This window comes from Microcaecilia unicolor, chromosome 10 (genome assembly GCF_901765095.1).
Source record: "Microcaecilia unicolor chromosome 10, aMicUni1.1, whole genome shotgun sequence".
Taxonomy (NCBI): Eukaryota; Metazoa; Chordata; class Amphibia; order Gymnophiona; family Siphonopidae; genus Microcaecilia; species Microcaecilia unicolor.
Window position 1 is genome coordinate 56,064,112 of NC_044040.1, and position 144,179 is coordinate 56,208,290.

The following is a 144,179-nucleotide window of genomic DNA, read 5'->3' on the forward strand; positions in this document are numbered from 1 at the left end:
CGGAAATGATGAGCAGTAACTTCCGGTAGCCTGTCGGTTTTAAGCGAGTAGAGGCACCATTTTATATTGACAGCTAAGAAGCCCTGTTCAGACACAATTCAGTAAGTCTGCGTTAATGAATTTGAATGTTATTAGAATACCTGCAGTCGGGTTGAAAGATATACATGACACTTTGTGATTTGTTTTATCAGGCTAAATGGTGTGAGTTCCCCCAGAAGAAGCATAGCGAAACAGGTACTGTCGGGGCTTCTACACACGCCAGTCTGAATGATGGAGTATACATGCTCCCTAAGCTAAGTGTCTTTTTGTATATTTACACACTTGCACATGATGGTGTGGGAATATAAGTCATTATTATTGCAATTACAACATTAGGGTGGAGGTGGTTTTTTAGTCAATGATTAAACCTATGCACGTTGATAGAGTCACCAGGGGAGTGATATGAATATCCGTGCCAAGTGATATGAGACTCCACCTGGCTGTTAACTGCAAGTATTCTTAGTGACTTTCTCCTCAGTATATATTTTCTAGTAGCCTATACCTATAATTGGAGGAAGTCAAGCCATACAGTTTTTTGTTTTTACATGTCTAAGTACTGGCAGTTAGAGTTGTAAATGACACCACCTTTAGAATTGCACCCTATAGAAATTAGGCATCCTTCCCACTCAGGGTGTACAAACTATTCAGCATCCAATCATCAGCAAGACAATTGTATACTGCAAGATGAGTTTGTAAAGTCCACAAGATAAGTTCCAACCCCTGGATTCCTTCTCTAGCAATTTATAATCCAGGGATTTTAACTGTCCACAAGACATATGCAAATCAGGTCTGGAAAAATCCAGTACCTTCTTTAGTCGCTTCCCTGGTTTGGGCTCTCCCATTTTTATGAGTTCTGGTGGACTCCTGACAGCTCCTTACGATGGAGTCGAACCCAATTGGCTGCATTAGAGCAGTCTATAAACTCTGCTTCTGACATTTGATCCTCCCTTTGTATTTCTGTCCCCTCCACCTCCACAGAAGTAGGTTACTCCAGCCTTTCAGGTCTCATAAGGAACTCCACCCCCTTGAACCTACTGGGAGCCATTACATGCCATTCCAGGAAGGCTCATCTTCCTCAGGGCTTCTCTCTTCACTAACAAAGTTTCCTGGCCATCTATAACCTCTCCTCCCCTCCAGTCTGGGAATTCCTTGTCTACTGATGCACTTGGTGTTTTAGGAATCCCTGCACTTCATGGGAAAGCAAACTTGGGGACAGATTGATGGGCTAGGGCATGGGCATCCTCCTGAATATGACAAGTATATTAGCTGAATATCACCACTATCTATATAGCTGGTTGAAATGTCCTCTTTCCACCTTCACTTTGACATGGCACTATATAGATAGTGGCAGAGGTATTAGAGAAAATTCATAGTTATTGCACTTACATGGATAAATGACAGCTCTATAACAGAGCACCTGGTAGAAGGCTATTCTATAAAGGGAGTGTGTCACAAACACACTTGAATTTCCAGAGATCAGAAAACATAAAGAAGAATATTTATATACAATGGTGCCGATATTCATACTGCGGGAGGCAGTCCAGATAACTCCTGCGGCCAGTGGTGAACCCGAAAATTCAATGTCGGACCATATCTGGCAACCAACATTGAATTTCCTGGGTTTTTTTGGCCACTTTGAATATAGCCAGTTAAGCCGATATTCATTGGCTAAGATATAGCAGCCAAATATAGACCTGCTATGTGGGTTTATTTGGCCAATAAACTTAGCCGGTCAGCTGATGAATATTGGTGCTAACCAGCTATGTCATGCGACATAGACGGTGACTGGGCTAGCCACTAGGCATTAATATTCAGCTGAGATAGCCAGCTATCTCGAACTGAATATTAGCACTTAGCCAGCTTAAGGCTATTTAACTGGCCAGGAACCATTTCTGTCTGGATAAATTGCATTGAATATTGAAGGGGAATGACTCTTATATATGTTTAATTCACACATGTTAGTTTTCCGGGACAGATAGCAGAACCATAGGACTAGAATTTGTTATTTTTGATTCTGTACTTTTCAACCTTCAAGTAAGATAAACATTTCTGCATTTCTCTATACTTCAGTTACAATTTTAGGCTCTTAGCATCTTTCCCCATATTCTGGCTTGCTTTTCTTAGCGTTCCTGCTATGTTGAAAGACTCTTCTCATCTTGATTAATGTATAGGGGGTATGAAATATTAATAATAAGCTAGAAATTTCAAGATAAGTTTCTATTTCTATGAGTTTTCAAATTTTAAAGCATTGCCCAAAAACCGTACTTCCAATTTATAAATATTTCTCCAAGGTAATATCTTTACTTCCCCAGCACAGCATTAACAGCTAAAATACAGAGAAGTCAACTCATTAGATTTAAGGATGAAAAGGAGGTTTAGACAAACAGCTCAAAGAATACATATAATAGCAAATCTAAGTTGGAACAATACTTGAGCTATGTAGAAGGTTGAAGAGGGGTGAATTGAACAAAAGCTGGCATTTAATGCAGTATTTTGGATTCACCCTGCTCTAACCTACTAGTATTAGCTGACTAATTTCTCTATGCATCTGCCTGATTATTCCATCTTGGATAAATAAAGTCACCTGGTAACCCTGGTCTTATATAGAAAATGTCAGGGAAACTACAATGACCATGCTCAGGCTGTGATATCACATGATTTAAGAGCAAGAAGCCAAAAACATCTATCTTACGCCTACCTCCGCACCATATAATTTGCATAATCTCCAAAACGCTTATTGGACATCTCTACAAAGTACTATCATTTTGTCCAAGATTTTATGCTAATTCCATCTCTACACAGAGACATAGAGGGGCATAATCAAACGGTGCCGGCGAAATCGATCGCCGGCGATCTATTTTGGCGGCGCCGCAACAGCTGGCCGGAACCGTATTATCGAAAAAGATGGCCGGCCAACTTTTGTTTCGATATTACGGTTGGGGCCGGCCAAATGCCACAGATCGCCGGGTTTGAGATGGCCGACTTTGTTTTTCAGCGATAATGGAAACTGGAACTGGCCATCTCAAACCCGGCCAAATCCAAGGCACTTGGCCGTGGGAGGGGCCAGCATTCGTAGTGCACTGGTACTTCTGGATGTTTAGATCTTGCTGATCAGTTATGTTATGACTTACTTGTTCAGGAGTGCTGTATTTTGTGATACTGTTTTGAGAAATGTTCAAGAAAGACTTCATACAAATGAAAAAAGTCCCTGCCGTGCATTTTCCCTTCATGGCCGTCCCTGACGTGCACTTCCCTTAATAGCCGTCTTTCTCTCCAAAAGTGCACTTCTCTTAATGGCTGTCTTTCTCCCTGAACAGTGAAATCAAAAGTTTTTGCACACTGCTTTTTTTTGTAGTAACAGTGGGATTTGAACCAGCCACCTCTGCATTACAAGACCAGTGATGTAACCACTTGGCCACAGCTCCACTTACTTGGGTGTCCCTCCCTTTTGATTATACCCCTCCAGGTCTCTCTCAGCCACTCACAGACAGCTTAACGCACTGTGATTGGCTGAGAGAGACTGGAAAGGGTATAATCAAAAGGGTGGGACAGCCAAGTAAGTGGAGCTGTAGCTAAGTTGTTACATCATGGCTCTAGTGATGCAGAGGTGGCTGGTTCAAATCCTACTGTTACTACTAAAAAAAAACTATTTTGATTTCCCTGTTTGGGGAGAAAGCCGGCCATTAAGAGAAAGGCGGCTATTAAGGGAAGTGCACGTCAGGGACTGCCATCAAGGGAAAATGAACGGCAGGGACTTTATTAATTTGTATGAAGTCTTTCTTGAACGTTTCTCAAAACAGTATCACAAAATACAGCACTCCAGAACAAGTAAGTCATAACATAACTGATCAGCAAGATCCTTTTTTTTTTTATGAGCTGGCCGACTGGCTTCCCCTCCTAGGAAGGAAATGTTTTAAAGTTTTTTTTTTGGGTGGGAGGGGGTTGGTGACCACTGGAGGAGTATGGGGAGGTCATCCCCGATTCCTTCCGGTGGTCATCTGGTCAGTTTGGGCATCTTTTTGAGACTTGGTCGTGAAAATAAATAGACCAAGTAAAACCAGCCAAATGCTCGTCATCGCCGGTTTTCTTTTTTCCATTATCAGCTGAAGCCGGCCATCTCGTAAGCACGCCCACATCCCGCCTTCACTACCCTGCCGACACGCCCCCTTGAAGTTTAGCCGCCTCCGCGACGGAATGCCGGCGAGTGTGTCCAAAAATCGGCTTTCGATTATACCGATTTGGCCGGTTTTAGGAGATGGCCGGCCATCTCCCGATTTGTGTCGGAAGATGGTCGGCTATCACTTTCGAAAATAAGCTGAATAGACTATGATAACATATAAGACATAAAGGGATAGACTGCAGAAAGAGCACCAAATTTTGGGTGCCGGGATGATGCGCGTTAAACGTGAATTCTATAATGGCAGTTCTGTAAATACTAGCGTAAGTCTGCAGTAGAGGGTCTTGGTCTTATTTTGCACAATTTTATAAAAACCTATTTTGGGCAATAAAGCACTTATTCACATGTCTAATAAGTGCATGCTCTATTTATTTATACTACAGAGCACCGGTCCCGTTTTCTACCATAATGAGCAACCATTTCAGTTAAGTACAAGCTGTAAACGCATGCTCTGCTTAGGTGCACATGTACTTGACTGGCACTCCATTTATATGGTTCATTCAACTGCTCAGCTCACCCGGTGTCCTTTCATTGATATGCTGCCACCTTTACTGTCAAATGGTGCTATGCTGGCTTTACTACATTTACATGTGATTAGTCTCATTGACATTTGTACTGTTAATAAATAAATGGCAGTATATTGGCTGTGTAAGTAGTAACATGTATGGTAACTGAAATAAAGTTCAGAAAAGGAGTGGAACGGGCAGAGGTAAATCACTTGTTTACGCTTTCCAAAAATACTAGGACTAGGAGCATACAATGAGGCTACTAAGTAGTAAATTTAAAACAAACCGGAGAAAATATTTCTTCACTCAATGTGTAATTAAACTCTGAAATTCGTTGCCAGAATGTGGTAAAAGCAGTTTGCATAGGGAAGGAGGGAAGGGAAAAAGGGAAATGGGACTTGATATACCGCCTTTCTGTGGTATTTTGCAACTACATTCAAAGCAGTTTACATATATACAGGCACTTATTTTGTACCTGGGGCAATGGAGGGTTAAGTGATTTGCCCACAGTCACAAGCAGCTGCAGTGGGAATCCAACTCAGTTTCCCAGGATCAAAGTCTGCTGCACTAACCACTAGGCAGGGTTTAAGAAAAGGGTTGGATAATTTCCTCAAAGAAAAGTTCATAAGCCATTATTAAGATGGACTTGGGAAAACCCACTGCTTATTTCTAGGATAACAACACCTCACACCAGTAGAGTGCTATGGGAGAGATATCCAGGTAGAGGTTAAAGGCAAGGTCTCATATCCAGGTCGCTGTTACTTTATATCTTATAACTGCTCACATTTTAATCATAGACACATGCCTACCATCCTACCTCGCATATCAACTAGCGGCACTCTATCTGTTATCTCATTAAATTATCTTTCTTGATTTTATAATTTGTTTGGTTTTTTTAATTTTACTGTACTAGCAAAATTGGCTTAACTGGTCAGCTAGCAGTACAGTAAAATTAAAAAACCAAACACGCAGCTTAGTAAAAGGGCCCTTTAGTGACTTGCCCAAGCCCACCAGGAGCCACCATGGGATTTGAACCTAGCTAGGCCTTTTGGTTCCCAGCTTATTGTTCTAACCATTAGCTACTCCTACCACATACATGAGCATAAATGGCTACATAATTTTATAAAAGGCCTATTCTGCATGGAAATCCTTTTCTAAAGTCACCCCTGCAAAGTTTAGGTTTTGGTTTGTTCTAAATTAAGTATATTTTTTTAAAAGGAAAACTTTTGTGAGTGCTACAGAGCAGTGCTTCTCAGCCCAGTCCTTGGGAACACTCCTAGTCAGTCAGGTTTTCAGGATATCCACAATGAATATGCATGAGATAGATTTGTATACCAATTAGACAGTGCATGCAATCTATCTCATGCATATTCATTGTGGTTATCCTGAAAACCTGACTGGCTGTGTCTGCCCTGAGGACTGGGTTGAGAAGTACAACTGTTCAGTAACACTTTTCTCATGGAGACCTTTCAGTCTCATGTGCATTGAAAGGCGGAAAGGTCTGTGAGGAATGAGAATGATCATATCAATTAAGAATTAGCAATTGGCCTACATTTTTAAATCTAACATTCAGTGGTATCCAGTGGTGTAACGAGGGCGGGGAGGTAGGGGTGGTCTGCCCTGGGTGCATGCTGCAGGAAGGAGCAGGGAACCAGCGGAGCCCACAGTTGCGCGGCTGCTCCCAGTACTCCAGCAGGTAAGAAGATTGCATCTGGTCGGGCTTTGAGGTGATGTGCTGGGGGGACGCTGCACCCGGGGAGGGGGGGGGATGCTACATCCGGAAGGGATGGATGACGCTGCACCTGGGGGAGGGGGGTGCGCAGCGGTGAACCGCCCCGGGTGGCAGCCGACCAAGGAATGCCACTGGTGGTATCAACATGTGACACTGGCATGCCATTCATAAAAGTTGGGTATTTATTCTATTGCCTTTCTAGTTCATTGTTATTTTTTGGTAACATCCTATCTCTTTTATCTAAAGGGCTTCTTGCTCTTTGGCAGCAATACCCCTCACCTCCTTAACTTTGATCCTTCAATAATTTCTGTTTTGTAACTTAAAAAAAAGGTCCAAAAATAGAACAGTGGAAAGCCTTGACCCTCATGAGGAATTACAGCTGAACTCGTCTGTCCCTGACCAGACTGCATGGCTGACCCTTGATAATTCTTATTAAGTCTACACTGTGTTTTAGTACTGGGGGCTATATTCTCTATAGGGTTTTGGTGCCCTTTCAATTATCTTGTCTGAGACTTTGAAGACAGAATAACATGCTCAGATGAAATCCTCCATTAAATGTGCATAAAGTATAGTTAATTGTACCTAAAATCATCATTTTTTAAAGAGAAAAGTGAAATAGATTTTTTAAAACTCCGCAGTTGTATTTTAAGAGTATTTTTACAAAAAAAATAAGTAGCTGAAAAACTCCTTTTTAATAGCTTTTTTACAAAGCTGCGCTACCAATTCCCGCACAGCAAATGAGAGGAAGCCCATAGGAACTGAATTGGCTTCCTCTCATTTGCCGCATCAGGAATCAGCAGCGCAGCTTTGCAAAAGAGGCCCTAAATGTTTTATACTTCTACATCTATCTGTATCTTTCTATATATGAAGAGAAAGAGATGCCAAATTTCTTCTCTCTAAGTTTAAGTGGCATGAAATTGCTTTAGTTAGGGCCAAATATTCATTCATATTAAACCAGACTTAAATAACAGAAATGCATTCACGTGGGGATAGTCCTGAAATAAGGTATTCTTATTCGATTTAGCAAAGTAACATAAATGCCTTGTCTCTCCCCCCCCCCCCCCACCTTTCGTGCACAAATATTTCAGAAGTAGGCCAAATAATATCACTCAATTAAAATATTATATCACCACCACCAACTCCAGGCTCCGCTCATTCTGCCTCGCCTCACCCTATGCTTGGAATAAACTTCCTGAGCCCTTACGCCAAGCCCCCTCCCTACCCATCTTCAAATCCTTGCTCAAAGCCCACCTCTTCAATGTTGCTTTCGGCACCTAACCTTTATACCTTTCAGGAAATCTAGACTGCCCCTATTTGACTGACTGTACATTTGTCCTTTAGATTGTAAGCTCCTTTGAGCAGGGACTGTCCTTCTATGTTAAATTGTACAGCGCTGCGTAACCCTAGTAGCGCTTTAGAAATGTCAAGTAGTACTAGTAGTAGTAGTTCAAGGGAAGAAAGTCTAAACTTGATCATGGAGCCCTTTTACTAAGCTGTATAGGTGTATATGTGCATCCTATGTGCGTCCTACCTGTGTCAATTTTGAACTACCGCCTGGCTACTGCGTGGCCTGGGCGGTAATTTCATTTCGATGCATGTCTGCTATGCGCGTCGGAAAATATATTTTATTTTCCAGCACATGGCGCTGACTGGGTGGTAATCGGCATTATATGCGCACTGACGATTACTGCCTGGTTAACACATGAGACCTTACCGCTAAGTCAATGGGTGGCAGTAAGGTCTGAGGCCCAAAATGGATGTGCACCAATTTTCATTTTGCCGCATGTCCATTTTCAGCCAAAAAGCAGGCCTTTCTTGCAGGTGCACTGAAAAATGGACCTGCGCGCGTCCAGTACATGCGTCTACACCAATGCAGGCCATTTTTTGTCGCGCCTTATTAAAAAGACCCCTATGTATTTTACTGTCCAAAGGAAAGAAAGCTTATGAGAGTGTGTGTGTGGGTGAATGGACGTGTATGTGTGTGTGTGTGTGAATGCACATGTGTGTTTCTAATAGGGATAGGCAGCAATAAAATATTAGTTTTGTGTCATTTCTGTGTTGTTTATGGGAATTTTCATTTTATTAGGGGTTTTTGTCCATTTTGTCATTACAGGAACAATGTTATAAACAGTACGCACTCTTTCAAAAGAATAAGCACACTTTGCAAAGAGTGCTCACTCTTTTCCAATAGTGCATGCATGAAGGTTTGTGCACGCACACACCATCAGAAAGGAGAGTGCTCTTTTTGAAAATAGTGTGCAAATTTTCAAAGAATGTGCACTATTATCAACAATTTTGTTTGTAATTAAATGGAATATGTTGTTGACATTTTTTCCATATTTCCAAACGACAGCCTATCCTTACTTCCTAATAGATTTAGTGTTTAGTGTCCTATCTATACCAGGATATATTACAGGACAGAGGAGAACTTTGCTAGGGTTCTTTTTTCAGATTCCCAGACATCCACAGACCTTAGCAGTGTGTAAACATAGGTTCCTGAAAGAAGACTTCTTTTAGTTCTGCAGGAACTTTTTGTTGGAATTTGAGTCTGGCGACTCAAGGCCTTCAGCGGTGTTATAAAGGCTGATGTCACAGACTGCAGAGCTGGCTTTCTTGCATTTGGAGCTACTGTTTGTGCTGATTTTAATTTTGGGTCCTTTGATGCCCCTAGCATTTTCTGTCATATAAGCAGTAAATTATCTTAGATTCTGTGTAGTTGGATTAATTTATTGCTCTTAAATTTGATTTACATTCAGCAGCTAGGATGAACCACAGTAAAATGCACTCTTCACTAAAATCCTCATTTAATTAATGCTGAGTGTGCAATTTGGAAGAAATGTCTTTGCTAACTCTTGTTAAGCGAGAGTACTTCTAAAATTCTGCTGGAGTGCTTAGCTAAGCACCCTAGCCTTTTCAGAACTTGTACTGCAGGGACTTCTCTTTCTAGCCTTGCTTCAGAAGAAAACATGACATCACCATGTTTGGGTGTGTATGTGTCCATACCAAAATCTTGTTCCTTCCTTCTACAAATTCACATTAAAGAATGGTAGCACTTACATGCTTCAGAGGTGCTAAGAATTGGCATTTAGAGACATAAGTGCAAGGAGCTATTCTATAAAGTATCCACCAAAATCACTTGGGGTGTACATTTGGGCAAAGTATGGGCAGGCCATGGGCTTATTACCAAGCTATACATACAATTTATAGAACACTATCAGTTGCACATATTACATGGTACGTCACGAAATGCCTAGCCTCCCGCCTGGGGTTACCCCATGGCCACTTAGAGGGTCTATCCCCAGCACAGCTCAGGTTCGCCTGCACCTGCTGCTTGTGCTCTACCCTAGCACCTGCCTCCCACTGACTGGGTTACAGCCACCTCTGGGCGAGTCTCCCGCTCTTCATTTATCTCCAGTAATTTCTAGGTTACTGGAGCTACACTCCTAGTGGTCCCACAGTTCCCGGAAAGCACTCACAGACCCAACACACAAACCACCAGGATTCTTTATCAGTCCAGACAAACAGGGTGAACAAACAATTATGTTTATTCTCTTTAAAAATATTGAACAGTGGAACAAAATAGTGTGATTGGCAAACAATAACAGGCAACTGAGATATGGATCAATTATAACACATATAACACTAACTAAACACTTGCAAACTTCCTAGAAAGTACCTGGGGAGACCAGGACATATATCTGTTCACAGAGCTTCAGCAAAGAAATCTCTCTCTCCTTCTCCCAGGCTGAAACTGAAGCAACAGCCAGCATCTGCTGGGTAATTTCAAAACTCCAGGCCAATCAGAACCTAGAACAGTTAAGTTTCAAATAAAAACTGATTACATCACTACAGGAACTTTGTGTGCCAACTAAAAGAATGAGACGTCAGTCCTCTGTAACTGCTTTAAGCATAAACATGCACCATCTGCTGGCCAAACAGGAGAAATACACTTCAGACATATTTAAGATAGGAAAATATCCAATACATTTGACAGGTTTAAAACACACTGTTTCTTCACAGCACACTTAAGCATGCCAACTTATACCAGCCATTGATTTGATATAACAGTAGCGTAGCCAGACCTACAATATTGGGTGGGCCCACAGTTAGGATGGGTAGACTTTCCAAAACTCCCCCTTCCTTTATTCTACATATCTCTCCCTCTCCTCTGGCCCTTGATCCAACATTAACCCCCTGCCAATAGCTTGGTAGCCCCCAGTCTACCTCAGCAACTTTGCTGATGCAGCAGCAACACATTTTTGTTGCTTGCGCCAGCCTTGCAGGCTTCCCTATGCTGTGTCCAGGAAACAGGAATTGATGTCAGTGAGGGTGGGACACAGCAGAGGGAGGCCTGTGGGGCCAATGCAAACAGCAGAGGTGCACTGCTGCTGTGCCTGTGAAGATACTGAGATACATCAGAGAGAGAGGGGACAGGGAAATGCCAGATCTGGGAGTGGGAGAGAGTAGAGCGAGGTGGCTGCCACTGAACCTTTCTGAAGGACAATTCAGAGAGGGCCTGAGCCATTTAAGTGGTGGTAAGGGCTCCTATATTAAACTGGTGGTAACCAGGCAGAGCGTGGTGCTGCCCGATTACTGCCAGAAATGGCACACCCTGGGGGTGGGAACTACTGCTGGGCTCCTGCAGTAACCTGGCAGTAGTTTCTGGATTGGCGCAAAGAAAGCCTGCTGCTACGAGCCAACCCTTTAGTAAAAGGGCCCCTAAGTGGTCCTTTTATGAAGCTGTGCTAAAACGTGTCCTGCGCTATTGTCAGCACATGGGTTTTCCATGTGCTGCGGCCACTTTTAGTGCGGCAGTAAAATGGCTGCATTTCCATGTTTCTTTGGCGTTTTTTTCACAGACGGCATTCTGCTTGATTAAACGGACAATTACAACGTAGTGGGCAATATGCCCTGATTGCTTGGTTATTTCCATGATTATACCCATAAGAGCCACTGTGACCCCTGAGGCAGGCGCCAAAACACGGCCCTTGTCGGGTCATTTTCAAATTAAAGGACGACCGTTATCTCTATCCTGAAGGCCCAGTGTTGCTGTTTCTGCTTGTATGCTGTTTTTATCCTCTCTTTTGTGATCATGGTTCTTTAATGGCCACGCAGTAATTTCACAATTAGCATGTGGCCATTACCACAAGAGCCCTTACTGACACCTATTTTGTTGGCACTAAGGGCTCTCATTTTAACCCTGTGGTAATTGGCCAGATTGTGGCAATGTACCCACACTACCCAATTAGTGCAGGGCACACCAACTCTCTGCCCATAGATATGCCTCTCATGCTGAAATTTTTTTTAAATATTTTTCTGCCACAGGACTAGCGCACGCTGATGGGCACAATACTGCAGGATGCCTCAGCTCATCCCGCAACAGTGCTTTTTGGTGCATGGTAAGCACACGCTAGTGCCTACCATGGCTTAGTAAAAGGACCCCTAACTAACTAGTGGAAATTGACAGATCCTGACCTGGATGTCTCAATTCTGATTTGTATGTTCTTTTCTAAACTCTTCCTTTTTATGTACATCACTATGGGCTTGCAGTAGTACCATGTAAGAAATTTAATAAATATGGGACTTCTCGACTGAAGAGATCATTTAGCATTTACACATATGGTACAGGGCATGCATTTGATATACTGCCTTTCTATGGCACAACCAAAGTGGTTTTACATATTACATGCAGGTAATTTGTCCCTACTAGGCTCATACTTGAAGTTTTTGTATGTGGGGCAATGGAGGGTTCAGTGATTTACCCAGGGTCACAAGGAACCACAGTGGGTTCTCTTTATAGAATAGCACTTAGCGCTAATTTTTTTCAGCGACTTAGAGCTTTGTAATGCAAGGTTCCACATTAGGAGTCACCAACTGGGAAAGGGATCTAGGTGTCATCGTTGATGATACGTAGAAACCCTCTGCTCAGTATGCGGCGGCCGCTAAGAAAGCAAATAGAATGTTAGGTATTATTAGGAAAAGAATGGAAAGCAAAAATGAGGACATTATAATGCCCTTGTATCGCTCCATGGTGCAACCGCACCTCAAATATTATGTTCAATTCTGGTCACTGCATCTCAAAAAAAGATATAGTGGAATTAGAAAAGGTACAGAGAAGGGCGACGAGAATGATAAAGGGGATGGGATGACTTCCCTATGTGGAAAGGCTAAAGCGGCTTGGGCTCTTCAGTTTGGAGAAAAGACGGCTGAGGGGAGATATGATAGAGGTCTATAAAATAATGAGTGGAGTGGAATGGGTAAATGTGAATTGCTTGTTTACTCTTTCCAAAAACACTAGGACTAGGGGGCACGCAATGAAGCTAAAAAGTAGTAAATTTAAAATGAATTGGAGAAAATATTTCTTCACTCAATGTGTAATTAAACTCTGGAATTGGTTGTCAGAGAATATAGTAAAAGTGATTAGCTTAGTGGGGTTCAATAGAGATTTGGATGGCTTCCTAAAAGTCCATAGACCATTATTAAAATGAACCTGGGGAAAATCCACTGCTTATTTCTAGAATAAGCAGCACAAAATGTATCGTACTGTTTTGGGATCTTGCCAGGTACTTGTGACCTGGACTGGCCACTGTTGGAAACAGGATGCTGGGCTTGATGGACCTTCGGTCTGTCCCAGTATGGCAATAATTATGTACATATGTACTTATGAGTGCTTTTTATAGAATCTCCCCCAACCAATTTAGGTGCATCCATTATAGTATAGTGCCTATATCACATACACATAACTGCCAATTATTGGTGCCCCCAATGCATGTAAATGCAGCATTCTATAAGCTACTCATGCATTTTTAATGGACTGAATTCTATAAATCACACCTAAAAAATCAGCACTGAAAAAATTGCTTAAGCGCTATTCTATAAACTATGCCTAAAGTTAGGTACGGTTTAGAGAATAGCACTTAAGTCCTGGGGCTTGTGCGTAAATTTTGGCATATCCATTTTCACCAACGAAAATACGGTGCAAATGCCCCCGCCCAAATTTACACGCGGAAACCCCTTATGCTATAATTGCGCACGTAACCCAAAACCATACCCACAATCTGCCCTGAACTGTCCATGACCCTCCCATTTCCACGTCCCCTTTTGCAGGACATGCGTAAAGTCTAGGTGCGGATCATGCATCTAAATTTACTTGTGTACATCTTAATTGATTTCAATTAGCACCAATAATTGCTTGTTAAAAAGCCACTTGTTGGCACTAATTGGCTCGTTATTCAATTAAATTGCGCACACAAATTGGGTGTGTGCCCAATTTTTGGCAACTTCTATAGAATTAGGAGGAATGTGTTGATATAATGTAAGAATGAAGTACCAGCCAAAGGGTTGCAAGAAACAAGTGGAAAAATTATGAAGGGAATCAGGAAAGTCTTCAGCTTTGCCATGCTGCTCCTCTGTGGGTTCATCCCAGTATTGCTTCTCTCACTTGATACTTGTTTTCAGCAAAAAGCTAGGAAGTATCTTTCCTTGAAAGTGCTGTGTCATTGCATTAACTGAAGTTCCAGCCATGCTTTAGGAAGTACCACAATGAACTACTTCTCCTTTCTCTGCCCTTCCATGGTTTCTAGTAGACTAACAAGAAACCCAGCCCATACACTATTCATGTTTTGGGTTTTTTTCCCTCCCTGTGCCTCTTCTGAGTATGCTTTCTCTCTTCTGGGCAACAGTCATTATGAGTCGATGCCGTTTGGTAAAGGTGATCACACTGCTAGATTGCCATTCAGTGCTGGTAGGTAACTGAGCTGCCAGTCAGCAGTCTATAGATTAACTGAGCTAAAAAAAAAACAACCTGCAGTTAATCAGTATCTGTTTTGTCCTGCAAGTCTGATGAAAATGCTATCAGCCAGCATTTTGACAGCAAATCAGCTGGAGAAAGACTATGTTTGGATTAGTTTCATAGTATAGTTTATTAACAATTTTATCTACAAGTTCAGTTAATGATAATCAGGGTTTCTTAGGCTTTGTTTTCCCACAAAGTCATTTTACAGCTTTATATTGACAAGCCTTTAGGGGTGAAACGGTACTGTGTATGGGCTGCTGATTTTTATAGTAAATGTTCTGTATTATACTTGAACACGTGTCCCCCCCCCCCCCCCCCCTCAAAAAAAAATATTTGCATGGTATTTTCAAACTACAATAGAATTTAGAGCAAGAACAGTAAAATGATGGATACAAATAGAAAGTACTGTATTCATTTTAAGCTGTTCTATGATAAATCATGTTATTTGATGTTCTGATGATAATGGATGCTTTATTTATGCCATTAGTGTGTGCTAAGCTGTAAAAGTCTGCATGGAAAGTGGGGTTTTGTTTGAACAGAGGTATCTTGGAGAACCGTGGCAATGATTTTTCACGTGGCTGCCTCCTTTAGCTTCATAATGGGATGCATGATACGCTGGAAAGAGAAAGCTGATCACGGTTCATTTGGAAATATATCATGGAAAGATGAAGTGTAATTTATGGTTTGACACTCTTTCTTCATCTGAATTGCTGAAATTCAGGAGGTGTAATCAGATATTTTCTGCAGTGATATTCTGTTATCTGTTGTACTAAACATCTCCTTGCAGGCATTTGAGGTGGAGGTTACTTTCTGCTTAGCATGCGCAGGATTTTATGCACTGGAACCTTCTTGAACTGGTATATTTCTTTCAAATATAGAACAAGAACTGGCTTTCTTCCATCATGCATTATGAAACAGTGAAAATATATTAACTTTGGCATGGTTTGAATAGGAAGTTGACCTCCAGAAGCAGGCCTTCTATAATAAAGGAATAATATGCAAATCTAGGAATTAAATATTCTCAGTAAATCTTTTTTTGCATATTCGCTATGTTAATGTACATGTTCTTTTGAAGATTTTTTTTTGTAGTGTTTTCCTTGTAAATCCCATTGAGAAAAAACAATTATGAGATTTGATATGCTATCCAGGAAGCATTGCTTTCATGTTCAAAAAAATGTCTCATAGAAATAAGTTTCATTTATTTATTACATTCATGTATTTTTCACCTAAATACTCATATCTAGTTTTTGACCAGTATCTAATTTCCTGCGCGCTAAGACCATTTCTTCCCACAGGCAGAAAATGGCCAATTTCCAATTTCTGGCATGAATAACTATGGGGCCCTTTTACTAAGCTGTGGTAAAAGGGAGCCTACGTTAGCATCAGCATGTGACTTTGATGCGCGCTAAGGCCATCTTTAATTGTAGCAGGTAAAAGGCTATCTTTTCTTGAGGAAAAGAAATGGCCATGTGGTAAGTGAAACACTTACCCCATGGCCATTTCTGGGAGAAGTCCTTGTCACCATCCATTGAGATGGTGGTAAGGGCTCCCATGCTAAGATGGAAGTCAGTGGCGATCCTGGCTCCCTGCTCCCTCTGCCCCAGAACAGGAAGTAACCTGTTCCGGGGCAGAGGGAGCAGGGAACTAGCGGAGCCAACAGGCACGCGGCTAGTCTCTGCACCCTCCAGCAGCGTGCACCCGGGGCGGACCGCCCCCACCGCCCCGCCCTTGCTACGCCACTGCTGGCAGTAACTGGGTAGTGCATGCCGCTGCCTGATTATCACTGGTTAATTTCCAGTGCTACAAAAATAGATCAAATATTTCTAGTGCCAAAATGGTGGTAGTTCTGGATTGGTGCACAATAAGCCCATGGTGGGCTTATCAGTGCTTAATAAAAGGGCCCCCATGTGCTAATGTTGCCATTAGTGCAAGGCCATTAAAATAAATTGGCTCATGAGCCCTTACCACCACCTATTTTGTAGATTATAAGGTCTCATGCGCTTATCACATGCTAATCAGCACATCGCCATGCTGACATGCTAATTAGCATAGAAACGCCCCTTCTCCACTTCTCAGACGTGCCCCCTCTGCAAAAACAAAACAAAACACAATTTGTTTTTAGCGCGCGGTGTGCTTGTGCAGAGTAGAAAATTACCATGGGACATCTCAGCGCATCTCACAGTAAGCCCTTTCAAGTTGCAGTAAGCGGGCGCAAGAGATCATTGCAGAATGTTAAAGGACCTCTTAATCTAATTAGGAACATCTACAACCCATTTTTCCCCGATGAGGTCCAAAGCAGTTTACATCAATAAATCCAGTACATTCATATATGTGTATGTATTATCCTGTATTCTAGCACCATCCTTGAGGAGGCACCATCTGTAGGGTTAAAACACATTATAGAGGCCGATAGGGGCAATAACACACCTGTTCCAAAATACGGTAGAGTATGGCTTGAATATATATATTAACTGCCTTTTCTTTGTTCAGAGATTAAAGAGCTCTTTTACAGAACTTGGTGCATGCTTACAGAATTAGCACGCTTCTTAGCATGTACCCTCAAATTTTATAAAAGTCACCAAAAACTGTGCTCATAAATTTGGGCACGTGCCCAATTTGCATGGATTATTTAATTGAATAATGATCTAATTAGTGCCAATAGTTGGTTTCTAATTCGCATTTACACATGTAAATGTAGGCACAGGATCTGCATCTACAATTTACCCGAAATCTGAAAAAGGAGGCACAAAAATGGGAGGGGCATGAGCAGAACAGGGGTGTTCCTAAAATCAGTGCACATTGTTATAGAATAATGGGGACACACACCAAATTTATGGGTGTACATTTGTACCACATCTCAGTTGGTGCAAATGGCCAATTCCTGGGCATAAGTGCAATTCTGTAAACCGTGCCTAACTTTAAGCGCGGCTTATTAGAATACAGCTTTTTTTGGCACCTTAAATATAATATAGCCCTTAACGCAAGCAAAACTTTAATAAAAGGTCCCTAAGGACACTCTATCAGAACACTTATCCACACTCTTATCACCTTTCATCTTGATTATTGTAACCTGCTTCTCACCGGCCTCCCTCTTAGCCATCTCTCTTCTCTTCAATCAGTCCAAAACTCTGCTGCGCGACTCATTTTCCACCAGAGTCGCTATGCTCTCATTAGCCCTCTCCTTAAGTCACTTCACTGGCTCCCTATCCGCTTCCACATTCAATTCAAACTTCTCTTATTGACCTATAAATGCATTCACTCTGCCGCTCCCCAGTACCTCTCCACTCTTGTCTCTCCTTACGCCCCCCCTTGGGTACTCCGTTCTGTTGATAAATCGCTCTTATCTGTCCCCTTCTCCTCTACTGCTAATTCCAGACTCCGTTCCTTTTATCTTGCTGCACCTCACGCCTGGAATAGACTTCCCGAGCCTGTGCGTCTAGCCCCTTCTTTGGCCGTTTTCAAGTCCAAACTAAAAGCCCACCTCTTTACCACTGCTTTTCACTCCTAAACACTGCTCACTTGCCCTGTCCTTTTATCCGCACCTCTTTATTCCCTTACCCTTAATTGTTCTGTCTGCTTATCTTAATTAGATTGTAAGCTCTTTGAGCAGGAACTGTCTTTATGTGTATGGTGTACAGCACTGCGTATGCCTTGTAGCGCTATAGAAATGATAAGTAGTAGTAGTAGTAGTAGCCCAACGCGGGTTTACCACTCGCTAAAAAGGAAGTGCCACTGGGCTACCGCAGCAGCCTGGCAGTAGTTCCCCCCCCCCCCCCCCCCCAGTGCGCATCATATCCAGTGCTACAAAAGATTTTAATTTTTGTAGTTTCAGTGTGTACCTGGCGGTAATCGGGCAGTGCTGCGTGTTGCCTGGTTACTACCAGGTTAGCGTGGGAGCCCTTACCGCCAACTCAATGGATGGCGGTAAGGGCTCCCCCTAAAATGGCCAAGTGACAAGTGCTTCACTCGCCCTATAGCCATTTCCTGAAAAAGAAAGACCTACCTTTTATCCGCTACAGTAAAAGTGGGCTTCAGCGCATGTCAAAAGCATGTGCCGACGCCAGCGCAGGCCCCTTTTTGCCACAGCTTGGTGAAATGGGCCCTAAGTGAGAGATGGGGAAGAAGGGGAGAGGGAGTTAGTGAATGTTTTTTAGTTAAGAGGGCTTTGTGGAGATTTAACACCCCTGCTGTAGAGGTTTCAATTTTGTTATTTCGTATTTTGGAACTTTAAATCAGATTATTTTTTTCAGTCTTTCTTTTCACTTCTCTTAAATTTATGCTCTTTTTCTTTGTAGAATTTTGTTATGTTCTATAATGTACAAAACACATTCTGGAAACCATAATTGTTGTAACCATACAATGTTATTATAAAACCTTATTGTAAATGTTCAGAATATGTAATAAACACTGAAAGGTCCTTTTACAGAGCAATGGTAAGCCCAATGTGGGATTACCGCTCACTCTTCTGGGACTACCGCCGACCCAATGCAGCCACCGGCAGTAGTCCCGCCCCAAGCGTGTGCCATTTCCCATGAAAAAGAAAATCTCCTGAAATGGCCTGCACGGCGATAACCTGGCAGTAATCGGGCATCGCTGCATGCTGCCCGGTTACCACTGGGTTAGCGTAGGAGCCCTTATCACTATCTCAATGGGTGGTGGTAAGGGCTCCCAGCTGCACGGCCATGCGGTAAGAGTTCTCTTACCACATGGCCATGTGTGCTAGGGGCTTTTTTACCCACTGTGGTAAGAAGGGCCCTGGCGCGTGGGAAAATCGGCCCCTGCTACTAGCGCAGGGCCCTTTTCCCCGCAACTTTGTAAAAGGACCCCTGAATAATTTAAAAAAGATAACTAATACACTCACCGGGAAGTTTCAATTTAAACTATACTATCCAAAATTATCAGTCCTTCACAGAGAAAAAAATTATAAAACAAATGTTTTTAAATGACTACGCAAAGAAAAATAAGATGACTGGTTCATTTTTCAAAGAGAAAAACATCCAAAAAGTGTCATAAAGCACCATTTGGACGCATTTCTTCTCAAAACGTCCAAATTGGCATCTTCGAAACCTGTTTTGCAGACATCTATCTATGCATTTCATCTGCAGTGTGTCCAGATTACAAGGGGGCGTGTAGGGGCCTTTTTGAAGGTGGGCTTAGGGTATGCCTAGAACGTGGATGTTTTACGTCAATGTTTTGGTCACGACCAAGGTTGCCAGATGGGAAAAAGTTTCCCCGCCCTAAACCAGCCCAAAACCAGCCCAACGTCAAACCCCGCCTCCCACGTCACCAGCCCCGCCCCCTGATGTCACCCCTGACATCGTTAACCCCGCCCCTGACGTCGACCACGCCCCTCAAAAAGCTTCTATTTGACCACATCGGACCAATAGAAGCCCCGGGAAAGCTTTTATTGGACCAAATTGGACCAATAGAAGCCCAGGAAAAAAGCACACAGCGGCCACAGGAGAAGAGCCCAAACCCGCACCCTGCAGCCACCGAAATTTGCCGCAGCTGCTCAAAGAAAACCCGCCCAGTGTTGCGGGAAGACCGCAACCCTGGCAACAATGGTCACGACCTGTTTTTCTAATGAATGATACATAAAAAGGTGACCTAAATTACCAGATGACCACTGGAGGGATTCAGTGATGACCCCCTTTGCTCTCCCAGGGGTCACTGACCCCCCCACCTCCCCCCCAAACTGTGAAGAAAAATAGTACTCACCTGCCTCTATGACAGCCTCAGATGTTATAGCCAGGTCTATTAGAGCAGGTCCCTGGAGTAGTCTAGTAGTCAGTGCAGTGCACTGTAGACAGGTGGACCCAGGCCCATATCACCTTCTACCTGTTACAGTTGTGGTTGAAACTGTGAGCCTTCCAAAACTCAGCAGAAACCCACTATACCCATATATAGGTGCCCCCTTCACCCATAAGGGCTACTGTAGTGATGTACAGTGGGGGTAGTGGGTTTTGAAGGGCTCAGCAGACAAGATAAGGGAGTAATGGTCAAATGTGTACCTGGGAGAATTTATATGAAGTTCACAGCAGTGCCTCCTAGGGTGCCCCATTGCTTTTCTGGGATGTCTGGGGGACGAGTCTGCTAAAAATGTAGGCCCCCACCTTCATCCCAATGGCTTGAGTTTGTGTGATTTTAACTTGTGCAGTTTTTTCTTTTCAAAAAAGGCCTAAAATTATAAATGCACAAAGCACAAAATCTTGTTCAAAACGGTATTTTTGGGAAAAAAAAAGCTAGACATTTTTTTTTTTAATTGGTATATTTCCTATTCAGATTTGTTATGTTTAGCACAAAAAATGTCCAAAGCCCGCCTTAGATGCAATCAAAAATGCCCGTTCTTGTCTAATAAACAAAGTTAACTGTTCCAAATGTGTGCCACTTGAAATGAAAATAAGGTCTCTAATATTCATTTATAATCCATACCTTTAATTGAGGGAAAATTTAATGAACCTTGACCTCATGAGCGAAATTTTGGCCACGTCAGCTTTGCTATCAAACTGATCGCATTCTCTGACAGCTGACCATGCTAAACCTTATAAACCAGGCATAAAACCTTAAAATTTATTTGAGCTTGGACCAGTAGCTAATGGAGTCTGTCAGCAGTAGTGAAACTCTGTCATACTTTTTAGACTTAAAAATCAACCTAGCTGCTGTGTTTTGTAACACCGTGTAAAACATTTCTCAATGTGCAGTTTTCACAACCACACTGCAAAAACTGTTGATGTTTCCTGAACTGAAACTAGCCTTTCATTAGTAACCCAGCTGCAAGAGACCATTGATAGATTTTCAAGAACTGAAACTAGGATCCAGTATGCTAAGCATCAAGCTGAAAAGTGACACTGGATAGCTAACAGAAATAATACATTATGGGGTCCTGTGGGAAAAAGGAGCCTGCTCTAGCGGCAGGGTCTATTTTATGAGAACTTTTACAGTGTGTCCATGCGACGGGGAGCCCTTACCGACACCCACTGAGGTGGTGATAAGAGCTCACGCGGCGATACCCAATTACCGCCGAGTTATTGTCAGTCAAGCCATTTCCAAGGATTTTCTTTTTCCCCTGGAAATGGCACGCGCTTGGGGCGGAACTACCGCCGGCAGCTGCGTTGGGCCGGCGGTAGTCCCGGAAGATTGAGCATTAAGCCTGCGTTGGGCTTATCGCCGCTCTGTAAATGGGCCCCTATGTAAGTCAAGATGGTTTAATGCAGTTTTTAAAGACAGGAGCATAGGCATAAAAAAAAGTGAATTTGCTATGGGGTCAGTTTACTAAAGTGTGCTAAAAAGATTGCAGGAAAACACGCACAGCAGGGGTGATGCGAAGGATGATGCAGAATAAAGATGTCCAATGGACTAAACACAGTTCAAATCAGAGACTTTATTCACAGTAAAATGGACTCGACACGAATAGTGTTTCGGCTACAGAGGCCTGCCTCAGGAGTCCCTAGACAATACAGAAAAAATATATATATATATAAAAATATTTAATAAAAATGCAAGAGCATGTACATAAAATAAAATAAAATGACAGTGAAGATAATACAAACGTGTAAAATACCCATAATGGCCCATGGTAATATGAATAAAACATATGTCTAACATAAAAAGTTCTCCAGTAAATCCAGTATCACTATTATTTTTCATAGAGGGGGTTCTCATCTTATAAACCACAATTAAATGCCCAACTCACAAATCATTTAACATTCTCTATATATCACTTAGATAGGTATCATTGTATAGGATCTATCAGATATCTCTGTCACCACCATTCAGGCTAATGTGAACCAGGCACTTTTAAGGTGGGCAGATATTCCTCATTTGTTCCAAATTTTTCCATTCTTAAACTTTAATTTAATTTAAATTCTACTTAGCTTTAAAATTTCTTCCTTCGTTTCTTTTGCTTTATTTTAAACAATCAGTCCTCCCGGAGACATTCAATCCGACATGAACTCATGTTTCACAACGAGTGCTGTATCAAGGTATGTCTCCTATGAGATGAAAAAATGGACCATTAAACATTATTACAATTCTTATATTGTCACTATCAGAGTCGATACAGTTAAATACTTTAATCAAGCTGAAAAACATCTCCATGTTTTTTCTCCGTGTATCAAAGATTGCCGCGGCGTTTTAGCTATTTATACGATGAAATATGTAACAGCTTACGTCAGTCTATTCTTTACAACAATCCCAGAGCTCACAAGTTTTAACTCCTCCCCTTTATTCAAATCACTGACATCCACTCAATCTCGCGATTTAAACCATTTGGTTGTACAGAATTTAAAGAGAAAAATCCACGATTGTTCCCTGTAATTTAAAATGGTGGTAGAGCTATCTGATAGATCCTATACAATGATACCTATCTAAGTGATATATAGAGAATGTTAAATAATTTGTGAGTTGGGTATTTAATTGTGGTTTATAACATAAAAAGTTAGCATGCAGATTAACATGCGTTGTTAGCGCATGAGCGTGATAATTGTTACTGCACAGGCAAGACACAGCACATACTAGTTCACTGCTAACTGCATGGCATGTAATGGGGCAGACTATGGGCAGATAATGCACATGGACAGCATGTTGAGGTGCCCTTTTATGAAGTGGCAGGAAGCTCAATGCGGGTTTACCACTTGCTAAAAGGGAAGTACCGCTGGGCTACCGTACCAGCCCAGTGGTAGTTACCTCCCCCAGCGCCAGTGTGCACCCTGCAGTAATCTGGCAGTGCCGCATGCTGCCTGCTTACCACTGAGTTAGAGTGGGAGCCCTTACTGCCACCTCAATGAGTGGCGGTAAGTGATCCCCCCAAAATGGCCGCGCGGTAAGTGATTCACTTGCCGCACAGCCATTTCTTTAAGAAAAGGGAAACCTGCCTTTTACCCACTGTGGTAAAAGGGGGCCTCAGTGCACGTCAAGAACACACAGGTTCCCTTTTTCTGCAGCTTTGTAAAAGGATCCCTGAGTTAGCACAACACTTTACTATGTACCACTGTAGTTATTTTAGAAGTCATAAGTACATAAGTAATGCACCACTGGGAAAAGACCAAGGGTCCATCGAGCCCAGCATCCTGTCCATGACAGCGGCCAATCCAGGCCAAGGGCACCTGGCAAGCTTCCCAAACGTACAAACATTCTATACATGTTATTCCTGGAATTGTGGATTTTTCCCAAGTCCATTTAGTAGTGATTTATGGACCTGTCCTTTAGGAAACCATCTAACCCCTTTTTAAACTCTGCCAAGCTAACCGCCTTCACCACGTTCTCTGGCAACAAATTCCAGAGTTTAATTACGCGTTGGGTGAAGAAAAATTTTCTCCGATTTGTTTTAAATTTACTACACTGTAGTTTCATCGCGTGCCCTCTAGTCCTAGTATTTTTGGAAAGAGTGAACAGATGCTTCACATCCACCTGTTCCACTCTATTCATTATTTTATATACCTCTATCATGTCTCCCCTCAGCCGTCTCTTCTCCAAGCTGAAAAGCCCTAGCCTCCTTAATCTTTCTTCATCGGGAAGTCGTCCCATCCCCGCTATCATTTTAGTCGCCCTTCGCTGCACCTTTTCCAATTCCACTATATCTTTCTTGAGATGCGGCAACCATTTACAGTATTTATACCAGGGGCATAGCCAGACTTCGGCGGGAGGGGGATCCAGAGCCCGAGGTGAGGGGCACATTTTACCCCCCCCCCCCCCGGCGCCGCTGTCCCCCCGCCGCCATTGCCAACACCCCCCCCCCGCCGCCACCACCTCTGCCGCCACCCCCTGCCGCTGGCACCACCACCAACTTTGACCCCCCCCCGCAGCTGACCCTCTCGACCCCCTCCCGCCACCAACCCTCCCCCACCGCCGCAGTCATTGTGGCGGGGGACCCCAACCCCCTCCAGCTGAGGTCCTTTGTCTTTTCCTGCATAAGGCTTCGTTCTTCTGAGTCTGATGTCCTGCACGTACAACGTGCAGGATGTCAGACTCAGAAGAACGAAGCCTTTCACAGGAAGAGGACCTCGGCTGGTGGGGGTTTGGGTCCCCTGCCAGCAAAGGTAGGCGACGACTGCGGCGGTGGGTAGGCGACGGGAGGGGGGGTCGAGAGGGTCGTCGGCAGGGGGGTCCAGGGCCAAATCTACGGGGGCCCAGGACCCCCTGGCCCCACATAGCTATGCCACTGATTTATACATGAATCTCAGATAAATGTAGAAAACTTGATTTTAGAAAGCAGGTATTTACATGTATAAATCTGCACTACATGTATACGGTAAGAGGACAGTTCTTGGGTGGAGCCAAAATCTGCACATGTATGGATGCGGATGCCTAAATATATCAATATCGGGATTTACAGCTGCTCCTTGGCATTTTGGAGAGAATTCAACAAATGACGCCGAAATTTAGGTGCCAAAACATTTCAGGGCTACAGTGGTGGAAATAAGTATTTGATCCCTTGCTGATTTTGTAAGTTTGCCCACTGACAAAGACATGAGCAGCCCATAATTGAAGGGTAGGTTATTGGTAACAGTGAGAGATAGCACATCACAAATTAAATCCGGAAAATCACATTGTGGAAAGTATATGAATTTATTTGCATTCTGCAGAGGGAAATAAGTATTTGATCCCCCACCAACCAGTAAGAGATCTGGCCCCTACAGACCAGGTAGATGCTCCAAATCAACTCGTTACCTGCATGACAGACAGCTGTCGGCAATGGTCACCTGTATGAAAGACACCTGTCCACAGACTCAGTGAATCAGTCAGACTCTAACCTCTACAAAATGGCCAAGAGCAAGGAGCTGTCTAAGGATGTCAGGGACAAGATCATACACCTGCACAAGGCTGGAATGGGCTACAAAACCATCAGTAAGACGCTGGGCGAGAAGGAGACAACTGTTGGTGCCATAGTAAGAAAATGGAAGAAGTACAAAATGACTGTCAATCGACAAAGATCTGGGGCTCCACGCAAAATCTCACCTCGTGGGGTATCCTTGATCATGAGGAAGGTTAGAAATCAGCCTACAACTACAAGGGGGGAACTTGTCAATGATCTCAAGGCAGCTGGGACCACTGTCACCACGAAAACCATTGGTAACACATTACGACATAACGGATTGCAATCCTGCAGTGCCCGCAAGGTCCCCCTGCTCCGGAAGGCACATGTGACGGCCCGTCTGAAGTTTGCCAGTGAACACCTGGATGATGCCGAGAGTGATTGGGAGAAGGTGCTGTGGTCAGATGAGACAAAAATTGAGCTCTTTGGCATGAACTCAACTCGCCGTGTTTGGAGGAAGAGAAATGCTGCCTATGACCCAAAGAACACCGTCCCCACTGTCAAGCATGGAGGTGGAAATGTTATGTTTTGGGGGTGTTTCTCTGCTAAGGGCACAGGACTACTTCACCGCATCAATGGGAGAATGGATGGGGCCATGTACCGTACAATTCTGAGTGACAACCTCCTTCCCTCCGCCAGGGCCTTAAAAATGGGTCGTGGCTGGGTCTTCCAGCACGACAATGACCCAACACATACAGCCAAGGCAACAAAGGAGTGGCTCAGGAAGAAGCACATTAGGGTCATGGAGTGGCCTAGCCAGTCACCAGACCTTAATCCCATTGAAAACTTATGGAGGGAGCTGAAGCTGCGAGTTGCCAAGCGACAGCCCAGAACTCTTAATGATTTAGAGATGATCTGCAAAGAGGAGTGGACCAAAATTCCTCCTGACATGTGTGCAAACCTCATCATCAACTACAGAAGACGTCTGACCGCTGTGCTTGCCAACAAGGGTTTTGCCACCAAGTATTAGGTCTTGTTTGCCAGAGGGATTAAATACTTATTTCCCTCTGCAGAATGCAAATAAATTCATATACTTTCCACAATGTGATTTTCCGGATTTAATTTGTGATGTGCTATCTCTCACTGTTACCAATAACCTACCCTTCAATTATGGGCTGCTCATGTCTTTGTCAGTGGGCAAACTTACAAAATCAGCAAGGGATCAAATACTTATTTCCACCACTGTAAGTGCTATTCTATAAAGGGCCCACACCTTATATAGAAAGAATAGTGTTTAGTGCAGGTCCCACGCCAGACTGAAACCTGGTGTAAATGCCAGTACCGAAGTTAGGCACAGTCAGGCAGTATTCTGCATGCAATTTTCAGAACTCCCCTGACACACCCATGGTCATGCCCCATTTTGAGATACAGGTCAAGGAAGTTAGAACAGTGCACATTCAGATGCGCATTCACATTTTAATGAATGCGTAATCGAACGGGGCGCCCAAGTTTTCCTGAGGGCGTCCTCACAGGACATCCCGGCGAAGGGGCGGGGAAACCCGTATTATAGAAACAAGATGGGCGTCCATCTTTCATTTCGATAATACGGCCGGGGATGCCCAAATCTCAACATTTAGGTCGACCAACTTTACTTATCTTAATTCAAATGATGACCTGTATTAAATCAATTTAGTGCACATTAATTTTTTCTGGTGCATTACCAAACCAAGGTGCCTTTTTTAGTAAGCCACATTACGCACACTAATTGTGCAGTATTTGTTTTGTTTCTGAAATTTTGTCAGGAGGGGACTTTTCATGGGCAGGTAATGGACTGGAAATGTTATCCAGCCAGCGTGTGCTAACTGGATAACGCAGAATTAACATGATAGCACCTACAGCTCCTAAATAGGAGTCACGTGGAGGGGCATAATCGAATGGGGACAACCATCTCTAAGGGTGTCCATCTCTAAGGACGTCCCAGCGAAGGGGCAGGGAAACCCGTATTATCGAAACAAGATGGACGTCCATCTTTCGTTTCGATAATACGGTCAGGGACGCCAAAATCTCAACATTTTGGTCGACCTTCGAGATGGTCGTCCTTAGAGATGGTCGCCCCCGGCTTTCGGCGATAATGGAAACCGAGGATGCCCATCTCAGAAACGACCAAATGCAAGCCTTTTGGTCGTGGGAGAAGCCAGCATTCGTAGTGCACTGGTCCCCCTGACATGCCAGGACACCAACCGGGCACACTAGGGGGCACTGCAGTGGACTTCAGAAATTGCTCCCAGGTGCATAGCTCCCTTACCTTGTGTGCTGAGCCCCCCCCCCCCCAAATAAAACCAAAACCCACTCCCCACAACTGTACAACACTACCATAGCCCTAAGGGGTGAGGGGGGGGGGCACCTACATGTGTGTACAGTGGGTTTTGAAGGGCTCACATTTACCACCACAAGTTTAACAGGTGGGGGGGTGGCCTGGGTCCGCCTGCCTGAAGTGCACTGCACCCACTAAAACTGCTCCAGGGACCAGCATACTGCTGTCAGGGAGCTGGGTAAGACATTTGAGGCTGGCACAGAGGCTGGCAAAAAATATTTTTTAGGGTGGGAGGGGGTTAGTGACCACTGGGGGAGTAAGGGGAGGTCATCTGGTGAGTTTTGGCACCTTTTTGAGGCTTGGTCGCAAGAAAAAATGGACCAAGTAAAGTCGGCCAAGTGCTCGTCAGGGACGGCCTTCTTTTTTCCATTATCGGCTGAGGACACCTATGTGTTAAGCATGCCCCAGTCCCACCTTCGCTATGTGTCCGACACGCCCCCGTGAACTTTGGTCGTGCCCACGATGGAAAGCAGTTGAGGACGCCCAAAATCAGCTTTTGATTATGCCGATTTGGGCAACCCTGGGAGAAGGACGCCCATCTCCTGATTTGTGTCGAAAGATGGGCTCCTTTGTCTTTCGAAAATAAGCCTATTAGGGCGTCTTTTACTAAGGTGTGCTCATGTTTTTAGCGCGCTCTAAAATTGTGGGTGCGCTAAATGTTAGAGACGTCCATAGGAATGTATTGGCATCTCTAATGTTTAGCGCACCCACAATTTTAGTGTGCGCCACAAACGTGAGCGCGTTTTAGTAAAAGACCCTCTTAGTTACTGTCTCCTGATTGGCCCAACAGAAACCAGCTCATGGCAGGCTTAAATATTTCTGCCCCATATTTGGGCTTGTTTCCTATTGCTTCAGTACTGTTCACTGAACAAAACAAAACAATAAAGCCTGCAAATCAAACAGGAAACTAAACTATAACATGCTTTGTTTGTTTTAGCATTTGCATCCTTATTGATATATGCTATATGTCATGGTAGAGTTCTACCATTTGCTGATAAGGGATGCAATTTTTCTCTTTTCTTCTTCCTCTTATTTTAATTCTTTCTCATTTTATCTCACTCTGTCTCTCACCTTGAACTCAATGAGGCTCAGGAAGATTTGCAAAAATTCCTCTACCTTCTCAGCACATTTCTTGGGGAGAATGAAAGTGTTCCAGTATTGCTTTTCTTATAATAGTTATAAAATGAAAGGGAATCTTGTTTCCATCTGTTCCTTTCTGCTCAATAATAAATATGTTCCAAGCTCTCCACTTCCTGTGGCACCCCATCTGAATTTTGCCTTCTTTTTCCTTTAATATAATATTCTTTCCTGTATGTCTGTCTACAAGGTCTGTTCTTTTGTACTTCTGCACTAGAGGTTTATGCTAAGAAAATATCAGAAAATTATTTTCATTAAGCTTTTCAAACAATAATTTGTACTTAGATGAAACATAATTTCTAAAGTATTTGAAAAATCTGTCCTCATTCTTGAACATAATAATAAAAAATATTGTAAAAATAGAAGCAGAGGTACAGTTTATAAAAAGTGAAAAAAAATACTATAGTCTATGTCTAATAGACAAGATCTTGTGTCCCATGGTTGAACTGCCCTCTTGCATTTAGAAATAACAACTGACTTGGGAATATCATTTCATTAAAACCAGCAATAAATTAATAAATACAGAATTAAATAAAAAAAAAATAGACATGGGACTTAAAGCTAGACAGTTTTGTTGATCAATGTGAAAATCTTTCCAATAATTTATGCAAATATACTCTTCATTTTAATCATTTAATAAAGCGACAATTAGATGTTTAACTCAATCTAATTAAACCTTTGATCTAACAGCATCAGATCTTGTAAGTAAATATGCATGAAGGGTGATTACAAAGTAGAAGCTGTCTCGTCTGCCATCCAGCAGTGCGGCTTCACCGTCTCTCAGGAGCAGTTTCCAATTGAAAGCAAAATTTCATGTGACTCATAAATGCACAGTTTTTCACTGAGTATAACCTTTGACTTCATACGCATTAAAAGTTAGCAATGTTCTTTCAAGGGTAAAGAGACTAAAGAGGCCGCATTTTTTAAACCACCGGCAAAGGTCATGTTTTAAATATCTTGGAAAATCATCACTGCCTTCTCTATTTTGGTATATTGCTACCCTAAAAATAGCTTTGACAGCTATAAATGATCAACTCTGGCATAAAAAAAAATCTTAAATTACTACTCAAGCCTGCCACCTATTAAAATTAGGACATAGATATAGTTATAGATTAAAACATATTGATTGAATAGGGCCTATAGTTAGCACTGCATCTATTTTTTAATGCCAATAATTTATATTCACGTAGGAGGCTGTGTACCATTTTAGTTAGATGAATCCGGCACAGAAGTATAATAGTCAAATATGATTATTTAAAAGAATCTCTACTTTAAGGGTTAGAAGAAATTCAGAGTTTTGGCATAACTGATTTTTGCATTCTTTTTCTGCTCTTGAATTTCCTTATAGGATGGGAGAGTCATCTTAGAGCTGCTTCAAAGTGAAAATAGGTGAACTTTTACAAATGCGGTTTTGAATCCAAGATTAAGAACTATAAAAATAACCTTGATTTAGGTGGAAAAATAGGTCAAGTTTCCACTCTGATCCTTTTACTAAGCTGCAGTAGGAATGGCTTAAGAAAACCCTTACTCAGGGGTCCTTTTACTAAGGTGCGCTGAAAAATGGCCTGTGCTGGTGTAGATAAGTATATTGGACATGCGTAGGTCCATTTTTCAGCGCACCTGCAAAAAGGCCCTTTTTTGGGGGCTGAAAATGGATGTATGACAAAATAAAAACTGGCGCTTGTCCATTTTGGGCCTGAGACCTTACCACCACCCATTGACTCAGCGGTACGTTCTCACATATTAACCGGGCCATAATCGCCAGTGCGCATACACTGCCGATTACCGCCCGGTTAGCACCACGCGGTAGAAATAAAACATATTTTTTGCTGTGCGTATTGGACACACGTAAAAAAAGGAGTTACCACCAGGGGCTCTTGGTAGCCAGATGGTAGTTCTAAACTGACGCATGTTGGACGTGCGTAGTTGCCTACGTGCCCCTCAGATCTTTTCTGTACGCTAAATCTATTTTTACCGTTGACATAAAAACCTTAAGAGGCCCTTTTACTACACGGTGGTAGGGTTACCGCCGGGTTTGCGCATGGGAAATTGGCCCTACTGCCGGGCTTGCTTAGGAGCCCGGCAGTAGTTCTGGTTTCGAGCGCGCTGTTTCTGGTGTTTGCTGTTTTCTAGCTCTAGGTTGGTGCCGGAGCCCTCACTGCCTCCTAAATGGGAGACGGTAAGGGCTCCCCCCAGCAAATGGCCACACTCCAATGTATTTCATTAGCGCATGGTGGTGGAGATGAAAACGGTAATGGAATTCAAACATGCTTGGGATAAACACAAAGGAATCCTGTTTTAGAAGGAATGGTGTCGCGGAATCTTAGCGGAGATTGGGTGGCGACGCCGGTAATTGGGAAACAAAATGGGAGCTGGGCAGACTTCTACGGTCTACGCCCTTATTGTGACTGAATAGATAGGGATGGGCTGGAGTGTAAATTTTAAGGAGCTTCGACATAAGCTCCAGAAATTAGTACAAGAACAGTGCTGGGTAGAATTCTACGGTCTGTGCGCTGAGAAAGGCAAGGACAAATCAAACCCGGGTATACATATAAAGTATCACATACCATGTAAATGAATTTATCTTGTTGGGCAGACTGGATGGACCGTACAGGTCTTTATCTGCCGTCATTTACTATGTTACTGGCCTTTTAAAGAAAATTACCTTTTACCTATGGCAGTAAAATGTGGCCTCAATGTACAGCAATCCCATGTGCTGATGCCACTTCAGGCCACCTTTTACCACCATTTGGTAAAAGGACCCCGACATTTCTGTTTTTTTCCATTAATGGCCGTGTGCTAATGTTGTCATTAGTGCACATCCATTTAAAAAAAATGACCACAGGAGCACTTCTGTCTTCTATTTTATAGGCAGTAAAGGCTCATGCATTATGGGGGAGATTCTATATATGACGCCTACAAAATCTGCATGGAAATCAATGCCGACCAAGTGTATTCTTTAAGCGGCTCCTAGATTTAGGCACGGTATATAGAATACGCTTAGTAGATAGCTCAGTACCTAAAAGTACGCCCCTCCATTTACACCGATGAAAATGTGGCGTAAATCCTGGCATGTAGATTTACGCGCACTAGGCCATATTCCACAACTGCATGCGTAAATTTCAAAATGCCCATGAAATGTCCATTTCCCAACCCATAACTACGCTCCTTTTTGCCTGTGTGTATTAGAAGTTAGGCCCACTGCATTACAGAATGCACTTAGCGAGTTGTACATGTAAATTATAATTATTGCCATTTAGTGCTCATTATTGCTTGTTAACAATGCTGATTAGTTTTTTTAAGCCAATTAAGTTACGCACGTTGTTATAGAATATGCTTGGATTTCAGCGCAGATCTCTAGGCGAGCTATATAGAATCTGGGGGTATCTGTATACTAGGCGGTTAGTTCGTGGTAATATAAATGCACTAACAGATTTGCACAGGAATACCCACTCTCCGCCTCTAACATGCCTCCTCAAACCCCCCCCCCCCAAAAAAAAAATTATTTAGCGCATGGTTAGGACACGCAGATTCAAAAAAATACCACTTGATGCTGTAATATGTCCCGTGATAGTTCATTTTTTGCTATGTTAGGCGTGCTATGTTAGGCGTGCATCAGGGACATCAAGGGTGGCCAATCCCAAAGCTGGAGATTTATCAGCACTATGCTGGAGATTGAAGGTCAATGAGCGAGAATTTTCTCTTGGGCCCCAGCTATGTTTAAAACCAGTTCTGGCCAATGCACATTACAAAAACTGATATATTCTAATAAATAAATAGAAAATAAAATTCTTTTTTCTACCTTTGTCATCTAGTCACTTTATTTTTCTAATGGTGTTGGTCCCAGTCTCTGGTTTCTGCTTTCCTCTGTCTTCTCTTAACTATGTTGTCAGAGTGTCCTTGTCCATTTGCTACATCTTTTCATATCTACCATCTATCTTCTCTCTGCATCCCTATCTATCCTACCCATTATCACCCTTTTGTCCTTGCCCCTATCTTCCCACTATGCTGAGCATCACCCATCTCTGTGTTCCTGTTTGTGCCGTGTATGATATAACTTTTCTGTATCCCTATTCCCCCCCCCCCACACATGCCAGCATCTCTCCCTCTGTCTTCCTTCCCTCCTGTCTTCCCTTCCCCATGCCAGCATCTTTTCCATTCTCTCCTCTCTCTTTGCTCCCCACCCCCAAGGATTCAGCAAGTTCCTGTCTTCCCTTACTCCTGTTCTATCTCCCCTTTGCAGGTCCAACACCTTTCTCTCTTGCTTCTTTCTCTGCAGGTCTTGACATCTCTTCTTTTCCCTCTGTCCTCTCATCTTGGTAGCTTTTCCTTCCCCACTCCACTATCCAGCATCCTTTCCTTTCTCCTCCCTTCCCCTGACTCTCTCTTTCACTTTCCTTCCCCTACTCCCATGGACCTGCACCTCTCAATTTCTCTGCTGCCCGCCCCTGTGGTCCTCCAACATTAATTGTGACTGTTAGAGCTGAAGAGACACAGCTGCTGACTGACCTGGCATCTTTCTTCCATCGTGCCTCACCCCGGAAACTGGAAGAAGCATCAGAGGAGGCAAGATGCTGCAGAAGAAAGGCCCTGCACTGGCTGGAAGTCACTTCTTTACAGCGTTACCACCGCAAATAAGGTTGGAGGACCATGGGGGTGAGCAGTGGAGAAAGTGAGAGATGACAGGCAAATAGACGAAGAAAAATGAAGAGATCCAGGTCGCCATGGAGCAGGGAGCCAATGCGTGAGATTGGACCCCTTAAATGAATAAGATGGATAAGGGGAACAAATGTGTGTTTTTTTTCTAGCAAAAAAGGTGCCGGTACTCAATTGTGTGGCCACCCTTTAGGGGTGGGGTGATCACTGAGGAAACCACCCCACAATTGCCAGGACTCCTGCAACCAGTCACAAAATCTATGACAAGGCAGAATTGGTGTGTAGAGCCTGAGCTCTTTCATTAAAACTTGGAGACCATGGGTCAATTTTAGCAGACAATGGAAATGGTGCTGGTACTCAGGACCCCCAAGTACCTCCTCAAAAAAGCCCCAGTGCTACCAGCAGTTTGGTAGCACAGCTGCTGACTTGTATAGTACCTTGACAGTGCACCCCTTGTACCTCTGGTTACTTCCTCCAACTTGCTCCTGATCTCCAATCTCCCTCCCCCCCCCATGACCCACCATGGTCCAATCCCCTCTCCTACATGCCTTACTTTGTCCAATCCCTGCCCAATATGCCTCCATAATCTGATACCCTGACGTGTCCTCATGTTCTGATCCCCTCTAATATAACCCTCCTCTGAAATCCCACCCCATATTGAAACTTCCTGCCCCACAGTTGCCCTCCAGATCCCATTCCCCATCCACCCAACCCCAGGGACCTACTTAGAGGTCTTCATGCAGTCCAGTAGGTTCAGGTCTCCCTCTGCTGCCACTCAGGACTTCACCAAAATTTAAAATGGTGGCTATGACCCCTAAAGGTAGCCATACAGTTCTAATGTCAGGAGGCATCCTTCCATATAAATCTGCACTGTATCACATACAGGGGTAAAATCTGTAAATGGCGCTGAAAATAATCAGTGCTGAAAACCCCCCGGTTAAGTGGTATTCTATAAGCTATGCCTATAGTTTATAGAATACATGTGTAAGTGGAAAGTCATGCATAAATTTAGGTGCAACCATTTGCACTAACGAAAATATGGTACAAATGCCCATGCTTAAATTTACAAGGATTCTGCTCCTAATTTTACACTCGTTAGTCCCAATTAAATCTAATTAGTACCAATAATTGCTTGTTAAAAAGCCACTTATTGGCACTAATTGGCTTGTTATTCAATTAAATTGTGTGCACAAATTGGGAAAGTGCCTAAATTTGCTCATGTAATTTTTGATCTTTACAAAATCAGGGGACAGTGGCAGATAGAGTGAATGCCCTCATGTCTGCCACTGCCTATACTGTGGTGCCCATGCATTAAGTGCTGCCCTGTGTGGTAAATACAGGGCAGATCCTGGCCACGCCCCCTGCATTTATTGCACAGATTTCTTACTTACCATGCACTAATTTTCTATATAAGTGTAAAAGGGCCCCTTAATGTGACCTAATTTAGGGATCCTTTTACTAAGGTGCACTGAAAAATGGTTTGCGGTGGTGTAGGCATGGGTTTCGGGTGTGCGCCAATCCATTTTTCAGCACGCCTTTGAAATGGACGTGCAGCAAAACCAAAATTGCCACGCGTCCATTTTGGGTCTGAGACCTTACCACCATCCATTGACCTAGCAGTAAAGAATCTGGGCATTAATGACCTACACGTATCAAATTCCACTTGGCATATGTCCATTGCACGCGTCCAAAAATAAAAAATATTTTTCAGATGAACATATTGGACGTGTGCCAAAAATGAAATTACCGCAAGAGCCATGCGGAAGTCAGGCAGTAACTCCATTTTGGTGTGTGTTGGGCACGCATAGACACTTACGCGGCTTAGTAAAAGGGCCCCTTATTCATTTCTGATTTTAAAAATTTGAGATTTTTGATATTTGGACTGCCTTAAAGATAAATATGGTCGGGCAGAAAACAGTATTTTTTAACACTGAGGCTTCTCTCAAGAGAGCTACAAAAAGTTCCGTAGACATGGTTACCACCGTATGTCATTCTGTCACTCATTAGTCTTTCATTTTTGTTTATTTATTTACATTACATTTATAGCCCGCCTATTAACTAGGTGGTTTACAATAAACACATACAAAGCAATAACAAGAAATGAAACAATAAAATTAACAGGACCCACCTCCCATAACATTTACAGGAATGTTGCCTAGATTAAAACAGTTGCATTTTATGATGCTAGCATTAGCAACATTAGAAATATAGAGGTTTAGGTCCAGGCTAGAGGAAGAAAGGTTCCCAAGAATAAATGCTCATCAGAAAACATAAGGAAGTGAAACTAAAGTGAGCCAACAGAAGATTCTTAGTTTTATGCAAAATGCTATAAAGAAAGCATTCTGAAAACTTCATACATCTGTCCTGTTAAAGGTATTGGGTTGGTACAGGATGAGCAGAAATACATACCTTCTTATTATATAAAGCATGAAACCACTTTTTGTGTAGGATGCCTCAGTCAGAAAAGGGTTCTCCAAGTTAGTGCATTCACAATTTCTTGGGTATTTCACAAAAGGTTTGCAAAATATGGAGACTTTTGTAAAATACATACAAACACATGTTATGGATGTATTCTAAATGTTGTTTTGTGTCATTTGCCTGATACAAAAGAAAAAGCCTGAAATTTCATTTTTTACTGTCATAAATAGTGTTCACTATCCTCCTAATTCTGGGGTCCTTTTACTAAGGTGTGCTGAAAAATGGCTTGCGGTAGTGTAGGCGCAGGTTTTGGGCACGCGCCAATCCATTTTTCAGCGCGCCTGTAAAAAAGGCCTTTTTAAAACTTTTTGACGAAAATGGACATGTGACAAAATCAAAATTGCCACGCATCCATTTTGGATCTGCGACCTTACCGCCAGCCACTGACCTAGTGGTAAAGTCTCACATGGTAACTAGGCGGTAAAGACCTAAACACCACTTGGTGCATGTCCGATACATATGTCTGAAAAGAAACATTATTTTCGGCCACGTGTATCGGACATGCGCCAAAATGAAATTACCGCAAGAGCCATGTGGTAGCAGGGTGGTAACTCCATTTTGGTGTGTGTTGGGTGCGCGTAGACACGTATGCGGCTTAGTAAAAGGACCCCTCTATAATCTTGGGCACTATTTTCGCACTAAGGACTAGATTCTATATATGGTGCCAAAAAATTGGCATGGAAACAAACACACTTAGAGCTATTCTATAACATTAGATGCAGTTTATAGAATACACGTGGAGGGGCATAATTGAACGGCGCTGGCCATCTCTATGGGCAGGTATTTCCGGGGCCGGCGCTGTAAGTGGGCGGAGCCAACCGTATTTTCGAAAAAGATGGCCGGCCATCTTTTTCTTGGCTAATACAGTTGGGCCCGGCCAAATGTCAGAGTTCGCCGGGTTTGAGATGGCCGGCATCGGTTTTCGGCCATAATGGAAAATAATGCCGGCCATCTCAAACCCGGCCAAATCCAAGGCATTTGGATCTTGGGAGGACCCAGCATTTGTAGTGCACTGGCCCCCCTCACATTCCAGGACACCAACTGGGCACCCTAGGGGGCACTTCTAAAAATTATTTAAAAAATAAAAATAGCTCCCAGGTGCATAGCTCCCTTCCCTTGGTTGTTTAGGCCCCCAAATCCCCCCCCCCCAAACCCACTCCCCACAACTCTACACCATTACCATAGCCCTAAAGGGTGAAGGGGGGCACCTATGTGGGTACAGTGGGTTTTGGGTGGGTTTTGGAGGGCTCACATTTATCACCACAAGTATAACAGGTGGGGGGGGGGGGGGAGTGGGCCTGGGTCCACCTGTCTGAAGTGCACTGCATCCACTAAAAACTGCTCCAGGGACTTGCATACTGCTAACAGGGAGCTGGGTATGACATTTGAGGCTGGCATAGAGGCTGGCAAAAAAGGTTTTTTTTTTTTGGGTGGGAGGGGGTTGGTGACCACTGGGGGAGTAATGGGAAGTCATCCCCGATTCCCTCCGGTGGTCATTTGGTCAGTTGGGGCTCCTTTTTGAAGCTTGGTCGTGAAAAAAAAGGGACCAAGTAAAGCTGGTGAAATGCTCGTCAAGCCTGGCTTTTTTTCCCATTATTGGGCGAAACCGGCCATCTCGTGAGCACGCCCCTGTCCTGCCTTCACTACCCTACCGACACACCCCCTTAATGTTTTGCTGGCTCTGCGACGGAAAGCAATTGAACCTGGCCAAAATTGGCTTTCGATTATACCGATTTGGCCGGGTTCAGGAGATTGCTGGCCATCTCCTGATTTGTGTCGGAAGATGGCTGGCGATCGCTTTCGAAAATGAGCTGGATAGTGCCCAGACCCATGAATAAATTTAGGCACAACCATTTACTACAACTAAAACCTGGTGTAAATGCCTGCTCCTAACTTAAGTGCGGATAGGGTGTATTCTATAACAGTGTGTGTAGTTTCTAGGAACACCTGTCTGCTCCTATATTCATGGAGACAGGGGTCCATTGTTATGTATATTTTGTATAAGTATTATTTGTATTTAATTGCACTGTCTGTGTAATAGATACCACTGTGTATTAGGACTGCTATCCCTATAGTTTGCAGTATCCTGTGTTTGACTCCTTGTGAGCCTTCCCTATTGGCTCTTAGTTCTGAGCTATGGCCAGCCCTTCCTCTCTGCCTCCTGAGGGAATGTGTGAGAGTCCCAGTCTTCCTAGCAGGCCTTTGTGATCAGCAGTTATTCTAGGGCACGATCCCTCCTGAATCTACTGTGATTTTATCAAATTTCTTCACCCTTTCTTAGGACATTCTTCCCAAGGCATTTATTCCCAACTGATTTTCACACTTTCCCCTTTGAGTATTACAGTTTTCCTCTCAGCTGGGCTGATGTTCTGGGCATCTCCTTGCCTCTGAGGTGGCTGGACTCTATTTGTAGAAGGTCACAATTCTGTCCAAACAACTGAACTGTAAATTGATTTTCTTTGTTTGCTATGATTGCTACATTAAAGAAGAGTTGGATTAAGAATTGAGGGTCTACTGGTAAACTTTTTACTTGGGAATGGTTTAGCTGGCTGTTGAAGCTTTGTCACCTCACCTAGCCTAGAACGGCATAGAACAATGCCATACCCCCTTTTGAGATCATTGCATTAGAATTTACATGCAGTACTTTACAGAATACACTTAGATAGTTGAGTGTGTAAATTTTTATTAGCGCCAATTAGTGCTGATAATTGTTCATTATTGGCCAATTATTGGTACCAATTGGCTTGTTAAATAAGTTGCACTGCAATTGGCCGAACTTCCAAATTTGCGTGCACAACTTTAGTCACCATATATAGAATCTGTGGGTTAGTGCACAAAATTGCACATACAGGTTATAGAATACTGCCAGTTATGTGCATAACTTAATTGTTAAATTTGGCACTAATTGGCATTAATAAATTAATGGGCACTAGTTTGCAGCTATGTGAGTAACAGCACTTAGTCGATATTCTATAACCTTGAGTGTTCAATTGTTTTAAGGGCCTTTTACTAAAACTTAGTGGGCACTAAGTGAAATTGGCATCATCAGTTACATCTTCTATGAATGAGGACTGTGTGTTTGCGTATTTGGAAGAGAGAGGGAGAAAGAGGGAGTGATCGATGGCAGGGTTGTGCAAGAAAGGGGTTTGGTGCAGAAGTGGGTGTGTATTTGAGAGAGTACCAGAGATGGAAGTGAGTTATGGCACCATTGATAAGGGTTGGAAGGGAAAGAAAGGTGGATGGAGGGAATGGGAATATAAGAAGGAGCAGAACAGGAGCTGAAGGAAGGGCACCTTCCCCTTCCCAATCCTGATCCTACCTCCTATTGCAATTTGAAATTTTCTCTAAAATTTTAATTCTGTTATAGTTTATAAAAATTTGTAATACTGCCATTAGCTAACTAGCAGATCTCAATGGTGAACAATCTAAAAATCAAACAAAGAATAAAAATTAAATTCCTGATAGGAAAGAGGACAAAGCATTCAATGATGGCAGAAACGAAGAGTATCCCTAAGGAGGGTCAAAAGCTTGGTGAAACAGCCAGGTCTTAAGGATAGTTCCACTCTGATATGAAGAGGTGAAGAGTTCCAGAGAGGGAGCAGCAAAAAAGAAAGCACGGTGTCTAGTGGATTCTAGCTGTATTTCCCTCTTTGCTTGTTTCAGTTTAATCCGATAATCTTTTCCTTGATCCTCTTGTTGCGTTCTTTTGTATTTCTTGAAGAAAGCCTCTTTTGCTCTTATTTTTTCAGCTACTTGTTTGGATAACCATATAGGGTTCCTGCTTCTCTTGTTTTTGTTTACTTTCCTCATGAAAAGATCATCCAGTACCATCTCTATGCCGATGACACCCAGCTCTACCTCTCCACTCCCGACATCACAGTCGAAACCCAGGCCAAAGTTTCGGCCTGCCTCTCAGACATCGCCGCCTGGATGTCCAACCGGCATCTGAAACTGAACATGGCAAAGACTGAGCTCCTTGTCTTTCCACCCAAACCCTCCTCTCCTCTTCCCCCGCTCTCCGTCTCTTTTGACAACGCCCTCATCCTCCCCGTCTCTTCAGCCCGCAATCTCGGAATCATTTTCGACTCCTCCCTCTCCTTCTCTGCCCCTATCCAGCAGATAGCTAAGACCTGTCGCTTCTTTCTCTATAATATTAGCAAAATCCGCCCATTCCTCTCTGAACAGACCACCCGAACCCTCATCCACTCACTCGTTACTTCTCGTCTTGACTATTGCAACCTTCTCCTTGCTGGTCTCCCGCTTAGCCACCTATCCCCCCTTCAATCTGTCCAAAATTCTGCCGCACGTCTTATCTACCGCGTGAACCGATACTCTCATATCACCCCTCTCCTCATGTCACTTCACTGGCTCCCAATCCGCTACCGTATACAGTTCAAGCTTCTCTTATTGACCTTCAAATGTACTCAATCTGCAGCCCCCCATTATCTCTGTACCCTCCTATCCCTCTATGTTCCCACCCGTAACCTCCGCTCTCAGGGCAAATCACTCCTATCTGTACCCTTCTCCACCACCGCTAACTCCAGACTCCGCCCGTTCTGCCTTGCATCACCTTATGCCTGGAACAGACTTCCCGAGCCCATACGCCATGCGCCCTCCCTGCCCATTTTCAAGTCCTTACTCAAAGCCCATCTCTTCTCCCTTGCTTTTGGCGCCTAACCACTTCCCCATTCATGATACCTACACTGACTACATAGTTTGTTACCTTTAGATTGTAAGCTGTCTTGAGCAGGGACTGTCCTTCCCCTTGTTAAACTTGTACAGCGCTGCGTAACCCTAGTAGCACTATAGAAATGCTAAGTAGTAGTAGTAGTAGTAGTAGTCACCATATTTATAGCAGCCTTTAGCTTGGACCACTGTTTTTCCACTTCTCCTATGCCTTCCCACGCCAACAACTCCTTCTTCAGGTATTCCCTCATTTTATCAGAATCAGTACATCTGAAATCCAGTACTTTGAGTTTTGTGTGTCCGCACTCTGCCTTCACCCATATATCAAACCATATGGTGTGATGATCACTATTACATAGGTGGGCACTCACCCGGATATCGGAAACACTACCTCCATTAGTGAGCATACAGTGAGATCCAGCATCGACCCTTCCCTCGTGGGTTCCGTCACCATTTGTCTGGGCAAGGCACCTTGACAGGCATCCACAATCTCCCTACTTCTTTCCAATTCCACAGACGGGACGTTACAATCCCCATCAGACAAATCTCTCAACAGTAGCACCTCCCCTTTCATACCATTCTTTTGAATATCTTCTATCAGATCCTTGTCTAACTTATCCGTTTGCGCAGGAGGTCTGTAGATAACTCCCATGTGGATACAGGTTCCATCTTCTCTTTCCAGGACGATCCATAAAGCTTCTTCTTTTCCCCAGGTTTCCTGCATTTCAGCCACTTAGATATTCTCTCTCACATACAGAGCCACTCCTCCACCTCTTTGGCCCTCTCTATCCTTCCTAAAAAGATTATAGCCCAGTACAGTCACATCCAATTCATGAGAATCGTTGAACCACGTCTCTGTAATAGCAACAATATCCAAGGGCTTGCAAGTCTTGAACCTTTTTACTTAGACTACGAGCATTTGTGCACATAGCTTTCCATGTGCTTAGTGAGTTTGGGTGGTTTTTTTATATTTACATGCCCTTTCCCTCTGCCATCATGTTTATTCTGGGGGTGACTTTCTGAAATCCCCTGTTTCCTTTTGTCACCCCCACCCTCTAGTTTAAATGTCTAGAAACATACTGTCTGAATTTCTCCCCAAGGATCCTTTTTCCCATCACAGAAAGATGTAGCCCATCATTACAGTACTGCCTATTATTTTTCCACGTATTACCCCATTCTCCTATGTATCTAAAACCTTCTTCTTTACATCAAGACTCAAGTCACCCATTGAATTCCCTTGCTTTGCGCAGTCTTTTCTCTCCCCTCCCCAATGTAAGAATCACTCCAGATAAAGCCACAGTCCGAACCAAAGATTTCAGTCCCTCCCCAAGCTTCTGGAACGCTCTCTGTGCTGCAAACTTGTTATTGTTGGCCACGGTAGAAAATAATTGGAAGTGCAATAATTGGAAGACTAGCTTAGAGCAAATTTGAGGTCCCAGTGAATGAAAATACTTTTGCTTGAAGACAACATATTCATTGAAAATGATCAGCACTGTTATACCCAGGATAAAACTGCTAGTGCTGCCAATGATAATAACGCTGTCGATGGATATTGCCCAAATTATGAATCACTAACTGGACAATAGTTGAGAAGGTTCATAATTAGTGGTTATGATCCCTGTTTGAAGATGCAATGGTTTAAGCATCATTGTCTGTGCCTTTATGATGTCATTGATGGCTGCGAAATCAGCTGATTATGACATCAGTTATATAATAGGCCAGGTAGGGTCAGTTGTACTATTGCATGCCAATTGCAAGTCAAGCAACTTTTAAAATATATTAACTAAAATATATTGGAATGGCTATTGAAAATGTACTTAAAAGATACTTAAAATGAGTGCTTATGTGATGGCTACTCATTCCCATGTTATAAATACTCTCCATTGTTTTAAAAACCTTTACACAGCCTATCACATAAGTGTTACACTTAAAACACGGATCCTATATAAATAGTAGGCCTTAAAACTTCACATCAATATTTTAATGAAATGTTATTTTACAACTTTACAAGTTTTATAGCTATGTAATTAGTACAATGTATAATCTTTATTGCCACCCTTAATCTTTTCATGTTACTTATAGTAACATAATTAAAATAATGCTAAAAATGTCAGCGTAACAGAATTAAAACAACATAAGTTAGTGCTGCAATATTGTGGCAAAAAAAGTATCTCATTAAAATGCAAAATACCTATTTATGCAAACTAATGTACGTTTGGAGAATTTAAAATTAGTTGCTGTAACTGGAATTTAAATGAAATAAATGTGAGGGCAGTAAAGCAAATATTACAACTGTTTAACATTGGGGGCATATTAAAAATGCTTATACACCATTTGGGGGCAATTTATTACCAGCTAACTGTAGAAAAAAAGGCAGTGGCACTGAAGCAACAGAGCTGAATTGACAATGCCGTTTGTGTTGTAGGCAGTATTCTTGTGCTTAAACTGAAGGAATGTGACAGCTAAGTGAACTGGAGTTGTTTGAAGTAACTGTCAATCTCTGCAATCAAAGGATGGCCTCCTTCTCACCCATTAGATCTTTTACCATGCCCACTTAGATTATAAAGTCTCACTGAGTTCCAAAACAGTCAGTGCCATAGACACAACTGGGTAGACGACACTCCTCTCAGAATATTCCTGGGAATGAACTGAAATTGTTCTTTTTTTCTTTTACTTGGGAACAATATAACCATGCGCCACTTGACTGACTGTTTTTACTATGAGGTAAGCTAAGACGTGTGTGTCTTTATTTATTTATTTATATTATTATTATTAATTAGGATTTATTTACCACTTTTTTGAAGGAATTCACTCAAGGCGTTGTACAGTAAGAATAAATCAAACATGAGCAATAGACAATTGCAGCAGTAAAAATAATTAGAATATAAGGCCCTCTTTACTAAGCCACGCTGTAGGCGCACTAATGTTTTTAGTGCACGCTAAAAATTAGCTCACGCCAACACTAGAGACACCCATAGGAATATATGGGTGTCTAGCATTAGCACATTCTAAAAATTAGCGCGTGCTAAAAACACTAGCACGTCTTAGTAAACATGGCCCACAGATAAGTAAGAGATAAAGAGGAGTTAGAAAATAAGGTGACTAATTTAAAGAAAAGTGCACATGAGATCAGTGAGACTGTTAAATATTATCTCAGCTAGAGTAGGAGTAGATAAACAGTTAAAGAGAGTTATACATGGGGTCTGGAGAAAACAGGATCCCCAACATTTTTTCCAAATAACCCAAAAACAAATGTATTATTATTAACAAAAATATTACAATTATTAACAGGTGTTACTACAACATGCTGCAAAAACTGGATAATCCCTGTTTTCAAATTGATGTCATTCGGGAAGTGACCATGAAAATCCATTTTAGCAAAAGAAAATAAAGTTGCGATTAAACTTTTGCGACAAAATAAGGCATACTGCGAAAAGCATTTGCTAAGGGAGTTTCCTAATAAAGGTTGGACTAATGTATTTTCAAAGGTCATAGTAAAATGTTTAAACAATTGCCAAACATTTCGAAACTATGTAAGGGGGTCTCATTTTTTTCCAGACACTGTGTAGATATGTAGAGCTTTTACTAATTTAAATAATATCCGTTTATAATTGCGTTAAGGATATGTGGGCTGCATTATTTAATTGTGAACCATTTCACATTCAGTCCTTGTTCTATGTGACCATTACTTTAAGAGCTTCATTGATGTTGCATTTAAACCATGTGATGCCTAGGAAAAGCAAGGCCATAATGACCTTATTTGGACCTCAGCACAATATTTAGGGGCCTGTTTACTAAGGTGTGTAAAGATGTTAATAGGAGAATTTCTGTGTGCTAACTGCTACCGGGCAATTGTGTCAGCTGTTAGTGCAGTGTTTTGCTGGTTAGCCTGTGCACATTTGTGTGTTAACTGTATGTTGTCATTGGAGTGGGAAGTAGGTGGCGAATAAGCAAGCACTGTACAATTAGTGTGTGCTACTCCCTGCATGCTAGCAGCTACTTTTGCTGTTGGCGTGGGTTTACTTAATCCTCCCCAACAGGAGGTACTAAGTGCCTTTGTGATAATTGAGAAAAAGTTTAAGGGGCCCTCTTACAAGGTGCATAAGAGCCTGCATGCATGCATGTAGCACGCGTCAAATCGGCATTACTGCCTGGCGTGTGCTGAAAACCTGCAGTAGAAAATCATTTACTATTTTCTACTGCGGGGGCATTCCCGGTGGTAATCGGCAGTTGGTGTGCGCTGGATGGATAACGAGTGAGCCCTTAGTGCTAAGTCAATGGGTGGCGTTAAGGGCTCAGGCCGTAAATAGATGCACGCTGGTTTTAATTATGCCACACGTCTATTTCCCGACCCCAATCCCCCCTTTTTTCCAGACGCAGTGCAGAAATGGTCCAGCATGCGTCCAATACACACACCCACACTACTGCAGGCCACTTTTGGCACACCTTTGTAAAAGGGTCACGTGTACTAAGGGATGCTTATGGTCTGGACCATGAGCGCTTAACTTGGCTGAGCATGCAGGCACATTTGGGGTTAATTTTGTTTGCTGTTAGCTTGTTACTGGGAGGGGAAGGTAGAAGGGATGGGACAATAGTATCAACTGGCTGGGTTTGGCATGACAGGAGTTGGGAGCTTGGGATTGGTGGTTTTATGAGAGGGGGAGGGATTTTATCTATTTGTATGGTGTTGAGGTTTTGGTGGGCTTTGTTTTGGGAGGATAGACTGGGAGGGAAGAGTATGGAGTGTTTGGGGTTGTTGTCCCCCCACCCTCCTGGTGGGTAGGAATATGGCGCAAATGGTAGGAAAGTTGTTGAGGATAGGTCAGAGCTTAGCGGGAATGGAGGAGATATGGAATCACTGGGGATTTTGGTTAAGTCATGAAATTTAATTTTGGATCTTTGAGGGCATCACCGCCACAAGGGAGATGAGCTTTTGGGGCTTGCAGTCACCACGCGCCCCTGGTGTTTTAATTTGTGCATTTTGGGAAATTTGCCATTTTATATGTATTGCTATGAAACTGTTTTTTTCAATAAAGCTATCTTCCATCTTAAGTAGAGGAGTGTGGTAGCCATGTTAGTCCACTCTTAAGGTTATCAATAGAAATCAAACAAAATAAAACATGGAAAAGAAAATAAGATGATACCTTTTTTATTGGACATAACAAGAAATGTATTAAGTTATGTCCAATAAAAAAGGTATCATCTTATTTTCTTTTCCATGTTTTATTTTGTTTGATTTCTATTGATAACTTCAATAAAGCTGCAACCAGTGTTTTGCTACCGTAATATTTTGTGGGTCTAGTCTTATAACTGGGACATATGGTAATGAAAGAGGTGGATGCATTGTGATTTCTAACTTCTGAACATTTCAGTGTGGTGGACATACCCCCAACAAATAGCGCACAGCCTTTGCATTTAGGGCAGAATTCAGTAAATGGTGCCCAAAGTTGGTCTGGATAATTTCCTAAAAGAAAAGTTCATAAGCCATTATTAAGATGGACTTGGGGAAAATCCACTGCTTATTTCTAGGATACTGTCAAATAAGAGCACACCGGCAGATACAGATAAGTGATGTCTAGTCACCAGTATTAACAGTATTACCTCAGTACAAGAATTTATAGCAAATTAAATTTAAGGAGAGGAGGGGGGTGAGTCTATGATTAAAATTGCACACACGAGCATAAGTTCATTGTATTGGTGAAATGCAATTGGCCGTGGTGAATATATGAGACTCCTCCCTGATTATTAAAAATAACAGTCACCATAAAGGTGGTTAATCATTACTCCGAGTGAGAGCTCTACTTCCGTTGATTTTGCAAATATTTCTAGGATAAGCAGCATGAAATCTGTTTTACTGTTCTGTGATCTTGCCAGGTACTTGTGACCTGGATTGGCACTGTTGGAAAGAGGATACTGAGCTTGATGGACCTTTGGTCTGTCCCAGTATGACGACACTTATGTTCTCATGTGTAACTCCCCTTACCTCTTTTATTTCTGTATAAATATGTTAACCCTCCTGGAACACTGAAATACCTGCTGTACCTTAATTTTTACGATACCTGCAAGTGCGATAGCTATTGTAATACCTTTAGGTATTGTAGTTTTTTTTCTCTTCTTGGAGGGATCATAATAACACATAAAGGAATTAAAGTGGGATTTGTACCTGGGTCCTGTTGTTTAAAGTCCATAGCACTGACCACTAGGCTGCACCTCTGCTCTGCAGAGACATCTGTGTTGTCATTTTTGTAGAAATGATGCCAGACAGATGTTTTTTGGCGTTCATATTTTGGCTGTTTAGCTTGAGAAATGGCTGTTCATTTAGAATGTTTTCAGTGCAAGAACATTCTTTTCATGTATTTTTGAACAGGATATCCCCATATTTTTCTTGCTTGAAAATGGCCTCTTTTTTTTTTTTTTGGACGTTAGGAGCAGAACGTCTCACTTCTGATCTGGATATTCTTTCAAAAGTGCTGCTTTATGTGTGTTTTATGACTCTGCCCACACTCAGCCCAAACTCTTCCTCCCAACATACCTACACTCCTAACGCATACAAATATGTCTCTGCTTGGCATTAAACGTACTTATTCGTGGAGAGGTAATTTTATGTGAGGCATTTTACCACTGTATACATATGTGAAGAATCCTTATAATATGACCTCCTTTCTGTAAGTAATGTCTTGTAATTTCTTAAATAGTAATAGAATAATAGTGTCTATAAAATGGAATTCACAGATATAGTAAAGACTATAAACTGTAATAGTTTGCTTCTTTTATATTAACAGATCCAAGAACACTTGGATAACACAACGAAATACCACATACAACAAAATCAAAGGCAACAAGTGAAACAATATGTCAGTCTTGAGACCAAGTTAACCAATCAGGCTCTGTCATTTTCCCGCTCACATGGAGTCCATCCTATTGGAATAACTCCTGTTCTCAGGCATGAGCACATGTCGCCTGTCAGTGACAGCTGCTCTACAGAGAGTCCAGTTGCCAGTCTGCTACCTTTTGGAAGACACCATGAAAATGAGGTAAACTGTGCATATTTAAGAGAACAACTTTAATGACCTAGATAGTCTCTCTTATCCCCCAACATTCAAAACCATTTAACCAGCCAGGAACGGCACCTGGCCGATTAAATGGCACTTAGCTGGCTATCTGATGATATTCGGTGGGGGATAGCCTGTTATCCCATGCTAAATATTTCCAGTTAGCACCTAGGAGATAACCAGCTATATCATTCGATATACCTGTCTATCCCTGAATATTCAATCCCTATCAGGCTATCTAATATAATAATTTGCTATGTGAACGTTCTAAAATGTCTCACTGGGATTGTAACCACCTGCTGACGTCACTGGCCAGCAGTAGAACCCTGCTTGCCTGACGTCAGCAGGGGGTTACGATCCCAGTGAGAGACGCGCGTTAAAGAACAGCGGGAGCGGGCAGAGACGTCCCTACATGCACGTCGCCCCCCCCCTCCAATCGCCAACCCCCCTCTGCTACCCTCCCCTCCCCCCTCTTACCGGGGTCCCGGCGGTAGCAGTGAAGAGCCTTGCGAGTCTACTGCCTTCCCTTCTCTTCGCTCTCAGCTCTGACTCTGGTCCCGCCCTTGCGGAAACAGGAAATGAGGGTAGGACCAGAGTCAGAGCTGAGAGCGAAGAGAAGGGAAGGCAGCAGTCTCGTGAGGCTCTTCACTGCTGCCACTGGGACCCCGGTAAGAGGGGGGGAGGGGAGGGTAGCAGAGGGGGGTTGGTGATTTTGGAGGAGGGCCACGTGCACGTAGGGGGATGGGCGGGGCTAGTGTCAGGGGAGGGGAGGGCCATGGGTGGAGGCAGCGCAAGCACGTGTCTGTGAGACAGAGAGGAGGGGGGACTGGAACTCGGGGGAGGGACAGAGGGAAAGAGAGAGAGGGAGGGAGAGAGAGAGAGAGAGAGGGAGGGAGGGAGGGAGGGAGGGCCTGGAAATTGGAAGGGAAGAAAGGGGGCCATGGGACTTGGAGGGGACAGAGGGAGAGAGCGAGGGAGGGAGAGAGGGATAACCTTGCTAGCGCCCGTTTCATTTCATACCAAAACGGGCCTTTTTTTACTAGTTGTACTTAAATAGCTGGTATATCTTTAGCTGGTTTAAAGGTAACCAGCTATCTTCAAATATCGACTTAGCCGGTTAACTTTAAACCGGCTAAAAATAAATCGGATATTCAATGCTGGTCACCGGAAACAGCCAGGGATTGAATATCGGGGCAGACCACAGGAGTTAGCCGGTCTCCCTCCCATGTCCTGAATATCGGCCCCTTACACTTTAGCAATACAGTTAAAATCACGCTGAAATTGTTGAATATATTTTAATTTTTCTAGTGCGTCTTATTCTCTTCTACTTCTCTTGGCCAAATATGGCCTAAAGCTTCACTGAGGTGAGTTATAAGAGAGATTATGATTTTAGGTTTTAATCAATAAACACTGAAAACAATTTAAAATACTTGTGTATTGGATAAGCACTGGAAAAATATCACTTTGCCTAGTACTGTTATACCTCTCTCCTGGCTTGCATCTTCCATTGACAAATCCTAAGTGACACAAAACATGTATATTTGATTCCATCAGCAGAGGTACCCAACAACAACAATACCTGTGTTAAAAAAAAACAACACAGATTAACAGATTTTTTTTTGTATCTACACAGAATCTTAATTAGCTGGAAACTAAACACTTACATTTGAAAGTTATAAACACCTAAGAACAGAACCCCCAAGTCATATCCAAAAAGCATGCAGGCATTTGGGCATTGGTAAAATGTTCTGCCTGTTGTTCATGAACAGAATGTAGTGAAACTCAAAAGATAGCTGGAGTGGAGGAGTGGCCTAATGGTTAGTGAAGCAGGGTATGGACCTGGGGAGCCAGGTTTGATTCTCAGTGCTGCCTGACGGTCAGCAGTGGGCTGAAATCCTGGGGAACCAGGTTCAATTTCCTCTGCAGCTCCATGTGACCCTGGTCAAGTCACTGAGCCCTCCATTGTCCCAGGTACAATATACAACTTAGGGTTTTTTTTTTAACTAAAGCTTAGCTCGAGCTATCTGCAGCAGGGCCCATAGGATTAAAATGGGCCCTGCTGCATATAACTTGAGCTAAGCTTTAGTAAACAACCCCCTTAGATTGTGAGCCAATTAGGGACCGCTTAGTAAAAGGAGCCTTTAATCAGCTATGTGTTAGCTGGGTCAAAAAAATCCCTGGATATTCAATGCCTGGACAGAGCTCTGATTTGAATATCCGGGAATAATGCCGGTTGCGAACAACAAAATGTTCACTGCCACCGGCTAAATATTGGAGGGATTGTGTTAATGGATAGTGTGGTTAATATACAAATCATAGTCAAATTTGTCAAATTAGGAATTGCTTCTGATAAAACCCCCCCACTAAATTTCCGCCTTGAAGTGATATCTTTAGCTTAGGGCTGAAGTACGGATCCTTCATTAGAGCAGCAGAGTTATTTGAGGGATTCATGGCCTTAAGTGGGCCGAGTAGCTACCCCCACCTCTGAGCCCATCTGATCCAGTGCACTACTGTCCCAGGTAACCTGGGTCAGGGCATCTGACAGTTCTACTGCTACAGCTCCCATTCCTGTGGGGCCAGCAGACTACCACCCACTTCACAGTTCCTTTGCTACTGTGGCCTCCCTCTAGGCTGCTACCCACACCATTTTATGCTATCTATTTACAGGTTTCCCATTCCATCTCCATTCCAGCTTCTGGACTGGGTATTCCTTCCTCCAGGTACTCCATATCTTCTGGTTCTTTGAGGAGCTCCTTGCTCTGCTTCTGCAACTCTCCTTCCAATGGCTCAGTTGTGTGTGTTTGCAGCTGCCCTGGAGATGGCCCCTCCCCCAACTTCCCCTTGAAGGTGTGAGGCAGGGCCGCTGAGAGACACAGCCAGCCCCCCCCCCCCCCCCCCCCACTTGGGATGCAGCCGCCAGTCCCAACCTGGAATGCAGTTGTTGCTGCTGTCCCTCACTCAATCTTGGGCTGTCACCAGATTCTGGTGCTGGCCTCCCTTGGAGGCCAGAGAGAAGCAGACACACTGACACACTGATATGGGGGCCCCGCCCCTTATTTCAGTGCATCTGTTCCTCTCCAGTCTCTAAGGGGGGCCCGATGCCAATGTCTGTCTCTTAACTGCTCCAGTGTGCTGGGACCGGTTGCCAATAAGAGCAGGAGAGAGATAGACGCCGGGGAATTTTGCCCCCTTTGAGGCCAGGCCCAGGGAATTTTGCCCCCACTCTCGGTGGCCTTGGCATGAGGTACAGTTTCCTTAGCCAGGGAAATTGGGTTTCCACTCTCTCACGCCCTATCTCTACCAAATGGGGTAAATCAGTTAACAAAGTGGGATAAACCCTGATTCGCTCTTCTGAAGTACATCCCAACTTTCCCTTTTCTTTATTGGCTTTAAAGTCACTGGTCTTACAGCTAGGGGCTGTTTTACTAAATCCTGCTTTCTAAAGGAGGTCTTTGAGACTGCCTCTTCACAACGTATGTGCACCTTTACTCATATAAGTGCAAGCTGTGCACAAAACTGCACTGGGGGGGGGGGGGGGGGGGAGTGTCCAGCATGGGCAGGGCAGAAGCAGGGCCCACGATTATATGTGCAGTTTATAGAATACTGTGTTATGTACTAAAGTGCCATATTTAGATGCTAACATTTATGCCAGCCATAGACCTGGCATAAGTGGGAGCTTCTAAATGTAGAAGCATTACTGCTGATTTATTATAACCTAAATTACATGCATAATTGGTGTTATAGACTTAGCACACTACCTGCTTAATTCTGGCACATAACTTTGGATTTACCCTCTTTAGAAGGTAATTCTATATACAGCGCTGAAAGTTAGGTGCCAAAAAGATCAGCATTGAGTCTCTATTCTATTAAGGGCATCTATCCTTTATAGAATACCAACATAGCTCATAGGTTGCACCTAACTTTGGGTACCAGACTTAAACCTGAAAGAAACAGATGCCCAAAGTTAGGTGCAGATGGGCACTATTCTATAACTTTGCCCATAACTTTTGAGAATGCCCATGACTTGCCTATGCCCCTCCCATAGGCACATCCTCTTTTGGGTTGTGCACAAGAAAAGTTAGGGATCAAGTTTTAGACTAGCTTGCAGGGGAGATTAGCAAGCAACTCCTGTTAAGCACTAAATTAGTGCCTAATTGGTGCCCCACACCTCATTAAGTTGTGCATGGATTTTGGATTCATGCTCAATTTCTGACGCCCAACTTTGGAGGACCTATATAGAATCTGGAGGTTAATGAACATACTACTGAGTGACGCAACTATATCCTCCGGCAAAGAGTTCCACAGCTGAACTATTTGTTGAGTGAAAAAATATTTTCTCCTATTTGTTTTAAAAGTATTTCCTTGTTACTTCCTCGATTGTCCCCTTTGGAACAAGTAAAAAATTGATTCACTTCTACTCATTCTACACTATTCAGGATTTTGTAGACCTCATTCATATCTCCTCTCATCCATCTATTTTCCAAGCTGAAGAGCCCTAACCTCTTTAGCTTTTCCACATTTGAGAGAAGTTTCATCCCCTTTATCATTTTGGTCTCTCTTCTATGAACTTTTTCTAATTCCGCTGTATCTTTTTTGAGATACAGCGACCAGAATTGAACACAGTACTCAAGCAGTTGTAACCTTAAAGAAAGGCATGAGGAGGCTAACCTGCCTGGAATGCCTGTTACAACCCTAAACAAAGGCTTTGAATCCACAACCTGCACAGAATGAAAAATAGAACCCTAAAGAAAGGCATGGGGGAGGGGGTTAACCTACGTGGAGCAACAATTACTCTCCTAACTATTTTACTGGGCAGACTAGTGGGACCAAGCTGGACTTTACTTTCTGTCATTGATTGTGTTTCTATGTAACTTTGTGAATTATGAAATGGGTAAATGCTTAGATTGTGGTATGTTTTTCTTGAGCAAAAAATTATTCAAGTACATATTCATTATTTGGTTCTGGGTTTATTGACTGCTTTTTCTCATTTCATATCTTTGTGATATTATGAAGTATAGTTATTCATTTACTTTACTTTTCACTGGAAACCATTTTGAATTGTTAGAGGATGCAAGACTCAAAATAACTGAACTGAAATGATGGTGTAAAACTTGCAAATTTAATAGCAGTCACACATTTTTATAAAACAGGAAGGCAGAAATTTAAGCTAACCTTCCTATTAACTTTTATACTAAAAGATGTTTATTTTACTAGATGGAAGAAGTTATTGATGATATAATCAGTCTGGAATCCAGTTTTAATGATGAAGGACTGAGTTCTTGTGAGTCTTCTCTCCTAATGTCAAGTGCTGTAAGTATTTTTAGATTTGTCTAAGTAATGGATCCTCTACCATTCATCATTGTTTATTGGTAATTGCTTATTGTTTATTAGGTTCTTAATAAACCACCATTCACAGCAAATCAAAGTGGTGTACAACATTGATAAAGAAAATTCCATTAATAAAAAAAAAGCTTAACAACAAAAAAAGGTAATCAGAGAGGAGGGCAGGGGAGAGGAGAAAGAAGTGGAGTGCTGTTTGCTAAGTAACTGGTCAGCTGGGGCTCCTGGAAAAGCCTAGGAAAATAAGTAAGTCTTTAGCAAAGACCTGAATTTCTTATGGGAAATTCCAGATCTTAAATGCGCAGTATAGTTAGAAGATGTCCAGATGATGAGCGCAGGACTCAAGATAAGAACATAAGCGTACATAAGAATATGAGCCCAGTATTCTGTTTCCAACAGTGGCCAATCCAGGTTACAAGAACCTGGCAAGATCCCAAAACAGTACAATACATTTTATGCTGCGTAACCTAGAAATAAACAGTGGATTTTCCCCATCTATCTTAATAATGGCTTATGGACTTTTCGTTTAGGAAATTATCCAAACCTTTTTAAACCCCACTAAGCTAACTGCTTTTATCATATTTTCTGGCAACAAATTCCAGAGTTTAATTACACGTTGAATGAAGAAGTATTTTCTCCAATTTGTTTTAAATTTACTGCTTTGTAGCTTCTTTGCGTGCCCCCTAGTCCTAGTATTTTTGAAAAGAATAAACAAGCAAATCACATCTACCTGTTCCATTCCACTCATTATTTTATAGACCTCTATCATATCTCCCCTCAGCCATCTTTTCTCTAAGCTTAAGAGCTCTAGATGCTTTAGCTTTTTCTCTTAGGGAAGTCGTCCCTTCCAATTATCACTTTTGTCGCTCATCTCTGTACCTTTTCTAATTCCACTATATATTTTTTGAAATGCAGTGACCAGAATTGCACACAGTATTTGAGGTGCGGTCACAACATGGAGCAATACGAAGTCATTATAATGTCCTTATTTTTGTTTTCCATTCCTTTCCTAATAATATCTAACATTCTATTTGCTTTCTTCTTTGCTGCTGCACACTGAGTAGAGGGTTTCAAAGTATCATCAATGATGACACCTAGATCCCGTTCCTGGTCAGTGACTCCTAATGTGGAACCTTGCATCACATAGCTATTGTTCAGGTTCCTCTTTCCCACATGCATCACTTTACACTAGCTCATATTAAATGTCCTCTGCCATTTGGATGCCCAGTCTACCAGTCCCGTAAGGTCCTATGTAATATTTCACACTCCTCTTGTGATTTAATAACTTTGAATAACTTTGTGTCGTCAGCAAATTTAATTACCTTACTAGTTATAAATGATCTCTAGATCATTTATAAATATGTTAAAAAGCAGAGGTCCCAGCACGGACCCCTGCGGAACCCTACTATCTACCCTTTTCCATTGAGAATACTGACCATTTAACCCTACTCTCTATTTTCTATCCCTTAACCAGTTTTTAATCCACAATAGGACACTGTTTCAATAATGGCTATATTTCCTATTTGAATTTGGGATGTTTAGTGCAAAACATCCAAAGTCCAACTTAGATATCATATCGAAAAAGCCCCCCTGTGTAAATATGTATTTATTTTATTTTATTTATTGGGATTTCTTAATTGCCTTTATGAACATAAAACTTGCAATTTTAAGAGCATAACAATAGTAAAATGACCAAATATAAACATAAATACAATAAATGAGGTAAATTTGGAAATATGATGTCAGTACAATACAAATTATGAAAACTTTTTATTGTGAATATCATTTTTTTTTACCTCATCCCTCTCTATGTGTTACATACTAAGGGCCTCTTTTACCAAAGCACGCTAGCAAGTCCCACACGACAATGCCAACGAAGCCCATTTAAAGTGAATAGGCTTTGTCGGCATTACTAGGCCAGGAATTGCTAGTACGGTTTGGTAAAAGATGCCCTAAATTACTTATGGAGACAGTGCTATTTTTTTTTACTTTATTCATATATTAATTTAAAATATACAATAAATATACATGTATCAATAGAAATGGATATCTGTATTAATCATTCATTGTACCTGCAATAGATTATAGAGGGGCACTTATATTAAGGCATGCCCAAAAGTGGCCTGCGCTGGTGTAGGCGCGTGTTTTGGATGCATGCTGGTCCATTTCCTGAGCGCACCTGGAAAAAAGGGGATTTTTTTAATGTGCCAGAAAATGGACGTGCGGCAAAATGAAAACCAGCGTGCGTCCGTTTTTTGCCTGAGATCTTAACGACACCCATTGACTTAGCAGTAAGGTCTGATGCGCTAACCGTGCGGTAAGTGTGCAGCATGTGCCAGCTGCCAATTACCGCTGGGTAAGGGCCTTGTGGTAGAAAATAGAAAATATTTTCTACTGTGTGTTTTGGCGCGTGCAAAAATGGAATTATTATTAGCATTTGTATAGCGCTACCAGACGCACGCAGCACTGAACACCTGACACAGAGAGACAGTCTCTGCTCAATAGAGCTTACAATCTAGAAATATATACAGACAAGACAATTAAGGGCGAGGGAAGTACTGGGTGAGAAAGGAACAAGGGTTGAAAGGAACAAGGGGAGGGCAATTGAGTAGTGGCTAGGAGCCACCAGGGCACGTGGTAGCCGGGTGGTAGTGCCAATTTGACACGTGTTGGATGTGTGTAGTTGCCTACACGCCTTTGTAAAAGGGCCCTAGAGTTTCCAGTTCCAAATAACATTATTTAAGTGACAGTAGATGACTCAACTTGCTGTATTTTTAGGAGCCACAGAATGTTCAATTTAGAATCCAAGCAATGTTATTTTTCAGTCCTGGAAGATTTCTATGGACTGAAATCATTGCAGGGACAAGATCTCTGTAAATATTAACACTCTCATCAGCTTCACTGAGCTGAATAACATCCACACTATTGCTTTTGTCAATCCAGTTTGAGTTATGACTAGTCTTAAAGTCCAATGAGGAGTCAAAGTTCATCTGGTTGCAAGAGCTGAAGTTTTGCACAGTTCCTCTGGTTGTCATTTGCAAACTAGGAGGAATAAAAGATGAAGGATAGAGGAAAAACCTTTGCCTTAGTGGAAATTATACACTCAGAAAAAATACAACTGGTAAGAAAAGGCTTTAACCTTTTTTCAGTAATCTAAGTTATAAGTACCTGAATAATGCTTACAATTGAAATTCATTGTTGAAACAAATTCTCTGAGATCTACTGAGGGGGTAAATTTCATAAATCAGTTCCTTTAATAGGCAGTTAATAAGAACAACTGAAAGGCATAATTAATAAATGGCCATTATTGAGAGTCCCTTTTTAAATATTATTTGCACTGTCTTCTGATTATATGGTGTAATAATTTACTTTATATTCAAATATAACTTCACAAAACATTTGTTTTTTCATTTTAGGCTTATACTATCTACAGCTTATACGTTTTCTTCATAATTCTTATTTGCATGAAATAACACAAATATTTTGAAAGAAAGCTTATGTTATGTGAGAGACACTTGAAAAGTAATGCACATATCCTCACTAGAGCTAATGAAATACTTCATAGTGCTTCCTAGCTTAGATTGCTTACATTGTGATACAGGGAACAGGGAAGGAGTTGCATTTCAAGATTATCCATGTAACCAAAGAGCTACACCAGTGAACAAAAGGTAGATTACACAGATTTCTTTTATCATTCTGGTCATGATTCAAGGTGTGTGTGTGGGTAATCTAAGTATTCTCATGTCCCCTCCCCTTTGAGACTCATTCTACAGTTGAATTTTATGGACATACAGTAAGATTCAAAGAACACAGGTATATTCTCATCGTCTTGTTTTAAACCCTAGTAAATCAGTTACATGTTGGATTACCAGGTGCCCTCTTTGCCTTTTCCTTAGTCCAAACTGGCATACCACTGGATCATGTTGACTCATTACATTACCTAGGGATCCTGCTAGATTACCAGCTTTCCTTCAATGCCCAGATTTTTGTTATAACCAAATCATGTTTTATTGCATTCCGTCTTCGCCACTCACTTCACAACTGTTTAAATGAATCTGCTTGTACCACTCTTCTTTGGGACCTTGTGGCTTCCCGGCTAGACTATTGCAACCTTTATATGTGGGAATCAATTCTACTCTCTTAAAAAGTTTAAATCCACCCAGAACATATCCATTAGACTCTTAGCACATTCCAGTTGTTTTGACTGCATAACCCCTCTTTTTCATCTTTAATATTGGTTCTCAAACTGTTCTCTATCCCTTCAGTTTTTCATTCCCATTTTTGCCTCCACGAGGCAAGGGGCTTTTTTCTACCTCACACCTTCACTTTGGAATGCTCTTCCTCTCTCTCTTTGAAGTGAATTATCTTACCAAAGATTTAAATCTGCTCCCCCCCCCCCCAAACAATCTTTTCTCCTTAGCCTTTCCAAGGGCCACATGCACATGCAGTAGCTGAGCGGTAATGTCGATTTGGCATGTGCTGGATGTGTGTAGGCCCTTATCTGCCTTTGTAAAAGGGCCCCTAGGTCTTATTCTATAAAATGAAACTCTTGGTAAAAGAATGCATATTACTAGGGTTGACAGCAGTGGCGTAGCCAGACAGCCAATTTTGGGTGGGCCTGAGCACAAAGTGGGTGGGCGCAAATTTTTCTCTTCCCCAGCACTTCCCAATTCAAAATATAAATCCTTTAGCAGATGAGGATCCCCAATCTCTGTCAGCTGAAGGCCTCCAGTAAAGATGGCCAGAACTCCTCTCCACCAAGCCCAGTAGGCAGCAGCAACTCCTCGAGCCACTGATGCCAGCACCCCATACATTCTTAGTTGTCAGTGGCTCCAGGATGCTGCCCCCCATCTGCCAAGCTCAGTAGAAGGCATCTCTGGCCAGCTTCAGAAGAGACCCCAGCTAGTAGGGCTTGGGAATCCCCACTAGCTACAGCAAGGGTCAGGGCTGCCGTTAGCCATGCTGGTGACCAAGGCAGAAAATAAAGCCCCTCCCCCAATTCCCTCTACTTTCCAATCTCCTCATCTGCCGCTAAAGTCACACTGACAGACCCTCAAATTAGAAATAAAAATATATAGACAAAATTGAACTGGGAACCTCAGCATGTACTGCAACACTGTAGAAAAAAAAAACCCAAATCAAAACAAAAGCGCATTTCCTTTTCTACTTAACACAATAAAAAGACATCCGCTATGCACATTTCCCAAAGTTAACATATTCCATTTAAAATATTCAAAGTAAAATGATTTTCCTACTTTATTGTCTGGACATTTTATTTTTCCATCATGTTGGTTCCAATTTCTGTCTGTATTCTGCTAATTCTTCAAGCGGTTGTCCATTTGTCATTTTTCTCCTGTCGTTTCATTTCCTCACTACACCTACTTCTGAAATTTTGATCCTTCCATTTTAGCTCTTTCCTTCCTTTTTTTTCTTTTCTGCCTCTGTACACTCAAATTTCATCCGCTTCCTAAATCTTTTCCTTCTTTTTACTTTTCAGATATCTATCACATTTCCATCTCCTTTCACCCACTAGCTCTCCCATTCCCCATCTCTCTGCTTCTCAGCCTTCCATTCCCTTCCATCTTCGATCTACATGCCATTACCATATTTCTACCCCCTGTGATCACTATTCTCTCATTTTTTCCTTGCCATCTCCACTCCCTGGGCCTCTCCCCCATGCTTTCCACCATTCCCAGTGTCTCCCTCCCTCCACCCTTCCAGCCCAGCATCTGTTCCCTCTTTCTTTTCTCCTCACCCTCGTAGCCTGATATTTCCCTATCCCTTTTACCTCCCACCACCAGCATCTTCCTGTCCCATCTCTCTCCCCTCCCCCATTGTCCAGCATTTCCCCTTTCTCTTCCCTACCATCCACTGTCTATCTTCTCTCCCTGGATCCATCTTCCCTCTTTCTCCCCTCCCTCACTTGTGCATCTCTCCTTTCCTTTCCTCTCCTCTTCTCCACCTTCATGTCCAACTTTTCTCCCTCTCCCTGCCTTGAGCCCCTGGTTTGACATCTCTCTGCCCCCCCCCCCACCATCATCATCTTTCCATCCTTCCTTTCCCTCACTGCCATGTTCAACATTTCCCCTCTCATCTCTCCCTTCCACTTTCTCTCCCTATCCCACCCATATCCAACAATTCTCCCTCTCTTTCCCCTTGCAGCATCTCTCCGTCCCTCCCCAGCTCTACCCTGTCTCACTCCCTCATCCCAACAGTGCTCCTGTCTCTCCCCGATCCCCCACCCACACACCACCACCACCACACACACACGTTTTTCCCTCCCTTTCCCCAGCGACAGTCTGGCACCTGGCTGCAGGCCTTCTTTCCCCTCCCCTTTGGGCAGCGCCGCAGTCTATCCCTACAGCTGAGCAAAGCTGCACCGCACCGGGTCCGTCTCAGTCCTGCCGCTACTTCTGCCCTCCGGCTCCATTGTGATCTTTGTTTGCTCTTCTTCAGCTTATCTGCAGCGGTTCCAGATCCGCGCGCTCCCAGGCCTGTCTTTATGCTGCCTGCGACTGCTTCCTCTGCGCTGGCCCCGCCTACTCTTCTGAAGAGGCGGGGCCCAGCGCAGAGAAAGCAGTCGCAGGCAGCATACACAGACAGCCCTGGGAGCGCACAGATCCGGAACCGCTGCAGATAAGCAAACAAAGATCACGGAGCCAGAGGGCAGAAGTAGCGGCAGGACGGAGACGAACCCGGTGCGCTGCAGCTTTGCTCAGCTGTAGCGATAGACTGCGGTGCTGCCCGAAGGGGAAGGAGGAGAAAGAAGGCCTGCGTGCCGGCGGGGGATCAATTCTTTTGTCGTCGCTCTGCATCGTCGCTGGGTGGGCCTGAGCCCAAAGTGGGTGGGCCCAGGCCCACCCATGGCTACGCCCCTGGTTGACAGGTTCATAACTCTAGCTGAAAGATTGCTAAAGATGAAAAAAGAGAGCATTAATCCAAGTAAAAATATATTTATTCTCTTGTTTTACCAATGAAATGTAATCCATTAAATAGAGTTAGGTCCCTACATTCTTAGGACAAGCCTAGTTGGTTAACCTTGTTTGGCTACTTACTACTACTACTATTTAGCATTTCTATAGCGCTACAAAGCGTACGCAACACTTCACAAACATAGAAGAAAGACATTCCCTGCTCAAAGAGCTTACAATCTAGTAGACAAAAAATAAAGCAAACAAATCAATTAATGTGTAGAGGAACGAGGAAGGGAGGGTTGGTGGAGGCGAGTGGATACAAGTGGTTACGAGTCAAAAGCAATGTTAAAGAGGTTTGAAAAAGACTGGGCAACAGCACTATCTCATTCCTTAAGCTACTGATGTTGATAAGAACAATGTCAAGTAGGGATGGACCATGGGTTTCTAACAAGGGGAGAAAAGAGGTAAAGGGTCAATAAAAATTTTTAATCAATACCAATAAACATGGCAGTGCTCACCATTAGATATAGAAGATACAATAGTCAGACTGCTGTCTCTAAAATTGCTGTGTAGAATCCACCAGAGAGAAATGCAACTGAGTAAACGGACCTGACACAGATCCATGTTTTCTGCACCTTAATGGTTACGTGTGTTTTTCTGAATGCTCCTCGATGCTCATTGCCGTTACGACAGAGGTGTCTTTTGTATATTACACCCAAATATTGCATTCACCAGACTCCATGACTCCTGAGACAGGCACTTGTGCTGAAACACGATATGCTTAGCGAGTTGTGCGTGTAGGTTCTAATTATTGCCAATTAGTGTTCATCAGTGCTTGATAAGAGCTGCTAAAAATGCTGATCGGCTTGTTAAACCAATTAAGTTACGCGCTATATAGTATCTGGAGGGAAATGTGTACTAAGTTAATATTTTGTAAAGGTCATTCCATGCAGAGTGCCCTTAAAACACTTGCCTTAGTTCAGATCATCCTGTTGTCTAATCTTTGGCACCATTTATTTATTTATTTGTTACATTTGTACCCCACATTTTCCCACCTATTTGCAGGCTCAATGTGGCTTACATAGTACCGTAGAGGCTGTTGCCAATTCGGTTGGTAGCAGATACAAAGTTATGTTGTGATCAGATGAAGTAGGTGTGGATCAGGCATCAAGGGGTCGAAAGAAGTGAAGATTATAAATTGTCCAGTACGATCATTAGTTATGCTGTGTTGTTGGGTGCTGGGATTTTATGTTGGATTGGTGGGATAGGCCTTTTTGAAGAGGTGAGTTTTGAGAGATTTCCTGAAGTTTAAGCGGTCATGGATTGCTCTTACAGCAATTGGGAGCCCGTTCCATAGTTGTGCGCTTATGTAGGAGAAGCTAGATGCGTAAGATGATTTGTATTTTTATTGAATCAACCCATGCAGTATGGCACATTTATACCTTCAAAAAGAAACCTGACGAAGGTGCAGAAGCAGGCGGTAAATGGAGTGTGAGATGTACTTGGGCATGTCTATATTTATCTTCCCTTGACAAAGCTTGTGGGTGAAATGGGTCCCCGTCTGGAGTGGAAAAGTGAAGTGCCTTTTTGATGTATTGTATCTGTATAATATATGCTATCTGCACAGCATTTTGCTGAGAGTTTGAAGACATTAAACTTGTGAAGTAAAATATACAAGACAATAAAAATGTGCTTGAGGTTTTTGGCCAAAGATGACGTAACAGCTTCTTGAGTACTACAACAATTTTGTGTATGGTCACTGCTATTGAGACAGACATAGGAAGCAACTGCTTGCCCTGGGATTTGTAGTATGGAGTGTTGCCACGACTTGGGTTTCTGCCAGGTACTTGTGACCTAGCTTGATCACTGTTTGGAAAACAGGATACTGGGCTAGATGGACCATTGGTCTGACCCAGTATGGCTACTCTTATGTTCTTATGAGCCATTTTAGGTCTTTTCCTCCTTGCTATTTTTTGAGTGACTTGAGCATTGGAAGTGTATTTCCACAGTATTGTGTTTGAAGACATTTATACCATCACCAGAGTAGGTGCAAAATCTGTGCAACAGAATCTGTTTGCTATTCGAGAGAGTTCTGGGAGTCTTTTTGGACATTTCACATAGGCACCCTGTTATGAAATTACTCCATACGGGGCTAATTTCATAACTGTTCTTGTACTGAACAAATGTATAAATACTTGCCCCTGGCAAATTTTCAAGTTATCCCAGGGAGACTATCCACCTTATAATTGAAAGAGAAAAACGCCTAGATTTCGACCCAAATCGGGAGGTAGAAGTTTATCTCACAAAAACGAATAAATCAGTATAATGGAAAGCCGATTTTGGACGTTTTCAACTGCACTCCATCGCGGAAGCGTACAAAGTTGACGGGGGCGTGTCGGAGGCGTGGTGAGGGTGGAACTGGGGCGTGGTTATCGGCCGAGGAGAGATGGGCGCCTTTCGCCGATAATGGACAAAACGTATGCGTTTGTAGCTAGAATTTAGGGCACTTTTCCTGGACCCTGTTTTTTCACGAATAAGGCCCCAAAAAGTGTCCTAAATGACCAGATTACCACCAGAGGGAATCGGGGATGACCTCCCCTGACTCCCCCAGTGGTCACTAACCCCCTCCCACCACAAACAGTGATGTTTCACAACTTTTTATTTTCACCCTCAAATGTCATACCCACCTCCCTGGCAGCAGTATGCAGGTCCCTGGAGCAGTTGTTAGGGGGTGCAGTGGACTTCAGGCAGGTGGACCCAGGCCCATCCCCCCCTACCTGTTACAATTGTGCTGCTTAATGCTTAGTCGTCCAACCCCCCCCAAACCCACTGTACCCACATGTAGGTGCCCCCCTTCACCCCTTAGGGCTATAGTAATGGTGTAGACTTGTGGGCAGTGGGTTTTGAGGGGGATTTGGGGGGCTCAACACCCAAGGGAAGGGTGCTATGCACCTGGGAGCTCTTTTACCTTTTTTTTTGTTTTTGTAAAAGTGCCCCCTAGGGTGCCCGGTTGGTGTCCTGGCATTTGAGGGGGGGACAGTGCACTACGACTCCTGGCCCCTCTCACGAACAAATGCCTTGGATTTATTCGTTTTTGAGCTGGGCGCTTTCATTTTCCATTATCACTGAAAAACAAAAACGCCCAGCTCACAAATTGTCGAATAAAACATGGACGTCTATTTTTTTTCGAAAATACGGTTCGGTCCGCCCCTTTACGGACCCGTTCTCGGAGATAAACGCTCATGGAGATAGACGTTTTCGTTCAATTATGCCCATCCACGCATACACTTATTCTTGCTCTTTGGCACATACAAAGTTTCAGGAGTAATTTATGCAATCAAAACCAGGATCAGATTACAGAAAACTGAACAGATGATAAACTCAACAGTGTTATTTCATAAACTAAAATGCCTGTTAACCATTTATGTTGAACATGATTTTCTCTGATGTGCTCTGTCTTTGCCACTGCTGTCTGTGGATCCTTGCCTCTCCAGTTGTGCATTAATTTATGCACATCCACATTCACTATGGAATGTCTTCCCTGAATTAAGATATGCCTACCTGTGTACAAGTTGTATGTTCATGTTGGACACGTAGCTTTATGAAAACCTACACCTCTGGGTAAAGCACTGCCTTATGCACAGGAAGACTTTAGAAAATTACTTCCTAAGGTCACATGTAACAGCAATATTAATGCTGGAAAATTATGTAGGGGGAGAACACCTATAGACTGCCCCTTTAACCAGAGCAAAATAAAAATGTCTTCAAAAACCTCCTAAAAGCTAAAAGGTCAGATAGCAAGCACGCTGATGATGATAATTTATTCTGTAAGAGTGAAATGGAAGACTCTTTATTAGCTATTTTTAAATTCATGACTGAATTTATTCCCTCTATTATTTATGCCCCTATTAACATAAGGGTGTAACAGTCACTAGAATATGCGGTTGAAACTCTGTGGCAGGGAATTGAACAGATCTCTATTTTTACTGTCTCTGAGACTGCTTGTAGATGTATGGGGGCATGAATGGGGAGGGGGGGGGGGGGATGACTGACTGTTCAGTGCAGAAAACAATATAAAAATCTACTTTACGGGCAGAACAAGATTCCTGAGGAAAGGAAGTTTCCAGGAGAGATGAAAATTCTAGGACTCCGAATGGATTAGAGTAGGGCTTACAATGGAGGTCTGAATTCACCCTTTAATGGGCCTAGGCAAACCAGCTTTATTCGGTTAGTTGTCCCCAGGTGTTGAGATCAGAGGGCTCCCATCAGCTTATTTTACCTTCATTGTTATCGATACATCTGATGGAAATCAGAGAGTTTGCATTTTCAGTGATAAGATCTCTTGAATGGAATAAACTTCTGATAGGATAGCGGTGGAATAATGACAGCATCAGTTTTAAAAAACGATTGAAACTTATAAGACCAGATTCTATATATGGGCCTAAAAAATCCACATGGTAAACATTTCTGCCTAAGCTTATTCTATAAGCAATGCTTAGATTTAGGCGTGGTATATAGAATATGCTTAGTTGATAGTCCAGCGCCTAAAATTACATGCATCCATTTACACCAACGGAAATATGGCGTAAATCCCGGTGTGTAGATTTACTCCCACTGGGCCATATTCTATAACTACACATGTAAAGTTAGGAATGCCCATGGAACACCCATTTCTCCACCCATAGCCATGCCCCTTTTGAACTGCACACATGAGAAGTTATGCGCAGTTCATTACAGAATACTCTTTGTGAGTTGTGCGCGTGAATTATAATTATTGCCAATTAGTGCCCATTATTGCTTCTTGAGTACTGTTAAAACTGCTGATTAGCTTGTTAAGTCAATTAAGTTATGTGTGTTGTTATAGAATATGCCTGGATTTTGGCATTGCTCTCGCCTCATAAACATACACCCTTTGGAGTGGGGGAGAAGGTCTGGGGTGCTCAGGATGCCACTAAACAACAGAGTCTTTTTACTTTAAGTCAGGGAGGAGGGTTTGGGTTGAGTTAGGGGTTGGGAGGTGCCTCTAGACACCAGAGATGTTTGGGCTGATTCAGAAAGCTGTGATGGGGCAGGTGGGCTCTCCTTACCCTTCTACGCTAGCAGGTGGGCTCTCCTTACCCTTCTTTGCTGCCTCAGACCTGGAGGTAGATTTCTTGCATTGTGCTTACCCAGCAGATATCAGTACAGTTTTGCATTGCTGTGGATTGACTAACGGCCTCCTTACCATACATTTTAATATACTATGCGCTGATATCTATTTGTGAGTTAAATTTAGTATTGAAACACTTTCTGTGGCCAGTAATGAGCATACTCTTGCCTGCACTAGCTTTCTGCACTGGCCACTCAGTGATTCTAGCTTTCCTCAGCTAGGGGGACCCCTTTTTGCTCAGTCGCAAAGACAAGATCCACGCAGGAGGATATGGAGAGTGTGTGCAAGCCTTCCCACTCCTGCCTGATTTTCTCTATGCCTTAATGCCAGCAGCTCTGGGTAAATTGTTACCTTGAAAGGCAATTCTGTAAAGTGTGCCTACATTTAGGCACCAACAGCATACACAAATTTATAGAATGATATCATGCTTGTTTAGCGCCAATAATTATCAATTATACATGTAAGTCCTAAACGCTATTCTACAAACAATGCACCGAAAACATAGCATACAACTGCAAGAGAGCATTAAAGTGGGTGGAGCATGGGTGTGCCATGGGCGTTTTGCCTAGTTATATGCCCTTAGGCGCTCTCACTATTGAGGCACCTGCTATTGAGATGTGATTTAATGTGGACAAATGGAAAGTGATACACATTGGGAAGAATAATCTGAATCATAGTTACTGATGTTATGGTCCATCTTAGAAGTCAGCACCCAAGAAAGCAAAGATCTAGGTGTCATTGTGGACAATACACTGAAACCTTCTGGTCAGTGTGCGGCGGTGGCGGCCATAAAGCAAACAGGATGCTAGGAATTATTAGACAAGGGATGATAAACAAGACAAAGGATATTATAATGCCTTTGTATCGCTCCATGCTGTGACCTCACCTTGAATATTGCATTCAATTCTGGTTGCCGTGTTTCAAAAATTATATAGAGGAATTAGAAACAGTTCAAAGAAGAGCAACCAAAATGATAAAGGGAATGGAACGCCTCTCATATGAGGAAAGGCTAAAGAGGTTAGAGCTTTTCAGCTTCGAAAAGAGACAGCTGAGGGGGGGGGGGGGGGGGAATATGATTGAGGTCTACAAAATCCTGAGTGGTGTAGAATGGATAAAAAGTGAATTGATTTTTTACTCTTTCAAACTGTACAAAAACTAGGAGACAGTCAATGAAGTTACATGGAAATACTTTTAAAACAAATAGGAGGAAATAATTTTTCACTCAACGAATAGTTAAGCTCTGGAACTCTTTGACCAGGGAATGTGGTAATAGTGGTTAGCCTAGCTGGGTAAAAAAAAAAGGTTTGGACAAGTTTCTGGAGGAAAAGCCCATAGTCTGTTATTGAGATGGGCAAGGGGGAAACCACTGCTTGTCCTGGGATTGGTAGCATGGAATGTTGCTACTCTTTGGGATTCTGCCAGGTACTTGTTGGAAGCAGGATACTGGTCTAGATGGACCGTTGGTCTGATCCAGTATGGCTATTTTTATGGAAGTACCCAAGCCTACAATTTGGTGCTAGTATTCTATAATGGCATAGTGATCCTTTAATAGAATGTTACTTTATGGCACCACACACTTAACGCCGGTTTATAGAACTGACCCCTTATTGTTTGGGCTGAAAGTCTACCTACATGGTAGATGCATTTCTGAATGCTTTGTCTCATGCTTTTCAATTGTGTTACTGCTTATATGTGTAATAATGTAGAATTTTAATTTGTCATTTAAAGCCAGAAATGTACTGCTCCCCTGCAAATATTCCTGTAGTCTGAAACTTTAATGGACTCACAGCAGGTGTTTGAACGCCAGCATTGACGGCTCACATTACATTACAGGAGTTTACAAGTCCTGTCTTTTGTGTTTGTAGTATTTTCTCTTCCTCCCACCCCCTTTGCCACCTCCTGCAAAACTCAGTTATGGGATCTTTGACATACTATCTTTGTTCCTTTCAATATGTATCTTTCAAAATCTGCCACCCGGAGGTCTATGGTTTTGTAATTTACTAGCTTAAGTCACATCTTTTTATTAAAAAGAAATGAAATCATAAAACAGATATGGAAAAGCCATTACCATTGCTTTTGCTAGGGATGGTAGTTACAAACTCAGAAACTGCTATAATCCATAAGCAAATCATATTGGGCCCTTTTACCAAACAGTGGTAAAAAGTGACCATAGAATGCCCTTGCGTGGGTCATTCCTGTGCGCTGATATTTTTACCATTGGGGTACAATGGCCAATTTTTCTATCTTCCTTATTAATAACCATACACTAATTTTGCCATTAGTACGTGAGCCCCCCCCCACCCCCCCCCCCCCCCATCTACTATGTAGACAGCAAGGACTCACAGGCTAAACACATGTTAATCAGTTAGCGCACAGCGAATTGTGAACAGGGAAAAACAAGGAACATGGATATCTGTATGGCAGCATTCTTGGAAATGACCACACAGACATAACTGCAGAGCAGAGGGGCAGCCTAATTGTTAGCATAGTGGACTATAAACCAAAGGGCCCAGGTTCAAATCCCACTGTAACCCTCTAAATTTGTAAAATTGTGAGCCCTCCAGGAACAGAAAAATACCTAGTGTACCTTCACGCTTGCAGGTGATTTATCTATTTAGGTACAGTAGGTATTTTTCTGTTTCTGGAGGGCTCACTATAAAAAACAAAAGAGTTCAACTGGGATTTGATCCTGTGTCCCTTAGTTTAAATTCCACTGTACTGACTACTAGGCCACTATTCAGACTTACTTCCTACTTTCCTAAGAATGTCTATAATTCAGTGGCGTACCAAGGGGGGGCTATGGGGGCGGTCCGCCCTGGGTGCACGCCGCTGGGGGGGGGGGGCCGCAGCGCGCGCCTGTCAGCTGAGTTCGCTAACTTCGCTGCAGCTCCCTCTGTCCCGGAACAGGTTACTTCCTGTTCCGGCCGGGGCAGAGGGAGCTGCAGCGAAGTTAGCGAACTCAGCTGACAGGTGTGTGCCGCGGCACCCCCCCAGCGGCGTTCCCCCCGGGGGGGGTGTCATTTCGCTGGGGGGGCCACGCTGCACCCGGGGGGGGGGGGGGGCGCATCGGCGATCCGCCCCGGGAGTCATGCTGGCTAGGATCGCCACTGCTATAATTCCTGAAGCTGTCATAGAGCCTAGCATTCCCTTTCAATTTCATTTTTAGGGGAGAGGGAGGAGGACAGCATCCACTGGGGGATTAAAGAGGTGTCATGCCTTATTCTTTCCAGTGGTCAGATGCTCAATCAGAGCACCTTTTTGAACCCTGGATGTGATTGAAACAGGTCTACCTTAGGACCTCCTTCTTTTTAGATTTGGACGTTCCTTCCCTTTCGGTAACTGCTGTTGGACGTCCTGATTTTGGACTCTCCCTAGTCCTGTCCAAAATATGCCCACAACATGCCCCCTTGCTATTTGGATGTACTGCAGTACTGGACGTAGCTTTTCTGCCTTTGCAAAATCAGGATTTGGATGTTTCAAGCACATGCACATCCATTTGAGCATTTTGAGCCGTCCATATGCTTTGAAAACGTTTGACTAAAGTGCAGTTATGTCTTCTGACGTGCATGTTTAATGCAAAAATTAACATGTGCTAACTGCAAAACATTTGCAGTACATGCAGGAGGCATGTTCAGCATCTGCCTTGCATTTATCACCTAGGGCAGATGATTACCACACCACACGATACAGTATTAAATGCAAATGCAGATAGAATGGGAGCAACCATGTTACCTGTTCCTTCATGTAACGCAATGCTGGGCCAGCTGTAAATAAATAAATTAATTAAAAGTTCTGTCACGGTGGTACTCCACCTTCCGCATCCCTCCCCCAACATCCAGCGACACAAGCACATTTCCCCAGAACACCTGATCTCTACCCACAGCCCCGTGATCTATGAACTTCTGCTGCACAGTTCAAGTCCCCGTGACCCCCTCCAAACTCTGTTGGTGGAGCATGAACTTAGCCAATTACCCCCAGATTCTGTATAGTGCTCCTAGAGATCTGCACAGAAATCAGCATAGATTCTATAACAATGCATGCGATTTAACAAGCTTAACAATCTAATGAGTGCACATTATTTCAGTGCTGTTATCAGTGCTCATTAGTGCTGATTAGAATTTAGGCGCACAACTCACTAAGCATATTCTGTAATGGTGTGTGCTGACCTTCTAATGCACACAGGCAAAAGGGGTGTGGTTATGGGTGGGGAAATGGGCATTTCATGGGCGTTCCAAAATTTACGCAGCTAATTATAGATTATGGCCTAGTGCGCCTGAATCCACCAAGTATTTATTGGTATAAATGGATGCATGACAACCTTCCGAAAGTTATTAAAGACCTACTTATTCATAAAGGCGTACAATAAAGATTCCCCATAACAATCTGACTTCCTAATTATTCCAATCACAACTATTAAGGAACCCTCCTATCTGTTCATCCTAATTACATCCTCACGACTGAATATTATATCTTGTCCTGATATCATTATGTTATGTTATGTTGATCTTTCAATCCACTTCCAATCCAATATAACTTACTTATGCACTCTTATTTGTAGCAATTCTAAAATTATTATTCCGTTAATATGATTGCTCTGATAGTCTATGTACCCATCTGTATCTATATTCTGAAATTCTTATCCTATAATGTGTACATGTTGCTATAACATTTTGTAAGCCACATTGAGCCTGCAAATAGGTGGGAAAATATGGGATACAAGTGCAGCAAATAAATAAATAAATGTAGATTTAGGCGCTGAAATATGAGCTAAGTGTATTCTATAATCGGCACCTAAATCTAGGCGCCAATTATAGAATATGCTTAGTCGGCACTAATTTCAGCTCTGATTGTTTAGGCATCATATATAGAATCCTCTCCTTAGTGGTGATTTTCAGCCCACTTATCAGCTAGATAAGCACATAAAGTTAGGGCAGCAAAAAGGCACCTGGCGAAATTAACCAAGCACCAGTCTGAATATCAGCCAGCACTGGTTAACTTTTGGGTGATGGCTGAGCCTCAATATTCTATACCAGAAGCCACTCATGCCCTTGCATTGAACATCCAAAGTCAGTTCAGCCTGTGGCTGCAAGCGGCTCAGATAGCATTTACCACCTTATTTATTTATTATTTATTTATTTAGATTTTGCTCACACCTTTTTCAGTAGTAGCTCAAGGTGAGTTACATTCAGGTACACTTGGGCTGAATATCAGGCAGATAGAATATGATGGCAGATAAAGTCCTCCTGGCCTATCAAGTCTACCCATCCATACCATCTACTATCTCTTCCTATCCTTAAGAGACCTGGTCTTCATCTCCACCATCTCCATCGGGAGGCTATTCCACATGTCCACAACCCTTTCCTTAAAGAAATATTTCTTTAAGTTACTCCTCAGTCTGCCCCTTTTAACTTCATTCTAGTGTAGAGAATGGGTAAATCTCTGGTATTGGTGTAGCAGGCATAGACAGATTTTATATTAGGTTGCATTATGTGTACTGCCTGTGTGATGCTTTCCCTGACTGAACCAGTACCTACCTCTACCACTCAGGGCCCCTGTTTACAAAGGCACACTGGCAGCTGGCTGTGCGTTACTGTCGACACAGCCCATTCACTTTGAATGGGTTGTGTCTGCAATGCTGTATTGTTTTGTAAATAAGAAGGAGAATTTGTTAGTGGCTGTTGTCACTCTTGCTCGGTTAGAACCAGCCTATAGAAGTGATAAATTATCTCTTAAACTTTTGTTTTTCAGTAATGATGTTATTTGCGAAGATTTTTGCATTGATTGCATTCAGGGACATAGCCACAGGTGGGTCTTGGTGGTTCTGGGCACCTCTCTTCTTCCCTCAGGCTCACCTAACAGCCAGCCAAACCATTAGTGTTGCTGGTGGGAATCTTCAAGCCCCCACCAGCTGACAAAATCCGGAGCTGCTCGCCCCACTGCAAGGAACTGGCACTTTGAGCATGCTCAGTATTAGCGGAGTGCTTCCTGATTCTGGCAGTGCAGGCAACAGAGGCTTGAAACACTGCCACTGTCTGCCAGATTCTTCCTTGCATAAGTACATAAGTACATAAGTACATAAGTAGTGCCATACTGGGAAAGACCAAAGGTCCATCTAGCCCAGCATCCTGTCACCGACAGTGGCCAATCCAGGTCAAGGGCACCTGGCACGCTCCCCAAACGTAAAAACATTCCAGACAAGTTATACCTAAAAATGAGGAATTTTTTCCAGTCCATTTAATAGCGGTCTATGGACTTGTCCTTTAGGAATCTATCTAACCCCTTTTTAAACTCCGTCAAGCTAACCGCCCGTACCACGTTCTCCGGCAATGAATTCCAGAGTCTAATTACACGTTAGGTGAAGAAAAATTTTCTCCGATTCGTTTTAAATTTACCACACTGTAGCTTCAACTCATGCCCTCTAGTCCTAGTATTTTTGGATAGCGTGAACAGTCGCTTCACATCCACCCGATCCATTCCACTCATTATTTTATACACTTCTATTATATCTCCCCTCAGCCGTCTCTTCTCCAAGCTGAAAAGCCCTAGCCTTCTCAGCCTCTCTTCATAGGAAAGTCGTCCCATCCCCACTATCATTTTCGTCACCCTTCGCTGTACCTTTTCCAATTCTACTATATCTTTTTTGAGATACGGAGACCAGTACTGAACACAATACTCCAGGTGCGGTCGCACCATGGAGCGATACAACGGCATTATAACATCCGCACACCTGGACTCCATACCCTTCCTAATAACACCCAACATTCTATTCGCTTTCCTAGCCGCAGCAGCACACTGAGCAGAAGGTTTCAGCGTATCATCGACGACGACACCCAGATCCCTTTCTTGATCCGTAACTCCTAACGCGGAACCTTGCAAGACGTAGCTATAATTCGGGTTCCTCTTACCCACATGCATCACTTTGCACTTGTCAACATTGAACTTCATCTGCCACTTGCACGCCCATTCTCCCAGTCTCGCAAGGTCCTCCTGTAATCGTTCACATTCCTCCTGCGACTTGACGACCCTGAATAATTTTGTGTCATCGGCGAATTTAATTACCTCACTAGTTATTCCCATCTCTAGGTCATTTATAAATACATTAAAAAGCAACGGACCCAGCACAGACCCCTGCGGGACCCCACTAACTACCCTCCTCCACTGAGAATACTGGCCACGCAATCCTACTCTCTGCTTCCTATCTTTCAACCAGTTCTTAATCCATAATAATACCCTACCTCCGATTCCATGACTCTGCAATTTCTTCAGGAGTCTGCAGTTGGGGCAGGCGGCTATGTATTTTTTTCAGCTGCAGAACTGGTGAAGAGAGGAGCTGTTACCAGTCTCAGTGAGATGTCAGGTATGGACATGAAGTGTCAGGGTAGATGGGCCATGGGGTCTTCATCCACAGGATCCATTTAGTTATTCAGGGGTCCATTTACAAAGCCGTGGTAAAACGTGGCCTGCAATAGTGTGGGTGCGTCTTTTGGGCATGTGCTGGGCCACTTTTTACCGCGGCTGGGAAAAAGGCCATTATTTAATGGGCCGGGAAATGGCCGGGCGCAAAAATTAAAACTAGTGCTTGTCTATTTACGGCCTGAGCCCTTACCACCAGCCATTGACTTAGCAGTAAGGGCTTATGTACTAACTGCGTGGCAACACATGCAGCACGCGCCAACGTGGCCACACTGCCGATTACTGCTGGGAACATCTCCAGCGATATAAAATATAAAAATATTTTCTACCTTGGGATTTGGCACGTGCCAAACCCAGAATTACCACTAGATGCTCATACTACCCCGGCACTAGTGTCGATTTGCCGCACGCTACCCACACATTAGCTCTCCCACAGCTTTGTAAAAGGGACCCTAAGCAAATTAGGCAACTGCCATGTGCAGTGACAAAAATCTGAACCAGGGTAAATCATTTTCAGCATCTATGGACCCAAGTCCATTTGGGTTTTTAGAATACTGCTAAGTAATATGCTTTACATTGCCCTGTTTTAAACAAGCCTGGAAACCCGAGTGGATAAGTTTCAGATGTACAGGTGTACATCATATAAATTTATCGTAGCTTCAGTATAGATGTTAGTTCAGTGGGGTAGTTTGGGTAATATTTTGGTGACCGAGGATGCGACACATAGCAAGCCCTGAGAATATGCTTCTGCTCAATGACGGATGCTTGCTGCTTTTATTTTACTTTAGGGCTTCTGAGGACTGCTTGCTGCCCCCAGATTTGCACCAACCCAGGTGGAATCTAGTCCACAGAGTCGTTGGTAAGAGAGATATGTATCTCTCTCTCATCTATATCTATATCTATACATCTATCTATATCTATCTATATCCCCCCCCTCTCTCTAGATAGATAGATAGATAGATAGATCGATAGAAAGAGTGTCTATACTGGGTCAGACTGATGATCTATCTATCTATCTATATTCTTTTTTTTAAGTTGCCAGCTTCCATCATGTTATTCTGTATCTAAAATATACATGCCTACCCTTTCATGTGTGAAACAACAATGGTAGTACGTTTATGCCTACAACACACATGATTTTATTGGGCATTCAGAATATATAGTTTTCAACATATCTCTGAAAGCCTATCTACCCCCCCCCCCCCCCATGCCTCATTATGCCTCTTTCTATGCATACTGTAAGGTGACTAAGAGGGGCATAATCGAACGGTGCGCCAAAGTTCTCCTGAGGACATCCTCACGAAGAGACGGGGAAACCCATATTATCGAAACAAGATGGGTGGCCATCTTTCATTTCGATAATATGGTCGGGGACGCCCAAATCTCAACATTTAGGTTGACCTTAGAGATGGTCGTCCTTAGAGATGGTCGTCCCCGATTTTCGGTGATAATGGAAACCGAGGATGCCCATCTCAGAAACAACCAAATCCAAGCCATTTGGTCATGGGAGGAGCCAGCATTCGTAGTGCACTGGTCCCCCTCACATGCCAGGACAGCAACCGGGCACCTTAGGGGGCACTTCAGTGGACTTCAGAAAAAGCTCCCAGGTGCATAGCTCCCTTACATTTGTGCTGAGCCCCTCACTCCCCACAACTGTACACCACTACTATAGCCTTTAGGGATGAAGGGGGCACCTAGATGTGGGTACAGTTGGTTTGTGGTGGGATTTTGAAGGGCTCACATTTACCACCACAAGTATAACATGTAGAAGGGGATGGGCCTGGGTCCGCCTGCCTGAAGTGCACTGCAGTACCCACTAAAACTGCTGTCATGGAGCTGGGTATGATATTTGAGGCTGCCATAGAGGCTGGAAAAATATTTTAAAATTTTCTTTGAGGGTGGGAGGGGGTTAGTGACCACTGAGGGAGTAAGGGGAGGTCATCCCCGATTCCCTCCGGTGGTCATCTGGTCATTTAGGGCACATTTTTGTGGCTTAGTCGTAAAAAAAGGACCAAGTAAAGTTGCCAAAAGTGTTCGTAAGGGACGCCCTTCTTTTTTCCATTATCGGCTGAGGACGCCCATGTGTTAAGCACGCCCCAGTCCCGCTTTCGCTATGCTTCTGACACGCCCCCCGTGAACTTTGGTCAGCCCCGCGACGGAAATCAGTTGAGGATGCCCAAAATCGGCTTTCAATTATACCGATTTGGGCAACCCTGGGAGAAGGACGCCCATCTCCCGATTTGTGTCGAAAGATGGACGCCCTTCTCTTTCGAAAATAAACTTGTAAAAGTCAACTTGCCCAATTATGGTTGACTTAGTCAAGTCAATTCTATGTTTAACCACAAAAAGGTATTTAAGGGCTTGAAAATTTGTGACTGTATGACCCTATTCAAAAAGGATTACCCATTCTGTGTCTGTGTAAAAAATGTAATTGAGAGAGACCCCTTATTTTATTGTATGCAAATCTAAAATTATAATACATGATTCACTCTTCAAGAATGAGATAATGATGTTTGGATTATTAATGGGGAGTCTTTAAATCATATCTATTGAATGTAACCTTTTTTTCTCTATAATATTCTAGCATTGCAAACATAATAGCAGAGATCAGATAATTAACCCTTGAAAACTCAAGAAATAGCTCTTCAAGTCTGACTTGGTACATATGATGCTTTCTTATGGCCATTTAATAGAGCTCAGTGCTCTGAAGCAATGCATTAATTTCAATAAGTTAATTTAAAAATGCAGTCATGTTACAATTAGCACGCATGAAGCATACGCTATGATGGTAAGGGGGTGATACCACTTGGCTTTATTCCACAGATGGTTAGCAGTCTGAGGACCTTTCCTAGATTCATCAATAAACTAGACTAATCAACAGGGAAGAAGTAAAAACCAAAAGATGGAAAATGAATTCCTTTATGGAAGATAAAATCTCCTCTTAATTAGCTGGATGTAATGAGTATCAGTCTAACAAAGGAAAAATGGTAAATACTTTGATGTGGAATATGAGGGCTATAATGTTTAATGAAGTCATTTCATCATTGCTTTTTGATTAAACTTTCCTCCCAGCAGCTTCAAATACCAGTGGATATTAGGTAATTGGTATATTTCCTCTTACATTGAAAACAGTAACCGAGACCTGTCACATATGGCAGAAAAAAATGAGTTACCGTAAAAACGGCTGAGATGCATGTTGCTATGCATTGCAGTGGGGCTCTTGAATCCACTGAGTAATATGGCATTTCATAAATTATGAGTGCACCAATGTTTCAATTACATTGCCTCCCCACTGTACTAATCGCCATATAGTAAATCACTATAGGTATATAGGGTACATCCTGAGCTGTATCTAGCTGCCTTATTATGGAATTTGGAGGGTAATTCTATGACAGTGTGTCTATTTTTAAACACCAAGAGTGCATGTGAACGACCAGAATTCTGCTATACTGTAGATGCACATCCAAATGGCATTGCTAATATTCCAATATGTGTTATCCTAGAACCCGGCGCCTAAATGTGATGGTGTGTAGTCTGAAGATGGAAATACACATGAGTGGAGGGTTGAGGGGATACACAGTTACACACGTTGAGGGGATACATGGTTACACACATAACTGATAACATATTATAATTTATCTGCCTTTTTTTTAGCAGTCCAGACATGAGCATTTACACCAGTTCTATGACTGGTATACAACGTTGTATCTAAAATATACAATGCACATACTTTCTTTATAGAATAAGCTCTCACAGAGGGGAATAATCGAACAGTGCCGGCGAAACAGATTGCTGGCGATCTATTTTTGGCGGTGCCGCAAACAGCTGGCCAAACCGTATTATCGAAAAAGATGGCCGGCCGTCTTTTTTTTCGATAATACGGTTTGGCTGGCCAAATGCCAGAGTTCGCCGTGTTTGAGATGGTCGGTTTTGTTTTTCAGCAATAATGGAAACAAAAAGCGGCCATCTGAACCCCGGCTAAATCCAAAGCATTTGCTCATCGAAGGAGCCAGCAATTGTAGTGCACTGATCCCCCTTAAATTCCAGGACACCAACCGGGCACCCTAGGGGGCACTTCTAAATATATATTGTGAAAATGACTTGTGAAGATGAGGCTTCCACACCCACTTTCCAGCAGGCCTCACTGGCCTGTGGCCTCTGAACAAGACTCCAAACTATCTCTTCCCAGCATCCTGAGCAACCCAACCTCAAGCTCCTGGACCTCTTTCTCACTCAGGGTGAGCTGGTTCTCAGTATGCAAATTGTATGCAGATTAGCATGTTATCCTTTCACGCTCAGAGTGACCTGGTTCTCCAGAGGCAAAATTAAACAGGTCTTACCAACAGCATATTCAGGCAATTCTTTATTCCAGCCCCTGGGCACAGTTCTTCTAGCTTAAATACTTTATACATTTACATATCTTCACACTGAGCCTCCCCACACAGATTCCTGGGCTCAGCATTAACCTCAATACTTTGGGGAATTCTAACCCCAGGCTTTGCAGCCTGCTTCTCAGTACTGGGACACACAACCCTACTTCTTCTTTGGACACCCAGTCCTTCCTTCCTTGGACACCCAGTCCTTTCTTTCTTTAGACTCACCATCCTTTCTTTGAATACACAGTTCCTCTAAGTACTGAGGCTACACAGTCCAACACTAATGCTTTAGGGACTTCTTACCCCAGCCTGTTTTTCTTCCTTGAGCACATAGTCCACCACAAGTCCCTAGGGTTTAGCCAGTTCTTTCCAGGGGTATTCTCTTTCTTCAGCTACCAGCTCTCTTCCTTTTCCTTTCACACTCAGGTGGGGTATAAAGTGGTTAACTAGCTACACAGGACTCAGCCCACAACCTCCTACACTTGTAGACCTCCAAGGGCTCTCCCCGTCCTAGCGACCTCCACCTATTTTCCTAGCGCCCTCTAGTGGCCTACCACGGACAACCTGGACATTTTTAGGGGAACAGCGCCATCTAGTGGCCTGCCCCTGCTAGGACAGCCTCTTATTTATCACTATATATATATATATATATATATATATATATATATATATATATATACAAATAGCTCCCAGGTGCATAGCTCCCTTGCCTTGGGTGCTGAGCCCCCCAAATCCCCCCTAAAACCCACTCCCCACAACTCTACACCACTACATCACCCTTATGGGTGAAGGGGGGCACCTACATGTGGGTAGAGTGGATTTTGGGGGGGTTTGGAGGGCTCAACACTTACCACCACAAGTGTAACAGGTAGGGGGGATGGGCCTGGGTCCGCCTGCCTGAAGTCCACTGCAATCAACAAAAACTGTTCCAGGGACCTGCATACTGCTGTCTGGGAGCTGGGTATGACATTTGAGGCTGGCATACAGGCTGGCAAAAAAGGTTTTTAGTTTTATTTTTTTAGTGTGGGAGGGGGTTGGTGACCACTGGGGAAGTACGGGGAGGTCATCTGGTCAGTTGGGGCACCTTTTTGAGGCTTGGTCGTGAAAATAAAAGGACCAAGTAAAACCGGCAAAATACTGATTAACGCCGCTTTTTTTCCATTATCCGTGAAAGCCGGCCATCTGGTACCCACGCTCATGCCCGCCCATGTCCCGCCTTTGCTTCGCCACCAACATGCCCCCTTGAACTTTCGCCGGCACAGCAACGGGAAAGCAGCGATGCTGTCAAAAAAGCAGCTTTCAATTAAATCGATTTCGCCGCTTTTGAGAGATCGCCGGCGATCTCCCGATTTGTGTCGGAAGATCGCCGGCGATCTCTTTCGAAAATAAGCCTGATAGGCACCTTCTTGGTGCCTAAAAATGTGACCTTCTCTAGGAAAAGTTGACTAAAGCCTTCAGAAACAAAAATGGGTTCCTTTTACTAAGGTGTGCTAAATGATAAAAAGCCCATTATATTCATACAGTATGGACATCTTATCATTTAGTACAGGCTAACTGATAGCACACACTAAGGGGTGCTGAAAAATGGAGTGTGGTATTGTAGGCGCATGTTTTGGGCGTGTGCAGATTCATTTTTCAATGCACCTGTAAAAATGCCTTTTAAAATCTTTGACCGAAAATGGACGTGCGGCAATATGAAAATTGCCTTTTGCAATTTGTCTTTTGTTGTAACTGTTATATTCTTGGTTTTTTAAAGTGTCTCTGAGTGTTTAATAAAGACTTCTTTAAATTTCAAAATTGGCACGTGTCCATTTTGGGTCTGAGACCTTACCCCAGCCATTGACTTAGCAATAAAGACTAACGCATTAACTGGGCGGTAACGGTCTACGCACGCCAATATGTTGATTACCGCCCACAGGCCAGAAAATAAAAATATTTTCAGACGCGCATATCAGACACATGCCAAAAATGAAATTACTGCACAGGCCACATGGTAGCCAGGCGGTAACTCAGAATTGGCATGTGTTTGGCACACATAGACGCTTATGCGGCTTAGTAAAAGGGGCCCTAAATCTGTTAGTGCACCTTAGTAAAAGGACCCCATAATGAAGTTTTAATGAATTCTGTTAGAACAAATAATTTGTAATACAACAGCCCAAACCTCATCCTTTTATGTGAAAAAATAAAAATGTTACAGAATTTCAAACACATAAATTTTTCAATTTGCTTATGGAAAATCAGCCATTCTCAACATTTTGGATCTGAGACTTTAATTACCTGGCCATCCTTTTTCTACAATATACAGGGACATTGCATGAGGTGCCACTGGTGTCATAAAGGGCATTGAAGTCCGGAAACACTATTGAGCCCTCTGGTGCAATGGACCAAATGGATACATGTTGTGGTGCTGGAGGTGTGAGCACTGAGGAGGGGAGGCCATGAGCACAGAATACATCAAGGCTGAAGATCTGCATGTTGGGGAGGGTGGTGACCTCAGGGTGCCATCTGTCAGAGAGGCTGCAGCTGGTGGTGGTAACTGCACTGGTCTTCTCCAAGGTGACATGGTGGTAGGGTTTTTGGTATCTCAAAGGGCAAGGTTACTCCTTAGCCCCCTAACTTCTTGTCTCTTGAACAGCCAATTTCCTCTCCTTCTATGCAAAAATCATCATTTTTTTGTGCCAAAAGTTGGTTCTTCACAGTGAACAAAGTCTTTTGTGATCTGAGCTGCCTGATGGCCACCTTGTGGATCTGCACCAAGGGAATACTATGGATGATCATGGGAGGCCAATGGGGTGAGGTCTTATGTCCAGGTATCAGGGGGGTCAGGCCTTGATTTGGAGGGGTGTTGGGTTTGTCAGGGGGACTTGAACCTTGATTGATGGGGTGTCAGGGGTCAGCTCTTAGTTGGGGAGGGAGATGTGATGTTGGGGGGAAGGAATGGGAAGCCAGGGAGTATGCCAGCCTGGCACTTGAGTTTCGACAGCCATGTTACTAGACTACTTGTAAGCCAACTGCACTTGCTTCCTCTTCTTGAGATGTTAATAAGTTTGGCTGAGCTATTGGCAGTCGGGATTGTTAGTGTATGGTAAAAATCCATGCGCTAGCTGTCATAACTGGCCACACCTTTTCTCTCCCCTGTCTTTCCCAGACCCAGCCCACTCCTGTGTTAGTCAGCTAACCCAGCATTTTTTTATGCAAAAGCCTCTGATTTAACACAGTAGACAGTAGCACAGGCCTCTGCTACTGTTTACCACTCTGATAACACCATGTTAGCTGCCTCACAGAGCTTAGTAAAAGGGTCCTAGTTATATTTGGAATTAGAGTGTGCCGAGTAAGTTTAAGAAATTGTTGAAAAATTAGTTTTCTTATGAGACTTTTGGGTAAGAACTGTGTCTGCCCTTGGGTTGTGCAAGATTACCCTGGCATTTAAAAATTGTTGTTACTGATTTCCATGACCTTATGTTCTCTATTTGTTTTATCGTTATTGTAACTTTTTTCCCCTTTTATATTTGATTTGTCTTATTGCGTTTCTCTGTCTTCCCCCACCCCCCCCCCAACACTGTACACTGCTTAGATATGATTTTACTCATTCAATTAAATAAATAAAGTTTAGAAAATTACAAACCCATAAATATAGAAGTTGCTATTTTAAAGGATTTATGTGTCTAACTTTGGAGTTTTCATTTTTTTTTAAATACAGCTACAAGGAATAGGAGAAAAGCTGATGTTTGTGCCATTCAAGTTTTAAGTTCCAGCTGTTATGCCAATATAATATCCATATTATATTTTGCTGGGGGAGAAAAAACATGATTCTTTATATTGTTTTTCATTGTGCTTGATAAAGTTCCAGCAATAGTTGAGCACATGATGCCTGAAACGTCAGTTTCAGTTACAGTACCTGGATGCAGCATGACCCAGACAGCTGTAGAAGCCAAAGAACTGAATACTGTTGGTCTTACTTATTTCGCTATTCCCATATGGTGTTCATCTCCTTGTTTCCTGTTATTTGATATGAGAAAGATATATTTACATCTGTTTCTTGCTTCTTGCTTCCTTCATGTCTAAGCATTTTGGAGGTAATTTCAGAAATTGTAGGTGCTGTTTGCACTTAATAGTAGACTTTGATATGTGAAATGGCATATACATTTATATTGTTATTTTAGAAAAGGTGTTCCTTTCAAACATATGTGTATGACATATTTTCTAAGCGGCATGTAAGGACATCTTAATACATTTAAATGCTGGCATTTATACCTGCTATTAAACATGCACAATCCTCCACAAATTTGTCTTTATGATCTGATTGTTCAAGAGATGACTCTTGGAGAATTGCTTGAGAGGAGGGTCCACTTCGCAGTCTGGATTACATTTCATGCTATTTCTCGCTTCTCTTGAGTCCTTACAATCCTTTCTTCCCTTCCTCTCTGCTGTGCCCCTGGTCATGGTTATTTGTTTGATTCTTTGTCTGTGGCTGTGTAGGTGGCACCTCTATCTCCGAGTATGGCTCTGGTCCTGGTGGCTAGAGTAGTCAATGCAGTTTGAGTGCCTTGAATGAGTGAGTTATGTGAGGATTGGCTCATAGGTGGCGAAGGACCAGGAGGAACAGCCACCCTTACAGGCTCAGAAGCCAGTTCTTGAACCTCTCAGTAGAGATGTGTATAGCCAAAAAAAAAACAAAAAAAACAAATTTGGTTTGTTTCTGTTTTTTTAAATTTGTCTCCCAAGTTTTGGGTGTGTTTTTTTTTCAGTTTGTTTCACACCTTCATTTTTAAAGTGTGCACTGTATGCATGTGCAAACGTTTTTACATGTGGAAATCAATTGTGCATGCATGAAAATTTGAAGGTTTACCCATTGTGGTATGAAGCCTGGAGGCCACCATGAATGTAGCCAGAAAAGTGGAAAAACAGGGAAAGACCTCTATTCAAGTTCAGGCCCTTTTTTTTTATTTTATTACATTTACAATATATTTCAAGTACAGTTCTTTAGACAGCAAAGATGACTATAAATCATTGTAGATTACAGGTAAATAATTGTTACATACTTAATTAAATCATGGTCTTTTGCTCATCTTTAGTCCACAATATGGAGGCAAAACACACTATATATCAGGAAAAATTAAATTACTATTTAAACCAAGAAAAAGGTGGCAGAGAAGAGGATCAAGTTTAGTTCAGGCACTTTTAAGCTTGGCCCTTTAAAAGGGAGTTTTGACTGCATTTCCCAGCAGGAAGTAGGACTAGAATTGGAAGGAGCATATGCTTAAGGGTGGAGAAAAGCCAGACTACATTTCCCAGTAGGCAATAGGGCTGGAGTGGGAAAGGAGCAGGTGCCTCAGGAATTTGGGAGGAGGGTTAATTAGTAAGCTTCCAGGAGCTTGATTACTAACCCCTCTCATATTATGAGAATAATTTAAAAGAAGGTTTTGTCTTTTACAAGAGACATAGCTTATAGGAAAAGGAGAAGGAATTTCCCCAAGAGGATGGGTAATTAGCCACTGTAGCAAGGTTCCTTCTCCTTGATTGTTTTTTTCTGGGTAGGGAGTTGTTTGATCTATACAATAGGTAGCTAGCTGGGAGTCTCCAGGGAAGAGGTTTGCCTCCATCAGGCTGCCATGACATCTACTTAAGGAGCTAAAAAGGTATTTAAAACTCCTTAGGTGAAAGGTGAAAATCAGTCAAGGAAGAAAGAAGTATTCAAGAAGCTACCTAAGCTACCTGTGAGTTGGCTTTATTGGAAGCTTTGGTTTCTAGTTTATGGACATTTGCTCTCTTATCCAGATTCTAAAAGGGAAGTGATAAAAGAGGGCAAGCTTAAGGATACACCTGCAGATGCAAAAGGTTGCCCTGAAATATGAAGCAGAGGTGCATATTAATAAGGAAAGTCTGTTAAAGCTGGGCAGTACTGGAAAAGGGAGATTGCAGTTCAGCGCATAAATTTTGTATTAAGGCACTGTGCTTGGTGTCTAGTGAGGGGTACAAGTGATCCCATAAGAACATGAATATAGCCATATTGGAACAGATCCTGTTTCCAACAGTGGCCAATCCAAGTTACAAGTGTTTTAGCAAGATCCCAAAACAGTAAAGTAGATTTTATGCTGCTTATCCTAGAAAGAAGTAGTAGATTTTCCCCAAGTCCATCATAATAATGGCTTATGGACTTTTCTTTCAGGAAATTATCCAAACCTTTTTTAAATCCTGCTAAGCTAACTGAGTTTACCACATTCTCTGGAAATGAATTCCAGAGTTTAATTACATGTTGAGTGAAGAAATAATTTCTTTGATTTGTTTTAAATTTACTGCTTAATGTCTTCATTGCTTGCCCTGTAGTCCTAGTACTGTTGGAAAGAGTAAACGCGATTCACTCCACCCTTTCCATTCCACTCATTTTATAGATGTCTATCATATCTTCTCTCAGCTGTTTCTTCACCAAGCTGAAACTAGATGCTTTAGCCTTTCCTCATAAGGAAGTCATCTCATTCCCTTTTTCATTTTCATCGCCCTTCTCTGTACCTTTTCTAATTCCACTATATCTTTTTTTTGAGATATGATGATCAGAATTAAGCACAATACTCATGGTGAGGTTACACCATGGAGTGATACAGAGGCATTATAATAGTCTTGGTCTTATTTACCATCCCTTTCCTAATAATTCCTAGTACCCTGTTTCCTTTTTTGGTCACCGCCGCACACTGGGCAGAAGTTCAGCATATTGTCTACAATAACAACTAGATCTTTCTGATGGGTGCTTAGTCCCAAGGTGGACCCTAGCGTCAGGTAACTATGATTTGGATTATTCCATTTGTCCACTTAAATTTCATCTGCTATTTGGATGCCTGGTTTTACAGTTTGCTAAGGTTTTCCTGCAATTCTTCATAGTCCACATGTGTTTTAACAACTCTGACTAGTTTTGTGTCATCTGCAAATGTAATCATCTCTCTTGTTGTTCTGATTTCCAGATCATTTATAAATTCCACCAGTCCAAGTAAGGATTTGTGTGGCACTCCACTATACACCCTCCTCCATTGAGAAAAATGGCCATTTAACCCTACCCTCTGTTTTCTGTCCAATAAGCAATTCCAAAAAAAAGCATGGAAACTTGATTAACTTGATGATTTCAGTTGCTCTTAATTGTTTTGCATTGGAAAAATAACCTGCATGTTTCTTTTCATGAATGGTGGAATTTACTTTGTTCATATAGGTGTTATGAGGAAATAGCAGCCATAAAGTATGGTCATATTTTGTCCTTTTGTAAAACATGGTCATTTTAGACAACTTTGTTAAGTGATACTTCTATATAATTTTATATGGTCAGTCCATTCTTTTTAAAATATTTACATATACTGTTTTTTTTTATTGCTAACCTGCTACTATGTTAGATTTTGCTTATTTGTTTTTGGTTTAATGTTTTATTTTAGTTTTTGGCAATTGGTTGTTCTATATGGTGCTTGTTCACTTCTTGTAAAAATATATATTATTTTTGTATCTTTTTGAGGTAATCAATAGAAATAAAACAAAAACTCATAAATAAAGATTATATATATAAAAAAATAATATGTTAGTGGCACCGGTCCCAGTACAGATCCCTGCAGTACTCCATTACTCACCCTCTTCCATTGAGAAAAATGGCCATTTAACCCTACCCTCTGTTTTCTGTCCAATAGCTAATTCCTAATCCATAGAAAGACATTGCTTCCTATCCCACGACTCTTTAATTTTCTCAGGAGTCTCTCATGATGAACTTTTGTCAAAAGCTTTCTGAAAATCTAGATACACTACATCAATTGGCTCACCTTTATCCACATGTTTATTCATGCAATTCAAAGCAATTTAAATGGCCAGGAGTATCTCCAGGCCATTTAAATCACTTGTCAATGGCTAACCACAATATACAGTGGCACTTAACTGGATTGTGCCGCTGAGTATCCATGATTAATGACTAAGCTGAAACCAGTTAATTTGTAGGCGATATTTGGCACTTCACTGCATAAGATTACCACATAAATTGGGCCACATAAAAACCTATCCTATCTTTATGTAGTTCAACTTAAGCGATGAAGTGCTGAATATTACACTTATCTGCGTAAATGTTATCTGACCATTTATGCCTGGATATTCAATGCTGGTACCCAGACATGACCCAGCATTTGATATCTGGGAATAAAGCCATTGGCAGCTAAAAAAGCTGACCATTGCCAGCTAAATGTTGACTACCTTGTTTACCTGAGGTCCTATAGATAAAGTGGTATCCAAAATTACATCCAAAACTCTTGGGGGTCTGTTTACTAAGTCGCGTTAGCAGCTGTCCTGGCGCTAATGCAGGTTTTGAGTAGGCTTTGTTGGCACTAGCGCCGGGCAGCTGCTAGCTTACTAAACAGGAGCTTTGGGATGTTTTTCCACAGTTAAAATTTCAACTGGTATTTAAAAGGTTTAGTTGGTACTATGGTGCTAGTTAACCAAAGAACTTTGGTCTTTTGAATGTTTAATTGCTTGTGCGCGCTGTAGGGCAAAATAGAGTGCACTGTTTGCAAACAGGACATACCCTTCATGAAGAATATGCAGCACCCTTTGCAAACAGTACTCTTCATATTTTTTTCTGCTCATTTTCAGTTGCAATGAAATGACATGAGAAATGACACTGATATGTCCTATGTTGTTTCAAACATATATACAGCTCTAATCATAATTAAAATAGTATCTTCCTTAAAAAGTAGGTAAGATTGTATAATGGCTATACAATGCACATTGCTTTCTATGAGTAGGACAGTATTAGGGATTTTAAGCCATCTCATACAAGCAATGTAGAGGCTAAAGTGTGGGTCCTGTGCCTTTAACTTATTCCTACCCATAATCCCTCAGCTTCTATATATGACAACTAAAGTTGCATGCGCAAATCAGCTTAAATAGCAACCAATTATTGGTGTTAATTGGGAGTTATGTGTACATCGTATTCTATAGTACTGTGCATAGAATTCCTACAGCGTATAATTTCAAGGGGTATTGGGTGGCATTCCCACAATTTATGCACATTGTTACAGAATAGACTCGATCGTTGCCAAACTTAGAGGGTCTTTTACTAAGCCACGGTAGAAATCAGATGGTGGTGAATGTTGAGACACCCATAGGAATATAATGGGCATCTCAGCTGATTTCCACCATGAGCTACAAATGCTACTGCAGCTTAGGAAAAGACCCCCTTACGTGCCAGGATTTACACCTGCTTTTAGCAGACGTAATTGCCAGTTCCTAAAGTTAGGCATTGTTTATGCACTTAGCACTATTCTGTAAAGGATGCGGATCCATTATTGAATAGCTCTCAGCACCTCAATTTTTTAGCATTGATTTTTCAGTGCCATTTATAGAATCTAATCCAATGCAAGCATGCTCACTGGATTTCCTTGGCCCTTTTTCATATACTGGTAAAATCAGAAGAGCAACTTGACATATTAGTAAAGAAGTAATAAAGATTATGCACAGTGTAATGAAACTGAGAGTGTATTATGTGATTTAGAGAGTGAAGTGGTCTAAAACGTGTGTGTGTTTTTTTAAATTTAAATTTATTGGATTTTTAAACAGAATGAGATGATGTTGTTTTTTGTTTTTTTTTGTCAACAGCAACAAATAATTCTCAGCTGAACTCTTTCCAAAAAATACTAGGACTGGAGGAGGGAGGGAGCATGCAATGAAACTACTAAGTAGTAAATTTAAAACAAACCAGGGAAAATATTTCTTCACTCAACTTGTAACTAAACGCTAGAATTCGTTGCTAGAGAATGTGGTAAAAGCTGTTAGCTTAGCAGGGTTTAAAAATGATTGGCTACTTTCCTAAAAGAAAAATCCATAAACCATTATTAAGATAGAATTGAGAAAATCCACTGCTTGTTTCTAGGATAAACAGCATAAAGTCTGTTTTATTATTCTGGGATCTTGCCAGGCACTTGTGACCTGAACTGGCCACTATTGGAAACAGGATACTGGGCTTGATGGCCCTTCAGTCTTTCCCAGTATGGCAACACCTATGTTCTTATGTTCTAATATTTTTCTTAAATTCTGAACTGGCAAAGAATGACAGCAAATATATGTTGTGTGATCATTACATTAAAATGTATTGCATTAAGGATTAAATATTATAATCTGTCTATAACAGGCTAAAACCAGTTCTTAAGGAAGTAATTTTATAAAGCATTTTTCTATATGAAAATCATGATCTTCATGCAAAATCACTTGTCTAAAATCGTGTATAGGTACACATGCATAAAAATTTAGCACAAAAATAGCCAGCTTTTACAAGATTTTGAGGGTTTATTAGCAAGATTATCATATTTGGGAGTTCAGGGAATTAGATTGATTTTGGTCATATTTTACTTAGAGCGCCATGCAAGGGCGATTAGGGGATGAAGTGTCATGCAATATCGATGGGTGTGCCACAAGGTTCTGCATTTTTTGTATTATTGTTCAGTATCTATACATCATGTTTAGGTGATTTATTTGCTGATATGGAAATAAGTTACAGAATGTATGCAGATGATGTTCAATTTTTCATCCCTATTTTGGTAGGGGATGATGTGATTTGAAGAGAGAGCAAGTTGTGAAGTCCTGCTTTTTTTTTTCTTTATCTTTATTAATATTTTTTATAATATATCACAAAACAATGTGAATATGCAATCAGCAGATTTTAGAGGTAAAATAGAAATAAAATACATTAGGAAAAAAAAAATATACAGCCTTTCCGTCCACAATTTAAGAGAAAAATGATTCCAAGATTTCAAGTATCTATAACCATTAAGGAAAATATACAAAAAAAAAAAAAAAAACACAGTTGCTACCTCTGTTTCAGACCCCAGCCTGCAAATTAGGGAGGGCATACAACATTCACATCAACTCTATAGGTTCCACAAATTGAAATTGTTTACCCTCAAACATTACATTACAAATACAAGGAAAACATAACACAAAATTTGCTCCCAATGCCATAACTCTGGGTCGCAGTTCTAAAAATGCCCTGCGCCGCATCTGTGTAGGCTTTGAGAGATCAGGAAAAATCCGGACCTTTGAGCCCAAAAACAGCTTTTCTAAGTGTCTTAGGGAAAGTCTTAATACAGCATTCTGATCTGGCTCCAGCACAAAAGTAACCAGCATAGTTGACCTCTGAGTAATGATTTCCAATGAACTTTCCAGGAAAGAAGTAAGGTTAAGTCCTGCTTTTTTTATTTGCATATGATGGTAAAACTGAGATCAATTATTTGGTGTTTATGATTTTTGAATAGTAGTGCAGTCTTTGATAGTGAGTAGATTAGATTATTGTAACATGCTGTATCTGGGTGTAACAAAATTGCAAATTAGACTGTTGCATGTTATTCAAAATGCAGCAGCTAGAATGTTAATTTGTGGTGTTAAGGTGCAAACATGTGATACCAATGTTAAATACATTGGTTGCTTGTTGTTTATCTAGTACAGTATAAAGTTCTGACACAAATATATCAGTGTTTATTCATATCAACACCTTGGTATTTGAAACAGGTGGTTCAGTTATTATAAATCACTGCAGCAACTGAGCTTTAATACTGAAAGAAGGGCATCTGTGCCAGATTTGAATAGAATACACTGTACTGAAACATCAGCAAGGTCATTCTCTATTGATGGACCATTATTATGGAAACAGCTTCCCAGACATGTTCATTTTTTGCACTTCCTTACATCAATTTAAGAAGATATTAAGGACCTATGTGTACAGACATTTTCTGATATGTATTTTTAAAGCTTTGATAAATGTCTGATTGGGAAGTTCATGACGGTGTATTTCTATGAAACACAACAGCAAAGAAAAATTCTCTATACTTCAAAAATTATAAGCAGATACTAATGTGAACTTCAAATGAGAGGAAAAATAGAAGGATAAAGCCTCAATAAGCTGCAATTTAATTCAACAATGGAGCTTACAGTTTTCATCATAAAACCTCCTTTTATCAAACAAAACTCTCAAAGTAAATGTAATCCACAAAACATTTATAATGAGGTATAAAAAGCGACTAACACTTAACTGACTGTGCAGAAAAGTCTTATATGATAAGCCCATGGCCAGCGTTTCACTCAGCTGCTTCACGGCATATAGACCATTTTTCTCATCAAAAACTCCATTCTCGTGTGTTTTTTTTTTATGCCTGTGATGAGAAGTGTAAGCTGTATCTATCGCTGAATTAAGATGGAGCTTGTTGAGGCTTTTGCCTCCCTATTTTTCCCTCTCACATTAATATCTACTTATAATTTTTGAAGTGTGGAGAATTATTGTTGGCTGTTGTGTTTGGGAAGATCATGGCAGTGTATTTCTATGATAGTAAAGGTAAAGAGAGGGTCTAAAGCACACCAATCAAAGAAAACAGAAAAAAGCACCAAAGGACCTTCAAGTGAAGGACAATGTAGATACTTAAATACAAAAAGACTCGACACAGGCCGTGTTCGGTGACAACTTGCCTGCCTCAGGGGTCTAATGAAACACAAAGAAAACATTTTCAAATAAATAACACATTAATAAAATCACATTATACAAATAAAAATACAAATCTTTGCCTCATATGTATACAATTATATAGCCAAACCTGGTGATGCTCATAAACAATATAAAAGTGTTTATATCATAAAAAAATAAAATATTGAAAACTGAAAATGATCTAAAGTGAAGAACATAAAAAGTGTACCACCACAAAATAGAGCTACACAGCTTGCCACACAAATCCTGTGTCAAGCTTTAAAAAGATGTCACTAATGACTAAAAATAAGAAGAAAAACAAACAATCAAAATAAGAGTAAAAAAAATGCAAAATTACATCTCTAAAAGCATAATTATTCTACAAACTCTGTAAAATAGACATTAAAATTGGAAGAAAAAGCAGAATAAACTGTGCACAGGCAATACATTAAGAGCTACCATAATGTTCAGAAACACGGCCTGTTTTGGGTCTTTTTGTATTAAAGTATCTACATTGTCCAGCACCTGAAGGCCCTTGAGTGTATTTCTATGAAACACAACAGAAAGAGTGCACACTCTTAATAGTATTTCACGTACACACACGTACTATTCATGCATTCACAATGATTCTCACATACATGCACTTTTGAGAGACTGTCTACAAAGTAGTTATGGGTCAGCACAAGATTAACCCTTTAGTGGGCCCTAGGCAAACAAGCATATTGGGCCCCCATTGTATTATAAATACATTTTAAAACTCCCACAAATGGAACTTCATGCAGCTCTGACGGCAAGGAAAAACCAGCAAAAAGAGAAGCAGCAGGTAATGAGGGCCCCTGATTAACTATTTCCATTGACTGGAGGACAATGGTTGGGAGAACAGATAAGACTTCTATGGATAGTAGTGGCTCTGGTCTACCTACTTCCACTCTTCTTTCTGCCAGCAGCTAATTGGGAATCATTGAATTAGCCCATCTGAGAGGGCACCTCCTAAACATTTGAGCCCCTGCCTTAATCATGCCCCGCTAAGGATCTATTGCTGTTATAGACCTAGGAAATAACCACGGTAGCCAAAGGGGAACTGTAACAAAGTAATACATTCATTTAATCTACAGGTTCTCAATGCAGTCCTTGAGATAAATCCATCCAGTCTGCTTTTCAAAATATTCACAATGAATATGCATGAGATAGATTTGCACACATTTGGAGGCAGTGGGTGCAAATTTGTCCCATGTATATATTAATTGTTGATATGCAAAGACAAAAGAGAGGCCAACAATTCCAGGAGCTGGACACCAGAAACACGGAGCAGTATGGTGAAGAACACTTTATTGATGTACTGCCTAGTACGCCAATAAAATATTCTGTGCCATTCTGTTATGTGTTTCAGTTGTCCTACACCTGGTGTTAATTATTGTGGATAGTCTCAACACTTGACTGGTTGGATATGTCCCATGGACTGGGGTGAGTACCAATACTGTAATCTGCAATTCTTGATATGATTCTTTTACAGGGACACACTATTCCAGTAGTGTTCCCAGTACATATAAGAACTTTATATATAATATTGAATTTTCCCTTTATCTTTACAAGGTTCCACTATCAACTAGCATTTTGGATGTATATTCCAATAACCAAGGAATGTCAGATGCTAATATGGGAGTCATTGCTGCTTCATGTCCACCTGTCCTGAGTTTAAAAAAGGAAGTTACAGGTAATAGTTCTGAAGGAATATACAGTAATTTGCAGAGAAATAACTTTGACAGAGTCCTATATGATTAGCCGACAATGTATATGAAATGTACCGAGATGCAAACAAAATGAAGGAAAAAAAGGGTCATTCAGTAGGCAGACAAATGTGTAAGTTTAGGACGAAGCGGACCTTGTACTAAGCTGCGGTAAAAGGGGCCCTGCCCTACTGCAGGTAAAAAGGCTGAATAAAGAGATGGCAATGCATTAAGATTGCATGTACCGCATGGCCATGTGGGTGGGAGCACTTACAGCCTCCCACTGAGGTGGCGGTAAGGTCTCCTGTGCTAACCTAGTGGCAACTGACCAGCGTGCAGCCCTACCTGATTACTGCTGGGTAACCCCCTACGGAAATAGTTTTCACATATTTTCACAAGTGCCAGAAATGCCGCGCAGTGGGGGTGGAATTACTGCCGGTATATGCGTTGGGCCGGCAGTAGTTCTGGATTGCAGCGTGGTAAGCCCGTGGTGGGCTTGCCGCTGCTTTGTAAAAGGGCCCCTAAATTCAGTAAATGGTGCCAAATAATGGGCCCTGCGCACTGTTCTATAACCTTCTATACACCTTAATTTAGGCATACTTTATAGAATAAACCTACATTTTCACGTGGTATAGATAATACAGTGAACAGCCATGACAGTAAAACTTGGTGTAAATACTGGCGCCTAAGTTAGGTATAGCGTAGGTGTATTCTATAAACCTGCGTGTAGTTTTCCGGAATACCCGTGACCCACCCATTCCATGCCCATAGCCACACCCCTTTTTCAGCAGTGCACATTAAAATTTATGTACATCACTTTGCAGAATACGCTTAGTGAGTAGTGTGTGTAAATTCTAATCAATGCCAATTGGTGATGAAAATGTTTAACATAAAATTATCCGCTGATTAGCTTGTTAGCTAATTAACTTATGCGCATTGTTATGGAATATGCTTTGATATCTGCACAGAAATCTCGGCATGATATATAGAATCCAGGGAATAATGTGTACAGCACTGCATACATCTAGTAGCACTATAGAAATGATTAGTAGTAGTAGTAGTAGCAGCAATTTCCCGCTGACGGCACAAAGTTATTCAAATTTGTTAAATCACAAGAGGATTGTGAAAAATAACAAGAAGACCTTATGAGACTGGGAAACTGGACATCCAAATGGCCGATAACATTTAAAGTGAGCAAGTGCAAAGTGATGCACTTGGAAAAGAGGAACTTGAATTATAGCTACGTAATGCAAGGTTCCGCATTAGGAGTCACCGACCAGGAAAGGGATTTAGATGTCATTGTTGATGATACATTGAAACCCTATGTTCAGTGTGCGGTGGTGGCTAAGTAAATAAAATGTTAGGTATTATTAGGAAAGGAATGGAAAACAAAAATGAGGATGTTAAAAATGCCTTTGTATCACTACATGATGCAATCGCACCTCAAATATTGTGTGTAATTCTGGTCACCGCATCTCAAAAAAGATATAGTGGAATTAGAAAAGGTACAGAGAAGGGCAACAAAAATAATAAAGGGGATGGGATGACTTCCCTTTGAGGAAAGGCTAAAGCAGCTAGGGTTCTTCAGCTTGGAGACAAGATGGCTGAGGGGATATATGATATCTATAAAATAATGAGTGGAGTGGAATGGGTAGATGTGAATCGCTTGTTTACTTTTTCCAAAAATACTAGGACTAGGGGGCACGCAATGAAGCTACAAAGTAGTAACTTTAAAACAAACCACAGAAAATATTTCTTCACTCAATGTGTAATTAATCTCTGGAATTTGTTGCCAGAGAATGTGGTAAAAGCAGTTAGCTTAGTGGGGTTTAAAAAAGGTTTGGATAGCTTCCTAAAAGAAGGGGGAAGGGGAAATGGGACTTGATATACCACCAGTGGCATTCCTGGGGGGGGCGGTGAGTGCGGTCCGCCCCGGGTGCACGCCGCTGGGGGGATGCTGCGCGCGCCTGTCCTCCGTTGTTCCATGCTTCTTTTCTGCCCCGGAACAGGGGGGGGTTCCTTTGTGGGGGTGTCCTTTCGCCGGGGGGGTCCGCGCTGCACCTGGGGGGGCAGGGCGCATCGGCGATCCGCCCCGGGTGCCAGCCCCCCCAGGAACGCCACTGTATACTACCTTTCTGAGGTTTTTTGCAACTACATTCAAAGCAGTTTACATATATTCAGGTACTTATTTTGTACCAGAAAAGTCCATAGACTATTATTAAGATAGACTTGGGGAAAATCCACTGCTTATTTCTAGGATAAACAGCATAAAATGTATTATACTGTTTTGAGATTTTGCAAGGTACTTGTAACCTGGATTGGACACTGTTGGAAACAAGATGCTGGGCTTGATGGACCTTTGGTCTGGCCCAGTATGGCATTGCTTATATTCTTATGTTCAATTTGTAGTCTGGCCAAAAGTTAACAGCTTAAAATGGGAGAGGTTTGAGGGTACTAGGTGCATGGAGTGGAGGAGTGGCCTAGTTGTTAGAGCACCAGTCTTGCAATCCAGAGGTGGCCAGTTCAAATCCCACTGCTGCTCCTTGTGATCTTGGGCAAGTCACTTAACCCTCCATTGCTTCCGGTACAAACTTAGATTGTGAGCCCTCCCGGGACAGAGAAATATCCAGAGTACCTGAATGTAACTCACCTTGAGCTACTACTGAAAAATGGTGTGAGCAAAATCTAAATAAACAAATGGCAAAGCTTTCAGCACTTTCCAGTTAAAAGTTGGCTGGTTGCCTTGTAAAAAAGAAAAGTTCTGACTTACCGAAGATGCTACAGCTGAATATTGGTCTTACAATCTCTGATCTGTGGTACCAATTTTGTTTTTTTTTATACAAAATGTAAATCTGCTTATTAAAACAAGAATGTATCTTTATAACACCATCAGTACATAGTTAAGGCTAACTTGTGCATGTTAATTTTTTTGAAACATCCAAAGATTTTAAGCCAAGTTTAAAATCTGAACCACTTACAGAGAGCCTGTTTGTTGGCAAGTGCTATGCACTGTCATTGAAATAGTCCCTGGTTTCAGCATCAAGTTGAATCTTCTACTCCATGTGATGCTCTGAAATCGGTGTTCACAGCCTCTGGTGTGGGGATGGAGCCATGCTCCTTGCATAAGGGCAACATTTGGTGATTCATGATTGCAGGGTTCTGGAAGATGTCCTGGTGCATGGTCCACAGCCCAGGACCATCAGTGCAATGGCCAGACCAGGTATTGTACGTGAATGGTGAGGAAATGCAAAAATAGGGGAGAATATTTTTTAGTAAATGTTTTATGGTACCAGATCCCAGCCCTGATTTTGACTGAGAAGGAAACTGTTGGGTCATAGAATACCTCGGTAACTATTAAAGAGGAGATAATTCTGATACAATGTAATTGAGAGACTCCAACATTCCACCGTGTTGTATAAAAAAAGCAGCAAATGAAATGGATCATTAGCGGTGTAATAGCAACCACATAAATAATTGTGGAATGATTGCTTTTGTAGCCTGTCATTAATTTGGTGTATTATTTTGCTAGAAGCAGATACACGTGCGCTGGTCAAAGAAAGGCAAAAGAAGGATAATCACAACCTCAGTGAGTATATTTACTGGTGTATGATATTATTTTATGTGAAACAGGCTGGGTAACTGGATTTACAGAAATAATACCATATCTGCTATATGGTACAGCCTGCTCTTGTCTAATGGGCAGTGGTACACGGTCATTACAACAGAAGAAAACTAAAGAAAAGCACGCGTCCTAAAGCTTAGTACTTTTTCATAAAGTTAATGCAATAGAAGTTGGAAGATATGTGTGACTTTCTATGTTAAGCTCCGTTTATAACTATTGCTATATGAAGGCAAACGACACATACTAGGAGGTTTTTTGCTCATGATGAAGAAGTCCTAGCCCTCCTTCTACGTGCTAGCGGAAGAGGTGCTTCTTGAGACGTTTTCCTCCTAAGAATTAATCCTTTTTGCTTACCTAGAGACTGGTTTCCTGGATTTATACGAAGTGGGTTTTATTAGAGAGGAGACCTGTTCCCCTATAGAAGTATAGTTCATCTATACCAATATTGCCATTCCTGGAGCATCTGCTCTTTGTCTTCTATTTTCCTTTTCTATCAAAGAAAGGTGTTCCTTTTTGTAATTTAGATTGTAAATTGCCTTGCAATGATTGCAGGAAAGGTGGTATATGGAATTTGAATAAATCATAAATATGCATCCCATTTACCCATCATTACCTAAAAAGCTTATACATTCCACCATTGAAAAATATAAGGGGTTTTTTTTTCAACACACTTGCCCTAAATAAGTACATAAGTACATAAGTAGTGCCATACTGGGAAAGACCAAAGGTCCATCTAGCCCAGCATCCTGTCACCGACAGTGGCCAATCCAGGTCAAGGGCACCTGGCACGCTCCCCAAACGTAAAAACATTCCAGACAAGTTATACCTAAAAATGCGGAATTTTTCCAAGTCCATTTAATAGCGGTCTATGGACTTGTCCTTTAGGAATCTATCTAACCCCTTTTTAAACTCCGTCAAGCTAACCGCCCGTACCACGTTCTCCGGCAACGAATTCCAGAGTCTAATTACACGTTGGGTGAAGAAAAATTTTCTCCGATTCGTTTTAAATTTACCACACTGTAGCTTCAACTCATGCCCTCTAGTCCTAGTATTTTTGGATAGCGTGAACAGTCGCTTCACATCCACCCGATCCATTCCACTCATTATTTTATACACTTCTATCATATCTCCCCTCAGCCGTCTCTTCTCCAAGCTGAAAAGCCCTAGCCTTCTCAGCCTCTCTTCATAGGAAAGTCGTCCCATCCCCACTATCATTTTCGTCGCCCTTCGCTGTACCTTTTCCAATTCTACTATATCTTTTTTGAGATACGGAGACCAGTACTGAACACAATACTCCAGGTGCGGTCGCACCATGGAGCGATACAACGGCATTATAACATCCGCACACCTGGACTCCATACCCTTCCTAATAACACCCAACATTCTATTCGCTTTCCTAGCCGCAGCAGCACACTGAGCAGAAGGTTTCAGCGTATCATCGACGACGACACCCAGATCCCTTTCTTGATCCGTAACTCCTAACGCGGAACCTTGCAAGACGTAGCTATAATTCGGGTTCCTCTTACCCACATGCATCACTTTGCACTTGTCAACATTGAACTTCATCTGCCACTTGCACGCCCATTCTCCCAGTCTCGCAAGGTCCTCCTGTAATCGTTCACATTCCTCCTGCGACTTGACGACCCTGAATAATTTTGTGTCATCGGCGAATTTAATTACCTCACTAGTTATTCCCATCTCTAGGTCATTTATAAATACATTAAAAAGCAACGGACCCAGCACAAACCCCTGCGGGACCCCACTAACTACCCTCCTCCACTGAGAATACTGGCCACGCAATCCTACTCTCTGCTTCCTATCTTTCAACCAGTTCTTAATCCATAATAATACCCTACCTCCGATTCCATGACTCTGCAATTTCTTCAGGAGTCTTTCGTGCGACACTTTGTCAAACGCCTTCTGAAAATCCAGATATACAATATCAACCGGCTCCCCATTGTCCACATGTTTGCTTACCCCCTCAAAAAAATGCATTAGATTGGTGAGGCAAGACTTCCCTTCACTAAATCCGTGCTGACTTTGTCTCATCAGTCCATGTTTTTGTATATGCTCTGCAATTTTATTCTTAATAATAGCCTCCACCATCTTGCCCGGCACCGACGTCAGACTCACCGGTCTATAATTTCCCGGATCTCCTCTGGAACCCTTCTTAAAAATCGGAGTAACATTGGCTACCCTCCAGTCTTCCGGTACTACACTCGATTTTAGGGACAGATTGCATATTTCTAACAGTAGCTCCGCAAGTTCATTTTTTAGTTCTATTAATACTCTGGGATGAATACCATCAGGTCCCGGTGATTTACTACTCTTCAGCTTGCTGAACTGACCCATTACATCCTCCAAGGTTACAGAGAATTTGTTTAGTTTCTCCGACTCCCCCGCTTCAAATATTCTTTCCGGCACCGGTGTCCCCCCCAAATCCTCCTCGGTGAAGACCGAAGCAAAGAATTCATTTAATTTCTCCGCTACGGCTTTGTCCTCCTTGATCGCCCCTTTAACACCATTTTCGTCCAGCGGCCCAACCGACTCTTTGGCCGGTTTCCTGCTTTTAATGTATCTAAAAAAATTTTTACTATGTATTTTTGCTTCCAACGCTAATTTCTTCTCAAAGTCCTTTTTTGCCCTCCTTATCTCCGCTTTGCATTTGGCTTGGCATTCCTTATGATCTATCCTGTTACTTTCAGTTGGTTCTCTTCTCCACTTTCTGAAGGATTGTTTTTTGGCTCTAATGATTTCCTTTATCTTACTGTTTAGCCACGCCGGCTGACGTTTAGTCTTTTTTCCCTTTTTTCTAATACGTGGAATATATTTGTCCTGAACCTCCAGGATGGTGTTTTTAAACAGCATCCACGCCTGATGCAAGTTTTTTACTCTGCGAGCTGCTCCTTTCAGTCTTTTTTTCACCATTTTTCTCATTTTGTCGTAATCACCTTTTCTATAGTTAAACGCTAGCGTACTTGATTTCCTAGTTTCACTTCCTTCAATGCCAATATCAAAACCGATCATATTATGATCACTGTTATCAAGCGGCCCTCGTATCGTTACCCCCTGTACTAGATCATGAGCACCACTAAGGACTAAGTCTAGTATTTTTCCTTCTCTTGTCGGCTCCTGAACTAGCTGTTCCATGAAGCTGTCCTTGATTTCATCAAGAAATCCTATGTCCCTTGCGTGTACAGATGTTACATTAGCCCAGTCTATATGCGGGTAATTGAAATCCCCCATTATTATTGTGTTGCCCAGTTTGTTTGCGTCCCTGATTTCCTTTAACATTTCCGCATCCGTCTGTTCGTCCTGGCCAGGCGGACGGTAGTACACTCCTATCACTATCCTTTTCCCCTTTGCACCTGGAATTTCAATCCACAGTGATTCCAAGGAGTGTTTTGTTTCCTGCAGAATTTTCAATCTATTTGATTCAAGGCTCTCGTTAATATACAATGCTACCCCTCCACCAATCCGATTCACCCTATCACTACGATATAATTTGTACCCCGGTATGACAGTGTCCCACTGGTTATCCTCCTTCCACCAGGTCTCAGAGATGTCTATTATATCTAATTTTTCATTTAGTGCAATATATTCCAACTCCCCCATCTTATTTCTTAGGCTCCTGGCATTCGCATATAGACATTTCAAACTATGTTTGTTGTTCCTAAGTACATCATGCTTAGTACTTGACAGTATTAATTGGCAATCTTTTGTCTGATTTTTATTGTTATTTAAAGATACCCGATCTACTACAATCTCTTTTGCAACCTCACTATCAGGATACTCTATCTTCCCTGTTATGGTGATATCTTTGAAAGATACCTTATCCCGAACCATGCTCTTTTGAGCGACTGTCGGCCTTCCCCCCATTTCTAGTTTAAAAGCTGCTCTATCTCCTTCTTAAACGCCGATGCCAGCAGCCTGGTCCCACTCTGGTTAAGATGGAGCCCATCCTTTCGGAATAGGCTCCCCCTTTCCCAGAATGTTGCCCAGTTCCTAACAAATCTAAAGCCCTCCTCCCTGCACCATCGTCTCATCCACGCATTGAGACTCTGGAGCTCTGCCTGTCTCTTGGGCCCTGCGCGTGGCACAGGTAGCATTTCAGAAAATGCTACCCTGGAGGATCTGGATTTCAGCTTTCTACCTAAGAGCCTAAATTTTGCTTCCAGAACCTCTCTCCCACATTTTCCTATGTCATTAGTACCCACATGTACCAAGACAGCCGTCTCCTCCCCAGCACTATATAAAATCCTATCTAGGTGACGCGTGAGGTCCGCCACCTTCGCACCAGGCAGGCAAGTCACCAGGCGATCCTCACGTCCACCAGCCACCCAGCTATCTATATGCCTAATGATCGAATCACCAAGTACAACAGCTGTCCTAACCTTTCCCTCCCGGGCAACATTTGGAGATATATCCTCGGTGCGAAAGGATAATACATCCCCTGGTGGGCAGGTCCTGGCTACAGGAGTACTTCCTACTTCACCAGGGTGATGCTTCTCCTTTTTAAAAAATGTTATAACTTTGACCATTGAGTGAGTGATTTATATTTTCATCTGCCACAAATTATTTTTTTAAGCACTTATGTGGTGGGTACCATCAGGGCTGGCTCAAGGCATGGACCAGGTGAGGCACTGGCTCATGGCGCCAAGCCTCAAGGACACTGAAAGCCTGCCTCACTTGCTCCTGTAGTGGCCAACATCTCCAGCATATTTCTTTCCATCCCCAGGTCTCTCTCTCTCAGGCCACCCTCCCCCTGTCTACCTTTAAAAGCAGTTTTCCACTCCCAAGCATCGGCAGTGTTTCACCTAATGTTACCTGCACCAGCCCCAGCATCTTCCCTCTGTTATGCCCCTGTGGAAATGTGAAGTTATCCCAAATTAGGATGTGGTTTGGCAGAGGAAAGACACCGGGGCTAGTAGGGATGCCATTAGGTGAAACACTGTTGGTGCTCAGAAGGGTAAACCATCTTCAAAGGTAGACAGGGAGGGTGACCTGAGAGAGAGAGAGAAAAAGGGGTGCACAATTGGGGGTGGGTTGCTGAACCAAAAGTTGACCCACGGCACTAAATCAACAGTTGGTTCAGGGCACCACAGTCCTTTGAGACAGCCATGGATGCCATCTCTGACCATGCAAATGTTTTTGAATGCAGTCTGCTGCCTGTTCTTATTTCTGTACGTACAGAAAACACCTTCATAGATATAATGATGGATGTGTGGAACAGCCTCCCAGTGGAGGTGGTAGAGATGGGACAAGCATAGAGGATCTCTAAGGGAGAGGAAAGAATAGCACAGATTTGTAGTTGGTAAGGATGAGTCTTTTGGGGTAGGCCATGTGCATAGTCTTTATCTGTGGTTACTTTCTATATTTCTATGGGGGCATTTAAAGATATATTCCTGCAGGAGCAACTTCCTTCTTTATTCTCTGGAAGCATAGACTGTGTTCCTTATACAAAGAAAAAAAATAGTCTTATTTTAGTGTTACCATTCCCCCTTAGGCCTCTTTTACTGTTAACCATCCGTCAAGATCTGCCACAGAAAAGTAGTTCAACCATTCAAGTCCAGTATGAAGTCCTTGCCAGTTATTCATCTACAATCTGTGCTCTATCTCTGCATCTCAGTTAACTAGTTCAATTCAAATGGACAAACAGAGAAAATCAGCCAAACAAAATATCCTTTAGTTACAGGTCACACTGTAAACATTGACACACTTCCCAAATACCAGTACTCAGTTCATTAGGGAACTTGGAAAGAGAATAAAAATAGCTCATTGCCTTGTTTTCCAAGTCTTCCTCATCTATGCACTATTATTCTTGTTCAAAATATTTTTGGTTGGAGGAGCTAAACAAAATAGCGAAACAATATACTGGTCAATTTTCAAGGTGATTTAACTAGGCAGGAGAGCCTCCTGCTCAGTTAAATTGCTTGTGCCTGTCAAATTATTGATATTCAGCAGTACTTAACTGGATAGTATTTCTGAATATCAGCATAACCACCTCTACACTGGCCAGTTAACAATGGGGCAGCCCATGTGCAGAGCTTGGGGGAGCTGGTACTTAACCAGCTAGTGGTAAAATTCAGACTGCTATCCAGTTAAGTGCATAAAGTTAGGACAGTCTGAATATTGGCTGATGTATGGCTAACTTCTGGGTAGCAGTATCAGGCTGTCTGGTGCCCCTTTCCCTTCCCCACAATATGGATTCCTCCTCTCTTCCTACCCTAAGATTCCCCCCTCCTCTGCTGATCACCACAGGCTGTATATTGGTCAAATATGTTTTTTAACTTCTTATAGGGGCCCTTTTCTTAAGTTGCGTAGGCACCTATGCATGCCCAATGCACGTCAATTTTGAGTTACCGCCCGGCTACCGCATGGCCCTTGTGGTATTTTCATTTCTGACATGCATCCACTAGGCATGCCGGAAAATATTTTTATTTTCTGGAGCGCGGGTGGTAATCAGCATTTTACACAGGTAGACCATACTTTACTTGAGACTGACTAGGGAGGTACTGACTAGACTTTTCACTTGCTTCTCTTCGCTCACTAGTCTTTATTTCATGTCTGTTTGTATGTCATTGCAAGGGCATGAGGAGAGTCCTTCCCATGGCCCCATACTCTGTCTGTTGATTATTTGAAGGTTTTTTTTTTCTTCCTGGCATTGCTTTCACACCTCTTTGGGGTTGGAAATAATTTTTCCGTTTCCCTGTATTTTAATCTTCTGTGGCAGTTTGGGCTGGCATGGAATACACAGCATGCTCCATTATGTTGCACCAAAAATAAGATAGCTAAAAAGTTTTTCAAAGCTTTGCTACGTCCAGCACTACAGGAGCCCATAGTTTGCAGTGACCGTATAACCACTCATGCTTATTCACAGCACAAAATTCAAAAATAATTATTCAAAGTATGTCTTGTAGACAGATTGATTTACTGCTATAACTTGCCTGAGGGATACACATTTCCTTTTGCTTAGAATTGGTACACATCCAGCGTTAACAAATCTAAATACAATTTTTTTTTCACAAAGCTTTTGAACTATTCATCTATTCACATTTGTTTAAATAGACTTCTGATTCTAATTAAAAGTAGTAGAATATTGATTTTCCATTCATCTCTGTAAGTGATACAATGCTTCATTTTTGTTTTCAATCATAGAACCAGTTGTCAGGCTCATTATAGTTATCAATTCTGGGCATTGTATTAGCTCATTGAGGAAGCTGAAAATTGGAGAAGCTGAAGGATATGTAAAAGAAAAGCTTAACTCTCATTCCTCTATCCACCGTTTTTTTTATTAGTTCACTTGCATTTCTGAGAATTTATTAATAGTTTGATAATACTGAGTTCACTGAAGTTCAAACTAAGATTAACAAATATAAGATTAAAATTTTAAGAAAAACACTGTTCAGAGGTGGAGTTTTCAATGTTGGCTACCATTTAGACATGTTGTTTTACCACTAGTGTACTAATTTAGCCCAGGTCCCGTTTTATAAAATAATGAGTGGAGTAGAGTTGAATGGGTAGATGTGAAGTGTCTGTTTTCGCTTTCTAAAAATACTAGGACTAGGGGGCATGCGATGAAGCAACAATGTAGTAAATGTAAAACAAATCAGGGAAAATGTTTCTTCACTCAACGTGTAATTAAACTCTGGAATTCGTTGCCAGAGAATGTGGTAAAGGCGGTTAGCTTAGCGGAGTTTTAAAAAGGTTTGGACGGCTTTCTGAAGGAAAAGTCCATAGACCGTTAGTAAATGGACTTGGGGAAAATCCACTATTTTTGGGATAAGCAGTATAAAATGTTTTGTACTTTTTGGGACCTTGCCAGGTATTTGTGATCTGGATTGGCCACTGTTTGGTCTTTCCCAGTATGGCAATACTTATGTACTTATGACCTCATTACTTATAACTGGGGTTCAATTTATTTGATATACAGAAATACAATGAAAATCATAGCAATTTACAGAATAAGATAAAAAATATGAAGGAGGGGGACATGAGGGAGCAACACAGGAGCAGAGGGTGACAAAGCAACTTCCAAGCTGGGAAACATCTAAAACAAGCACAGAAGAACCGTACTCTACAACAAAACGCCAGACAAATAACACAGTGGAGATGAGACAAGAATAGCAGGAAGTGTTTTAATTAATATTCTTCATATGACTCGACACAACCATGTTTTGACTTATATGGCCTGCATCAGGAGTCTGATTTTATCACCACAGAAATATAAAATTTGATGAGGCGTGAGCATGCTGAAACTTGGAAACCAAAACCTGTCAATCCTGATTGTGTAAACGGACACAAATGTGAATTTCAAGCTGGTCAATTTAAAAAGTTATAGAAAGTTTTCCTACCAACGCTGTAAGCTCTAAAAATCAACACTTACAACACTGGTGGGAAAGCTTCTATGAGTTTTTTTTTTTTTAATTGAACAGCTATACAGCAAGTGGAGGCACGGGAAACAGACAATACATATATTCAGTATCACTGAATAAATGCACTAATTTAAACTGCAATACTGGCAATGCTGCCACTGAACATTGAGCTCCTTTTCTTGACCTGGAAGTTTCCTTGTGCTTTTACCTTAGACAAAATCCAGCCTTGGTTGAGGTATAGCAGTTTGAGCCTTCATTCATATCTAGTTAGGGATTTTCCCTCTATTTCATATTTCATTCATTAAGGCTACAATCCTAGAATGAGAAAAATATACCAGGACTATCCTGCCCCCCCCCCCAACAATATCTTCTGAACACTATTTCCAATTTGGGTAACATGAATCCAGGCTATTTGCTTGGTAATGCATAATGCTGCCAATAGTGCAGAAACAGAAAGAAGTCCAGGCTCAATGGTGTGTGAGAAAACTGTCAGGGTGTATTAAAAGGAGACCCGACATGGGCCGTGTTTCGGCCTATTGGCATGCATCAGGGGTCCAAACAAGCATCTATGACCATTAGTGAAACATATTGTCCAAAAATGGTCCCAGTGCATGTCCATCTTATAGCTGTTGTCCAGTTTGACAGTAGAAACTGATGTGCCAAAATTGTGCTGTGTCATTTACAGCACAATTTTGGTGTGTCAGTTCTTATTATCAGACTAGATGATGATTATAAGATAGACATGCACTGGGACAATATTTGGACAATGTATGTTTCACTACTGGCAATAGATGGTGGTTTGGATCTCTGATGCAGTCCAATAGGCAGAAACACGGTCTGTGTCGGGTCAAAACAGCCTGACGGTTTCATCACACACCATTGTGCTTGGACTCCTTTCTGGTCTCCACCCTTGTACTGAATGTGCATGAATCATATGGGAATCGTTTCTTCCTTCTTTATGTTGTCATTGTAATATTGCCAATAGCCACCAGGCTGGCAGGGTCTTCATTGTATAAGAACCTCTCCTAATTCTGTATATATGCAGCTTAGTTGAATGAGTGGTATACGCTACCACTTCTAGCCACACCTACGTTTCCAAACATATCTTGTAATCTCAAACTTTGAAATTAATATCTTAATAACAATAATTAAAATGTACGCACAGTAACCAAAAATGGCACCAATGAAATAGGTAGCCATGGTGAAGGCACAATGCCGATCATTTTACTTTATTGGAAATAGTCTTCTCACTTGATTTCTTGGTTGCATTTCTCCACCAGTTCAATAGATGGCACTATGGGCTTTACTTAAAAAGGCCTTTACTCATTCTTTGTCTATGGAAAAATCTTTATTAAATACAGACCATGCATGTCTGTTCTTTACTTCGAAGACCTTGAAAATAAGCAGATCAGGAATCTTCAGCCACAGTATCAAGCTTCTGTACTTTACCAATAAATTATGATCGCTGCTTAAGCTTTGCCTTGTATTTTTTTAGGTATGTGACTAAGTAAGGGTGTCTCGGAATGTTTGGTCAGGTCCAGCTTTTTGTATACAAGCAGGACTCTTGATAGATTATTTTAAAAAAAGAGTTGTTTACATTTTTACATTTACAAAACTTTTTGTGCAGTCAACTATTGGATTTTTCTTTGTCTAACAGTTGAAAGAAGAAGAAGATTTAACATAAACTACAGAATCAAGGAGCTTGGAACACTTATTCCGAAGTCCAATGACCTGTGAGTCAAACAATTGAATTTACAGAAAGTCCTTTGAGTTAAGAAGTAAATCATGCTGTTTAATCATTGTTAAAGTTGAGCCCTTTTAAGAATCTGGGGATGGAAAGCTGGACTGATTTATCTTGCTTTTCATGGGGGCCATGAGAAGTGAGGGTTTCATCTCAGTGTGTTGGTCTCATTTTTCAAACATTCTGCAGTACACTACAGATTCACATTGAAACAGACATTTAATAGGTGAATAAAATAATAGCTATATTTTCAATTATCTATTTAGCAATGCAAGAAGACTGTTGGCAGTTTTTCTTCTACAAATGAAGCTGCAGTTGATACAATTGTGTAATTATCAGCTCAATTAAATGTTGAAACAGACCCCAGAGGACAAATATATAAGTGGAATGCTTAGCACACACTAAATTCTAAGAAGTCCACAGGTATATAGGGATGAATTCCATATATGCTGCCAAAAAAAAAAACTATTCTATGAGCTGTGGTTAAAGTTAGGCATGGTTTAAAGAATAGCTCTTATACCTGGGAATCACGACTAACTTAAGACATGGCCACTTGCACCAACTGAAACATGGTGCAAATGTATGTGCCTAAATTAGACGTGTGTATTCCCCCCTATTCTATTACAATGTGCATAAATGTTAGGAAACCCCCCCCCCCCCATTTTTCTCATGGCCCTCACATTTCCATGCCCCTTTTTTTACTTGCACATATATTCCAATTAAAACTAATTAGTGCCAATAATTGCTTGTTAAAAAATTATTCGTGCTAATTAGCTCATTCAGTTAAATTGCATGCAAATCGGGTGTGCACCCACATTTATGCACATAGTTTTTGGTGACTTTTAATTAGTGAGATAATGGGCTTCTTAGCAGTTAGCACACACTAATGTCTGTTAGTGCACACTAAGCATGCTCTAAGATTTAGTAAAGGGTCCCTAATTGATCAACAAGCCCTTGACTAGCAATAATTAGGTGCTAACTATTGGCATTGATTAGAATTTGCACAAGCAACTGGCTGCGTGCTGTTCTATATGGCTCAGTGCCTCTCATAGTGCAAATCTAAAAAGGTGGCATGGCCAGGGGGTGTGTCGGGGGCATTTCAAAAAGTTGCATGTGCAAAGTGTACCTAAGTTGGGCCCCGGCACTTACACCTGCTTATAGCAGGCATGAGTGCGGCACCCAAAATTAGGCTGAATGCTATTCTACAGAGGGTGTACGCCCTTTTATAGAATAATGATTAGCACTTGAATTTTTCAGCACCAAATTTTTGGCACCATTAATTGAATTTCCTCCTATGAATGTGCATAGCGGCAGATTTAAGGAAGAGTGTGGGTGGAGTTCACTGTTAGATTGTAAAATTACTTAATTACATGAAATGCTTGAAGAAAGTATATGCAAGAATTTACACCAGTCCTCAAGCAGGTGTAAATGTTAGCACTTAAATGTACACACATTCATAAACACCTATGTTAGTATTACAGTGTTTTAATGTGCATTGTGGAGTCCTTTTACAAAGTGGCAGTAAGCCCAACACAGGCTTACCGCTCACTAAAAGGGAAGTACCGCTGGGCTACTGCAGCAGCCCGGTTGTACTTTCCTCCCCCAGCATGCACCATTTCCGGGGCTGCACAAATATTTCAATTTTTGTACTGCCAGTGTGTAGACCTATCAGTTTTGTAAGGCCTACCCTGCTGTTTCTGATTAGCAACTTCAGCCCTGCACTGATTTAAAAGACAATGTTATTTCTTATATCCTTGTCATTTATTGTTCCCATTTACCCCTACCTTCCCTTACCCTGATTGTATTTGTTTAACATCGACCGTATTGGAGCTACCAAATACAGTGACTTGTAAGCCACATTGAGCCTGCTAATGTGTGGGAAAATGGGGGATACAAATGCTATAAATAAATACCCAGTGGTAATCGAGCAGCGGTTACCTCTGGGTTAGCACAGGAGCCCTTACCGCCACCTCAGTGGAGTAGTAAGTGCCCCCCCCCCAAAAAAATAGCCATGCGGCAAGTGCTTCACTTGCTGCATTGCCATTTCTTGAAAAAACAAAGACCCAACTTTTACCCGCTGTGGTGAAAGGGGGCTGAAGCACATGTCAAAAAATTGTTCCAATGCAAGTACAGGCCCCCTTTTGCAGCAGCTTCGTAAAAGGACGCCTGTAAGAAGCATACCATGTCAAAAATGGGCAATAGACAATTACAGCTGAAGAAAATGTTTTCTCCTGCTGTAGCTGTCTATTGCCTATTTTTAGCATATTCTTGCCTTACACCACATTGGATGAATGTCTTCAAACAGGCAGTAAACACATTTATTTATTTATTGCATTTGTATCCCACATTTCCCCACCTATTTGCAGGCTCAATGTGGCTTACAGAGTTTGGTTATGACATAATCATTCCATGATATCAGATACAATTAGTAAAGTACCAAGACTTAGGTGAGGGAAGAGGGAAGGAATGTGTTAGGCAAGATATAGGTGGATTGTAGTGGTTGGGTGAGTTGGTGAGGTAGTTTGTAAGGCTATGGATTCTCTTTGTAGGCCTTGTTGAATAGATGTGTCTTCAGAGATTTGCGGAAATTAGTTATTTCATCGATAGCTTTCAGGGCTGTAGGTAGTGCATTCCACAGCTGCGTGCTCATGTAAGCAAAGGTGGTGGCGTGTATCAGCTTGTATTTTAGTCCTTTGCAGCTGGGGAAGTGCAAATTGAGAAATTTGCGGGATGATCTCATGGTGTTTCTGGGAGGCAAGTCCACGAGGTTTAGCATGTAGAATGGGGCATCTGCGTGAATGATTTTGTGTACAATTGTGCAGATCTTGAATGCAACTCGTTCCTTAAGTGGGAGCCAGTGAAGTTTCTCTCTTAGGGGTTTTGCACTTTCATATTTGGTTTTTCCAAATATGAGTCTGGCGGCGGTATTCTGGGCTGTTTGGAGTTTTTGCATAAATGCATAAATAAAAATAAATAAACTTGAAATATTTACTGGCCCCAAAATGTTGATGGTCTATTTATAAGTACAAAACTTTTAAAACATGCATTTAGAGGAGATATTTTTGACTCGCCCTGCCTCCTTTTACAAAGCCACGTGTAAAAGTGGGGGTTAGTTCTCTGAAGAAGTTTTTATGGTTGCTTTGTTTAAAGTTTTACTTATTAAACTTTCCAAGCTATAACTTTCCATCTTATGTCCTCACTAGGGGTTAGCATTCATCACAGGCATTTTCTTCTAATAATCATTACTGCAAACCTTATTAAAGAAAAACAGGTAAAAAGAGCAATATATCTAAAAAGATCTTAAAAAATTTTAGAGAAAGGTCCTTAGCACAGTACAATTCCTAGGTCATTAATGTAGAAATACTGCATATAGATTTTAATCTGAAAGTTAATAATAAAAGCAATTTTCACTAAAAAGTATAAAAACTGTAATGCTAGAATCATGACATGCATTTAGCTTGCTCTCAAGAAAAGTCACTTTATTACTTTCTCTTGACACTTATTTTCATTCTGGGATTAATTTTACTATATAAGGGCTTCTTAACTATTCTATTAAAATTTCCATTCAGAAGCAATAATATCTGCAAGTGAATAATAGTCATGTAAATCATTATTTCAGGTTAATGCAAAAGATTTTGTTAAGTTCTTATGAATTCTGCCGATGCGCATGTTGGTGAAAAGGGTTATCTCTTCCTTTTACAGAGATACGCGCTGGAACAAAGGGACAATTTTGAAAGCGTCAGTAGAGTACATCAAATGGCTGCAAAAAGAGCAACAGAGAGCCCGAGAGCTAGAACACAGGCAGAAGAAATTAGAACTGGCTAATAGAAGGCTCCTGCTTCGAATCCAGGTTTGTTGAGAGCTAAAAGTATGCATTTGTCAGTGGGTTGGGAATTGGGTTCAATTCCCACTGCAGCTCCTTGTGACCCTGGGCAAGTCACTTAAACCTCCATTGCCTTGGGTACAAATAATAATTTTAAAAAACACATTGTGAGCCCACTAAGGACAGAGAAAGTACCTCTATGTAATCTGTAAACCACTTAAAGCTGCTTATCATCACGGCTGAATATTATCCCCTTAGTTTAGACCTGCTGAATAGCAGACCTAAAACAAATGGAAAGTGCCAACACAGTGACCTCAATATCCAAATATTATGGGACAATTCTATAAGTGGTTGTCCCTTTTTAGACATCTTGATGCCGCACAATGAAAGTCTATTCTATAATGGCATTTGGGCACCTGGAGTCTGTTATAGAATACTAATATAACCTGAATGAGCACACCTAACGTTTATTTACCCACAGTTACACTAGCCACAGATCTGCTGTAAATGTGCATGCATAACTGAGGGGCCCTTTACTAAGGCGCGTAGGCGCCTACGTGCGTTCAACACATGCAAATTTGGAACTACCGCCCGGCTACCGTGGGGGGGTAATTACATTTTTTACGTGCATCCGATACATGCAGCAGAAAGTACTTTTTGACAATTACCACCTGGTTAACGCGTGAGACCTTACCACTAAGTCAATGGGTGGTGGTAAGGTCTCAGGCCCAAAATGGACGCACACCAATTTTTAGTTTGCCGCACATCCATTTTCGACCAAAAAAAGGACTTTTTTGCAAGTGCGCTGAAAACCGGACCTGTGCGCATCCAATACATACGCCTACAATGGTGCAGGCCATTTTTCAGCACGCCTTACTAAAAGGACCCCTTAGTGCATTCTGTAAGTTACACATGCAAATAGTAGCCACAGCTGTGCCCTGTCCATGCTTTACCCATGTGAATGTCCCACTTGCAATCACATAGTATGCCAATTAGACATACTCTTAGAGAATACCCTTGCCAACCCCTAGGTATCTCTTCACCAGCAAAATAGCATCCCTTTCTTCCCTCTTCTCACCCCAGCCTTCACCTAAGGGAGGTGATTTCTCCTTTGCTGACTGCATTGCCAAATCTAAAATGATGTTAATAATGCTCTGACTCTCATGTATGCGTGGGTTTAAGAATCCTGCCTTTATATTAGGCAAATATTGGTGTTGGAAGACCTGGAGGACTGACTTTGATGGTAGGATGAGATGGGAGATGGTGGGATTTGGAGATCTTACTTTAACTTTTAAGTAATTTTGGAGACCCAGCATTCACTTAAGGGAGACTGGATGAAGAATGGCCAGTTAAGGGCCTTGATAGGCTGCCTATTAAAGCCTGGAATTTTAAGTACATATATAAGTATTGCCACACTGGGACAGACCAAAGGTCCATCAAGCCCAGTATCCTGTTTCCAACAGTGGCCAATCCAGGTCACAAATACCTGGCAAGATCCTGGAAAAGTTCAATACATTTTATGCTGCTTATCCGAGAAATAGCACTGGATTTTCCCCAAGTCAATTTAATAATGGTCTATGGACTTTTCCTTTAGGAAGCCGCCCAGACCTTTTTTAAACCCTGTTAAGCTAACTGCCTTTACCACATTCCCTGGCAACGAATTCCACATATTTTGAGGTACAGTTATACAGGAGACCATGAGGGGCATAATCGAACGCGAACGCCCATTTGTAAAAACGTCCATCTCCGAGAACGGGTCCATGAAGGGGTGGGCCGAATTGTATTTTCGAAAAAAATGGACGTCCATCTTTTTTTTCGAAAATACATTGGATTAGGGCGTTTTTTGAGCTGGGCGTTTTTGTTTTTTAGCGATAATCGAAACCGAAGCGTCCCAGCTCAAAAACGACCAAATCCAAGGCATTTGGTCATGGGAGGGGCCAGCATTCGTAGTGCACTGGTCCCCCTGAGATGCCTCTATGCCAGCCTCAAATATCATACCTAGCTCCATGACAGTAGTATGCAGGTCCCCAGAGCAATTTTACTTTAGTTGGTGCTGCGCGGGACCCATGCAGAGAGGAAAAATCGGAAGAAAAAAAAACAAGCAAGCAAGTGCAGTCAGGGACCTCCAAATTAAAAGATAGTAAAAGGGGGAATTGAACCAGCAACCTTTTGATTACAAGCTCAGTGCTGTAGCCAGTGCACCACTGATTAGACGTCCTTCCCTTTCCATTAAGTCTCTCCAAGTTTCTGTCAGCCAATCACCGCTCATTTAGCTGACATCTGTGTCAGCTAAACAGCGGTGATTGGCTGACAGAAATTTGGAGGGACTTAATGGAAAGGGAAGGACATCTAAATACCTGAATAATGTGGCTCACTGGCTAGAGCACTGAGCTTGTAATCAGAAGGTTGCTGGTTTGATTCCCCCCTTTACTATCCTGGTAATTTAGACGTCCCTGACTGCACTTGTTTTTTTTTTTTTTTTTCTTCTGATTTTTCCTCTCTGCATGGGTCCCGCACAGCACTAACTAAACTAAAATTACTTCGGGGACCTGCATAATGCTGTCATGGAGCTGGGGATGACATTTGAGGCTGGCTTACAAGTTGGAAAAAAAGTGTTTAACATTCGGGGTTTTTTTTGGTGGGAGGGGGTTAGTGACCACTGGGGGAGTCAGGGGAGGTCATCCCCGGTTCCCTCCGGTGGTCATCTGGTCATTTAGGGCACTTTTTTGGGACCTGTTTGTGAAAAAAACGGGTCCAACAAAAGTGACCTAAATTCTCTCTGAAAACGCCTTTCTTTTTTCCATTATCGGCCGAGCACGCACATCTCTGCTCAGCCGATAACCACGCCTCAGTCCCGCCTTCACCACGCCTCCGACACGCCCCCGTCAACTTTATGCGTTCCCGCGACGGAGTGCAGTTGGAAACGCCCAAAATCGGCTTTCGATTATATCGATTTGGGCACCCACAAGAGAAAGACGTCCATCTCCCGATTTAGGTCGGAATTTGGGCGTTTTTCTCTTTCGAAAATAAGCCTCCATATTAAACATCCCAAGATATTAATTAAACACGTTAGAAAATGGGCTTAGCACTTGCCCATTTCTAATACACTGTTTAAGGCATTTTTCAATTATTTTTTTTTCAGGTTATGTGCTAATGTTCTCATTAGGGTGTGTTAGCTGAAAACTTAACACAGAAGCAAAAGAGAAAGGGCGCCCATCTTCCGACACAAATCGGGAGATGGGCATCCTTCTCTCAGGGTCACCGAAATCGGCATAATCGAAAGCTGATTTTGGGCGGCCTCAACTGCTTTCCATTGCGGGGACGACTAAAGTTTCAAGGGGTGTGTCGGAGGCGTAGTGAAGGCGGGACTGGGGCATGCTTAACAGATGGGCATCCTCGGCCAATAATGGAAAAAAGAAGGGCGTCCCTGACAAGCACTTGGCCGACTTTACTTGGTCCATTTTTTTTTCACGACCAAACCTCAAAAAGGTGCCCGAACTGACCAGATGACCACCGGAGGGAATCGGGGATGACTTCCCCTTACTCCCCCAGTGGTCACCAACCCTCTCCCACTCTAAAAAAAAACCAACATTTTTTTTTTGCCAGCCTCAGATGTCATACCCAGCTCCCTGATGGCAGTATGCAGGTTCCTGGACCAGTTTTAGTGGGTGCAGTGCACTTCAGCCAGGCAGACCCAGGCCAATCACCCCCTACCTGTTACCTGACCGTATTATCGAAACAAAAGATGGACGTCCATCTTGTTTCGATAATACGGGTTTCCCTGCCCCTTCGCTGGGACGTCCTTAGAGATGGACACCCTTAGAGATGGTTGTCCCCGTTCGATTATGCTCCTCCACGTGACTCCTATTTAGGAGCTCTAGGTGCTATCACGTTAATTCTGCGTTATCCAGTTAGCACACGCTAGCTGGATAACATTTCCAGTCCATTACCTGCCCATGAAAAGTCCCCTCCTGACAAAATTTCAGAAACAAAACAAATACTGCACAATTAGTGTGTCTTGACAAGTAAATTACAGCAAAACACTGGCCTTTTTTTTTCCTGTATTAGGCTCGCATTAATGCTTAATGTGGCTTACTAAAAAAGGCACCTTGGTTTGGTAATGCACCAGAAAAAATGAATGTGCAGTAAATTGATTTAATACAGGTCATCGTTTGAATTAAGATAAGTAAAGTTGGTTAACATGGATGAAAAATGTTGGGAAGGGGAATTGAAATTGCAAAAGTTTTTCTGTCCACAGTCTATTGTTATCACATAGTACAAAATTGTGAAGTAGCATTTTCAGGAAGTGCCCTATTTTTACCTAAAAGAACCCAGTTGGCCATCCTGAAACTTGTACTTTTCCTCTTTCTTTACCCTGATTTAGGACAAAAACTTTAAAAAAAAGCATTACATTTGCCTTGGGGTATACTAGGAGATACTAAATTAAGCCATACTATTGGTCCATATGTCAGCATATGGCTTATTTAAGCTGACAGTTTGACATGGAAGAATTAATTTAAAAAAATCATTGGGTAAAATGTCTGCTGTCTTTTCTGGTGGCAAACAGCAGTCTTGAACTTTGTGAGTAATTAATGAGTAGAAATGTCCACTGCATTTTCCCGTCACCCAGAAATGGTTCAATTCTATGTAACTGTCACTTCTCCTGCATATTCATACTGTCTCCACTCAACAACAGAAGTGAAAAAAATGTCAGTCCCCATTGTGCCCTTTCCTGTTGGTCTTAGAATATGTTATTTCTTGTCTGTAGTGTTGTGATGTGATTAACAATGTTGGTTACATTTACTACAGGGTAACAATTTGAGACACCCAACCTTTTAATAAAAGGAGCCATTAGTTCTTAAGAGTGTTAACACGCGTTTAGCATGTGGTAATTTTCCAGTTTGTGCACACTGATTTCACATTATTTATGTTTTAAATAGTTTCACATCAGCATATGCTAACTGGATAACGCAGACTTAACATAGGAGAACTTAGCGCGTCCTACATAGGAGGAGGCAAGTGAACCCATGTGAATTTTTTTGCATGTCCCGCTTCCTAATAGAAAAATTAGCACATGATCCTCACCTAATTTATCAATTAAGTTAGGCACACAACTGACACGCTTCTGTAACTTGTGTGCCCAAAATTACATGCTAGTTGGAAATCTGAGTGCTCAGGGGTCAGTGGTGTAAGTCTTGGATTAGCATGCGGGGAACTCCTGCGTTAAGATGCACTAAGTCCAGATTTTCAAATGTTTTAGCAAAAGGTCCAATAACTTTTTTTCTAAATGTCATAATTATTTTCTTCCTATGGAATTACAGGAATTAGAAATACAGGCCCGTACACATGGTCTGCCGGTGTCATTGCTCAGCACATCAGAACTAACTTCCTCGGTCATCAAACACCAGTTGTACTCCAAAGAGAATTCAGCAGGCTACCCCCAGCCTCTGTCTGTGGCACATGGACCCAGTTTTGATGTGCGTGAAAGGTCTACCGGCTTCTCCGATCCCCTGTCACATTTCACAGATTTGTCTTTCAGTGCGGCTTTAAAAGATCAAATATTGGAGGAAATGTCTCCATTTGGAGTGGATCCCTTTTTGTCTGCAGTGTCACCAGTGGCATCCAAAGGGAGCAGCAGCAGAAGAAGTAGCTTCAGCACTGAGGATGATGGACTATGAAATAAGCCTGTACATTTGGTTTATAGGACCGTGCCATAAATCTCTCTGCCATGATTTGTGATGAACTGATAAGCCTGAAACTATCTTTTCTGAAGAAGACCACATATTTAACTTGGATATAACTTATGAGCAGGGAGAAATACATGTTTTTGCTTACAGAGCAACTGTTCTATATTTATGGCTAAATTTACAATAACCAACATTCATTGACATTTAAAAGTCACTAAATAGATTTTAGAAACAGCAGCATCCCCAGAAAAAGGACTGTGACATGAGAGTATCAGCTGTTTGTTTTATACACTATTGCCTCTGTAAAACAGCACTAACGATAGCCCAGTAATAAGTGTGTTAAGCAAATGTATAGCATCAGCCCTACATCCTTGAGTATCTCTTCATGGTTGCTCCAGTCAAGATCTAGATAATAAACTGTCCAGAAATAGTACTTATAACTGTAGATTATAAATCATATGTGATTTTTAAAAAAGAATACAGAACAAGGGTAATAAGGTAAAGATAAGAACAATGCAATAGAATCATGAAAAACAAAAGACTTTCAGGGGCATTTTCGAAAGAGAAGGGTGCCCATCTTTCGACACAAATCGGGAGATGGGCATCCTTCTCTCAGGGTCGCCCAAATTGGCATAATCGAAAGCCGATTTTGGGCGTCTCCAACTGCAGTCCGTCACAAGGACAACCAAAGTTCCCGGGGGCGTGTCGGCAGTGTAGCGAAGGTGGGACTGGGGCATGCTTAAGAGATGGGCATCCTCGGCCGATAATGGAAAAAAGAAGGGTGTCCCTGACGAGCATTTGGTCAACTTTACTTGGTCCATTTTTTTCACGACCAAGCCTCAAAAAGGTGCCCACACTGACCAGATGACCACCGGAGGGAATCAGGGATGACCTCCCCTTACTCCCCCAGTGGTCACCAACCCCCTCCCACCCTAAAAAAAAATTTTAATTTTTTTTGCAAGCCTCTATGCTAGCCTCAAATGTCATACTGAGCTCCATGACAGCAGTATGCAGGTCCCTGGAGCAGTTTTAATGGGTGCAGTGTACTTCAGGCAGGCGGACCCAGGCCCACCCACCCCTACCTGTTACACTTGTGGTGGTAAATGTGAGCCCTTCAAAATCTACCCGAAACCCACTGTACCCACATGTAGGTGCCCCCCTTCACCCCTTAGAGCTATGTTAGTGGTGTACAGTTGTGGGGAATGGGTTTTGGGGGGGGGGGGGTTGGGGGGCTCAGCACACAAGGTAAGGGAGCTATGCACCTGGGAGCAATTTGTGAAGTCCACTGCAGTGCTCCCTAGGGTGCCCGGTTGGTTTCCTGTCATGTGAAGGGGACCAGTGCACTATGAATGCTGGCTCCTCCCCATGACCAATGGCCTTTGATTTGGTCGTTTTTGAGATGGGCGTTCTCAGTTTCCATTATCGCCGAAAACCAGGGACGACCACTTCAAATATTTCCACTAGCACTGGAAATACACTGGGAGTGGAACTACTGCTGGCGCCTGTGTTGGGCCAGCGGTAGTTCTGGATTACAGCTGCTTTGTGAAAAGGCCCCTATAGGAACCTCCTGTATAATGGCATCTGGGCACCCAGCTTCATTTATAGAATACTAGCATAATGTACCATCGATATGCCCAACACTTATGTACCTGCAGTTACACCAGCCAGAGACCTAGTGTAACTGAGGTCACACAAGTATGGCAGGAACGCACGAGACCTACAATATTCTGTAAGCTACATGTGTAACTGGGAGCCCCACCCATTTCCCCCTCTTGGTCCACTTTTGTGTACGCCTCATATACATTTACCCGCTATCCCCTGGACTCTATAAAGGGCACTCAAATTTGTGCACAGTCCTGAGATGCACACACAAATAGATAGCCAGCCAATTCATGGGTGCTAGCAACCAATTATCAATGTTAATTGGCACTTATATATATGCAGGAGATGAATGGCAGTATTCCGAACAAATGCTGCTGACAAAATGCTGATTGAGTAATACCATTCGATAAAGACTTACCATAATCTAATTTACTTACCATCAGAGAATGTAGTAATGAGTGAATGGCTTCAGCTGAAAATAAGGTCTGGACTTAGGGGTCCTTTTACTAAGCGGCGAGAACTACAAGTGCTTGCTTACTGCATGTTAAAAAAGCATTATCTTGGAATGTGCTCAGGCATGCTCATTTTGGAATCAGTGCACACTTCCCATGAGCTAAAAAATAGATATTATATTTTAGCATGGTGGCATGTTTAAAACCTATTTTGGATCCAATTTCTCCTTCTTAGGTAGCCAGCTCTGGAACGCCCTCCCAGTGACCTGACCTATCAGTGATTTCCAGAAATCACTAAAAACCCATCTGTTTAAGCAAGCCTATCCTAATGACCCAAACTAATTCTATTAATCCAACTACCCATCACATATCCAGGTGACAACGACAATGACCTTGACTTTCTTTCCAACCAATATTATTATTATTTATTACATTTGTACCCCACATTATCCCACCTTTTTGCAGGCTCAATGTGGCTTACAGAGTAAGGTTATGATAAAGTCAGTACATGATTTAAATACAGTTGATCATAAGTTGAGGTAAAAGAAGATTTAGATGGGCAGATGTTGGGTGGGTTGTGTGAGAAGTGTTTTAGGTGTGCTTGGGTGGTTTGGGGGATGATTTGTATCATTGAGGGTGACTTTTGTAAGCTTTGTTAAAGAGGTATGTTTTCAGAGCTTTGCGGAAGCTGGTTAGATTGTTCATGGTTTTCAGGGCCTTGGGTAACGCATTCCACAACTGTGTGCTTTTGTATGCAAAGGTCGTAGCATAAGCCTGTTTGTATTTCACTCCTTTGCAGCTGGGGAAATTCAGATTGAGGAATTTGCGGGCCGATCTTTTGGCGTTTCTGGGTGGTAGGTCCACTAGGTTTAGCATATAGAGTGGGGCGTCTGCGTGAATGATTTTATGCACGGTTGTGCAGATCTTGAACTCAATACGTTCCTTGAGGAAGCCAATGTAGTTTCTCTCTTAGGGGCTTCGCACTTTCATATTTAGGTTTTCCAAAGATGAGTCTGGCTGCCGTGTTTTGGGTTGTTTGGAGTTTTGTAATGGTCTTTTCTTTACAGCCTGCGTACAGAGCGTTGCAGTAGTCCAAGTGGCTTATTACTAGTGACTGTACCAGGGTGCGAAAGACGTTTCTTGGGAAAAAAAGGTTTAATTCTTTTGAGTTTCCACATCGATTGGAACATTTTTTTCATTGTGTTCTTCACGTGGGTATCGAATGTGAGGTTTTGATCAATGGTGACTCCAAGAATTTTCAGGTTTTTTGAGATAGGAAGTGTGCAGTGAGGTGTGGTTATAGTGGAGTAACTGTTTGTGTTGTATTGGGAGGTGAGAACCATTTGCTTATCCTGTACCCATCCCCCTCCTGCCTCTTCTACCCTTGCTTACACCTCTCCTATTCCTTCAACCCTGTCCTTCTCTACCTACCTATCACTTTTGTTATTCTGTTATATTTAACTTTTATTTTCTTATCAAAGTCCTGTAATCCCTATTACTATGTAAGCTGCATTGAACCTGCTGTATGTAACCTGCTTTGAGTGGGAAAGCGTGGGGTACAAATGTAATAATAAATAAACAAATGTTTGGAGATGGAGATTAGGTGTGCCCTGTGCTAATAGGTTAATACATAGGCAGTGGCACATGCTGACCAATTTGTGTAGGATTAGCACGAGATCCCCTACCACCTATAAAATAGGTGGCAGTAAGGGCTCCTGCATTAATGGCCATGCGTTAATTGGGAAATTAGCACACTGCCATTAATGGGGGAAAAAAAAGAAATTGCGGCTATTTTACAGCCGCACTAAAAGTGGCCTCAGCAGGCGGGAAACCCACATGCTAAAAATAGTGCAGGACAATTTTTGGCACAGCTTAGTAAAAGTGCCCCTTAGAGTTTGAATATCCATGGAAAATATTAAGGGTCCTTTTGCTACGCTGCGGCACAAAATAGCCTTAATGTGCCCTTATATGGGTCTTTCCCAAGCACTAAGGCCATTTTTTTTTATCCCAGCTGGAAAATGGCCAATCTGTTTTTTATATTAATGGCCTTGCGCTAGTGTTGCCATTTTTCAAAATTACCAAGAGGCATATTTTCAAAGCACTTTGGGAGGCTAAGTTCCATAGGTTTCTATGGAACTTTGGGAGGCTAAGTGCTTTGAAAATGAGCCTCCAAGTAAGCACTTCCTGCCTGTAAGCAGAAAGTGCTCCTGCATAATCCTTGCACTAATCCGTTAGTATGCTAATGTAGATATGCTGTTTAGCACAGGAATACCCACTCTCCACCCCTCAGGAAATATTTTTAGCACGAAGTTAGCATGTGCACATTTGGCAGTTACGGCAGGATGCCTAAGCCCATCCCGTTGTCTGCCATTTTAAGCTGCGTTTGGCATGAGCTAGCATTTAACGCAGCTTAGTAAAAGGGCCCTTGAGTTATGACTAAAGATTTTGCTAAAGGATCGAAGTGAGATGGCTTTTTGTAGAATTAGTTACAAAAAGCATTACTTTTTGTACCATCCTCATGATGTGATAATGCTGCATTACATGTTAAAACAGATTTATGTTCTGAAGAACACACTGTGTTTGGTTCAACCTTTTGCCTGTTTTAGCAGTTTTAAGCTCTACTTAATTATAGGTCAAATAGGAAGTTTTACAGTTACCTAATGCAGGCCTCGGAGCTGAAACACAGCCAGTGTCGAGTCGTATGAAGATTACTTACTTATTAAAGACTTTGAATTAACAAGCTGTTCTTTGTCATCTCCACTGTTTTTGTTTGATAATTATATAAACTTTTTTCTGCATGGTAACCATGCTGTTCATGCCAGAAAGGCTTTTATAAAATTTTGCGACAACATATGTGGGCAAAAGTTATCGGGAAAGTTCTATAAATGGTGCCTTCAAAATTGGTGCTGTAAAACCATGCAGTTAGCGTGATTCTATAAAGTACGCCTAAAGTTAGGTGTAGTTTATAGGATATACTCAAGTGCCATTCTTATGCCTAAAATTTAGGTGCACCCATTTAGGCCACTTAAAACCAGGCTTAAATACCTGAACCTAAGTTAAGCACAGTTTAGGTGAATTCTATAATAGTGTACATAGAGGTAATTTTACTAAGGTGTACCAAAAAATGGCCTGCACTAGTGTAGGCACCTGTTTTGAAAACGCGCAGGTCCATTTTCAGTGTGCCTGTGAAAAGAGGCCTTTTTTGGGGGTGGGGCCAAAAATGGACGCACTGCGAAATAAAAATTGGCACTTGTTCATTTTGGGCCTGAGACCTTACCGCCATCCATTGACTTAGTGGTAAGGTCTCACATGTTAACTGGGCATACGTAGGTGCCTATGCACCATTGTAAAAGGGCCCCAGAGTTTTTCAAAATGTCCACAACCCACCCATTCCACGCTCAAGGCCATGTCCCCTTTTTGACTGTGCGCATTAGAATTTACACACACCACATTATAGAATACACCTAGAAAGTTGTGGGTGTAAATTCTAATTAAAGCCAATTAGTGCCACTAATTTTTTTTGTTACATTTGTACCCCATACTTTCCCACTCATGGCAGGCTCAATGCGGCTTACATGGGGCAATGGAGGGTTAAGTGACTTGCCCAGAGTCACAGGGAGCTGCCTGTGCCTGAAGTGGGAATCAAACTCAGTTCAGTGCTGATTGGCTTGTTAATTAATTTGTGTGCGCATTTTGACTGTACGACCAAATTAGTAAGCACAACTTAAGGCAATGAATATAGAATTTGGAGTATGTGCATACAAATGGTGTGCATACATTTAGATGATCTGAATACAGGCATTCCCAGGGACATAGTTTGGGGCAGTGTACATGAGTGTTTTTAGTCTTTCCAACCCAATGGAAGTTAGAATTATTCAAAAGGGGTCAATAATGTCTGCCTGTTTGTCTGCCATGAGGCAAAATACAAACATTTCAACAGAACGGGGTGAAACTTGGCATGAGGGAATAATTGATGTATAGTCTCAACGAGTTTGAAAATTGATCAAATTGTACTGGGTGTTCCAGAGAAATAAGACCCCACCCAAAACAGTGCAGTGCATTTCTATGAGAAAACTGCTGTAGCATAGAAAACTTAAAGGAATGAGATGAAACTTGGCATGTGGGGGAAAAGCATAAAAAGACACATTTAATTGAAAATTGGTGTAAACAGGACCAGAGGTTCCAGAGAGCTGGGCCCAATGCATTTCTTTGGGAAAAGGAATTCCAGCTTTTGTATTGTAGTGAGATGCATCAGTCTCAGAACAAGGCAAATCAGTTTAAAAGGTTGAATCTATTCCCCCAAACAACTCCTCTCACAATTGCCTTATTCCCTCAATCTGTCACCACAACTGCCACACCCTCTTGCTCATTGCCCTGACCCCAAAAACTACCTCTTTTAACTTCCCCACACTCAAAGACTGCCACCCCACCCTATATACTGTCCCCACAGCCACACTACCACCAAACTGCCCCTGACGCCTATCTCTTTGGCCATAGACATTTATTCTCTTTCTGAATGGGGAATAAACACCAATTTTGGGCCCACACTGGTCCCGCCCATAACAAACCAAGACCATGCCCCCTGGCATATAGACAGTTTTCAGTTTTAGGCATTCATATCCCAGTTTTGTAACATTGATATTTAGGTATTCATGCACTATGAATGCCTAAACAATGGTTTATGGACATCTAAAACTTGAATAATGCTTCTAAAATAAGCATCTATGCCTGCCTGAAAGCAAACATGAATGTTAGCACATGCACTCAATAAAATACACACTTACTACTACTACTTAACATTTCTAAAGCGCTATATGCTCCACCCTGCTCCGCCCCTGAGAATGTCTATTCTTCAAGTATACGCCTACCAGCACTGTGCATACCATTGATGTAATTTTTGTAAACTGGTCAGAAGATAGGATGTATGGTCTAAAAGTATTTTAAACATTAAGCATTACATCAATGTGAAAGATAATTCCATCTCTTTTCTAAAATTAGCCTTGTAATGTATTGTACCACATTCTGAATCCTCGTAAGTTCTATTTCCCTATAAAAGTTAAGTCAGGGCATTGATACTGAACTTTCCTCTGTACAATGCAGAGAAAAATGACATTTTTAAAGAGTGTGATGACTTTTACTGGAGAATATAAAGATTAAAAAAAAACATAATACTTGAGCTATGGAAACAGCATAGTTCCTTTCTTCAGCTGTGGTAGCCCGGTGTACTTCCTTTTTAGCGAGCAGTAAGCCTGCGTTGGGCTTATCGCCGCATCGTAAAAGGCCCCTTAATGCACCAACATTTACATCTGTTTTCAGCAGGCATAATTGCTGGTGCCTAAAGTTAGGCATTGTTTATGCACCTTGGGGTCCTTTTACTAAGGTGCGCAAAAAAGTGGCCTGTGCTGGTGTAGATGCATGTATTGGAAGCGCACAGGTCCATTTTTCAGCGCACCTGCAAAAAAGGCCTCTTTTTTTGACTGAAAATGGACGTGCAGCAAAATTAAAATTGGCGCATGTCCATTTTGGGCCTGAGACCTTAATAGTCACCCATTGACCGAGCGGTAAGGTCTCACGCGTTAACCAGGTGGTAATGGTCTACGCGTGTACAATGTTGATTAGCGCTCAGCTAGCGCCGTGCGCCAGAAAATAAAATATTTTTTTTTCTGGCACACTTAGTGGACGTGTGTAAAAAATGGAATTACTGCCCGGGGCAGGTGGTAGACTGGCAGCAGTTCAAAACTGATGCACGTAGGACACGCGCAGGCACCTACACGGCTTAGTAAAAGGGCCCCTTAGTTCTATTCCATAATTTTTCTACACTGATTTTTTAGCACCATTTATAGAATCTAGTCCAATATGTGTTACAAGCATTTTGTGATTTTTTGCCTGTTAGTGCATGATAACCTGTAAGTTACATGTTTTTAAAAAATATATTTTGGAGGAGGCATGTTATGGTAGAGGGTGGGTGTTCCTGTGTTATCCATCTAGCATGTTAGGATTAGCACATGCTAACTGGATAACACAGGTTTAACTAAGTGTTACCGTGTTAATTATTTTCAAGTCTCTTGTGTTATTAGAAACATTAGCGCATGGCCTGCAAATTAAAAAATTAAAGAAATACAAAATCTCTACAAAGTGTCAAGAGTAAGTTAATAATTGTTCTGAATGATGTCTTCTTTTATACAATGATATGTCTTCAAGTGCACAATAAGACTGAGAAGCAAGTAGAAATGCTCAGCTTCATAACCTTCTTGCCCAAGCAGCATGAGATGAAATCTCTTAAACTATAACACTAGACATCCTTCACAGTGCTTACTAACTAAAATGAAGTGTACATAGATTGGAGAGATTAAACTTGGTGAGTGAGTTAAAAGGGCTGTATCAGATAAATCTACTATCATCATGGACCTGACAATGCACAAAATTACATTGTAAGATGCTAAATGCTCCAAGACTGTGCCAGGATAGGTTTTGATTCTCTTTAAGAACCCGATTACAGTTTAGTAAAAGTGGCAAAAAATATCACGAGGTCATTGCTACATAGTCCATGGGTGCTTTTAATTCACTGATCTTGCTCTAGCTTTAAAAGTGAAACCGTGGTTGCACTTTCAGTCTGAATATTACCCAAGGAAAAGGCACCCACAGATGCTAACACTTATTCTTCTGCATGTACAATTTCCTACCAGATCAATAGTTTACACCCTAATTCTTTATATGTGACTCAAAATTGCATGTGCACCCAGTTTGCGTGTGCAATTTAATTGATAAACAAGCCAAGCAGCAGCGCAGGTAATTGGGCACTAATAATCAATTATCAATGCTAATTGGCATTAATTCAAATTTGTGTGCACATCTTTAGGTGCCGCGATCCGCACTTAAATTTTGTGTGGAGATCCAAAATGGGGGCTTGGCCATGAGAAGAGAGTGGACGAATCAAGGGTGTTTCTGGAATTTGCGCACAGTTTTACCGAATAAGGGAGAGCCACGCTTAATTTAGGCATGACAATTTATACCAGGTTTTAGTTCGTGTAAATCATCATGCCCAAAATTGGACGCAGATCCTAGCACCAAATGCTATTCTATAAACGGCATCCAACTCTGAGCGCCATTTATAGATTTGAGTCCTTAATGTTTAATGGTACTTGATGGTGTAGTTTGGAAAATGGGAAACTAGGCATGTTGCATTTCTAGTTCTCACAAAACCAGGAGTAAGGTATATAAGTACATAAGTATTGCCATACTGGGAAAGACCAAAGGTCCATCGAATCCAGCATCCTGTTTCCAACAGTGGCCAATCAATGTCACAAATACCCGGCAAGATCCCCAAAATGTACAAAACATTTTATATGGCTTATCCCAGAAATAGTGGATTTTCCCCAAGTCCATTTAATAACGGTCTATGGACTTTTCCTTTAGGAAGCCATCCAAACCTTTTTTAAACTCCGCTAAGCTAACTGCCTTTATCACATCCTCTGGCAACAAATTCCAGAGTTTAATTACATGTTGCGTGAAGAAACATTTTCTCCGATTCGTTTTAAATTTACTACATAGTAGCTTCATCGCATGTCCCCAGTCCAAGTATTTTTGGAAAGTGTGAACAGATGCTTCACATCTACCCATTCAACTCCACTCATTATTTTATAGACCTCTATCATATCTCCCCTCAGCCGCCTTTTCTCCAAGCTGAAGAGCCCTAGCCGCTTTAGCCTTTCCTCATAGGGATGTCGTCCCATCCCCTTTTTCATTTTCGTCGCCTTTCTCTGCACCTTTTCTAATTCCACTATATCTTTTTTGAGATGCGGTGACCAGAATTGAACACAATATTCTAGGTGCGGTCGCACCATGGAGTGATTTTGAACGTGGCCTAAATAGTAAACAGTTATGGAAATGGGCTATTTGAAAATTGCTCTTCTGTATGCAGGTAAATGCATGCACATTGCCCCACAGTTTCTCTACCATTACCTGCCTTCAGTGGAGATGTTTCCAGGGACAATGTAAGAACTAGAAATGTGAGAGGGAATAACCACTAAAGGTGGAGTAACACCCTCAATCCCTATGACTGTGGAGCACACAAAACCAGGAGTAGGGTAGGCTGGTTTTTCCGAAGAACGCAAGGAAGACGCTGCTTCTTGTACATAAGAATTTATTGGAAATACACCAAAGACTCAACACGGTGACTGTGTTTCAGTGCATAAGTGCCTGCATCAAGAGTCTAAAAAAGATACATAAAAATAACTAGGTATACAAATTTACAAAAGTCATAGTAAAGGATTAAAAACTGGACAATCTAAAAACATAAAGGAGTATATATATATATGCCATGTCAAGTCTTTGGTGTATTTCCAATGAATTCTTATATACAAGAAGCAGCGTCTTCCTTGCGTTCTTCGGAAAAACCAGCCTACCCTACTCCTGGTTTTGTGTGCTCCACAGTCATAGGGATTGAGGGTGTTACTCCACCTTTAGTGGTTATTCCCTCTCACATTTCTAGTTCTAACATTGTCCCTGGAAACCTCTCCACTGAAGGAAGGTAATGGTAGAGAAACTGTGGGGCAATGTGCATGCATTTACCTGCATGCAGAAGAGCAATTTTCAAATAGCCCATTTCCATAACTGTTTACTATTTAGGCCACGTTCAAAATAATTGTTTTACCATAGTACTGGGAATGGCGGCAAGGGGGGAGGTAATTTTGTAAAGGGGGTTCTGCATGTGCAGATTATTTTATTTGCAGATCAGGGAATTTGTAAATTGTGTGACTGCATACACATCACAAAAAGTACGTGAACAGAAACCACCCGATATTCAGCAATATTGAATTAGCCAGGAATGGGTTCAGACTGGTTAAATACTCTTAACTGGCTATCCATAAATATTTAGCAGGAGATAGAGCCAGTTATCTCACACTAAATATTCCCGGTCAGCGCTTAGTGGATAACCAGCTATATCGTACGATATAGCTGGCTATTCGCTAATTTTAACTTAACCGGACAACGCTGAACATTGACTTGGCTGGTTAAGTTGAAACCAGCCAAAAATATACCGGATATTAAATGCTAGTCACCGGAAGTGGCCCAGCATTGAATATCCAGGCTCAGCATCAGAGGTGTAGCGCCAGGGGAGTGACCGCACTCCCAAACGGCCTTCAGATGGTGACAGCGCCTATTTTTCAGGCAGTCCATTGCACCTACGCAGTACACGCATGCGCCTCTATGCTCCCCCTAGCATCACAACCTGGCTACGCTTCTGTCAGCACCGACCATGGGAGTCAGCACGGCTAACTCCCACGGTCTCAATATCAACCCAGAAGTGTATACCTGCTGCTACACAATCTGGGTATAGGCATTTCCAGGAGTGCAGTTAAGGCAGAGAAGGGTTGGAGTTGAAATGTATTACATACTCATGTGCATGAGCATAGCACACATCCAAATTTATACCATTCTTGGGAGCAGATGTAAATTTATGCTTCAGCATTTGGGTGCTATTAGGGCTGAATCTGGAAGCCTCTTTTCTAAAGGTGCATAAGTGCCTCTACTGCTTAAATAGATTCCTGCTTGGATTCCTCATATATTCAACTTCTATAAATTTAAGTCTTTTGTATGGTATTAATGAATGCAAAATAAATGCCCATAAATATTCAGCTAAGTGCTCCTCGAATGAATATCAAGCAAGTTTAAATGGGTGTGATCATATTCTTTCTATTGTATAATGCAATTTTAGTATACCATTTATTTTATATCAACAGAAGAAATTAAATTCATTAGAGACAAGTCTATATCTAGGCACCCATAAATAGATGCCCAGAAATCCCTTAGTATAAGCCTATTCTGTTCCTTTATAGAATACTAGCACGACTGTGAAAACATGTCCACCACAGAGCTGGTCGTAAATGCTCTTGACACATGCATTGCTTACAGTATTCTATAAGTCACCCATGAAAGTGTCAGTCCTGGCCGTGCTCTGCCCTGACTCAACCTACCTGTGAAATCCAAGTTTCCAAGCTTATTCAAAATTTGCTATACTGTCCATCATCATAAACATCTAAGCAGTTTACAATATTAATATATACATAAAAATCAAATAAAGCACAAATAGTAAAGTTACAATATATAGTCTAAGAGTGAAAATCAGAAACAAAACTGTATATAGCTATGCAACAGATCCAGACTGTTAACATTACAACAGTGCCCTATATAAAAAGGTAAACCAGTCATCATTGGTCAAAAGCCAATCAACAAAGATATATTTTAAACCTTACTTAAATTCTACTAATCCACAATTTTGGTGCAATGACTGCTGCGAATTGCATTAGGCCCTGATAATCAATGCTGGGCCATGTTTGGGCACCAACATTGAATATTGGGGCATGAATGGCCAAGAGTGCACCACCTGTCCCATGAACCCACCCACCTCTCCTTTACCACCTTTCACCCACGGGACTTAGACAGGGGAGACCCCTGGTGTCTAGTGAGATGGGCTGGAATGGTCCCCTTTCTGCTTCTGCCGCATTAGCTCCTGCTATCAAAATATTGCCAACACCTGAATAACTGCTGGTTCCTCCCTGACTCCATTCCCGTATCACCTCTTGTAGCTCAGTCCCAAAATGGCCAGTTAAGAACATAAGCATTGCCATACAGGGACAAACCAACGATCCATCAAGATCAGTATCCTGTTTCCAACAGTGGCCAATTGAGGTCACAAGTACCTAGCAAGATCCCGGAACAGCAAAACAGATTTTATGTTGTTTGCCCTAGAATATGCAGTGGATTTTCCCAAGTCCATCTTAATAATGGCTTATGGACTTTTCTTTTATGAAATTATCCAAATCTTTTTTAAACCCTGCTAAGCTAACTGTTCTTACCACATTCTCTGGCAACGAATTCCAGAGTTTTATTACACATTGAGTGAAGAAATATTTTCTCAAATTTGTTTTAAATGTACTATTTAATAACTTCTTTGTGTGGCACCTAGTCCTAGTATTTTTGGAAACAGTAAACAAGCAATTCACATCTACCTGTTCCATTCCACTCAGTATTTTATAAACCTCTATCATATCTCCCCCCAGCTGTCTCTTCTCCAAGCTAAAGAGCCCTAGCTGTGTTAGCCTTTTCTTATAGGGAAGTCATCCCTTCCTCTTTTTTTTTTTTTTATTCTTTTATTTATCAATTTCAATTTTTTCACAAGCATTTAGATCTTGAGTAGGTAAAGTAGTACATATTAATAATATAAGCATAATATACTAAAGCAAAAATTGTATCACTATATTAGACCACCATAAGGTGGGGGGTTAAGCAGTTACTCAGGAGATGAGATTCAAATTAAGAAATAAACAGTACAACAAAATCACTAATAGAAAGGCTTAGCCAAATTGAAACCAGTTTTTACATTATGTCTCTTTGAGTCTATTACTTAAGGCAAATTATACCTGTTAGTCACAACATGTATTAAATTATCTTTTTCTGAGCAATGAACTGTTTTAAATGTTCAGGATTTAAGAAAACGTATTTAACCCCAAGATATTTGATGTTGCATTTACATGGGTAGTTCAGGTTGAAGGAGGCTCCTAGAGCCAATGTTGCAGATCGAAGTGCCAAAAACTCTTTTCTCCTGGCTTGCGTCTGGTTTGTGACATCTGGAAATACCCAAATTTTGCTCCCATGAAATGGGGTTTGTAAGTTTCTCAGCGCAATTTTCCTAACATTTTCCAAATCCTGATGAAAAATAAATGATACCAGAAGAGTTTGGCGTTCAGTTAACTCTGTCAAGGAAGATTCCAATAGTTCTGATACGTTAAGTTCTTTTCCCTCCTGTTGAATATCACATTCTTTTTCTTTCACTTTTTTCATTGGAAGATAATATATTTTATTCAGCGGAGGTATATTATCTTCTGAGAATTTCAAGTTTTCTATTAGATATCTTTTGAAAATTTCATGCGGTGAGTAGATTGGAGTCTTGGGGAAATTCAAAAAGCGTAGGTTTAATCTCCTATTAAAATTCTCAAAATATTCCAATCTCCCATTTATCAAAATATTGTCTTGTATTAATTTTACAGTGGTTTCCTTCAACTTAATATTTTCTTCAGATAAATGATTTATCTTATCTGCAACATCATTTTTCATGGTAGTAAAGGAAGAGGTCAAAGTCTGAACATTTACTACTAAAGATTCTATCTTACTTGTTGATGCCAAAACAGTCTGGAGCGTTCCCCATATTGCCTCAAGTGTTACCGGCGCAGCTTGAGCCTCCGATGGAAGAAGGACCTCGGGAGAGGTTTCAGCTATAGGGCCCAGATGAGATACCAGTCCTCCACTTTTGTGGGTCCGTGATTCACCTCTAGAGCCGATCTCTGCCGGTTGCGGCGGAGGAGAACGCGTTGGGGGGGACAACGATATGTCCTGTCCCTGGAGTATGGCTTCTCCTTGCGCACATTGCTCAGCGGGAGCTCCCAACGCCTGACTGGTTCTCGCGAGATATTCTTCGATTGTTTGCTGGGTTGGTGTCGATGTAAGAACCGGCTGGGCTCCCGTTCTAACAAAAGCCTTTCTCTTGGTATGAGGCATCGTGGCAAACAGTAAGAAGTAAAGCGTTGTTTAAAACAACAATAAAACAGTTGAGAAAGGCTTAACTCCAGCAAAATTCCTCGAGGTAATTCGCGTTAGAGTGTTGCGGCCGCCATCTTGCTCCGCCCCCCCCCCCCCCGCCATCCCTTCCTCTTTATCATTTTTGTCACCCTTTTTCCTAATTCCACTATATCTTTTTTGAGATGCGGTGACCAGAACTGCACACAGTATTCGAGGTGCAGTTGCACCATGGAGCAATGCAAAGGCATTAAAACATCCTCAGTTTTGTGTTCCATTCCTTTCCTAATAATCCTTAACATTCTATTTGCTTTCTTAGCCGTTGATCCTCAGTGGCACTCTCTAGTTATGTGCCATTTAATATCGGTAGATAGGTGGCCCCAAGCAATACCACAGCTGTGAATATTGACCAGAAGAGCTTTAATCTTCACTGGGTTATGCTTAAGTTTGTTTGATGATAGACAGTCAGTAGTGTATTATTAATATCCACAATCCAAATCCAGCTTAACCTATGGACCAGATGAGCACTGGCTCAGGGCACTGGTAAAAGGCTGCAGATCCCCCTTTATCTTCCCTCCCCTGCCCACATTCTGGCATTCCCCTCTCTTTACATTCCTAGCAGCAGTGATCCATACATACTGCCTTTGTCCGGCCCACAGTCTTTCTTCTGCCATGTCTCACCCACTGTGGCACAACTTCCTGTTACTAGCAGGGTAGCACATGGCAAAGGAAAGGCTCCTGGTCAGGTAATGTATATGGATTGCTGCTGTTGGCACCCTCTAGTATAAAGGTAGACCAGGGTGAAGAGTATGGAGACTGAGGGGAAATGCTAGACCACAGGTGAGGAAGGGGGAAGGGGGGGAGAGAGAGAACCAAATAATAGGTGGGGTGTGGGTAGGACGATGGTGCAACTGTTGGCTCAGGGCACCTCAATTCCTTGAGCCAATCCTGCCAGAATCTCTTGTATATTTTACGTGTTGAACATCAACAAAATCTGTACATCATCAGCATGTACAAATGGAGTCAATTCTAGAAACTGCATCGATGTTAGAAGAGGGGCCAAAAAAATATTGTACAGTGCAGGAGTGAGAACTGATCCTTGATGAAGCCTACATTTGAAAGAAAATGGTGTAGAGGATGAATCTTGCTAATGTACAATGCCTGTTCTATTCTGAAGGTAAGAATTGAACCATTCCAATACTGTACCAGAAATACCAATGGCATCTAGCTTATTAAGAGTTAAAGGATGGTCATTAAATCAAAAGCTACTGACAAATCCAAAGAAATCAACAGCACTATGTAATCTTGGTCTAGATTTGAGTAAATGAATACTATGACATTTTCTTAGGATGCAGGGCATTTGTTTTCTCCAAGAAATCAGCCAACTGTGTGAAAACAATATTTTCCACCATCTTAGCAATAAAGGTAGAATTGATACTGGATGATAGTTGGCTAACAAAGACCTACTGTCAGTAACATTCTTTAGCCATGCATGTGTATATAGGCAATTTTGCACAGTCTAGGAACAACAGTCTCTGCCAAACCTGATTTGACCCTAAAGGGGTGAATTCTATACATGGCACCGAAAACATAATTGCGAAAAAAGCACTATTCTATAAGCTGTGCTTAAAGTTAGGTGCGGTTTATAAAATAGCGCTTTTGCCTGAGAATTGCACCTAACTTTAGGTGCAGCCATTTGCACCAACTGAAATGTGGTGCAAATGTACATGCCTAAATTAGGCATATATCTCCCCCTTATTTCTATAACAATGTGTGTAAATGCTAGTAACACCCCCATTGTGCCCATAACCCTTCCATTTCCATACCCACTTTTTTACTTACATGTAGAATCTAGGTACATAAATTCCAATTAAATCTAATTAGTGCCAATAATTGCAAGTTAAAAAGCCAAATATTGGCACTAATTATCTCATTATTCAATTAAATTGCATGCACAAATTGGGCACATGCCCAAATTTGTGGGTTTAATTTTTAGGTGGCTTTTATAGAATTAGCGGTATAGGACTAGATTATATATATCATGCCTAAAAAATCAGCACTGAAATGAAATTTGCCTAAGCGTATTCTAGAAAGTATGCCTTAATTTAGGCACACTTTATAGAATAAGCCTAAATTTTCCATGAGGTGAATAGAATACACCGAGCGTTGCTCCGCATGTCTAAATTTAGTCGTGGGCAGTTATGCCAAATAAAACTTAGTTTAAATCCCGATGCCTAAATTATGTGCAGATCTGGTATAACAACGCACATAGATTTTAGAAATGCCCATGATCCACCCATTCCATACCCATGCTCATGCCCACTTTACAACTACGTGACTTAGAATTTACACGCACAATGTTACAGAATACAGTTCTGTGCGTAAATTCTAATTAATGACAATTAGTGCTGATAATTGGTTGTTAACATCCAATTATCAATGCTGATTAGCTTGTTAACAAATTAGCTTTTGCGCATTGTTATGGAATACACTTTGATTTCTGTGCAGAAATCTCAGCGTGATATATAGAATCCTAGGGATAATATATAAAAGGCAGGAAAACAGTATTGAATTTCCTTACAAATTTTTATAAGAATGGTTCATACACAGATGTAATATCCCTATAAGTATGCACATAAGCACTTAGCTAGAATGCTGGCATTTATGCACCTATGTTCATACATACATGTAGACCCTACTATGCTATTGAAATATGCACTTAAGTGGCATGTAACTGTGAATGCATATTTTATAAAATTGCCTTGAAATACTAAATTCTGTTAAATGAGTGCACAATCTGTGAATAGTCCAAATATTAAGTAAAAATAATCTATAACCCTTTTCTTTGTAGAAGTTTTAGCAACTGGTTAGCATACAGGAAAAAAAAATCTAATAAATATTGCAGTCAGAGTACTTACAATTTACTGAACAGGACTAATGCAAGTAGTTGATCCTACATTGACATAAACCAGAAATTCTCTTAATGTTACTCAAAGGAATTTTAAGCTGACCCTGTTAAAGCCAAGGTTATTTGCCTTGGGGATGCCTAATGGAAAGGTTATTATAACACTACTCACAAATAGGTGTCTTGAGAGAGGCAGGGCGATAATACTTCATTGACAGCTAATAGATTTTTCCTACTGCCTTATCAGAGTGATCTTTGGGGGCAAAGGTTGTATACCTTCCTTAATATTTAAATAAAGATACTTGACTAGCGCAGAAAACAGCTTATTGAAAGTGATGGAGGCTGCTCAATTTACAAGAGCTTTTGCAGTCATGCTAATTCTCAACCCTCTCACAATTCAGAGTAACCTTTCGGAAATCTATCTTTTCCATATGTCCTTGGAAATGACAGGTATAAAGTTACAAATGATTTGTAATGTAGATTGGGGCTGACACCCTTTTAAGGCTTGTTCTCGATACATTAGAATGACTATCACAAAACATGCGTAAACTGTATCAATAAACAACTGCCAGAACAGGTCATGAATGTCTTCAACATGCTATTTAACAGTTGGAAAATATGAAATACTTGTGTTTATAAGATGACAAGCAGCAGTTTTCTCTACCGGTCTCTTAAAGCAGAACTTCCTGTGTTTTTGGTCAATTTGGAAGACAGGTTTTAAACAAATCACATTAAACATCACCAGAGCAATTTTCCACCATTGTTTTCGCAGTTTGTATGTGAACCTGCTGCAGAAGTTTGAATGGAAATCTTGACTGATTGATCATAATAATGTTCAAATTAAATAAATAGGCTACAGTTCAAGTCCGTAACTCATTCTGTTTGGGGAATTGACTTGTTTGTTTTAAATGTGTAGGCAAAATTACACAAGGTAAAGTGCAGAACAGGAAACCATGCAATTCTTTTCCATTCATAGTACAAATGCTGTTTGATAGAGACAAAAAGATACTGTGTACTTTTTCAGCTTACCATTCTTTTTCCGTCAAATTATTTTAAGCCTTGGAGGACAAGTAGAGCAATAAACTTGAACAGGATTTGTTATAAAAGCACCTATTTGAGAAATATCCATCAAAAAAGGAAATATTTCTAATGCCTAAAATAGGATAATCAGTGTGCAGAAAAAGAATCCAACTACCAGCCTCCACTCTACCTCCTAACTGTCCACAAATACAGAGTCACTCAAATATTTCTTTTATTTATCACTGGTAACCAAAGCTGGCAAAAGGGTACTAGGCACCTTAGGCAAACATTCAATCTTTCAACATCTTCAGTTATTTTCCAGGTCTGTGGGCTTCCTCCACCCATGATTTTGATAATTAAACTCAACCACCAACATCACCCCAACATCATGCCTCCCAAAATGATCCTGTAAAAATAAAAACCCACATAGGGGTATAATAATCAGTGTGGATTACCATTAACACGTTTTATTTTACCACTAACTCCTGCTATTTTAGTCCAGGTCCCATTCTATGCAATGAGACCTAATTATTAATAATTGAGGTTAAAGGTAAAATAACATATCTTAACATCAGCATTGATAACTTCTCTCCATACTTGGATATTCTTCTTTTTAATAGGCATAGATAACCAGAAAAAAAATTCCTATGTAGTTTACAGAAATTTTCACTGTATGAAGTTTCTTGGCCATTTTGCCATTACAGGAGCAATTACCCCAATATTGACTGGATAAATGTCACATCAAGGAGTGCTAGAGAGGTTAAACTCCTAGATGTAATAAATAACTGCTTCTTAGAGCAACTGGTCCAGGAACAGACAAAAGAGGGGGCTATTTTAGATCTAGTCCACAGTAGAATGCAGGGCTTAGTACAAGAGGTATCTATCAAATCTGAGCTAATATCTGGAGTGAAGTCACTAAGGAAATCTACTGTAGCAACATTTAAGGACATGAAATGAGATTGAAGGGGGGGCAGACTCAAGAAAAATGTCAGGAAGTATTTTTTCACGGAGAGAGTGGTGGATGCTTGGAATGCCCTCCCGCAGGAGGTGGTGGAGAGGAAAACGGTAACGGAATTCAAACATGCGTGGGATAAACATAAATGAATCCTCCTCAGAAGGAAGGGATCCCCAGAAGCTTAGCCGGTGGTGGGAGGCAGGGCTGGTGGTTGGGAGGTAGGGATAGTGCTGGGCAGACTTATACGGTCTGTGCCAGAGCCGGTGGTGGGAGGAAGGGAGGGTGGTTGGGAGGCGGGGATAGTGCTAGGCAGACTATACGGTCTGTGCCCTGAAAAAGACAGGTACAAATCAAGGTAAAGTATACACAAAAAATTGCACATGTGAGTTTATCTTGTTAGGCAGACTGGGTGGACCGTGCAGGTCTTTTTCTGCCGTCATCTACTATGTTACTATGATAAAATGAGGAAAATGGTTAAAAAGAAGCTAAAAGGATCAGCCATGAAAACTCATAGTATTCATAATAGATTTTCTAAATGTTAAACATCCACAGCAATCCCAGTATTTTTATGATACTGTATTGTAAAATTGGATTCTTACAACAAATTTTTTTCTCATGCATTATTCTTTGTTATGTATCCAATACGGTTTATTGTAAGCCACATTGAACTCAAACTTGTTTGGGATATAATGTGGGATATAAATGTCATAAATAAATAATTAAATAGTATTGACTTTTTCAAGTACATCAGAAGCAGAATGCCTGTGAGGGAATCCGTGGGACTGTTATATCAAGGAGCAAAAGGGGCACTCAGGGAGAACAAGGCCATAGTAAAGAGACTGACTGAATTCTTTGCTTTGGTCTTTAATGAAGAAGATGTAAGATATCTACCTGTACCAGAAATGGTTTTCAAGGGTGACGATGTGGAGAAACTGAAAGAAAGTTCGGTGAACCTGGAAGACGTACTGAACCAAATCAACAAATTAAAGAGTAGTAAATCATCTGGACCAGATGGTATGCACCCCAGGGTACTGAAACAATCAAACATGAAATTGCTGATCTGTCATTAAAATCATCTGTAGTACCTGATGTTTGGAAGGTGGCCAATGTAATGCTGATTTTTAAAAGGGTTCCAGGAGTGATACAGGAATTACAGATTGGCAAGCCTGACTCTATTATAAAGAATAAAATTACAGAAAACATAGGCAAACATGGTTTAATAGGACAGAGTTAGCATGGATTCAGCCAAAGGAAGTCTTGTCTCACCAATTTGTTTGAAGGCATGAATAAATATGTGGAAAAAGGTGAGCCAGTTGATGTAGTGTATCTAGATCTTCAGAAAGCGTTTGACAAAGTCCCTCATGAGAGACGCCTGTGAAAATTAAAAAGCCATGGGATAGGAGGCAATGTCCTGTTGTGGATTAGGAACTAGTTAATGGGTAGAAAACAGACGGTAGGGATAAATGGCCATTTTTCTCAGTGGAGGAGGGTGAATAATGGAGTGCCTCAGGGACTTGTACTGGGACCAGTGCTATGTCATATATTTATAAATGATCTGGAAATTATAATGATAAGTGAGGTGATTAAATTTGCAGATGACACACAACTATTCAAAGTTGTTAACTAACACATGGAGATTGTGAAAAATTGCAGGAAGACCTTAGGAAATTGGAAGTCTGAGCATTCAAATGGCAGATGAAATTTAATGTGGACAAATGCAAAGTGAAACACATTGGGAAGAATAATCTGAATCATAGTTACCCAAGAAAAAGGTTTAGGTGTCATCATGATAATGGGCTGAAATCTTCTTCCCAATGTGCGATGGCAGTCAAAAAAGCAAACAAGATGCTAGGAATTATTAGGCAAGGGATGGTAGATAAGACAAAGAAAGTTATAATGTCTTTGAATCACTCCATGGTGTGACCTCACTTTGAGTATTGCATTCAATTCTGGTCACAGTATCTAAAAAAAAGATACAGCAGAATTAGAAAAAGTTCAAAGAAGGGTGACCAGAATTCTAAAGGAATGGAACTCCTCTCATATGAGGAAAGGGGTTAGGGCTCTTCAGCTTGGAAAGAGATGACTCGGGGGGGGGGGGGGGGGGGGGGATATGATAGAGGTAAAAGTAAATCAATTTTTTTACAAAGACTGGGGGATACCCAATAAAGCTCCAGTGTAATACTTTTAAAATTGAATAGGAGGAAATATTTCTTCACTCAACGAATTGTTAAGCTTTGGACTTCACTGCTGGAGGATGTAGTTACAGTGATTAGAATATCTGGGTTTAGAAAAAGTTTTGGACAAGTTCCTGGAGGAAAAGTCCGTAATCTGCTATTGAGACAGACATGTGGAAGCCACTGCTTATACCTGGGATCAGTAGCATGGAATCTTATTACTATTTGGGATTCTGCTAGGTACTTGTGACCTGAATTGGCTACTGTTGGAAGCAGAATACTGGGATAGATGGACTATTGGTCTGCCTCAATATGGCTAGTCTTATGTTCTTATGAGTATGCCCTTTTTGCATACAGTGGCCACTGTTTACAAAGAATGCCCACTATTATTAACAAACAAAACCCCAAAATGTCATACATTTTCTACTTATTTTTGTTAATGATTTGCAGTGAGATGTCATTGCAAATGACAGCCTATCCCTACTTTTTAAATATTACATTTCATTTGACCATTATTTGATATAGATTTGCTAAACCACAGATCTAAGCAGTTTACAACAATAAAGTTTGGTGAAAAATAGACAGTGAAAAGCATATGAGGAGGCCTAGGTTATAATCAATGTACATAATATCAAATTGCAACAGTATTCAGAAAGACATTGGTCAATATGAAGCAGTAGGAGAGATGCTATTGAAGTATAAACAAGATATTTGACTGAAAGCTACACAAGGCAAAGATCACAGTCACCTGGGACATTTAATCAGGGAAAGCCTGATGGAAATAGCAGGATTTTTATGCTGGTTTTAATTTTCTTATGATAACTTTCAAAGCGAATGTCCAGGGGCAAATTATTCCAGAGGGAGAGGGCCAGTGTGCTAAAGACCACCTCTAATAATCTAAATGAATCTATGATTGGAATGGAATGACTAGAGGAGTGTGCTATGATGAACAAAGGGATTGCACGGGTGTATATGGTGTGAGCGGATTAGACAAAAAAAAGAGGGTCGCTCAGAATAGAAAACCTGATGAGTAATAATGAGGATTTTAAATGGAATGTGAAACAAAACTGTGAGCCAATGTTCTTTAACTTAAGGGAGAGTAATGGGGTCATAGTTCTACTTCCTAAAAGTAATTTAACAGAGGTTTTACAGAATGAATGCAACTCCCCAGAACCATGAAAGGAATAGCCTTGTGGATACAGCACGAGGCTGACAACCACAGCACCTCAGTTCAAATCCTGTTGCTGCCTCACTGAATTCTCCATGGTCTCAGGAAGAAATGTGAAAGGCAATTGTATAACTGATGCATGCAGTTATGTGCACCTTCCATGTGTATTTATTTATTTAGATTTTGCTCACACCTTTTTCAGTAGTAGCTCAAGGTGAGTTACATTCAGATACTCTGGATGTTTCTCTGTCCCAGGAGGGCTCATGATCTAAGTTTGTAACTGAGGCAATGGAGGGTTAAGTGACTTGCCCAAGATTACAAGGAGCAGCAGTGGGATTTGAACTGGCTACCTCTGGATTGCAAGACTGGTGCTCTAACCACTAGGCCACTCCTCCACAGAAAAGCACCACTTATGTGTGTATATGCACTATCTACCAAATACTATAAGTAGCACCCAGATTTGGGTGCCAAACCAAGATGGACGCAATTTAATTGGAAAATGAGCCATTAATAAGCAATAATTGGATGCTAACAACCAATTGTGGACTTTAACAGGCACTAATTAGAATTTGTACATGCATTTGATTGCTCGTTATTCTATAATGCTGAGTGTCCAAATCCCTTAGGGGCCCCTTTACTAAAGGGTTGGCATGCGGCAATAGGCAGCAACACGGCGGTAATTCCACCCACAGCATGCACCATTTCTGGTGCTACAGAAATTTATTTCTGTATTTTTACCACCGGGTTAGCGCAGGAGCCCTTACCATCACCTCACTGGGTGGTGGTAAGTGCTCTCCCACGAAATGGTCGTGCAGCAAGTGTGAACTTATTGCACAACCATTTCTTTTTTTGACCTTTTTACCCTCTGTGGTTAAAGGGGCCTCAGCATACAGCAAAAACACGCACTGCCACTAGCACGGGGCCCCTTAACCACAGCTTGGTAAAATGGCCCTTTACCTCCAGATTCTGTATAGCGCACCTAGAGTTATGCATGGTTCCATGTGTAAATCTAGGCGTATTCTATAACTACGCGTGCAGATTGTTTTAACAAGCTGTTAGGCAATGTTAACAGCTGTTAACAAGCAATAGCGAGCACTAATTGGCAAAAAATTAGAATTTATGTGCATACATTGCTATGTGTATTCTATAATATACTACTCCTAAATTCTAATGCATGCAGGCAAAAGGGGCATGCTTAGGGGCATGGAAATAAGCGTTCCAAAATCTACACGCGTTGTTATAAAATATGGGCTAGTGTGTGTATTTCTACATGCAGGGATTTACACCAGCTTTTCACTGGTGTAAATGAATATACATAGATTTAGTCACATGAACAACGACTAAGTGTATTCTAAATACCGCACGTAGATTTACACACGGTATTTAGAATACGCTTAGGCGTATTTGCCTGATGCATGTTAAATTTAGGCACCATGTATAGAATCAGGCCCTTAGTATGCAACCCAAACAGTTGGGTGTAGTTATAAAATATGGGGAATCCAATGGGCATGCCAGGATTTACACAAGGGTTTAGCTGACGTAAGTCCAGCACCCAGATTTGGGCACTGGAAATCACTCGGAGTACTATTCTATACACTTCAAAAAAGAAAACACACTCCTTGCTCAAGCATGAAAGTCCCTATTAGAAGGGAACAATAAATAAGGAAAATCTAAGGGAAGATATCACAGTAGTGGGAATGAAACAAGCAAAGATAAGCAGAACTACTCCATCATCTTACGATAGGCTGAAAATAGAGCAATGCTTGAATGTAGTCAATGCGACTGCACCAGCAGCCCCTTTACCTTCTAAGAAAAATTGCAATTGAGCAACATCATAGAAAACATATTTAGCATTTTCCAAATAAACTAGACATTTACAGGGATATTTTAATTAGAATTTAGCCCCAATAGATAAGACTTGTTGACAAAGATCCATGGAGTTTTCCCTCCTATGTTGAGTCCATTTGCAAACATTTAGGAACAAGGAGATTTTACCTTCAAGAAAAACTGAGGGGAATGAAAGAATGCTCTTAACAGAGCTTCTTTATCTTGTTAAAACAAAACAAAGCAAATCTAACCAGCAGAGTAGCTGTCTCTATAATCTCCTCTATAGAGCTCTCCAAAATATTGCTTATATCCAACCTTTGGCAATTAAAATTCAATGCGAAGAAATGCAAAGTGATGCATTTAGGGAGTAGAAATTCAAGGGAGACGTATGTATTAGGCGGGGCAAGTCTGATAGGTATGGACGGGGAGAAGGATCTTGGGGTGATAGTATCTGAGGACCTGAAGGCGACAAAACAGTGTGACAAAGTGGTGGCCGTAGCTAGAAGATTGCTAGGCAGTATAGAGAGAGGTGTGACCAGCAGAAGAAAAGAGGTTTTAATACCCCTGTATAAGACATTGGTGAGGCCCCACCTGGAGTATTGTGTTCAGTTTTGGAGGCCGTATCTTGCGAAGGATGTTAAAAAAAATGGAAGCGGTGCAAAGAAAAGCTACGACAATGGTATGGGGTTTGCGTTACAAGACGTATGAGTAAAGACTTGTTGACCTGAACATGTATACCCTGAAGGAAGAAGAAACAGGGGTGATATGATACAGACGTTCAAATATTTGAAAGGTATTAATCAGCAAACTAATCTTTTCCGGAGAGGGGAAGGCAGTAGAACTAGAGGACATGAAATGAGATTGAAGGGGGGGGGGGGGGGGGGCAGACTCAAGAAAAATGTCAGGAAGTATTTCTTCATGGAGAGAGTGGTGGATACTTGGAATGCCCTCCCACGGGAGGTGGTGGAAATGAAAGCGGTAACGGAATTCAAACATGCGTGGGATAAACATAAAGGAATCTTCCTCAGAAGGAAGGGATCCTCAGGAGCTTAGCCGAGATTGGGTGGCAGAGCCAGTGGTTAGGAGGCGGGGATAGTGCTGGGCAGACTTATACGGTCTGTGCTGGGGCTGATGGTTGGGAGGCGGGGATAATGCTGGGCAGACTTATACGGTCTGTGCCAGAGCCGGTGGTGGGAGGCGGGACTGATGGTTGGGAGGCGGGGATAGTGCTGGGCAGACTTATACAGTCTGTGCCCTGAAGAGGACAGGTACAAATCAAGGTAGAGTATATACAAAAAGCAGCACATATGAGTTATCTTGTTGGGCAGACTGGGTGGACCGTGCAGGTCTTTTTCTGCCGTCATCTACTATGTTACTACGTTACCTGTCCATAGTGACATCTATAGATCTTTGTGAGACAATCTTAGTAGCCTGAGTCTTAGGAATAAAGTGTACTTTATGTAGAGGAGGCAACATTTGGTCTCTATATTTATAATTCTCCCTACAGAGCTGATAGAAGATCTCTTTTGGAGTAGCTGTAAGTATTTGAGGAAAATTCAAAAGTCTCAAATTAGGATGTCTAATATAGTCATCAAAGTTTTCAATTTTTTTGATGTATTAGCATTTTATCCTGAGTTAAAGATGATTGAGCCAATTTCATTTGTTGAGCTTGTTCTGATATCTCTTGGATTTTCTTACTAGGTTGCTCAATATTGTTCTTAATCTCTTTGATATGCAAAAGGCAAGGCAAGGAAATAAAATAGCATAACAAAATGGATGACAGGAATAAGCAGGTTGAAATGTAAGAGAATACAGAACCTGTTTTGCAAGGTAAGATTATTATCTAATATTCAGTTCTGTTCTGGTATTTCTAAAATGTACATACAACTTATCTTGTCTTTATTCACATTACTCTCTATCTTAATACCTGTGGAGGGGCATTTTTGATATTGCATCTAAATCTTATTTTGGAAGTTTTGCTGAAAATGTCCAAAAATCAAGAGGCAGACATGGCCGTTTTTGAACCAGAATAATGTATTTTTGTTTTTAAAATGGCCATTTCCTAAATGTTTTGTGCTCAGTAAGTTTTTCTTTTGTGTCCATTAAAAAATCCAAGGGAAAATGCACAAAACAAGCCATTGGGGCATATTGGGGGAGGGGGGCGGCAGCATTCTTAGTAGACTGGCCAAACAGGCATCCCAGCAGAGTAGTGGAGCACCCTAGGGGACGCTGCAGTGGACTTCACATGAAAGGTCCCAGGTACACATCTCACTGTTACCCCCTTATATTATATTGGGAGCCTTTCAAAACCCACCAAAAACCTACTCTGCCCAGCTGTACACCACTACAATAGTCCTTATGTCTGCAGGTGTCACCTATATGTGGGTACAGTAGGTTTTTGATGGGTTTTGAAGGGCTCATATTTTCCACCACAAGTGTAACAGAGTGGGATATGGGCCTGAGTCCCTTTCTCTACAGTGCATTGCACTGACCACTAGTCTACTCCAGGGACCTGCTTATAGCTCTGATAGGACTGGCCATAACATCTGAAGCTGTATAGAGGCTAGTATGTACTGTTTCTTTCACATCTTTGGGAGATGGGAGGGGGTCAGTGACCACTGGGAGAGTAAGAAGGGGTCATGCCTTAATCCCTCCAGTGGTCATCTGATCATTTAGGGCAATTGCCACTTAGTCATGATTGAAACAGATCTAGACAAAAACTTCTAGCCCTGGATATTTTTGCTTTGTTTAATTATGACAGAAAAACATCCAAGTTCTGGGAATGCCCAAATCCTGCCCCAACATGCCCCCCCCCCCCCAACACATCCCCTTGTGATTTGTATGTACTGCAGACAAACTGCACAGAAAAACATCTATAAAATGTGTTTCAAAAATAGCAATGTGGATGTTTTGTTGAAAAACACATTACATTACATTATACCAAGCTTACAACACACAGATACCAACATAGTTCACTGTGGTTCACAATATGATAAGAATTTTTGAGTCATACGTTCAAGAAAGCTAACAAAAATAAATTTACAAGTAATTTTATATGAAAAGAAGTATCAATATACAATGATCTCATTTAGCACCAGAGGAAACACATTTATGAAATAAAAAAAAGTCTTAGGCAACCTTCTAAAAACTGAATGGGTAAAGAGTTCCATAAAGTAACAGGCTGCTACATGAAGGAGGAAGATAAAAATTTTATGGACTTAATTTCTTTACAGTTGGATAACACAATAATACTTGTTTTCATAGATGACAGGATTTAAAGCTCATCAGCTGAGTCACCAAATTTATCGTATAATTGGAACCTCACCATATTACATCTTAAAGACCGCAACCACAATTTTAAATTAGACCCTAGCTTCAACTGGCAACCAATGCAATTCATGCATATATGGAGAGAAAGAGTCAAATCTACCTAAAGAAAAAAAATCTGTCTAATTACAGTATCCTGCAGTATTTGTAGACGCCTCAAAGAAGCTTATGCAAAACCAGAAAAGACAATGTTACAGTAGTCAATTCTGGACAGAATAAGAGATTGTACAATAAGCCTAAATGCAGATGTATCAAAATATTTTTTACAGTGCATAATCTTTTTAACAAGTAAAAAGATTTCTTAATAACCATATGAATATTAGACATCATAAGAATGCTGTCAACCTAACCACTACTCCAAGAACTCTTGAAGAATTCTCAAAAGTAAAATAACCCTCGTCTAGACTGAAATGCTGATGTCTATGAGGATGATCTGACAGAATGAGCCATAAAAACTTAGTTTTATCCTTATTTAGCTTAAGTCTCTGGAAAACAATCTAATTTTCTGGCCTCTTTGTGCCACTGTTCAGATGTTTTTCTGTTTCAATCTACTAGGTGTTTGCAAGAGAACTTTTTTGTTTGCTTTTTCATTTAATTTCGTTAAATTTCATTCCATTTTAGCATTTGATATTTTGTTTTAGCACATATTAATATGAAATAGTAGGCTAGCTGTAGTAAAGCACATGATTACATTAGCGTGCACTAACACCATTAAGGCATTTTATTGTACATTGTGACTTATATATTAACAATGCATGTTAATGGTGTTATTGTACGCTAAAGTGGTACACTAGTAAATCTAGCTCTATGGGGAAAGTTATCAGTCTGTGTTAGGGCTTTAAGTTGTTTTACTTGGTTCTTAAGGTGAATTAAAGAGCCTTAATGCAACCCAACTTTATTTCTGGTGGCAATATTTTAGTTTATTTGTTTATTTTATTTCAAATTTCTAATCCGCAACAATCCTACATTCTTGGTGGATTACAAATGTTGCATACACAGTAATAAAATACATCATAAACCTCAGATAAAAAAAAAAAATCAAAAATAACAAAAGTTGCTGCATGTTATATAGTAATGAGATGTAAAACATTTCATTACTATGCAAGCACCCTAACGCAATTTCCAGTAATATACCACAAGTCTCATTAGGGCAAAAAATCATAGTAAAATGAGCCCAACTTTTGCTGGGGTTATTTCACTGCTCGGGAGCATCGAGTCACAGAGCCGTGGTCTGATGCTCCCGGGCTGCCAGAGCAGGGTCCCCCCTTGGCATATGGCCATCCCCCTGAGTCATTTCCTGCCCATTCTCCACCCCCTTCCAAAGTCCAAGTCCCCTCACCTTCACTTGTAAGGTAGCCTTTGCTCTCTAAAAAGGCTACCTTTTGAACACTGGTGGTCCAGAGGGACTTCAGGCAGAATGGATGTCCGGTTCCTCTTGCCCATACTGGCACTGGCCACAAGATGGTGCCCCTAGCAGTTGTCTTGCATGATTACAGAGAGGGATCATATTTAGGAACCATGAGTCCTAGCAGGAGTAATGTGCAACTACTGTTAAGGTTGACATTTTGCAGCTGGTGCAAAGCATGATCAGGAGCAACTGGGCATTACTTGTACCCAAAGACCACCCCCCGGACCACCAATGTTCAAAAGGTAGCTCTTTGAGAGGGTGAGGGCTACCTTCCAAGTGGGAGTGGGGGCTTGGAGGATAGGCCTTAAGTCAGGGGTGGGGCTTGAGTCAGGGAGGTTGGCCATATGCCAGGGCGTTATTCCTTTAAAATGGTATTCAGCAACCTGGGAGCCTGAGATATCAGAAGTTGTTGAATCCTTAAGGTAATCAATATAAATAAAACAAAATAAAACATGAAAAAGAAAATAAGATGATACCTTTTTTATTGGACATAACTTAGTACATTTCTTGATTAGCTTTCGAAGGTTGCCCTTCTTCGTATTTCTGATCTGACGAAGAAGGGCAACCTTCGAAAGCTAATCAAGAAATTTACTAAGTTATGTCCAATAAAAAAGGTATCATCTTATTTTCTTTTTCATGTTTTATTTTGTTTTATTTCTATTGATTACCTTAAGGATGTCCAATAAAAAAGGTTTCGTCTCCTGCTTCAGGGTCCGTGGCACTCACCAACTGGGATCTGAAAAAAGAACA

At 41.6% G+C, this 144,179-nt stretch overlaps 1 protein-coding gene across 3 annotated transcripts; it reads left to right on the plus strand.

Moving 5' to 3' along the window:
• The first annotated feature begins 14,112 nt into the window (after positions 1-14,112).
• On the plus strand, positions 14,113-114,481 carry TFEC (transcription factor EC). 3 transcript variants are annotated; one of them, XM_030217104.1, is made up of 8 exons: positions 14,113-14,198; positions 47,116-47,367; positions 52,600-52,695; positions 90,634-90,754; positions 94,297-94,353; positions 104,422-104,497; positions 108,208-108,355; positions 113,650-114,481. In XM_030217104.1, the coding sequence occupies exons 1-8, from the start codon at positions 14,142-14,144 to the stop codon at positions 114,004-114,006; spliced, it is 1,164 nt and encodes a 387-aa protein (XP_030072964.1). In that variant the 5' UTR covers positions 14,113-14,141; the 3' UTR covers positions 114,007-114,481. The 3 variants fall into 3 exon arrangements, with proteins under 3 accessions (XP_030072964.1, XP_030072965.1, XP_030072966.1); XM_030217105.1 differs by having other exon boundaries at positions 94,300-94,353; XM_030217106.1 differs by lacking the exons at positions 14,113-14,198; positions 47,116-47,367; positions 52,600-52,695 and adding an exon at positions 55,783-55,846.
• Positions 114,482-144,179: the final 29,698 nt, after the last annotated feature.

What these genes read in the sequence shown, in the direction of transcription:
- TFEC (XM_030217104.1), top strand. Translation starts at nt 14,142, where the DNA reads ATGAGTCGATGCCGTTTGGTAAAGGTGATCACACTGCTAGATTGCCAT. An exon ending in CTCTCCTAATGTCAAGTGCT is followed by an intron (nt 52,696 to 90,633) that starts GTAAGTATTTTT and finishes TATCTTTACAAG; the next exon opens with GTTCCACTATCAACTAGCAT. An exon ending in TTTAAAAAAGGAAGTTACAG is followed by an intron (nt 90,755 to 94,296) that starts GTAATAGTTCTG and finishes TTATTTTGCTAG; the next exon opens with AAGCAGATACACGTGCGCTG.